At 42.9% G+C, this 144179-nt stretch overlaps 2 protein-coding genes across 10 annotated transcripts; one reads left to right on the top strand and one right to left on the bottom strand.

The window, feature by feature from the left end:
- The first annotated feature begins 6086 nt into the window (after window positions 1-6086).
- On the top strand, window positions 6087-78113 carry FBXL4 (F-box and leucine rich repeat protein 4). 9 transcript variants are annotated; one of them, XM_056342528.1, is made up of 10 exons: window positions 6098-6170; window positions 9127-9254; window positions 12023-12191; window positions 12995-13584; window positions 22967-23312; window positions 31403-31647; window positions 41130-41343; window positions 57122-57193; window positions 59159-59471; window positions 68428-78113. In XM_056342528.1, exons 4-10 carry the CDS (start codon window positions 13076-13078, stop codon window positions 68589-68591), a joined length of 1863 nt encoding a protein of 620 aa, XP_056198503.1. In that variant the 5' UTR covers window positions 6098-6170; window positions 9127-9254; window positions 12023-12191; window positions 12995-13075; the 3' UTR covers window positions 68592-78113. The 9 variants fall into 9 exon arrangements, with proteins under 9 accessions (XP_056198506.1, XP_056198503.1, XP_056198504.1 ...); XM_056342529.1 differs by lacking the exon at window positions 6098-6170 and adding an exon at window positions 6204-6613; XM_056342530.1 differs by lacking the exon at window positions 6098-6170 and adding an exon at window positions 6842-8212.
- Window positions 78114-92909: 14796 nt separating this feature from the next.
- Window positions 92910-94894, bottom strand: POU3F2 (POU class 3 homeobox 2). The gene has a single exon (XM_056343862.1). The coding sequence runs from the start codon at window positions 94646-94648 to the stop codon at window positions 93347-93349; it is 1302 nt and encodes a 433-aa protein (XP_056199837.1). The 5' UTR covers window positions 94649-94894; the 3' UTR covers window positions 92910-93346.
- Between the last annotated feature and the right edge of the window lie 49285 nt (window positions 94895-144179).

The following is a 144179-nucleotide window of genomic DNA, read 5'->3' on the forward strand; positions in this document are numbered from 1 at the left end:
AAGAGGTCATTAGGTCATTAACTGCCCAAGTTGTGGCAGATTTCCCATGACTTTTTAGGGCTTGCATACATTTAGAGCTCCCAGATTTTCCTTCACTAAAACCCAAGAATAATTTTGTTTTAGAAGAAGGCAGCAAAATAAGGTGCTGAATTCTAATACATATTCTTTTCCATCACAAAATAAGCTTTGCAATGTGCTTTGTATATTTCCTCTTTCTTTCTTTCTTTTTTTTTTTTTTTTAATAAAACACAGCAAGTACTAAAGCCTCCTTAATTTTTTATGGCTACATTTTCTTACATTGTCTTTTAATACATCACTTTTACTTTTTAGACTTGCAAGATATCTTTAGCAGTGGAGAAAGGTACTGAGTAGGCGTATGGTTTTACTGTAAACATGTTTACATGGCTGAAAGCAGCTTTTCTGCATGCAGTGGATGCACACACTATTTCTGAAAGAAAACTTTTGCATATCTGATCCTTGATGTTGGAAGCCTAAGGCATCAGTTGCAAAGCACCACCACCAGCTTCTCCATTCATTGCCATTGATAACAATGCTCACATTGACCTGATTCGGACAGTGATATGAACTTCACAGTACTTTTCACAGTTTTCCAGGTTTCTAACCCTTGGGTGGAATTATTTTACTGTTTAGCGTCAGTAACTCTTCAGCTCTGCTGAGCTCTGATTTGACTGATAATGCCATTGTGAAATGTGGCAGCAGCGGACGAGCTACAGGCAGTTTTGTAGCCATGGAACACAACTGACCTATAAAAATATCTCTGGTCATGTGAACATACTATAAAGTGTTTAAAATAGTTATATGATGCTTGACAAAAGGCTAGCAATGGCTTTTTGTGAGGCTAAATGACATATCTCTATTGAAATCAATATGGCTCAGATCTGCAAACATTGAAGTACTTGCACTGCAGCTGTACCTATTCCCTTGGGTTTTGTCCTAAAAACCCACACAGTATGGACATTAAATACATCTATCTCAAAACTACCATTCATCTGCTCCTTGCTGCCAGTCAGTTCATACAGCCATTACCCAAGAAAATATGAAATGGCTGATACATCTCTAAAGAAAAAGTACTGGCATGATAAAGGAGACTTGAGCTTATTAACAATTACTACCAATCAATATTGTAAGCCTGATAAAACACACAGAGTCCCGCTAATTATTAGCACTTTCATCATGAAATTACATTAAGACCTTGTTCAAATGTACCTTGCAGCTCTCTAGTTGTTATGAAGAAGGAATCGATTGTCCTTGTTTCTTGAGCACACACACCTGTGATACTCTTCTGCACTCCTAGCAGGCTGCAAGGGAAGCTGAGAGACTAGAAGCAGTCGACAGTGCACCAGAAGCACTTAGCTTTAGAAATCTGACATTCAGAAGGTTAAAGCAAGGGGTCCGGTTTGAAGAAAGCAGGTGATTTGCCAGAATTGCCTCTGGGAAAGTTTTTATGGCATAGACACCTAGAGCATTTACTTGTCTGCTGGAATAGAAAAATGGTGGTAGCCCAAGGGCTAAGGGAATTTCCTACTTATTCTTTCAATTGTTATTCAGGTTTCAATGTTACTGTATATCTTGCTAAAATGTTATACAGGTTTTATATTCACACTCTAAAATTTCAATTGAATGCAGTAACAAGCTGTGCAGTGTCAACAGAAAAGCTTAATAAGGTTGTATCTATCTCTGTCTCTTTACATCCCTATATGAAGCCTATCGCTCATTAAAATTAGCATATTATCCTTACTGGATCCTACTGCTGCTGACAAAGGATTCTGATTTAAAACTTGTCTGAATACTCTTGCACAACAACCTCCTTGTATACAGTAGATTTTACTATCTCAGATTCCCTAATCCTCATTAAAAACCTCATGAAGACTTCAGTCAGCACATCCTTTTCAGGCTTTAGGATTATTGCTCATATTTCTGAGGAAAGACAAAAAGGAAAGAGGAAAGATTTTTAATCATGATATGTCCAGGTAATAGTGTATTTTGATGAATTAGGATTTTCTCGTTCTGTATGCTTTTTTTCTTAAAGCCTAATTACATATCATGTGGAGTGCTTCCACAGTAAGGGCAGTCAGTGCTCAGCCATTCAAATGCTGAAGCTGTTATTGTTATAGAATTTGATAATGTATACTGGGTACTTCAGAGGAGACATAGCAAGACATCGCCTTTGCCCCAGTGAGTCTATAGTCTAAATTCTGTGTGACCTATCAAGAACCAGTGTCAAGTAGCAGACATACATATAAAATACTGCAGTAGTAATTGTGTATAAAATTTAAGCACATATTTGTACTATGTCATATTCTGCTCTTTCTCTTTTAATAAAAATACAGGAATATAAAGATAAAATACAGCAAATACAATTAACTATGCAGTATGGCATTTTCATCAAGCATAGCTGAGAGAGGATGCTATGCAAAATACTGTTACATGGGAAAAAAAGACCCACAGGGAATAAAAAAATTTGCTCTGGAAAAAAACAAGAGTTCAAGCTGACACAGAAACCAACAACTTGTTAGGCCTGGCTCTTGGAAACACCTACAAACATGTTTACATTTACTCAGTGAGGAGTCTCATTGACTTAGTATACTTTCTTTTCCACTTCAAGGAATAGATGCAATTTCACATATCAAAAAGCAGAAAAGCCAGTCCAAGAGGCAGTGTGATTTTCCCATGCTGGGCTAATATCCTGGGATGCAGGGGAAGCCAGAGAGAACAACTCACACCAATGGCACCGGTGTTAGGCATATGCACTCAATGCTGCTTTGCAGTTAACACTTGGTTAAGTTTGTTGTATTAAAAATAACTCACTGATTTAAATTATTTCATTATTTTTTAGGGTTCAGTTTAAAACTTCAAAATACAAAGCTTTGCAAAGTGATAAAGTAATTCAGATCAGTTTCCTGCTGGGAACAGGAACTGATGACTTACAAGCCAGGTAGTTTTTTGCATGATTTGTTTATTTACAAAATGTTTTCTCAACCCATAAGTTAGAAATCGCAACAGAGACCTCTTTTTTTTTTTTTTCCCCAAACTGAAGTGCTACCCTGTTCTCAGGAGGAGCTGTTTCCTAACTTTTTACCAAGTGCTCAGGTAAGCTTCACAGCTTGATCAGCAGATTCTTCATTCTCACTAAAAATCCCTTTGCTACATATGCTTTTTCAATGACCACCTTGCCTGGAAAAGTGGATCTGGACATTTTCTGGGAGTGCAGAACATAAAAGAGTCTTGGATCTCCAACCACCAAACACAACAGCTGATGTGGTGGAATCTCTACTACCTCCTACGGAAACTTTCCCTCTGGACATCTTTATCCATCGTCACAATGGTACCTTGTGGTGACAAGTGAGTTAAAGTACCTGACTGTGGATCCAAGACCCAGCCAGTCTTGGGAGTCAAAAGTAATTTAAATGTCACTAGCCATACCACTCCCTCATGTGCCTTTGGTATAGACACAGACATAACTTAATCACATTTAACCATACCAGTTATATGGCCTTTCCACTCTTTATACCTAATTTTGAAATAACAATATTCCTACTGACTTCAGTACAATTTCCCCCTAATGGGCGAGCCATGGCACTATTTATCATAATGAGCAAAAGCTGAAGGAGAAGCAGGATGCTGTTAAGACATGAATTTGATGATTACAAAGTTTGATTAACACACAGAAGATAAGTCTCACTGTTGTTTTACAAATAGAAGGCTTCCTGTACTGTTCTACCAGTGTATTTCCTTTCAACACAGACAGGACCATTTCTGGAACATATTCTATGCCTAGTTTTACTGCTGATGTGTATATAGAAATATGTATAAATTGTTTATGTGCCATAGCTCACTAAAAATTATCTGTCAGCTCCAGATGTGTATAACTGTTGAATAAAAATAGATCATCAATTGATTTTTACAAAGGCTGTGGAATGACAATTTGACAGTAATTTGGAGCACATTTTGAATGCACATAGTTTGAATTTGAGACAGCAGCCCAGACAAAAAGGACACTGTCACTCAGCATCCTCTGTCCCCTTCAATAAATACTAGTCTGTAGTTTTAAAATTATACCTGCTGTTTGACAACCTCTCTGTGAATAACAATTAAGTTGGTTCTGCAGTTTGTCTAGCTTGGTAAGGATGTATTCGTGCATTTGGTAAGGATGTGTTCATGAAAGCCTGGGGATGATCTATGCTAAGTGGAGAGAGGTATACCTCCAAACATCAGTATCTTCTGTGTATCTTAGGCACCTGTCATAGGAGTGAATGGGATAGGCTGTATCACCTGAAGGTATACATCTCCCCATGAATTATAGAATAAGCCTAGCAGACTACATCAAACACGTAACTTTTAAAAAGCTAAATTTAAGTACAATGTATTTGTGATAATTCCAGCCTCTGTGAGCTGGCAGATGAGTGGACTGAGAGAAAAACTTCTTGTATCCACCTATCTTCTGCACTGATGCAGAACTCAATCTCAATACAGTCTTAAAATAAACACAGAATAGAATAGGAATGATTTGGCCAAACATAGACCTCTGTACAGCTATGTCAACTAGTTGCCTGCTTTTTCTTTGTATCAAATAGAAATGGCAACTTTTATGCTTTTATGCTTTTATTCTTAGGTGATATATTTAATGCTAAAGTAGAAGCCTTAAATAACTTAGATAAATTGTGCCTTCCAAGTGTTCCCTTTCTCTTAATTTCATTTGGAAAGGGAGGATATGATATGTACAAAACAAAAAATGAAAACAATAACATAAACAAAATAAAACACAAAAACTCAGCTTCATACCTAACTTATTTTCTGACTCATCAAACTTACTGATAGTCTTATTTCCAGTTTGGGGTTTTTTGCATTATGAATTCAAATTTTGAGGTGGCCACTGCCTGGTAAGTTGATTGTTGAAAGCACTTCTATAAGCACTCTGTAACTAGCCCCGGCCTGTAGGACAGAAGTGAGGCTAAATGAAGAAAGGCACACTACTACACTGGCACTGGAACCTGAAGAGCCTACCTTCCTCTTCCGTAGAAGCAGTGCCTTAAAAGTTGGGCGTAAATTGTTACTTTAAAATGGTACAGTGCATCTTATGCATATAAAAAGCGTACCTATGTATGTGTATTTCTGTATGCACACACGCATGTGCATGCAGGTATATGAATTGCCTATAAACTGGTCACCCTGGCGTGCCTGCTTGTGGAAAGCAGGGCTGTGCAGTGGCCTGTCTGCCACTACAGCTGGCAACAGAGCAGCATTCTATCCTAAATTTATATATTAATATATATCATAGAGATGTATAGAATTTATATTAAAGCATTATACAAATAGTACCTTAGATATCAAGTATTTTCAATATTTTATGGATTTTTAGATTTATTTCTTGACCACCTGGTTGAAATCTGCATTTTCTACCACAACCGAATGGCCCCAGGTGCCGCCCAGCACGGAGCACGCTGGAGCAGTGAGAAGCCTAGAGGGGCCGGTGGTAATTTCGGTGATCCTTGCAGGAGCTGGAATCGGAAGCAGAGGCTGAAAGCATGAATGCCTGGGCATGCATACCAAATTAAAGGATATTGCGGCAAACCATGACACTTCCTTTGCAATATGCTAGTTAGGGACCCAAGAGGCAGTGCAATTCGCTGGAGCAAGTGCTCATTAAGATCAATTAAAATCAGGGCAGCCCTTATGACATGCCGGGGACTCGGAAGCATGACCCGGCTGGGCTGGGGCTAGGGCTGGGACTAGGGTTCATAAGTCTTTGGGAGAGACCAGGCCGGGGCTTGCCAAGAGCAGGCGGGCTTCCAGAGGAGGTCGCAGCGCGCGCCTCGCCGCAGCCCTTCGCAGCCGCAGAGGTAGAACGACAACAGGCCGAGTGGAGCGAATCACAAACGGTAACGCAGCAGTGACCCCCCGCCGCCCTGCGCTTCGCTCTGCGGTTAACACGCGGCCGGGGGGGGCGGGCCGGGCCGAGCCCAGCGCTCCCGTCGAGGGGTACCCGCCGCCCGCCACGGCTGCAACGTCCCGCCCCACGCTCAGGCGCGGGCACGCGCAGCCCGCGGCCCCGCCCCCACGGCGCCCCGCCCTCGCGGCCGTGCGGGGCTTCCGGCGGCTCCTGGCGCGGCGGCGGCGCGCGGCCCGGGCTGCTCCGCCCTCCGGACGGGGTAGGGTGGCGGCTCCGCTTGGGCGGGGGGGCCGCGCTGCCTACCGGGGCCCCTCCCTTCGGGATGCACCCGCGGGAGGGGGTCGCCTCGGTGGGGTTGCAGGTGCCGGGTTCCCCCCTCGGCGTCCCTGCCTGGCCTGGCAGCGCCGCCGGTTAACGCGGCGCCGGGCCCGGGAGCAGCCCAGTGCAGCTGCCGGTGCCGCGCGGCCGGCTGTGCGTGCCCACCCGCTCGGCGGAGGCGGGGGCCGGACCTTGCCCCGGCGGTGGTTGGCGGGGCCGGGGCGGGCTCCTGTGTGCGCCTCGGGGAGGGAACCCGGAAGGCAGGGCCGGCACCGGGCAGCGCCGACGGCCTCAGGCTGGGGGTGCCGCACTGGTGCCCGCGGGCCTGGGCCAGACCTGCCCGGGGGAAGGGCCTTGCCGGCGGAGGGCGTGTGGGCTCGGGAGGTGCGAAACCCCGCGGGGGGGAGGGGGGGAGGAGGCGGAGCGCGGCGGGAGGGGCGGCCCCGGGGTGCCGGCTGCCGCGCCGTCCCTGTTCCGTCACACCAGTTACACCGTGTTGCCCCATTGCCCCCTCACAGCGCGGCAGGACGGGCCGCGGCGTAGCTGGGGTGTTTAATCCCCCGCGTTGCGGTGCGCGCCCGGGGGTGCTGTCTGCGCGGGTGGCGGGCGGCAGCTGCGGGCCTGGCCACGGCGCGGTGAGGTGAGGAGGCAGCCGGTGAGTGCTGCACAGGGTATGGCTGCCTGCAGAGGTAGTGCGACTTCTGAAGAGAAAAATGAGAAGACGAATGCACTTGCACTGCATATTGAAAGTAGTATTGAATGGGGATATTTAATTTTTTTATGATTATGATTGTTGGTGTGAGGAGGAGAGTTTCCCCGTAGCTGGAAGCACAGCTGGTCAGAATGACATGCTTTAGTGTTGGTAACTGTAGGCTTTGTGTAAAATTAGTCATTTTTAAAAGGGCCTACCTGGTGATTTACCCATATTGATAAGAAAATTTCTGTTGTGTGTGAAGACAACCCCCACAAGCCAGGGCAGTGACCTGGAGCGTGTAATAGATGCCTAAGGAACTTCTGTCTCCATTATACTCCGATGCTAAACCACGCGATGAGTTTGGTCCTAGCAGGCAGGAGCAAGCAGTCAGTGAAAGAATCTGAAATTCTTGGGTTTTGCATGTTTTGATGCTCATGCCAGCAACACAAGTGAGATTTTTAAAAAGATAGAATTGTCATTATGTTCCAGGTTTTTTTCAAACTGATACAAGTTGCAAATGTGTAAAATGGCTGTTTTAGTGCGAGAACACATTACAGGAAGAGACACAGCAAGTGGGGCCTGAATTTAAAATATGCTGTAAGACCTTACTAATTTTTAATTAATATTAGCCTCTGTTTTCAGCAAGTTGAGTGTAGATGTTGGTATAATTAGGTAATTAATAGTGAGAGATGCTAACCTGTGGTAAAAATACTCTGGTTTAGCCTGTAACGAAAGGATCCAGTATTCCCTCTGTGCATTAATGTACAAAGATAAGTGATTTCCTATTTACCATCTTATTTAAGACACGTTTATTATATTGCATTAATCTTTCTTCAGAGGTAATACAATCAAATGTTTTTGTCATTTATACATTCTTTGTAATTTGTCAGTGTTGATTTTTCTTTTATAGTCAAATGAGAGAAAAGTCTGCACAGTACTCCCAAGTGTGAGATAAGCAAAGCTGGTATAAAGAGGAATTACTACCTCTCTGGCTTTAAAAATCAAACCTGGTGTACACATGACTTGTATACAGCCTTTGCCTCTCTTGAAGTAGTATGAACTCTTCGTTTAACACATGCTTTGCCAGGGGCAGCTCAGGGATTAAATATGCCGTCTTTCATTTTTTTCTTTGCTTAATATTTGTTACTTTTTATGTTTTTACACGCATCCTTCACCTGTAGCCCCTCCAAATCCCCAGTATTTTTCTGTGTATTTCCCACCTTTTCTCAGCACTCTGGTTGGTAAATAACTGTGTAACTGTCTTGTTTCTGCTCTCATGGGATGGAATTGTAAATACTAGAGAGCTGCATTTGCAAAAACAACCAAAATGAATAGGTAAAATAATCATTAACAAGATGCATTGCTTGGAAGCTGAAAAACAGATTTCTGTACATAAAGTCCCTGTAAAAAGAGGCAAAATAAACTGAAGAGTTCCAGGGGTTTTGAATGCTTTAGTTTAATTAATGCCTCTTCCCATAAAGTCTGTACAGAAAGCATAGGACATTTTCCTTTATCAAGGTTAGTTGTGTTGGAAAGAAGGAAATGGTGAATTACAGTCTTAGAAGATTTCATGCTATACGTACAGAAAGGGAAGAACGCTTAATCATAATAGAAAAAGGGAATTTGTATAATTGAGATAGTTGTCAATTAAATAATGGACTGAATATGAGAGATTATAAATAATGTGTTGGGCTCTAATGTATTTTGAAAGAAAGTAGCATATCTCTCTCTCTTACAAAAGTTTTATTCCAGGTCTAGTCCAGTCTGGTTCTCTGAAGTCCTGTCTGTCTTGTAAAAGCAGAGTTAGCATTTCCATGGCTCTTTGAGCTGGTCTGACTTGGGGCTCTTGTAGTTTCATTGCATCCTTGAGCCAGACTTCATGGTGTCTGGCAGTGATTTGGTTTGGGGTGATGAACAGACTGAAAACTACACTTGCTTGCAGCAGTGGTTGGTGTCGGGCTGGATGAGTCCCAGGACTCATCTGGCTCCCCAGCAGTGCTAGCTTGAGAGGTGGTTGTGAAACAGAGAGAGATGGGTCTGTGTGGGTCATGAGATGGGGTGGGGGCACAGCTCAGGCAGCCCCCAGAGAGGCTGGGGATGGGATCCAGCCTGGAAGTGCAAAATGGGCATGTAGGCATAGGGCAACACCTCACAACATCACTGTATGTTCATAGCATATTGCTTTTTGTTTCTAAACAAACAGTTAACGCCATCTGTGGTGGTCGCTGAAGATCCTGGTGTTAGCACCATATTAGTCCATTTAATGATATCTGGACAGAAAAAAAATTCTTATATGAAAGAAAGGCTGCTGCTTGGGAGGAGGACAATAAGGTAAAGTTTTAAAGAAACCTTTATTAAGCTTCAGTTTGGCATAATTATGCCTGTACAAAAGAAAATGAATAATATACAACAGGCCAAACGTGGTGGCAGAGATTGGAAGGTATAATTGCATAGGCTTATATATATAGTTGCAAGTTGCATAGAATCTCTTAAAAATAATTCAGCAGTTTGGGGGAAGGAGGAGTTTTCCACGTAAACTTCACATTACATGAACAACTGTGCTCCAGAGGTGTTTATCATGATGCTTTGCATAGGCCTGAGTCTGCCTTTTTCCTTTTTTTAATGGTTTTTTTTTGGAGAAAAAAAAAAAAGTCAAATCCTTTTAGTTGGAAATCAGCTTGACCTGTGGTAGTTCCTGAAAAAAATCTCTCTATATGATCTGGCCCTACTGATCTGTGTTTAATGTAGTTCTTTCAGTAGCTTATTATCCTTTAACCTCCTGAGCAATTTTTCATTGGTCTTTTAACTTCACACAATTCTTAATGCTTCTTCTAAAATGCTAAGAGTTACTATTTGTTTTGTAGTCCTAATGCTTATTTATCCTTCTTTTATAATAGTTTCGTTTCCTCATACTTGTTATAAACTACTAAATCCTATGTTTAACTCTTTAAAAGTAATTTACCTCCACTTGTATTATTGAGACTAATACATTTTTAGGAAAACTGTATGCTCTTCCCTGTTTCTTCCTATTTACTTTTAAGCCTGTTTACCAATGGCAGCCAAAAATGACAAAGTGCCATCAGCGTTGGGGATACCAGTTTTTTGCAGTCTTTATGAATCATCAAGTCAGTAGAGGGGGAATGACCCATATTAATGTTTCTGCTAACTTGAAATCATGCAGCAGATTTTCCATTATCTGCTTTGTTGGACCTGACTTAAACTGGGCAGCTAGCTGATGTACAGCTCTGAACTGAGCAGCAGTTACGCTGCACTTTGACAAGCTGATTTTTACAACAGTGCTGTAAGAGCTCTGGGCTGTGGCCAGAGGAAGCCTGGAGTTTGCAGTGCAGATAGGAAGTTGTGTAGGATGCCTGTGTGAAATAAGTGATTCGCACCTGATATTGAAGTGCCCCAGCTGAATGACTCTTAAAATTGAGCTCTGTAAAGCCAGAATTTCCATGGAGCAGCCTTCAAACTGTGTTAATTGGTGAAATTTTGAGATAGAAGCTGGTGTATATGCTGGTCTATGTGTAATGCCAGGGCTTGACAGCAGAGTAAGCTTGTTGGGGTTTAATGTCTGTTGGCATATTCTCTAAATAGATTTTTCTTTTTAAGAGGGAAAAATCCAGAAGGAGAATGTATTGGCAATCTTCACTTGCAACTTAAAGCAACTCTATGCTGAAAAGATAAAATAACAGTTTTCAGTTTGGAGTTGTTTCTTTTGGGTCTTTTGGGTGGGTTTTTTTAAGGAGGAGAGATTGGGGGTTGTGCTGCTTTTTCCACAATGCCTTTTCTAAAAGGTGGTTCTACAGGATGTTTGGGGGAAATGTGACATTATTGGGTTTTGGCATTCCAGGAGAGCTTGAAGCGAATCCAACATATCTTATGCATTCCCTCCTGCATGGAATGTCAGGAGTAATTTATGTTGTTGACAGCTATGTCAACGTGAAACTGAATGAAGGACAGGAACTGAACAAAGAGCTAATAATAGAAGAGGCAAGAAAGTGAGAAGTGAACACTTCTTCAGTAAACTTTCTTGCTGTCATGAGTGAGAGGGTCAAATAGTGCAGCCTGTCCTTATCTGTTACCACAAGTGCTGCCCTGTTGGCAGCGTTCAAGTGAGAGCGAGCGGTTTGTACAAGCATTTTGTGACTATGGGAAACAAGCAGTTTGTCCAAGGAATGTGCACAGTGGATTTATATAGAGGCATACAAAAGTCACTTTGATTCGTCTCTATTTGTTTAATTTTTGGCCCTACTCTAAGCTTATGCTTCCAAAAACTCTATATGAAGTGTGGTCTTACTTGTACCCGTTGCAGACATTAAATATGTGGTTTGTCTGCCAAGCAATGTGAGGCATCATTAGTTGTCGTTTGATGCGTGTTCTGCAATAGAAGTTGCCTCTGTTGGTTCAGTGATTACCACAGTATGTACCCTGTGATAAACTAACTGGCAATTCCAGTACAGGCTGCTGAAGAAACATGTATTCTATTCTGAGACATGCTTAGTCATCCCTGTTTTGGCCTCTATTGGGTTACGGGCATTACTCCATATTCTTTCCTAGTAAAGCTGGTGAGCAAGTTAATCAGAAGGCCAGTTGGTGAGAAACAGTTTGTGATACTGGAGGAGGTGAATTCTGGAGTGTGGTGTTGTTGCCCAAGTGTGTTGTGTACTGCTGGCAGAAATCAGAGAGTATGTTCCATGTTTTTCTGTGTGTAAGTAAATCTAATGGTTTATGTCATGCAGGTACAGACCAGCTGATAAATATGGGACAAGCATATGTGAGAGGATCTTTATTAGTAGGGAATATGATACAGCACTTGTGTGCTGAAGACAGCATTCAGCTGTAAATATTTCTTCATTGTAAATAGAAAACTTTACTAAAGAGGCTTACTTTTACCTTGGCTTTTTCTAATTGTTAAACCTGCTTGCTTGTTTGTTTTACTTCTGATGTGATGTAGACTGTATAAAACACATCAATATCCTTAATTATTAGTATGTTTTGTGTTTATTTTTTAGATGGCCTGGCAGTATTGCAGATCTAGTACATTTTGTGTTTAACTGAATTGTTACATAAATGAAAATATTTTCTCTTATTAGAAGGAAAATGCTTTCTGTGGGGACTTCTGCTTCTGATGCCCAGGACTCTTTTGAAGACTTACTTTGTTGCTTGACTTGAAGGTGATGTTGTTAATGAATTCTGAGCATCCTTCAGGAGGCTGGTGACCCCTCTAGCATTGGTGAATGCTGTCATGGACAACTTCAAGGGGTAATGACTGTATTTTTGTGAGTCTGTTTCAGGCTAGTGCCCTGATACAGGAAGCCATGGGTTAAGTTTTTGGTCTAGATCAACTGCCCCGACTCTTTCTTCTCACTCTTAGAAAAAAAATTCACAAATTATGGGAACAAATTATAGGGAACAATTTGCTGGAGTAGCTGTCCAACTTTCTATATGAGCTGTCTTAGAAGGGTGCTTTTGCTCTCCAGTTTGTAGGATGATATAGATATACTTGAGCTAGCTTTAGATTAAATAAATTGGGTCTGGGAGCAGTCTTACTGCAAAATACAAAGCAGTGAAGTAACTTAGGTTTTGTTGAGCTGTATACTGCTGCAGCGTTACTAGGTACCAGAGTACTTTGTTTTAAAGTCAGTTCTAGTTTAACTATTTCAAAATGAAACTACAGATAATTTTAGCTGTACCTTCAGATGCTCTTCTACAGTTATTTACTACAAGGGCCACATTTCATTTCATACCTGATTTTGTTTCCATAAGTCAGTGCAAGATTTTTTTCTTTTAATAAATCCCTGAAAATAATGCTGAATTTAACCATTAGTCTTTTTGGTGCTCGAGGGCTAGTTTTGGCTAATGTTTCTTCTTAGTCTTCTCTGTTTTGAATACAGTAAATGGGAAGCCACACTTAGTAGCCTCCAACTAAATGTCTTAAAATAAAATGTAATAGTTCATTAATATTTTAGTAGCAGTATTTTTTGTTTAAGAGGATATTTGAAAAGTACAGTTTGCCTTCTAAGAATGTTTTATCTGCTCACTATGTTTATTCATTGTTTTATCAGCTCCTTTCCAAAACACCACAAGCAGTTAATGCACCTTATAAAGGACTCATGACCTTTCACATCTTCCTAAGTCATATCTAGATGTCACCAGTGTTTCCCATGTTAACAGTTCTGAGCATGTTTTACTATATGTGCCTTCGGCGCCGAGCTAGGACAGCAACAAGAGGAGAAATGAACAGCCGGAGGGCTATTGAATCAAACACCCGAGCCTTACCTATCAATGTTGAAATAGTTCAGTATGCCAAAGAAGTGTTGGATTTCAGCTCACACTATGGTAGTGAAAACAGCATGTCGTATACCATGTGGAATTTAGCAGGTATTCCAAATGTGTACCCTAGTTCCGGTGACTTTACTCAGACTGCTGTCTTTCGAACTTATGGGACCTGGTGGGATCGTTGCCCTAGCGCTCGGATGCCGTTCAAGAGGACACCACCCACCTTCTGTAGCCAGGACTATGTGGAACTCGCTTTTGAGGAACCAGTTTATCCCACTGCGGTGCACATTCTGGAAACTTATCATCCTGGAGCTGTAGTCAGGATTTTGGCATGTTCTGCAAATCCTTACTCACAAAATCCACCAGCTGAAGTAAGGTAATTATTTTTTTTTTCTCCTTTATGCTTTCCTAAAAGACATTAAATACTACAAGTAATGCTGATTAGCAAACTTCCTACTATGTCTCTGTTTTGTATCTGACCCGCTAACATTTTATTTCTGCATGTTTTTAAAACTGTGGTGACGTGGTTTAATTGCAACTTCAGAGATGTGGATTTTTTTGGTAGGAATTAATGTAGATCCTAATATCAGATCTAATTTATATAATGACAGTTTCTGTGTTGGAATTCATATGAGCAGTAATTATTATGTATGTACAGAAATCACTTTTGAAATGGCAGTTCTGTTTCTCCAATAAGAAAAGCAAGTTGTGTAGAAGAGGTTGAGGATTCACAGTTACTGTATCATCCTGCTTCATGTAGCCATAAACTCTTTCTTCTCTCTGTATGCTTTAGGTTGTATGTATAGTACAATCAGACACTATAACTATTCATATGGAAATGAGGCCAAAAACAGAAGCACAGAACAGTTGGACAAAAGGTGATGCCATTTGTCTGATCTTTGTTTTTGGTCTGATCGAAGGGTGTGAGCTGCACTTCATTTTTACATTTGCTTCATAGACTAAAAGAAGCTGATTTGATCCTGTTGGTTTTCCTTATAGTAAGAACTCCTGATGAAATTCCAGCTTGGGGGGCGGGGCGGGGCAGGAAGATAGGGACCTGGGGAATAGTAAGATAATTAAGAAAACCACTGTGTATGAGGTATGAAGCTCTTAGTGAGGAGGAAATAGAAACAGAGAAGGAGAAAGAGCAGGTAAAAGCACATAACGGGGGAAAAACATAAGAAAAAGCTATCAGTATATGCAATCAAAGCATTCCCTGTATGTCAAAAAGAGATGAAATGCTAACAAACCCATAAAGGAAGAGGAACTGATAAAAGATGACTTAAAATGCATCCTGTAGAAAAATAATATGCCGACAAATACTGTATTATTTTAAAATGCACACTTTGGCGGTATAAGCAGCGTTAGTTCGGATGCTGCATGTTTTTTGCCTGACCTGCCTGTTACAGATAGCTAAAAAGCATACTTTTAGGTCTCTAACTTAATATCCTGTGCTTCCTAATACTAGGCCATTGATGTTTATGCAAAACCCCATAGAAAATCTAGTGTCATGTTATATAATCAAATTTCCCAGTTAATGTTTTGTGGGATTCTGTCATCTACTGTTGTTTAGTGCAGCTGTTTGTTTTACAGCTCTCTAATGAGTATATACTGTATAGCTCTAAAGTAAACATCCACATTCAAGGAACAGTGATAGATCAAACAATAATAGGCTGCGGAACTTAAGCAGGAGTGTGTTTGGCACTGTAATTTAGAACTTATTTATAGGATGATATGTGGTGAAGGCAGCTTTTGAAACTTTTGAACTTAGAACCTAATGTGAGATGACTTTTGGCCAATTACTCTGAACTTTCACTTTATTTTTTTATTTTATGATGTACATTTTACTTTTTTATTTTATGATGTAGCACAGATTTATGTAGAGATTATTTCTGTAACTGTTGATAAGGTTGCATTAGACTAATAATATTGTGCTGCAGTGTAATACAAAGATAATTTGGAGTAATAAGCTAATGCTATATTTTATAAGAATGTATGGTTAGGTTTTGGTTCTTAAAACAATATGGGGTTTTTTAGTTTTGTGTAAATACTAAGGAGTGTTGAAGGAAAGCTCAAGAAATGTTAGCTGAAGGAGCTACTTATTAAGGTGCACTAAAAAAAGGGAAAAATTGTCTGGAGAGCTAAAAGAAGATGGAAGTGAAAATACTAATATAGAATTTTGAGATGTGCTTTATGACTGTGCTTGGGGTGTGGTCAGAGTGAGAGCTCAGACTTCCCCTTCATAAAAAAGGATGACGTTCCTATGGGACCCTACTTTTTAATTTGTAGACAGGAGAATCTTCTGTTCTGCCTACCTAGGTTAACAATGTTTTTGTTTAGAAAGTTTTCTCAGTGAGCCTCAGAACCAATTGCCTGTGCTGCATCTTCAGTATTTGCCAGTCTTGATGATAGAGAAGTTTTAGAGGGACTTCTTTTTTTCTTTTGGCTTACCTTCCCTCAGCCAGATTTGTCCGTTCAGAACTACACATATGGTTTGTCTCCGTTCTTCTGAAAGAGACAAACATGTTACACATGGTGTCTTGAAGGGAAGATGAAGGAACTGTTTCTCCACATGAGGTGTGCAGCTTTTTTTTTCTCTGTTCCTTTGCTCACCTTTATGAGGGAAATATAAAGAGTTGCAAGAACACAGCCTCTTTTCTGCTTCAGTTCTTGGTCCCTTGTTTTCACTTACAAAAATTATCTGAGATGTCAACTAAGAATTATTTTTTGAAGGTGGAATGCTGCTGATAATCTTAGGTGATTCTGTGTTTAACTGACGTTTTGGACCTGAACTGTCATACAATTTTCTTCTGTTAAAAAAGGCCATGGCTCAGTTACTCAAAGGGCACTGAGAACCTTGTTTTCTATTTTGATGCTCAAGTTTAAATCACCTTATTACCTAAAATCCTTAAAGTGCTGCTTTATTTTATCTGCTGACTCTGGAACTGTTTCTTTCTGAACACCAGTGAAAAAGGGCAGGTCATTAGAAAGGTTCCTTTTCACGAGTTCTGACTTTGATATAAAAAGAAGGCCAAATTAATGGTGGAGTCGAAACTGTTGGGAGAAAGTCTGTTGAGACTTGTTTAAATGTTATGCTTAGTGGATTATACTTGTCCAGCTGAGTAATCTTTTTTCACTTTGTTTAGTATTTAAAACATGGGCTCATCCAAAACCGCTGTGTGCAAAAGCTTCTAACCTACAAGAGGCTCTGTAAGGACTTGGTGTATTGCAGTCCTTGATGAAAAGGACTTTATATGTTCTTGAAAAATGGCTATAGCCCACATATTTGGCCAATGTGTTGCTAAGTTGCACACTTCAGGCTTCACTTGCATGAAAGAATGACTTATGCAGGTGTTCAGAAAAAGGTCTGTAGCCATGTTCCTCTCTTACTGGTGCATTGAATATTGCTATCAGTTACAGCTTTGTGTGACACTATCTCAGATCGGCTTTATTTAGAGGTTTTTTAGAGCTGGGGTCGGCTTCTCATGGAATGGGAATAAGCATTTATTTTTCAGAATGGAATGTAATTGTTCTTTAATAATTCTAATGCTTAAAACATGACAGTTAATTTGAAGTTTTTTCCATTATGGTTTAGCCAGCTTTCAGCAATTTGAGGATTCTCTGTCCTCTCATATATTTTGCTGCTTTAAACACAGAAGACACTACATTGCTCTCTTCTGCATAAAACAATTTTTAAAACCATAAAAGTCAGAGAAACTGCTGTCTTTACACACAGAGACCTTTTATGCTTTTCATTAGTGCCACTCACACCTTGGCTGGTGAGAACTGTTTGGTAATTTCTTAAATCTATACTAACATATGTTAGTATCCATGTACAAATTTGTTACAGGAATTATCTGAGTGCAGAAAATCCAAACAAAAATTAATAATTAGAGATAATGGGAACAACGTAGCCTATAGTTTCTGGGTTTATGTGGTGAAGAAATACCTCCCTTTTTTGTATTGTGTTGTGCTGGGGTTATTACACTGGTGTAGCCTTGATTTTTGACTGTTGTGCACATTCTGTGTACTTAAGAGTTTGGTGAGAACGATGAGTCCCTCTTCAGTCAGTGGAAGAGGCAGGGTTTTGCACAGGTGTGATGAGGGCACTGCTTGTGGTAGTGATGTAAGCTGAACGCAACCAAGACAATTTTCTTTGTTTCTCCTAGTGTATTAGATTGAAGAATAAGATATAGCTAGCTCCTGTGATGGGGAAAATGTTTTCTTTCCTGTTTCTTTTTCCTCCTCATTTAACCAGAAGGCTTACTATTGGTGATTCCATAATGGCTTCTTTAGTGCTTAGCCCTTTTGAAACATTTTGATGCACCTAATAGTTAGCTGCTGTCAGACAGGAAGTGTTTGTGTGTGTTTAAATGGGAGCTTTCAAGTCAAAAATAATTTTTCAGAAGTTTTTCAACTTTTTCCTTTAATAAAAATAACTCTGTGTTTTAGATTTAGTATATAAAAGAAAAAAATTCGTCCATGTTCTTCTGTCATGGTCTTTTTTTAACTTAATTTGACAGTTTCTCTTATCTCATGTACGTTACAGTGACACCACTTGTGCTTTTTATAAAAGCTCAAAACCAGAGATTCCTAACTAGTTTGGGATGTGTGCCCATACTTGGGTGATGTTTCACAGCATATAACCTTACTGCAGTGGAATGATTGCTTCATTAGTGGGTTGGAGATTGTTTGGGGATTATTTTTTTCTTATTTTCTGTAGATAAAGTGTAATACTGGTTAGGTGATTTATCACAGGTGAGATAGCATGGTTATTTGACTGGGAGCAGTTCCATTCTGCTTTGTGTGTTCCCACCATTTATTGCTATTTAATTTAATTTCTCCATGTTGTTTAGAATTTTGCTAGATGCTCTTTTGAGCAAAATTCAGAGTTTGATTTGTAGATGAACGGCTTGGCTCAATATTTCCCAACATAGCTGTGTTTGCTGGATGCAAAGCCTTTCTCTTTCTGAAGGTCTTGAATCCTGTAGAGGCAGAAGCGCTGCAGCCAGAGGAGCAGGCTAAGGAAGATGGGCAAAGTAAAAGGCTCCCTCTCCTTCCGTTGGGAAGTTCATTGTATTTAGGCAGTACAATGCCAGTCTGGGTGGGAATTGTGCAGATTTGTTTGCTGGCAGCCAGGATGGGGATCAAAAGTTTGATGGAAAAAAAAATCCCCCCCTTCTGATAGAATGAAACCAGAAAGGCAGTATACTGAATGTAAATATTGTGAGTCTGTTGCTTATAGAGCAGCATTTAGATGGTTCTTTACCTTTTGTTCCCTGTGAATCTCAGACGAAGGCACCCAAAACACTGCTGATACCATCAACACATTAGAGTGTGATAAGGGACCTTCAGGGCTGTATCTCACCTATGTGTAACACACAACTTGAATTCTACCATTTGCATCCTTCCTTATAACTTACTTTGACATCTGCAGGGGAACAGCTTTTTCTCATCCAGATGACTGTCATAAAAGAATGAGTTGTGGGTCCATGTGGGACAGTCATTTCTGAGAAACCCATAAAAAGTTCATGTGGATAACAGGACAGTTATTTGAAATATCTTTTGGTATTTAAAATGCCCTGAGCATTCTTGGGAGTCCTGTCTGCTCTCTCTGGTATTCCAGAATTGAACTCTCAAAGTAGAAATGAAAATCTGCTGCGTATTCCCCCATAGTAATTAGACTGCTGTGAACTCTGCTTATCACCTAGAACAGAATGGTTCCAATACTGGTCTCATGATTGGTCTTCCTTGCCTTTTGTATTTATCAACTTAACATCTGTGGCCAGGGGTGCACTTTCCAGGTTATGTTGAACATCGTGGGCTAAAGCATCCCTGGCATGTTAGCAGGTAAGAGATGTTTTCTTGTAGCCTAAAGATTATTTACTGAGCACTTGCTTGGATAAGTGCAGATGGGATGTATTATAATCACATATTATGATTATAATTGTTGCAGAAGTTGCCATTTCAGCAAATGTGTGGTCATAATATTCTCTGAGTTGCCTTATGTTCTCCTCATTGTTCTGTATGAAACTTCACTTCTGGCTTTTAACACAGCTGTAAGTTTCTTGGGACAGGGAATTTAATTTTTGTGATTGAATCACATGGAGTGAGACTTGCTTTCTACACCAATCTCAATTTTACAATGCAAGAAATCTCAGCAGATTGCAGGCATAGTTTTGTATCACTGGAGAGAAATCTGGTTACTTTTCCTAGGAGCCACTTCTATGAAGAATCTTTCTTATGTAATTTCTTCAGAAGTAATCAGGTCTACTCAGGGATCATCTTAGCCATTAAAAAGCTTTCCAACAGCATTAGGCCAACAAAAAATTAAACATTAAATATGTGCTCTCATTTGCCACAAACCTTGCAAGTATGTTCCTCAGCCTAAAAATCACTGGACTGTGTTTTCCTTCACGGTGAGGGAAGGAGAATGAGAATTATTTTTTTTATTTTTTTATTTTTTATCACATAGGTGTATTGAGTTTTTAGCATCAGAAATTTGAGCAGAATGAGTTCCTGGCTATCTTCATAAGGTAGAGGGAAATCTAAAGAAAATTAAGTTTTTCCTTTCAGCTTTAATGGACTCAGTTTTCCCATTAATCAGTAGAGAAAATAATACAGATGTTCGTACTTCTCATTCAGGCTTTGCATGGCAGTATAGAGACTGAGGCTTTCTGACGCCTTGCTGGTGAAACCTTCTTATCAAAGCACTGTCATTGCAACATCTTTGATCAGCTGTTACTGTGTATCTGCAAGACTTGAGGACAAACAATGTCCCACCTTCAGTGATCTGATTCTGCTTAATTTTTGTGAGAGCTACCTAATTAACTTGGCCAGAGGGGGGGTGTGTGTGTGTGTGTGTGAAAATTCCTTTGACGTTTTTACAGGTATTTGTTGGGATTCAATTTCTCTTTGCTTTGGGCTGAATAGTTTACCAAGCATCTTAAGCTTGGAACAAACGCAGGCAACCTTGTTAGGAAAGAAAGCTGATTTTGGAACACACCCTCAAACCAGGACTGACTGTCAAAATACCTGTCTTCTGAAGGATTTCATAATGGGTGACTATAGCAAAAAATGCTCCAGAACAGAAGAAATACAGTTCTTAGTGAAGCCTCTTGGTAATTTAGACTTTTTTGATCCATTTCCAGCTGTGGAGTTTTCACTCCCTTTCAGGTTACATGTAGCCCATTTAAGTGTCAAAGTGCTGATTGTAGATGAAGAAACAGCTTCCAAGTGCAGTAATGGGTATATTCAGAGTATGCTTATACTCAGGAAGAATTCACCATCCCTGACTCAGAGCAATTGGGATGGCACCACACACAAGAACAGACCATAAAAGCAGAGAAGAACATCAAATCAACCTGGTAGACTTGAGGTTTTCCAGTTAAACTGACAGCTGAGTCCTTTAAAGTTAGATTGGTGGGCTATTGATGAAAAGAAAGCAGTATGACAAGGACAGTGGAAAATAGCCACTGGTCTGGTTCATCAGCACTTGATATATAATGTGGAGTTTCGCAAGATTGTGAAGTCATGCTACGTGTCTTTCCTTCTCTCTAGTTTATTACAAAGACTGGAAACTAGAGACACTGCTTGCTGAATGAGGTTATTGCTCTGCAATTTGATGAAGCTAGACCTCCAGAGTTCTGCTACTGCTAGATAAGCCTTTCTCCAGGGCACTAAAGGAGAAGTCAATAACTGAAACACATTCTGTTAAAAGTTGTTGGTCTGGCATGTGCTAAACTAGTGAAAAAATAGCTTTTTGTTTCCCTAAGGATAGTCTGAGCGGGTATATGAAAGTGTCTAAGCAAAATGTTAGATGGTGATCTGGATGTGTTCAAGAAAGGTCATGTGCATTGCTAACATTAAGTATTTGCTTAGGGTATCGACCTATGTGAGAGGGCATGACAGTGGGACTACATCTGTTCCTTTTTGCCATGAGCTGATGTTCATTTCCTAAATGAATGAAATCTTCTCTTAGTAGTAAGTCTCTCTTATAAGAACTGTTAACCTTAGGGTAGAGTTGTCCACTCCTACATTGGTACTTTCTGATGTGCGATATATTCACCAATCCTGCTTGCTTGTTTTTAGTTCATTACTTTTTTTTTTCTCTCCTTTGACATAAGAGTTCTGCAGGCCTCCCATAAAGTATCTGTGGAGAATGGCATGGTGTAGGATAGGAAAATATGCTACTATTTCGAGGATAGGAAAATTAATCCTCACATACCGCAAAAAGTCCATTGTGACGTGGCAGTTTCAGCCAATAAAGATTAATTTTCCTATCCTTGAAATAGTAGCAAATATCAAGCTTCTAAGCCTTATTTATACTGTGCGCTATGTTTTGATGGAAGTACTTGTATATGTCTTTTGTCATGATAAACAAAGTGTAAGCATTTGGTTCTAGAAAACAAAGAATGTTTGATTATTTACTTACTTTTAATTTTATATATATATAACACCCCCACACCCCCCCGTGTGTGTGTTCTGTAGTATATGTCAGTGTAGAGGAATACTTGTAATTTCTGAGTAGTGGTGTCTGGCAGGGAAAGCCAAGGTGCTGAGGAATTGGAAAGCACATACGGTGTTTCTGAGACAAGCAGCCTGAGAGAAATCCTTGAAGCTGGAATTAGGATGCTCAGAAAGAGATGGGGTAGATATGGAAGTGCCTGGGTTATGCACACAGGATGCAGAGATCACTGTAAGCATACTGTTGAAGGGAGTAGCAGCAGTGGTTGCTTCTTTAGGAATTAACTAGACTTGAGGGAGGAAAAGGTGGGCATCAGTGACTGAAGGACTCTAAAATGCATTCACTGGATGAGGACCCATGTAGAGAGCATGTTTCCGAACTTTTGGCAAGTTTGGGAGCACTGAAGACCTAATGATTGTAAGACTTGATTCTCCAGCTTCCTCAATTGGCAGTAGGTTTCACTGTCATTTTCTGGAAGAGATTTGAGGTCTGTGTGTGAAAGTAAGGGTGTAGTTGTGGAAGTTCTATGCATGCTCTGAACGTCCTTCTGTCAGTGGACTAAAGAGGAGAAAAACAACTCAGTTTAGTAATGTAGACATTTTAACATTTTTTGCAAAGGACCCTTTCAAAAGTGATTTGAAGATTTTATTTCTCTGGTGATTTGAAAGTGAATTACTTTTAAAAGGAATAGTTTGCTTGCCCAGACAGATAAAGTAAAGTTTCTGGGGTTTTGCTGCTTGCTTTTTTTTTTTTTTTTTTTTTTTTTTTGTAATTTGCAATGCTGCAATTCGATCAGGTTTGATGTTAAGGAGTCTGAGCTGTGGGTTTGGGTTTTTTCTTTTTTTGTGAAAACCTTTGTGGGAAATAAGAGGTCAGCTGACTGTATGTTTGGATTATGTGCCGAGGCTGTTCCCTGCATACTTACACTAACACAGCATCATTGTGAACACATCTGCAATCCATTTCTTATGACTACCTTACATGTAAGATGTTAAAAACAACTTGTGCATGAATAGCAGTACTCTTAACAAATGTGTGACTGAGTATATAGCTTGTTTTGTTAGTTAGCAATGCAGAGAAGATATGCTAAGGTCATAGTATGCCCAGTTAAATTCACCCTTAGGATACTTACCATATCTAAGGAAAACATGATTTTCACTGTCTTTTCAACCATGTTTCTCACTTGTTAAATACTTCTGACAGAGAAGCCCTCTTACTGTGTTCAGGAATTGCTTTACTAACTTTGATTTTAATCGCTATGCTGTCTGTATGTGCAATTTTTCTTTCACAGATGGGAAATCCTTTGGTCCGAGGCACCTACAAAGGTGAATGGTCCTCAGGCTCGGCAGTTCACACCTTGTATCAAACAGATAAACTTTCCCACAAACTTAATCCGTCTGGAAGTGAACAGCTCTCTTCTAGACTATTACACTGAACTGGATGCAGTAGTACTGCATGGTGTGAAAGAGAGGCCTGTGCTTTCACTTAAGACTTCGATGATTGATATGAATGATATTGATGAAGATGAAGATGAAGAAAAGTATGGCTGTGGAATGGACACTCTTAATAAACAGTTCAGCATTGTTAACCTCAGGGAATGGCCAACTAATGGGTATTTTGATAAACTGCCTTATGAGGTAAGGAAAGCATGTTTATACTCAGTGTATTTATCTTGATCATTAGGGATGCAAAGGTGCTTTATAGGGTCCTGGTCAAGATTGTTGTTTTTTCCAGTTAGATTTCCTTGCATTGTTTTGTGAATCTCCTGCAGTTATTTTATAGTTGCGCCTCAATTATGTAAGTCTCTTTACTTCCATGGATGTGTAATAGCGAGCCACTTTGCTGTTATTTGCATAGTTATTTCACTTTTATTTCTCAGTAATCTGTCCGTTTGCACGTAGTTTTTACACCAGTTATTCTAGCTCTTGAACTTAGAAGCTTTTGGCAGTTTTCCAGTAATTTTAGTCCTCATGCTTAATGATAGAAGAGCTATAAAAGTGATATGAAAAGATTGAATCAAGATCTGGAAGTGGAAATAGTTTGTAATAGGCTAAATGTTTCTTTTCCTGTTACTTCTCTTACAAAACCCCAGAACTTTGTTCCTGAAACTGCCACATTATTTTCATGTTATTACGAAATAAGCTTCTTCCATGCAGCTAAGTGCAGGTAAAAATGTTAACAGCTGGACTTCTTTTTTTATGTTTGCTATTTTTTATTCTATCATTAGCACAGAAAACAGTTGTGAAGAAACTACTCCTTTCAGATTCCCTGGCAGTGGGGCAGTTGCAGGAGTGCTTAGAGTCAGTCAATATTTTCCTTCCTGTAATTTTCAGTATAATAAGAATGCAAAGTATGTCCGCTGAATATTGTGTGCAGGCCAGGAAATGCTCAGTATTTCAGGCTCAGGGTATGGAGGCTAGTACCCTAATTAGAGTAAGAATTGAGAGACAAAGTAATTGTCTTCACCTCTTCTGAAATAAACAGGTTTTGCACATAGTGGAAAGAAGCCTTTAATTGCCAGTCAGACCTCTGGACTTGAGCAGAGACGTGGTTGTTCCTGCTCTTCAGTGTACTGCAGTCTGGCAAAAGAAGCAAGTATTTGTTTACTGTGGTAACTCATCAAATGCTCAGTGCTTGTGGCTTGAATCAGACTTGCTCTTAAAAGTGAAAGGAGGATAGTGGGAGATACTGTCACTGACTGGTTTTCAGAAATAGGTGATCTATTCAAGTAGTATTTTGGGGTTTTTACATCTTTTGTCTCTTAAGTACCCCAGTTTGGCACCTGAAAGCTCTGGTTGGTTGACTGTGTGCCCTAGTAACCTGTAGAAGTTTGCTGTGCCTGTAAAGAGGTAAAGAGAAAGGAAGAGGATGTAACAACTCTCTCCATCTTTCTACTGCCTACCTTGTCTTTTAAATCATTTTTCGTTCTTGAGTTTGTTGGGGTTTTTTGTTGCTGCAGTGGAATAATAAATGAGGATACTAACTTCATCCTGAGTTAGCTCTAGTGGTTTTTTCTTTTTCCCCAGAGTCCATATAATGTTTAATATATTTTACTGTTGGTGCTTGTATATCAGTAATGAAGTAAAGCAAGTACTTTGCATATACAAAGGTGCAGCTGATTCCAGAACATCGTAAAATGTATAACAGTTTGAAAGTTTGAAAATTTGTTGGTTTTAGTCATTCAAAGGAATTGATTGTAGAAGAAACTTGATTTAAGTCTAGGAAGTTTTGTTAGAAAAGGCTGGATAAATTTATTTGTGGTATAATAGACTACCAGAGAGGTTGATTAATCTCTTTTCTGTTCATGATTATACATACTAAGATTGTAATTTGGGAACCATTTGTGTAGTTCCGTTACTCCTATGAACTTCATGTACTTTGTTGTGCTTTTCTGCTTTCCTGTTTGTGTACCAGCTTCCCTTTTTATCCTTTTTTTAATGTTTGGTTTCATGAATGCATTTATATGATCTATCCATACAAGCATATATTTTTTTCTTCTGCTTTGATTTAAAGAAACTGAAAATACAAGTGGAATATTTATCAGGAAAACTACAAAAAACTATTTCTGGACTGGTTTTGTGATAGCAGAAATCCCAGTCTACTACGTTCTTGGTCCAGCTGGAAGATTTGGGTATTAGAATGACAAAAATGTTGTACTTTTGTAGCATGACAGGTTTTTTTGTTGCATCAGATATGGGAGAACAGTATTCTGCTTGCTGTCTTAAAGACTGACAAGTGTCAGGTTTTTCTGAGAAGTGTTTGAACCTTGTAATGATGAAATAAGGCAATCACTGACTCCTTCTAGTTTTGATTGATACGTTACATTAAAAATGTGTTTCTTTTTATATGTTCTGGTTGATTGCAAACATGTAACTGTCCTATGTCTTCATATGAATGCCTATTCCTTATTTGAGCTGTTTCAGGCTTTTTTCATGCTATCCTCCATAATTCACAAAATAAACGGGCTGTATGGTCTTCTGGGCTGATCTTAAAGCAGGCAGCAGTTCCTCCAGCCTTTCTTTTGCCTTCCTTGTCTTTCTGAAACTTCCACAGACTACCCTTTCATAGATTGTGTTGTTCCTCAAAATGGCATTAGGAATGGCTTGCTGCAGTGTGAGCTCTAAAAACATTGTAAGAGTCTAGATTGCTTCTGATGACAAAAGAGAAAAATGCTTGACTCCTGGGGCATGGACTTCCTTAGAAGAAAGTGTGAAATCTTGGATGAACTAGGTGAGAGAATTTTCCTTTCTTGCTGGTGGATGGTGTTAAACAGCCCTTAGTAGCTGTGAAGTACCTGTACTTCATTAGTTCTTCAGAATTACCTTAAAATTTAGAGAGGATTTTCTGGGAGATACTTCATGTGCTTGTCTGTCTGCCCAGTTATCTTTGACTAACTGGTGCTGCTTATAAAGTGGAAGGAGTAACGTCTTAGTCTTAGTTGACGCTGCAAGAATGTTTGAGACCTGAAGGCCTAAGCAAATTCAAAGCCTTTGAGAAAGGTGAGGCATACCTGCCACTGTGTACTTGTGCAGTGTGGGACTTGCCAAGATGTGCCAGCTACCAAGATCCTAAATTTTCTTTTCCAGAGAAGAGAGTCAGGAGGAGTCCTGCATGCTGCCATCCAAAAGATAATTTTTATATAAATTTTGGTATAAGAAAGATATAAATGACATCTTTGTCATTCCTTGAAGCCAATTTTTCCTAAAGCTGCCTACAAGATTTATGAGCTGTTCGTGGGTACTGGGGAAGTGAATTTCACTGCTAAATGTGGATTTGGCACCTATGTTCCAGGAAAATGGGTCTTGCATGTAAGATCTGCATCCCTTAAATGATACTTAAAAGTCAGAGCAATAAGCAGGAACATTTTTAAGTGTCATATACTTTTTTGCTCAACAGTAAACTTCTTACATCTTTCCAGAACAAGTATTTGTAGGCTTTCAGATAATCAAGGAGATTTTATGCCTCTCTTTGAAAAGAGAACATCATGAGGGTCTTAAAAGCAATCTTGACAGCTAATAGCCATATGGCACAAGATTCCCTTCAGGTAACGGCCAATACACTGCCAGTTGCTATAGCAGGCTAGGCTCTGAGTGATGGCATGTGGAGATCTCTCCAGCTTTAGTCCTCCTGGAGTCTCGATTATTTGATGATACAGTCTGTCAGTAAGATCCTTTTTCTGTTCTTTCAATCAAGAAAGGGCTTAAAACCTTTACAGCCTTTCATTACTGAGAGGATCAGAGCCTATAGCTTGGTGATGTGAAGCCCACTCCTCCAAAGTGTGTTACGCAAGTAGAATAAAGAGAAGTGAGACTTAAATGGCTGTGTTTTGTCAAACAGTTGCAAGGTCCACTTTTCATGTGTTTGTGTCCTGTTAAATGTGTATGCCTTTGCTGGTGCAAGCTATACGATCGTGGAATTAAGGACTCTGTTTTCTTAAACTAGGTTGAGGAATGTCAAAATCCCTAGAATACAATCTTCTTCTTGCCTTCTCTCTTTGATTTTTTGTGCACATATCGTTTGTCCTTTGTCTGAGCATGTCTTAGTATAAATTCTAATTAATTAAAAGCTAAGCCCTGGCAGCTCTAGCTACAGAATGAAAAAATTGCAAGTCATTCATTTGCATGTTTCTGAATGAGTGGTTTGTATAGGCCAATGTATTTTCATATTGGAGGGCCTCATGCTGAAGTCTGCACATGTAGAAAGTGCAGATATTCAGCTTTGGCCAGCATCCAAGTATTCTTTTCTGACTTAAGTTCTGTTATTGTCCTCTAACTACAGAAAGTATTTTATTGGGCATAAATGGTTATTGCCTGCAATAACAAAAAAACCCTCAAACCACAACAAATGGTTATTCAGAAAAAAGGCTTTAAAAAGCTGGATAAACTTTTGGGTAGGTAAGTAAGTTTCACCCTGTGTATTGAAGAGTATGATGGAGATCCTGTTTGAGCTTGTAAGTGAACTTTACAGTGGGCGAGATGTCGTATTTTTTTAAGAAGTTATATTTTTTTCAATGATAAATATGTATGTAATGCACTGCGATCAGGGACTATGACGATAATAAAACACATGGCTTAGGAATGAATCAGGATTTTTTTTGTGCTCAGACAGCACACAATGACGTTGTATACTGCTATTTGTTGAATTGTGAGAATTATGACTTGAAAACCTCTGATTTTTGAAGTTTTTAACTGTAGTGGGTGTTGATCTTGCCACATCTCTAAAGCTGGCATGTGCCATGTTTGCCCTGGAAATGGGAGACGAAGTACTTCAGGTCCATCATAACCTAAAAGGGTGATCAGTATTTGTATAAATTGTATTTTGTTTTCCTCTTTATACTCCTTTGTATTTTTTTCCAGTAATCTTGGTTTTACTGATCAGTTTATAAGGTGTGAAAAAATAACGGTTGCCATAATTTTTCATAAATGCAGAGTAAAAAGTTGTTCGTGAGAAACTGTTACAAAATTAATTTTCAAAGCAGGTACTCAATTCTGTAACATTCTTGGAATCACCATGAACACTGTGTAGTGCAATGCAACACATCGTGTCACATATTCATTATGGTATCAAATTGTACTTTATGCTAGGATACACATACATAAAAAGCGAATTTCTGACAGACAACCAGACTCCAGACTAACAGTGATTAATGGTTATTAGCCTGTAGATTTGGAACCTGTTGTCTTTGTTTAATTGAAAGCCAGAAAAAAATTGATTCTTAATGTCAAGTAATGACATTTCATTATGGTTTTCCATTCTAGATAGTATGAAGTAGCATAATGTCAGTAAAAAATAAGGATTATTTTTTCTGATTAAGACATTCATGTGGTAAGAGATTTCATCTCAGGTGTGGAAAGATTGCAGCGTCCTGCAAGTGTCGTGGTTTAACCCTGGCCGGCAACCGAGCAACACGCAGCCACTTGCTCACTCACCCTCACCCAGAGGGATGGGGAAGAGAATCGGAAAGGAATATAAAACTCAAGGGTTGAGATAAGAAAAATTTAATAGGTAAAGCAAAAGCTGCACACAAGCAAAGCAAAGCAAGGAATCGATTCACCACTTCCCATGGGCAGGCAGGTGGTCAGCCATCCCCCAGAAAGCCAGGCTCCATCATGTGTAACAGTTACTTGGGAATGCAAACACCGTAATGCCGGATGTCGTCCCCCCCCTTCCTTCTTCTTCCCCCAGGTTATATACTCAGCATGAAGTCCCATGGTATGGAATATCCCTGTGGCTAGTTTGGGTCACCTGTCCTGGCTGTGTCCCCTCCCAATTTCCCATGTCCCTCCAGCCCCCTTGCTGGCAGTGCCCAAGGAACTGAAAAGTCCTTGATTTAGTATAAACATCACCCAGCAACAACCAAAACCATCAGTGTGCTGTCAACATTGTTCTCACATCAGAGCCAAAACACAGCACTGTACTAGTGCTAAGAGGAAAGTTAACTCCATCCCAGCTGAAACCAGGACAATATGTTATGAAATACTCGCTGAAGTCATCAGTTAGTGTAAAGGGATGTTGGTGAGGTATTTGTAGTTTTATCCACCATTATCTTTAATTGAACAAAATTGGTGTTACTTTGTTCTTATCAGACATTATTATGCCACATTAATTGTAGACATAAATTTAGCTAACAGTGCAGCCTTTCTTGTTGAGCTCTCTGCTCTAGAAAACTTACCAAGTAATTATGGGAAAATCTGAGGGAAAAGACATTCATAAAATAGATATTTAGGTGGCTTAAGGTGTGGAATAGCTGAAAGATTGCAAAATATTTTGAAGATGTCTTTCAGAATATTGAAATTTATTTAAAGTGTATTGATGGTTTTAGAAAAATGACTATGTTTAGGTATCTGCTATTAGAATGACAAACAAAACTTAAGCAACTTCTAAGCTTAAGTATGGATCTGAGCCAAGCAATAATCAAGATACTAATTTGGGATTATATCTATGCTATTTCCTAGTTACTTTGCTCTTTCTTGGATACCAAAATGCCAACAACCTAAATGTCAGTTGGAAGCAAACGTTTTTATTATAATACATTAATTGCAGTTATTATATATGCATATGTATTCCATATATATATGTATTGCTGTCACATTGGAATGTCTACATAGATCCTCTGCATCAAGCTGAGGTGAGAGTTCCAGTTACCCGCAGAGACAAAAAGCTTGGGTTGTTTTTAGGGGAAAGGAGAAGCGAGGAGAAGGGAAGTGGGAAGGCTTGAAATCAAGCTTGAGAGAAACCGGAGTATATGCAAACAGTGTATTTTGGCATTTGAGAAAAAGGGGGGGTGGGGGTTTTTTGTTTTGTTTTGGGGGGGGGGGTGGGTTTGTTTCGGGTTTTTTTGAAGAGTTGTAGATCATGTTTGAAATTCAAATGCTAAATCTGGAGCCGAGTAGGAAGTAACATTTTTCATTTTGCAGGAAGTTGGCTTGTTTTCTTTTTCTTTCTAGAAATGAAGGGGGGAGAAGGGGAGACGATAGCTAGCTGCGTAATAAACTGGTACATTGGAAGTACAGTCTGTTTGGATCTCATGAAAAGCTTCATTTTCATTTTCTTAAGCATTTTTTTCTGATTTTTGGTGGGTTTGTCTTGAGAATCCTTAAAACATTAAAATGAAACATGGTATTTTGAAAGGGCCACAAGACTGCCTTCAGTCTAAGCTGATTTGTGGGGTGTGGTGTCTGGTGGGGTTTTTTTGTTGTTTACGGTGATTAATTTCAGCAGTGACCATTTCCCACTCTGCTTGAAAACAGTCAATTTTAGTTACATAACTTGAGTGCAGGTACTTAGAGCTGTTAAAGACAACCCTGGTAAAATAGGTCTTAGATTGCATGTTTCAAGTGCGTTTATTTTCTCAGATTCTAAGCTTAAGGAGATCTTTTTTTATTAAGAGTTTTTGTTATTTCCTTATGTGAGTATTTATGTGTCTGTGTGTGTTGATCTTCCTTGAGAAAGGAAAACAAGAGCATGATAGGAGATGGGATATTTCTTAATTTCTGAGTGTGAGATGTTAGTCATTATGAAAACATATATAGCGGTGCTAGTCTGAAGGGCTGGTGATTATTCTGAAGCAGAGATGATTCAGTCTGGTAAAGGTAAAAAGGGGATTTGCCTTTCAGGTTTGACTCTGGCGTAGAACAAAAGTGCTCTCTAGTATTACAGAAAGGAGGAGATTACTTTGTAAAAGAAGATCTGAATATGTTAAATTTTTTAACTAGTTGCATAGTCCAGCATGGATGGGAGAGGATATAAGGTAGAAGACAAATCACTGATTTTTAAAACAGGGAGCAGAGGAATAAAACTAAAATCAGTTCAAGGTGTGGGGAAACTGGGACATGGTACATTTTTTCCATGTACTCTGCAAATATGCTGCCATCTGAAAAACCAAATCCAGAGAAGAAAGAGGATGCCAGTTCAGTGTTCTGATCAATGGCAGTGCAGACATTGTGAAGGGAAACATGTCAACATAGTGTTTACATAGATATCACTGTTTAAATTAGCATGGGTAAAGAAACTTCTAATTTGAAAGCTTAATGTCACAATATTGTCAAATTGAGGAGGCAGTGCAGTCCTGTTTAATAGTTAATGATTTGAGAACTTACTTTTAAGTGAAAGGACTTACTTCTCTTTGAAGTTAGGACATCTTTTCTTATTCTTTTGCAGTTTTTTTTCTTAATGTTTTGAGCACTGTGTGACCATCTGTGACTTTTCTTTTCTGTTTTTAATATAGCTCATCCAGTTGATTTTGAGTCACCTTACAGTACCAGACCTGTGTAGACTAGCACAGACTTGTAAGCTACTATATCAACATTGCTGTGACCCTCTACAGTACATTCATCTCAGTTTACAACCTTACTGGGCAAGAATTAATGACACATCTCTGGAATACCTACAGTCTCGCTGCACTCTCATCCAGTGGCTGAATTTATCTTGGACTGGAAACAGGGGAGCCATCTCTGTTTCTGGATTTAGCAGGTCAGTGCTAAATATACGGAAGTGTTATCACAAGCTCTGTTTGCAGAGCTGCTGTATTTTCACTAAGTATTTTGAACCTTATTAAAAGACAAGAAATGTCTTTGATTTACTATAAAGGCTGTGATTGTTATGGTGTAGAAAAAAACAACAGCTAAAACAGTAAGAGATGTTAGATAAAGCAACAGAAGTCCGTTTCGGTATGTAGTCTGCATGTGACAGGCTGCCTGTGACTGAAAGACTTCTTCCAGGGGGAGCAATGTTTTGCTTTCTCCTGGGCTTCTAAAGACTCTACTAGAACCAAGCTGTCAAAAGTCCATCTTGCTAAGAAAATGTTTGTGGTTGTTCTTTGTACAGGTGAGTCATCAATAGGACTGTATTAGAGTGGATGCAGTAATAAACTGATTACAGTGCATGCTTACAAGGTATGGGCCCTATGTAATCACTGGAGTGCAATGTAAATGCAAATATTTTCATAAAAATGATTTAAAACATTAGTCCTGTTGGGAAACAGGGGGTTTGCATGTGCATCTTCCCAGGGCTGAAAATATGACTGTGCTGTAGGTCATTAAAATAGCAAATTTGCAGGGATTCTTCTCTGTATAACAGCAGTGTTCTCTGCTTTCTTAAGATATCATTTCTTGCTTCTTTGCTCATTTGCATTAGTTAAACAGCATGTATCAATGCATTTCATTTAAGCAAAAATTGCTGCTTCAACTAAGAGTAATCAGCAGTGGCAGGTGAAAGCAGAACTTGACTCATAAGAAACAGAACTGTTTAATATATCTAAAAAAACCTGTCTTAACTCTCATCTGTTTTCTGAATAAAAAGGTTAAATCAAGTATTCAAGCATTTTCTTTCCTTTGGTGCCTGGGTGCCTTCCCTGGGGAAGTAAAATAATTTGAAGAAATACTTTATAAAGATGAGAATGTCACTTCTATTTTTCCTGACCTTCCAGTATAATCCAAGAGCCCTATGCTCTTTTGTGCTTGTTGGTAGAAAAAGGAGATAGATGTCAGCTAGTTGTCGAATGGGGTACAAACATTTATCCTAAATTTGGATTTTATATTAGGTTCATTATACGGAAGATAAATATGCAGGCTTTAATTGAGAATTCGACTCTGAAATCATGAAGTGCTTGCTTCCTGATGCTTAACTATTGAATCTGCCTTACAAAAACTTAAAATATGTGCAACTTCATGGCAATTTTTAAAAGTTCTCATAATTTTTTTTGAACATGCAGAACTGCTAAAAAATGTTTGTGGTCTTGAAAGAAATGAGTGTTCAAATTCAGGGAATTACCAACTTTTCAGTTGGTGTAGTCGGCATTTCTAAAATAATAAATACTCATTGTTTGACTCAATCTGTGAATAAACATGGTCAAATTAAGTTCATTGTAACATGTGATACTTTTTTTGTAAAAAGGGGGAAGAGTGTTGGACATTGATACAATTTTGAAGTTAACTTGTATTTCTTGGAAGAGATACATGTAGTCAGGGGATGGGAAATGCAGTTCAATTGTAAATTTTTGAAAAAAAAGTTGGAAGCTAAATAATTTTCAGGTGTGACTTCTGCTCAGACTTTTCATTTCTGAATCAAAAATTCTCCACTGTAACTAGGTCTGGTTTTGAAAGTGGTTTTTTTTCTAATACAGAAATTTTGCAACTCCTTGTTCTGTGGAAGTGTCTTCTAGTAAAACATCCAAACACAAATTTTTCTTTTGACATTCTTCATCAGCAAGTTTGTCAAATTTGCTGGCATTCAGGAAAGGAGAATTTGCTGCTCATTTGCTATGGAAGTATCTATTAATACAGGAGACTTACTAAAACAACACTTGCTTTTCAAAAGCTTTAACATAATTTTCTTTATAAACAAATAGCTTCCTGGTAGGAGAGGCTGTTCCTCAAAGGTGAAATCTGTCAAGTACTGTTAGTTCTGTTGCGCTGGCTATAATTAAGATACCACCATGTGGATGTTGCAGCATCCAAGATGTGTAGTCATGAACTCCCACAATTTTTCCTTTTGAACTTTTAGATGCTCCTCACCCAGCCCGACTTTTTGCAGATACTATGCAAAACAGAGTTTCCAAAGAATGGAGGTATTTTGACTTCCCTAGGAATTCTGTTTCACACATAAATTTTTTTCCTGTTTATTCTTCAGAACGATTACTGCAGGGGAGGTTCTCAGTTGGCTGGGGAGTGCAATGCTGCTTTTATCAGTTACCTGCTGATGTTGACTGTTGCTAGTAACTTAATCAGATTTTCAGACTCTAATTGTCCTTTGCAGAAATTTTATATTTATGTATTTTTTTGTCTTTATACATAATGGTAGAAGACGTGTACCACTATGTATATTAGTGTAAAGTCTCTTGCTGCCTGCTGCATGAATGTTTCTGAATTAGTTTGTTGATTTCTCTTTATTCTGCTCCCTTTGGCTCCCTCTCTGGTCTTGGTATTCTCTATCACTTTCTGCAAAGGAAATTTTGAAGTAAGGCAGTGAGGTGTGCCTATAGAGTACCAAGCTGTGTCTTTTAGATTTAATTGGTCAAAGAGTCTTCTTGTAACTTGAGTCAAAGTGAGCCTGAATTGCTTGTTGTAATACTTCAGGTTTATAAATTTTGTGATGAGTCGCTGAAAAAAGCGACCAGAAAGGGCTGTCAAGCCAGCTACTTGGAGGTGTAGAGAATTCTGCCTAATAGTTGTAACAATTTGAAGGATTGTTACGCTTTTTTAAAATTTTTAAATAACTTTAAAAACACTACAGATTGCTGCAGTACAGAAACAGCAAAATGCTAGACCCAAAATACCTTATCCTCATAGATAACAGCGTTTCACTTTTATAGGACCTGCTTTTTTTTTGTTTTTGCACTTTTCTCAGCATTTGGTGTTGTAGTTGGCACTGTTGAATTCAAAACTGGAGGAGTCAGTTTTATTCTTACAACTATACAGTTTAGGTTATAATTTCTACAAGTCAGGGCACATTTAAGTGCTACTTAAATTTTATTTTGGCAAGTATCTTTCAAAAATGTTCTTACCTGTGGTTTCTTATGACAGTCTTAAAAGAAGTAGTATGTATACACTTGTGTGTTGCTTTAAAACGTATATATAGACATGATTCTAAGGAATAATTGAAAATACATATTTTCTTGCAAAAATGTATTAAAGTAGGAAATTTTAAAAAAAGTAATTTTGTGACTGAAGAAAATGCTGTATTATCATGAGAAGACAGAATGCTTCAGGCATATGAACGTCCCGAGGCAAAGCTGAAGGTATTTTAACTTATTGATAACATCTACTCCTCTAGGGCTGAAAATAACTATCATTTTTTCATTTCAGCATATAATATAAATTAAGTAAATTTTATTGTTTAGGTTGAACTAAAAGTATATGAAAAAGTGAGACAAATGAGTATCCGAGCAGTCTCAGGTGTCTGGAATGCAAAGTGACAGAGAATAAGCAAAGATCTCGCAGCAAGCATTACATAAGCAGCACTGTATTTCTCTTGGCATTAGAGGATGGTGAATTTCTTCATGCCAGGGGAGTGTCAGTGTGGGAGGGCAAGACCTATTTAAGAAAAGTGAGGCATGTTGATTGGAGGTATACTAAATATCAAGATGCTGAATAAATACTCTGAGGTTTAAACAGCTCAAGGACAATTACAGTTTAAAAACTGAGTTCAGCATTCAAATTTCTTTGTATCACTGATAATGTCATTAGCTCTTTTGCTTTAAATATCTCTAGTATTAGGATTTTTATTTACTTCTAATATTTCATACTGTGAAAATGAATTAATATTGTTTTATTTTCAGATTACTGATGCAGTGTTTGCATGTCAAGCACATCCAGGAATTAACAATTCTGTTGCTGTTAATGTTTGAAGGGTTTAGTTGCTGTATAATAGAAGTGTACTTTGACAATGTTTAACTTGATTTGTTATAATGTATATATATTATGTTATAACATAGCTTTGCTATGAGTCAGACTAGCAGGAAGGTCAGAGAAATTACTGAAACATATCAAATACAGAAAATAGGTGTTGTGTGACATTCTCAATTTAAAAATCGTGACTGTCTCTTGCTTTAATTTTTTTTTTTAGTGAAACCTAGGATTACTGAAACTGAGGTTAAGTAATAAAGTTTAGTTTGCATGTTTTTATTGAAATAGTTTAATCTGTGTTGAGAAAGCACAAGATCAGGTCTTTATTTTCTCCCTACATAAATGCCATGTTTTTAAGATTTGCTGATGAATGCAATACATGCTGGAGTAGAAAATAACGTTGTAACAATTAGAATATCTTAGAGGAAGGGAAGGTGACTTCATTTTAACAACAAAATTACTTTACTCGGTCTTACTCTCAAGCATGCATACTCATGTGCACCAAGACAACTGAGAGGTGTATCAAAAGCAATTTATCTAGCATGTAGTCTCACCGTCCTGTGCCACTTCTGTCCTCCATCTCCTAATCTGCGTGTCCTGAGAAAGTGCACATATATATGTTCAAGGATCTTGATGACCTGTTAATCTGACTTCCACCAACACACACTGCTATACTAGCCCTTGTATTGTCATTTGTTCTTTTCTCGTGCTTCTACACGTGCACATACCCATTTGTTCTCCAGTCATACCAATCTTAACACTTTTATTACAGTTATCTGTACGAGATGCTGCTGCAGCAGTCCTGAAAGGAAAACCATCACTGTGAATATAAAAATATCTGAACAAAACTTTTAGAAGTATATTAAAATGTAATTCCGCAAGCCATTGAGTTAAATGCAAGACAGGTTGGGATTATGAAGTCCTCCGCCAAGGTTGTGCAAGTACTCATATAGGTAGAGCTACAGTAAGAAAGAGAAGACCTCAAGATCTTAGAAGTGAAGTGAGGAGGAATAAAAGCCAAATGTTTGTTTGACACTGTTCTTGTCTGGTGGTAGGCTCTGGAAAGGACGAAGGAGGAGGGAGTGTGTAGTTGGCTTGAAGCAAGCTGAAATGGTTGTTTTCATGAAATACTGTTCCTAAGAGGGAGATACCAGGGTAGGGCTAGGCAAATAGGGCAGTTATATCTGTCAAGTAATGGAGGTAACATTCCTGATTTGGATGCTAACATAAAATAATACTACAAGGGAAAGTGCTAAAAAAACCCCACAACTTATGCAACACTGTGTTATTCATAAATGGAAGTTGTTTCCTTCCCCTGCCCCACCTGCCTTTGGGCACTACATCCAGAGGTTGCTATGTCAATGACTACAAATTGAGTACCTGAGATTTCCCTTGAAAATCGATTTGGTAAAATCAGTGTGATTGAAACCTATTGGGGTAATTGTACTAAAGGACTATAAAACTAGGTAGCTATTTGTGTTTAGGAAGGATTAGTAGATGAGGCAACACTGGACTGTGATCCTTGCTTGTTGTAGAGTTTTCAGTAACTTTGAACCATAGGATATCAAGTAAGTGAGGATCACTAAGCTAACTGAAGTGTAGGTTTTAGATCCACTGCAGTTCCAGCAAATGTGATATGTTTAGTTACCCTCATAAGCATATATCTAAAGCTATTTTGAGAATTTCATTTGGGAGGTCTTATGCAGCCAGTTTTGGCGTGAAGGGTGCTATCTCTTGTACCTTGGTATTTTAATTTTGGATCTTTGTTGGCTCTTGGGATATGCTTATCATACAGACATGAATTAAAAGATTGGAAGTTGCTAACAGACTAAGTGATTCTATGATCATGACAGGTTTAGCATAGGCATGAGCAAATAGCATCAGAAGGAATCTGTTAGGACTAACTTATTTCCCAAATAATTCCCCCCTGAAGCAGGGGAATATAAGGAGCAGTTCTTCAGAGCAGGTAGCAGGTGATGGAAAGTAAGATTGCTTCTTTTTATTACCAAAAAAAAAAAAGCAACCAGGAAACAAAACAAAAAATCCAAACCAAAAAAACCCCACCAATGCCCCCTACCCCCCTCCAACAACCCCAAAAAACCAACCACCAAACAAACCCCTGAAATATAGCAGTCTAGAATGAAGATAAGCTTTAAGGAAAAGGCCTGGTCCAGTGTCTAGCAAAATAAATGTAGATGTTCACATTATTCTAGGTTCCTTATGTTTCATAACAAACATGAAGGGACGAAAGGAAATATTTCAGAAATTGTGTGTATAAAATATGGTAATAAAAGCAAAACTAAAGGGATGGATGAATGTGCAGAAAGCAGATACTAAAAACAGGTACCAGTCAGTCCTTAGTGATTAAAGGAGAGGTATGTGAAGAAATGTTGATTTGGGTAGAAGGTGCTTTCGGTGGGGTGGTTTATTTTCAAATAAGCTAAATCGGAACCAGGCATGCAGTGTCTGTTAAATCCCAGAAGTATAAAGGCCATGACACATTTGTTCTGAAAGCATGAGAACCTATGTTTAACTTAGCTATATGGCTTTGAAGATCCATGTAGAAAGACATTAGTGAATACCTCTGTCCTGACAAGCCTGTTTAGTCCAAAGACTGGGGTGTCTTGATCATTCAGAGAACTCCTGCAGTTTTGCCTGATGTTTTCTGCCCTGTGCTGTTTGGTAACTTCCTCAAATCCTCCTCTTGTTTCTCTTCATCTTTTTACTTTATGCATGTCAGCCTGTTCCTGTACCCTGCTGCATGTCCTTTATCCCCCTTACCTTTCTGTTTAATGTCTCCTAAATAACCTTTCCCAAAAAGTCAGCAAAGCCGTGAAGTGCAGTGCTCTTCTGTTCCTGTGTTCACTCTGCCTGTGTGTTTCAAATGTAATGAATTTAAATAAAATGTTACAAGGTTAATAACTTCTCGAGCTGGTGAGCCTGGAGTTCTCTGAGACTAGGGGGTTGACTGAGTGTTTCCCTGACCTGGTAACGTTAACTTTTAATAGTGGTGAAAGGAGAAAACCGTTAGTTTTGTACCAACATTTGTAACAGCCAAGCCCTGTTAAGTTATATGGCAGTTAACCTACCATCTATTATTGTAATGGAATAATTCATAAAATATGTATCTGTTAGCAAATTAAAAGCTAGAGGTATAATAAATGGAGACTGACAATGTTTTATGGAAAATTTCACCAGTCAAAAAAACCTGATAATGAGTGCTTTAGCAATACAGCTTTTTTCATCAACAAATTAAACAGAGGAATTGGCCAATTGGTAATAAGCAATGAATCCGTATGTCTCTACTCTGATTTCCAGGGCGTTTCCATCCTGCATTTTTCCGTGGCAGTGTTGAACTCTATTGCTAGTCTAAAATGGCTCTTTAATGTTTAAATACCTGATATTAATCATTGTGAATGGTCGTGTCATTTCAGCTCTGACACTCCCATAAGAAGGCCTACTAGTCTAAGTGAATTTACTGTATCCAGTATGAAACCAGCAAATAAGTCCTTGGTGTTTTGATTAATCTCTGGGTTTAGAAGCTAAAATAGAGTCTAAAGAGAGACTGCAGTTAGGCAAAAATAGTGGAAGAATAAATCTGAAGGCCATACTTGGCAGAACCCCTGTGGCTTTGGGGCTTGTATCTCCCTTTTCATGTCTCAGACCCCCTCTTTGTTCCTGTTTGCATAGGCTCATAGAAATGTTGGATGTGAGGGACCTCTGAAGGTCATCTACTCCAGGCTCCCACTTGAAGTGCCAGTGTCCCCTGCAGTAGATCAGGTCAGTCAAGGTTTCAGGTGACACTTGGAAACCTCCAGGGATGGAGATGCCACCCTGGAATCTCCTTTCCCCTCTGTATTGCATAGGATCTGCATAATCAAACTAAGGCTGTGTAATGTGCACCATGAAAAGAAGAAAGAAAGGTAATGATGAATGGCAAGTATGACTTGGGAGTAATGAAAAAATAAAGAAAGGATGTTTGAAAACTTGGACCTTGAAAGACTGACTTCAAGTCCTGTGCTACTGTTCGTGTCGTCGAGGAATGCCTCCCTGAAAGTGTTTGCTTTTAAGACCAACAGCTATATCATCTTAAGTTTCAGCAGGAGAAATGTCTTGGGAAGGCCAATACCTGTTGTAGCAATAGGCGTTTTTGTGCAAGCAGATGCCTGATGTGTCTCTGGCATTTCTATTGTATCCATTAAACCCAAGAAGTAATATTAACTTTGCAGTGAAAGTGTTCTAAAGCTGCTCTGCCTGCATGAAGACTTTTGTAGAATAGAACTGGTAACACAGCAGATCAGAATATTTATTATGTGAAACTAATTCATGCTGTCTCACAAGTAGCTCCATTATTCTGGGAAGTAACAAGGGGAACTCATTGCAGCCCATAGTTAGGAACCTAGTTTTTTCTACTGGAAAAACTAGTAAAAGTGTAACAAAATCATAGCATAGCATAGGGGTTTCTTCTCCTATTAAATATCAAACTTAGAAGCCTAGTGATTGATTTACGATTTGAAGGTTATCTTTGCAATAAAAAGGGAGATATGTGTGTGTGTATAAAGCTTGGATTAGATATAAAAGAGCTTGAATTTCTGACACACAATCTCTGACAGAAGATGTAATTCATGCAGAGACCATCAAAGCTTCTAAATTTTGGATGTTTTGTCTTTTAAATATCATAAATTTTTATAATTCCAATGAAAGTCTTATGAAATAGTCCTTAGGAATCCCTCTGTTCTAGAACAGCTTCGAAGAAGATTTTGACTTGTTAATGTAACAAATGACATTTTTCTGAAAATCTTAAAACTCTTCTCCTGAATATGCCATCCCATTTACGAGTATTTGTTTAACCTCATTTTTACATTTACAGATTTTTCCGAGTTAGAGAAGTATGAAATTGTTGGTGGAAACTTGCAGGCTATTGTCAAAACTGGCTTTGGGGACTGTTTAAAAGCATTTGAAACATTATCTGTGTTGTCCTTTGCTTCATTGTCTCAGAGTAAATGGCAAGAACAAAGCATTTTCCAACTTCTAAACTGAAACGGAGTTTTCAAGACTATATGTTAATTTAATAAAAAGCCTTCTCTGTACTGTTCTCGCCTCCAATGATTCTTCTGCAATTCATTTTCAAGGTAGCATTGTTTAAGACTGCTGTAGTGACATTATCCTCCTTATGCCATGTACAGTGTTACATAGCCTTCTGTGTTGCTTAAAAGGTAGTCAACTATTCCTTTGTACAAAACATTGTATAGTATCTAGGTTATGTACAGTATAAAGTTAATGTTGATGAAATGGCCTTGACTCTTGGACTACCTTTGTTTTTTTAATACTGCTCTCTAGCTCAGCACCTAATTGATTTGGTGTCTTCTGGATTTGTATAGATTTGACTCAGAAGTAACTTCTTCAGAGTGGTTATGATTAATTTACTTTTACCTAGTCATGTTTTCTCTATATAACATTTAATGAGGTGACAAAAGAGCTGTGGTCTGTCGGCTTTTCATTGTTAAAAGGAACTATTTCCTGGTTTACATGTTTAAGGTTTTGACAGTATTCGGACTCTCACCTGAAAGTATGTTTGTTTTTCATTCAAAATGTGGGGGTTTTTTACAGGTTCTTGAAAGTTTGTGGCTCTGAACTGGTACGTCTTGAGTTGTCTTGTGGCCATTTCCTCAATGAAACATGCTTGGAGGTCATTACTGAGATGTGTCCAAATCTTCAGGAGTTAAATCTCTCATCGTGTGATAAAATACCACCTCAGGCTTTCAACCACATAGCCAAAGTGGCCAGCCTCAAGCGTCTCATTCTCTACCGAACAAAAGTGGAGGTAGGAACAAGTATTTTTAACCTTTGCAATAATACTTTCAATCCTGGTAACACTGTGTTTGTTTTGTTTTCATTAACAAAGAAGTGAATTAAAATTTTGCATGTAAATTCAAAGGTAGTTTCAAAAAGTGGAGGATTTCAAAATAGCTTTTGGATTTAGCAAAAATAAAAAGCCTGCATGTTTTAACTTGTATGGAAGATCAGTGACCTTTCATCAGCTATTTTAAACAATGTAATATAATCACAGATGTGAAACTCTTGTTTTGAAGTGTACTCCAGACAAACTGTATTTGGCAATACAATTGGGAAGTTACGACATTTAGTAGCTTACTGTAATTCTCAACATTCTGTCCTTTAGAAAGGCTTGCCAATTACTAGATTCCTGCTGCCTTTGTGTATTAGAAGTATTTGAGATGTGGAACACAATTTTTTTTTAAAGAACTTCTGATTTACAGTGTAGAAATTGCTACTTTAGACAGTTACTCAGCTGCATGACTCAGGGTTATTACTGTTTGCAGCAACACATTTCCTGTCTAAGATGGAATGTTTTTACATACACAGTTGAGAAGAGTGTTGTAGTTTACAACGTTTTACAAGTGTTGTATCATAATAAATTCAGCAGTTTGAATTGGAAGCAATTCCATTCCTTCTCACTATCTGCATTACTCATGTATTACAACCTTACTATGCTGGTTTACATGGAAGCTTTCATACCAAGTGTGCTTCTCTTGTTGCAAAAGCTACTGATTTAGTAGAGCCCCAAAATGGGGGGAAAAACATGTCTGCAATTTTTTTCTAGCTTTTAGTTCTAGGTTAAACATTTTAAGAAGAGCTTGCTTCTGTGTGTTACTTCTGCTTATGCTTTTGCTACGCAGAAGTCAGGTTACGACACTGTGTGGGGTGTTAAGCTGTAGTGTAATAGAAGAGCTGGAACAGTAGAGTCTGGCTACTGGATGTCCCAGAGGCATCTGAAGTTATAGTACGTTATTTCATTCATAAGCAGTTCCCATCTAACACATGCCTCAAAGTTAGTTGCATTTTGCCTTTTTTTTAGTAAATTACATGTGCATTTGTATCCAAGGTCTAGCTTGGTGTAGTGGTGACAGGTGTAATGATGATTTGGTAATGCAAGGTGTTTAAAGGGTAGGCTGCCTGGAATGATTGGCACTTGCTGTGGGATATGCAGGCAGTCACCATGAAGCCAGTCCCCCTCAGTAATTCGCTACTTCATGGTAGTTGCTCTGTGTATTGAAACAATTATTATTTTATTTAAGCTAAAAAATAAATTGATGAGTCCTGCTTTTAAGTGCCTTTTTTGTAGAGCTGAATTGGTGCCTTGGGTGTATCTGTTCTGTTTCTAGATCAGTAGTCTTTCTGTAAGTCTTGAATAAATCTCATTTTGACTGTGGGTTCTAATTCACAAGGCTTTTTCAGATCCAAGAAAGATCATTGTATCAGAGGTAAAGACTGTATATTTTTTCTGCTGTTGATTGATTATAATCTTCTTGATTCTACTCAGGTAACTTCTAAAGTTTGAAACTTCATGCTTGTAATAGTGTAGTGCAGCAGCTGAGGTATACTCTGAAAATTACTAGTAACTGTCACTTCTCAGCTATCACTTTGCTGAACAGAGCTTGAAATTAGATTGAACGTAGGTGATAAAGATTTCCCGACTTTAAAGCCCTTAAATCGTGAAGATTCATTTCTGCCTTTCCTGTGTATGGACATGCATCTGCTTGTAGCTGACAAGAAAATTCATTCATAATCAAGTTCACTTAAGATTGTGCTTCCATTTTATACATAAGTGTAAACAAAAGGCATTGTTCCTAACAAACCATGGAAATTTCTATAAATTTAAATAGGTGAATTGGAGAGGGTGGCTTTTGTGTTACTTGTTAATATGAAGCTACTTAACAATATACGTTGCACATCATAGGTAGAAAAGTAAAAGGGAAAGAATGAAGATGTAGCACAGGATTTGAGTTAGAGGATTAGAGAGAACAAAAGTCACAAATTTGTAGAACTAGCATTACCTTTCTTAACATTAGCTTTTCATAGTGCAAATCTTTGGTTTTCTGTACAAAACAGGCTGCTCTTCCTTCTGTACTCTTCAGCTGGTACAGAGGTGCTAGGTGCAAAAAGGACAGGGTAGATTAATAAGCATGCTCTGAAGTGATTTAGACCTTTCTAAAACTCAAAGAACTGTAATATAGTAGCATCCTTGGGTTTTGTGCAACTTCTACTACTGAGTCTTCATTGTTGGATCTTCTAAGAAGCAAACATTGGAACAATGCTAATGTTTAATCAGGAGCTTGGTATTGTAGTGTTGCCAGTTGGAGCTGCTCGGAGAAAAGAATCTGAGGCTGTGAATCCACTAAGGAAAACTCCTAACTGCTAACAAGTATGTGATTATTAGTAGAAAGTAAGAAGGAAGATGAGTAGGACAGAGCTGGTGTGTGTGTGTCATGTCCTCCATAAAAGTTCCATCTCAAAATTGGGGGGGGGGGGGGGGAAGAAAAATCAGCTCTTTCCATTTAGATCACCGTTTTCCTAAATAAATCAGTGGTTTGGTGTGTTTATTAAAAATAAACCAAACAAAGCAAGTACCAGGTCTCTTGATGTAAATTTTCTTCTCACATCTTGTTCTAGAATGGTGAAGTTACAGGTCCTATCGTAAGTATCAGTGTGTTGTCAGCTTTTGAGACAGAAAGATGGCATCCCTGTTCATGCTGTGTTAACCACCTTCATGTAAAAATGGGATGATGTGCTTCTGATATTACTGGACATTTTAAAGTAATTGCCAAAATGTGAAGAGGGAATGAATATGCAGAGAACAAACAGGTAAAAAGTTGACTGAAACTAGTTCTCCAATGGGGTATTGTAATTTTCATTCTGTGTATCTTTCTGCACAATTAGAGGCAGTCACTGGAATTGAAGCACAGGAGAATTAGATTAAATTAGGAGACTGCCTTTTATGCTTGTAAACAATCTGATGAATTTATTGTTATGGCTGATCAAAGTAAACACTTGGGTTGAATTACTGAAGTGATCATATTTTTAAGAAGAGGCAATGCTAAAGAGAACAAGAAAAGACTTTTAAAGCAGGGCCCTTCTCTGCATGTTGTTTATGATGCCAGTGAAAAAGGGGTCATTTTCCTACTCCACGGTTGTCAATCTGTTAAAATGCAGCGTTGTGTTAGAGCATATCTGGGTAAACAGTACAACTTGTTCTTTTGGTTGTGAATTTGGGCGTGTGATTAAATAACATAGAATATGGGATGAAGATTCTCAGGCCTTTTTGTCAGTATGTGATAAAGCTGTTTTGGTTTTTGTGTGATGCTTTATGAAGTACAGTTTTAAAATTTTAGTAAAAGAAATGGTGTTTTGTTTAAATGAAAACAAACTCCCATGTACCTGCCCAGGTGCTGGATTTCTTTACTTAGACTATGTCTTGCAGTACTCGTTCCTTTTTTTGTTTGTTTGTTTTTAATGCTTAAAAAATAATTGCTTTTAACATTAAATTTAAAGTATTTGTTGCACTTTTTCTGTTTATATGATTACTGTGATACTAATTAATGAATTCTCTGCAGAAAATTGACTACTGTTAATGATTTTTGTCAGGTACAGAAAAACAGATTTTGAGGAAAACAAACTTAACTACGTGATAGGTTGCCAATTTTATCTGAGCAATTGTTTTGATAGTTTCTTGTTATTTTAGCTGTTTTCTTTGAATAGGTTTTGTATTTTAAAATGTTCCCATTGTCTCTGTAATCAAAACTCCAATCTTTAAGTGTACATTTTTAATGAAATGGGCAGTTCTGCTTAACTGCATTGCTGCTTTGGAACATGGTTGTACTATCTGGAGGAGTTTATGCTCTTTGGTCCTAACTCTGCTGATTAAGGTCATGTGTAATGTTACTGCCTTGACTTACTGAGTGCAAGTTTCTGTGTACAAAATTAGTTTCAGACCTTTGAATTGAAGCTTCCAACACTGCTGAATTATTCCAACCTCTCTACTACAAGAAGGAAAGTCTAGTGACTTTCAGTAACTTGTTCTAGGCTGAAAAGCAACAACAACAAAAAAAAATGTCCTGTATCACTATACTCCTGCCTACTAAATGTAGCTCATTTTCCCAGCGCTTTAAGTTAATTATTAAAGGTTTCATAGTTCAAGGCTGTTTGATTATGTATATGCTTGAAATAGTTTCTCTAAGAAAGTTACAAATTAATTTCAGCATTTTGTAAATGTAATTTCTGCTACCTCAAGACCACTGTTGTACTTGGAGGATCTTTGTGCTCGTGGTTTTGGTATTTACTGATATATGACTCCTTAATATTTATTCACTGAGAGTGTATTCACAGCATAATTTAAGACTTGTTGGCATTGATATATTTGAAGAATACAATGAACAATGGAGGTATTATTGCATATAATAATTGGCAATGCACATCTTTATGGTTTGAGTATGAATATTATCTTGATTTAATGCTTACCATGTAGTATTCCATCCATACAAATAATGCAGCCGAAATTGTATTTTAAAGAAACCAAAGTCAAAATTACAGTAGAAGAATTTTACAATCTCCTTATTGCTGGGTGTAAATTTTAATGTAAGATTATATATTCCATGTTGCATAGTATCTGTATTTTTTATAACGTGTGAAGAAAGTTTCTGAAGTTTAGAGTACAAGTATAGTTGAAATACAAAATTAACTAGATTTAAATCAAATTACAATGGACAGAGGACTTTGGTTTGCACACATTTTAAATCAAATGTATTTATAAATTTTATCTCTGATACCTTTTGACCAAGAACAAATTTGGAACTTGGGCAGCTGTAAGCAAGAACACTGGATATTTTAGATACCAAGAGGAGGCATAATAATCTTAGTAATAAATGTAATGGTTCATACTTTGTTCTGCCGTAAGCAATGAAAGAGTTAATGCTGCCATAAATTTTTTTCTACAGATTTTTCAGAAATAACCTGTTATGGGTTATGTTATGCTTCTGAGACCTATTGTCTGAGGGTTTTCAGCTTGGGCGAAATTTCATTGGCTTGAGCACAAATCTTTAGGATTAAGAGTTGCAAGCAAATGGGGGCGGGGGGAAGTGAAAGCCTCTGCCTAGAAAGTGGATTCTTGGAAAGAGGTTGAGCTGGTGACAAATAATCATGTAATACACAGGGCCTTGATGGTGCCGCCTTATCCTGTATCAGGCTCATAGGGCTGAATTTGGTCATTTGAGCCTGTAATGTGAAGAGTGAGGGGGGGGGGGAATGAAGGTGAGGTGCAAAACACATTTGCAGACATAAGGGAGGGCATCATTTTGACGAAGCAAAACCAAAATACAGTAATTCAGTTCATTACAGAGACTATTACTTTCATTGAATTAATTCAGTAATCACTGTGTTGCTGTGTCCCTGGCACTGCCAAGTAGCTGTAGAACACAAAATGGTGCCCCTGCGTACATCCTGAATCTCAGTTTGGAAATTACACTGTGCCCATTTGTGAGGAGTCAAGTGTGTTTGACTTTTAAAAGGCTACACCTGCAGTCAATACTAAGGTTAATTCTGTCTTCATTTCCACGTACTCATTCTTCTCTCACCTGATGCTCATGCAGTGTTTGTATTGCATCTGTTTTTAAACCTATCATAGTCTTGGAGGCAAATGTTTTATTGCTGTCCAGTATTTAATCTCAAAAATGGTCCAACAATCCAAGTACGTTGCTGGGGGGAGCTGAGTTTTAAAAAAACATATTCCAATACTAACCCTTTTCATCATGTGTCTTCCCATATTGTGTCTTCCATGGTAGTAGCTGATGGATGCTCAAGGGAGAATAGACTATGTGTTATACTGTAGAGGAGAGTCTTTTCGCTGCCATATTTATTTTGAATCTATAAATGAAAATTACCTGTGTTAATATCTTTATCCAGAAGGCATCACTTAAATACACTTGTGATTGTGATAGTAAAGGGCAGGGTGAGGGGTTATCCCCTTCTGCAAACATCAGTTGAGAAGGTGTGAAAGGGAGTGGCTCCTACATCTGTTGATGGTCTGGTTGGAGAGGCCAGGTGGGCTGAGCTAAACAGGCTCCAGAAGCGCCTTCTAACACTCAGCTCTTCTGTGATTCTGTGATTTGGTGCTGATGGTACTAACTGAGGACTTAGCCCCTGAGCTTTGTTCTTCTGATCTGTGAGGGGAACAATGGCCGGTTGTGAGAGGCACCGTTTATGTATGCCACACTTTCCCCGTCAGTAAAAGTTGCATAATTGCAACTTTCTAATTTTGTAGCTATGGTATGAGGATAGATATACAGAAGACTTTGAGATTCTTTGATACGTATGGTACTATATAGGGTACTCTACATAGAGGTGTGTATAAGGACTTGATATGCTGTACCTCGATAACATGCTTTTCTAAGTCACAGGAAATTCAATTAGTTAGAAAGTTTAGCCTTTTCCCTCTGGAAAAAATGGAGAAAAGTAATGCCAAAGAAAGCTTGCTTAAGAGGTATAATAATTTCTGTGAATTAAATGACTGGAGACTTTGAGCAGTTATCTCTGTCTGGGACTATGTGGGTACCTTATTCTTAAAGGCCACAAAAACTACCTTGTAAAGGATGAGGTGACCTCTTCTATTTGCTTTCTCATAAAATGGCACCAGATAGCTCAGAGAACTGAAGGATTTAAGCATAAAACAAATTTGGCCACCACTTTAGCATGTGATTGCCATTTGCTGTAACGTTTTCGTTTAACTGAAAACTAACATACAAAGAAGTGAAAATAGCTGAAACCAAAAGATGATGAACAACTTGAATAGGTTTGTAGACCTCTAGACCCAATTTTAGTTTCCAGAAATGGTATACTATGTAGTTCATGTGTTACTGAAAGTTTATGTACTATTCCAAGATAAAAATAATTTATCAAAAATAAAGTTCTGAGGATCAGTATTCATCCTTAGAACTCAAAATTTTAGTAGTAGTCTGAAAATGAATGCTTTCTGGGAAGCCAACAGGTATGTACACTTCCTGAAAGCTAAAGCTAGCACTGTGTAAGTATCTAAAATGCATTTTGTGGGGTGTTTTTCCACTGGTTAAACCAATGACTCTCCGATGTTTGTAAGCGTGCATATCATCTCATCTCTCTAAACCTCTCAAATTCCCTTGTATTTTTAACATACTCTTTCAAAGTATCATAGTACCAATAAGTACATAACTGAAATTATCCTGATGTCTTAAAAAAAAAAAAAAAGACCAGAAACATGTTTTACAGTTTCTTTGCTGGAGCATATTTAGGTAAGAATTGCATTTCACCATTTCTATACCTTTTTTTTCGGAATTATTAATGTATTACATTCTTCTTTCTGTGAGAAGAATTGCTTTAAGTTTATAGAATTCTGGCTTTGCATCTGATGTGTTTTTTAATTACTGTATTAGCATAGCAGATGCCAAGTAATTTCTGACATAGTCCTTTCCCAGACTGTACCAAACCTATCCCACCCCCCAAAACAGTTGATTTTTGGCTTTCTTCTTGTGCTATGTAATGCCAAAGGCGGCAGCAGGGGAAGTATTCTGAATTTATATAATTTTTAATTACTTCTGGCACTCATGACAAGATTACCTTTTCTGTTTACTTGAGGTGTTTGTAATTACAAATAGTTATAGCAGTACTGACACTCAGATTGAAATGAGATTGCTTTCATCTCAAGATTATTTTTTTTTTGGTTGGTTTGGGGGTTTTTTTACCACAAGTAGTTCTAGTATGGTAAAACTTTTTTTTGTGTGTGATATGTACAAAATGGAACTTCACTGGCTCAAGATAAAGACTGTTAAATTATAATTGTGTATTTTCAAATAGTTGGTAGACAACACAAATAACAATGTTTCTGCAGTATTGTTGCTACTAGAAGCCAAAATTAGAGGGAAGAGCTTTCTGTTGCTGAGCTGTGTTATTGAGGGGGAGAGGATTGGTTGTTTTTTTTATTTTTCAAGGAGTCTTACTAGAAGCTCCTTTTGTCTAGTTTTACTTACGGAAATAAATTGCCATTCCAAAGATACCTTAGTCACAGTGTAGTCTTAAGAAAATGAATCCAGTGATGTGCTGCCATCAAGATTCCTTGTCTCCGCTTTACACAGGAACACATGGCACAGTTGCTTTTCACTAAGGTATTTCTGGAAGTCCTAAAGCAGAATTGACATGTAGTTAAGTGTCTCAGTTATTCTTCCTAAAATGAGAAGTAGTTTTGTTTTCTGAAATATTTTGGCAAAAGTTGTAGATGGCAGTTTGTAGTAAAGAGAAGGCAAGCTGCCATATGGAAGAGGACAGTTCAGGATGCTTCCTTTGGTTGGCCTTTTGAGGAAGGGCTCGCTATCCAAAGGTTCAGCAGTAGACCACAGCAGCCTTTTTCTGTCTGAAGGATTGATGTTGAGAGATGTGGGGCTTGGCAGGAAAACTCCTTCAGCCATTGCGTGAGAGTGCCTGCCCCAGGGGAGGTGAAAGAGCTTCAGGAGGGTTTGCTTTCTGGGTGGTGAGGCTGTGCCCAGCTTTAGCAATGCTCTGCTATCTGTAACTTCTCTGGCTGTTGCTCAGGCTTTGCTGCCAGTCACCTGGTAGCCGTCATTACATCTGTTTTTCCGTCCTTCACCTTTGATTGGTTTGTCTGATTTTGAGTAGTCTGAGGGAGGATAATGATAATGATGGAGATGTAACTGCCCCAAAAGAGGCAGTGAGGGTGTTCCCCTTAGGAGGTTCCTGTCAGGTGTTCAGTTTTGCAGATGAAGCAGCTGAGTTTGATAAAGCAATATTACTTGTAAGAATTCAGAGTTGGTGCATGTACACAGGGACTTAATGCACATCACTGGAATAACTCAGAGACCACATATGATGTGGATGATATTTTAAAGCCAGTTTAAAAGCAATCACATCTTTCAGGTGATGATCACGTGTGTGTGACATGTTTGTGTTAAATGAGCATGTATTTCTTAGGTCCCTGCATGTGTCCCCTCTGTTACGTTAGCTCTTAGTGGGGAGAACTACTTTGCTGCCCATGGAATCACTAACCATTGCGTTTTTCAGAAACACATCCTCGGTGAAAAGCGGGATGTGGCTGCTCTTAAGTAGGATGGGTCTTACCAAAGGAGTGAATGGTTGAGGTGTTCATATAAAATTGGGAAAAGGATAAACTTGTAGTTGCTAGTCTGCCCTTCCAAAGTGTTTGGACTCAATTCCGGTAGTCATGTCATTCTGTGTAAGACATCACTGTCAAGTGGTAAGTACCACATGTGTGATTTCTCTTCTTCATTTGCCAAGAGCTTGTTTGTAGTTTTTTTTAAGCAAGTGGTGGTTCCTTTCCTCTCTGTTTTCCCGTTTGTCAGCTTTTTGTTTCACCATGGGGTTCTTTGTGTATGTATGCTCAACATTAAGAGCATTTGGTTTTACTTGTGATAATTTGGCAGATCTTTTCCATTATTACTTTAAGGAATGAGTTCTTAACCTAATTTCTATATCATCTTTACTTTGTGACTGTGTGCAGAAAGATGTTGATTCAGACTTCTCATGTCTTTTGTATGTGTGGTATGTCTCACTGTTCTCCAAAAGGTTAATTCTAGTCTGTGGCATGCTGGAGGCTTTGTGTTACCTATAAGGAAAATTCACAAGGTCATTTTGTACACAGTAATGTGTGTGCAGGACACAGCAGGTGTGCAGGAAGGGGTTTTGCCCCTGTGGCCATAGAAGTAGCATTCATGATGTGTGTGCTGAAGTTTGAGATGTTTTGGTCTCATCTGTTCCCACAGTTGTGTGTGTGTGTGTTTGGCTGAGTCAGCTGGTCCCGGCCTCCCTTGCTGTACATTTAAACATTTGGGAAACAACAGGAAAGCTGCTGCCCAGATCCATGAACAAAGGAACCTTTCTGTGCAGTTTTGAGAATATTTTGATATCTCCGCTGAAGGATTACTTTCCACGAATATGGATGTGATTGTTGGGCGGAGGGACGCGTGGAAGATTTCATTGGCCTAGCTTTAGTCTGCAGTTCTCCAGTTCTCCTTTCTGTCTGCTTCTCAGGTTCCAAGAATTTTAAGGAATTCATTCAAAAGTCATTGACTGTGACTTCTATTAGGAAGACGGAATACTTAAGGGTACCCTGCAGAGTTACCTTCTTATTACCACATTTACCCTTCCTCATTCAGGCTGGATTTTCTGTCTTGGATTTTCACTTAGATTATTAGATGTTACTAAATGGAATAATATTGTCATGTGTTCTGTCAGATAAATAGGCTCCCAAAATATAACTGCATTGTTTCAAATGTATACAGACTATTTGATATCCTATAGTAATTGCCTAATTGCTGTATCAACTTTTAGCTAAATGTTGAGAAATGTAAATTTGATTTATACACAAACAGCATTTGACAGCTAGTGATTGGGTACTGGATGTTCTAGGGTTCCACAGTTCTTTACTAACCAGTGATTGAATCTTTTGATGCTTTTCCTGTTTGTGTTATGAAAAGGTGATTGTGGAATAAGCTTGTCTAAATATGCTATCCAGTACGATTGGTTAATATAGTCCTAAAGACTCTGATTCTAACCTAAAAGCAAATACTTTTTACAATATTTTAACATAGATCTCGAGAGTAAGATGAAACTGCTACCTAGAAACATGGGCAAATACTGCGATAGAAACTGTTATTAAATATAACAACCTCATAAACTTGTATGCAAAGGCAACTCGCTGCAAAGACTCTTCAAGATGCACTTTTTGATGGAGAGATAAGTAACTGAAATATGAAAAAGAAACTGTGGTTTTTAGGAACTTCGTTATGTTCTTTGATTTTGTAGGAAAATGAAATATTAGTGTGGTGAGCTTGCAAATGTAGGCATGTTATCTGATATCTGCCTGCAACTGATGTTATATAAGTATTTGAACGTAAGTGGAGACATCAGGCTTTGAGGAGAATAGGGCAGGGAGGGCTAGAGATGATGTCATTTGGCAATGAAAAGCGAAAATAATACAACTTTAGTTGTCCTCTCATATAGTACAGTTGGGAGAGCAGGTATTAAAGGAATTTTTTTTTCTACCCCTAACTTAAATTTTTAATGTAAAAACCCCAAAATTTAAGTCCTGCATAATTCATTTTTTCTTGAACAAAAAGGTTAACTGGCAAATTAGTAACTGTGATTAAAAACATAGCAAGCAAGGGAAACAGAAGGAAGGAAGCAGTCTTTAATGAGACTTTAAGATTACTTTCAGCATTCACTTCACAGAAAAAATTGAAGAAAAAATTGCAGAAGGGTGAAAGTCCTGTGAGAAGTTTAGGCTCTCAAGTTTTTTTCATTGAGGGGCTGGAAGAATTCCCAGCTTATGTCAGTTTTTCTGAGAAGGGGAAAAACAGCCCGTTGTTTGTTCCCAGCATAAAAAGTAACAATTTTAAAAGTAGTTTTTAAGATTTGTCTGTAAAAAGAAAGCTTATTAAAAGGTGCAGACTTTCTTCCCTATCCCAACCCTAAAAGTAAAACTTTGTTGTTTTTCTTAAGCTTTCTTTCATCTTTGAGGCACACTGTGGTCCACTTATTCTCATGCCTTTTATTATTGTGCAGCCATTACATGATAGTAATATTACAGTGCATCATTTGTATTTTTTAAACCTTTTATATTTTATTTTTTTAAATCTTGGACCACTTGGCAATGAAACTGCAATGAGTAAATGGTCAAATACTCACTGTATCTTTCACAGGTGAGCCACATCTGCCACGGACAGAAGGGGGTTCTGTTTGAACCGATACTGAGCTCAGGCTATCTGTTGGATGTTTTCCTTACCGTAGTATCATCAGAAATGATTTGCACTTCCTGCTGGATCATGAATGCAAAAAGTCCTGAAAAAGGCCAAGTGAGATTCAATCTTGCCAAGTGTATTACTCTGGCATCAGTATGGTTTCTTCACTGATGGGTTGTCTGTTCAGACCAGCAATACTCTTGCAATATGTAAGTCAAAACTTAAGTGGGATGTCTAAGGTCTTTACAAAGACAGGTAGGATACATGTTAGTCCAGTGTCACCTATTAAGTTGAAGTATTCACAACACATAAATGTCTTCTGTGCTGGCCTGTATTACAGAATGGAGGGCTTTAATATTTGGGCAGACTTCTCACCTGTCTCATGTGGAGTAAGGATTTCTTCTCTTGCCCAAGGCAGGATCAATTCTGTTGATGTCCTTCCTGACAGATGTTTGTCTGACATGTTCATAAAGACTTCAGAGGCTCCTCAGGCAGTATGCTTCCCTTTTCTGGGGGCTAACTGCAATGCCATAAAATATTTATGGAGTCTGCTCTGTAAGGTTGTGTTTAGCAACAGTATCATATCCATCTGATGAGCTTGATGTCAGTCTTCTCTCTTAGAGAGTCCTGCACTGTATGTTTTCCTCATCTGAAAACACCTTGCCTGGGAATGGAAGGTAGGGTAGACCATTTTATTTGGCCCCTTTGGACTCTTCCTGCTGTCTGTGCTGTTGTATAAAAATTATTTTAGTAGGTCTTGTTTCATCTTGGATGGCAGAAGAAATGTAGACCACTGAAGCCATGCCATGCCTTACTCCACAAAGACAAAGGAATTCTTGTTTGTTTCCAGAGCAGGATTTTTTTTTGTTTCGTGGTCTTTTGTGGCTTTGTTTATGATTTTAAACATTTTTTTTTCTTTCTTTTCTTTTTCTATTGTCTTTTCTCAATCTCTGTAAAGGGGAGCAGGTACAAAGCCAAACTTTACCTTTATAAAGTTTTTCCTTTCAGGGAAAACTGAAAAAATTGCCAAACTATACATGTCTTGGCTACTAGGTTCAAGAATGCTATTACATGGGTAGTCTTTGATTTGACTGTCTCCATTTGGCTGAGAAAGTGAAATTGAACTCTCTTCAGGTAAAAGCTCACAGAATCAGAGTTTAGGTGGCCCCTCAGCTCCTCTTGTAAAGCACTCGAACATCTGAAGTTTGGCCTATGTTTCAGCTTCAGGGTCAGATGATTTCCTTGCTCTTCTCCTTTGCTTAAATAGGGACCGCTCATCTTGTGTTGCAAATGAGATGAATTGTACAGGTGGCTTGAAACAGGTTACTACAATGATAGTCCTTCTATATGTAGTGCATATGTATTCTGATGTAGGGCATGTGAGCTGCCATTCTCTCCTGCTATTTTCATGTCTTTTGCCACCTAGATTCTTAGTTGACAGAGGCACAACTAGGCACGCACAAAGGGTTTTTTCTTCTTTCCTGACATATGCAAACCCCACCTGTTACAGAAGAACAGACACTGCTTCTGAAAGAAAACTGATTTGTTGTATGTAGGCATGTATGCACCCCAGAAGAAGAATTCATATAGGCAGTATAATTAATGTTGAGTAAGCAGTTGTTCATTCTTGGGCTTGACTTGGCATGATTTGTGGTAGTACGACATGGTGTTCTACCAAGCTCCTTTCTATTACCCGTGCTCATAATGGTTTTTTTAAATTTTTTGGGTTTTTAAAAATAATTGGTTTAAATAATACTTCAGGTTTTATAGGTTGTGAAAAGACCTTTGAAAATGTGAGCTTGCTGCACATCAATACAAAGAGGACTGTCTCAAATTAGAGAGGAACTAAAAAAAGTATTGAGAGATGCATCAGTTTGCTGTCCAAGTTAACAAAAGTAGCTCAGTTACCTAATCAAGATAACTATGACTGTTAGTCTTCCTACCTATTTCACCTCTGTCTGAAGAAGAGAAAGTATGGAATTGATCTCACATCCTACAAACCTGTTCAGTGTGACTGTTTACTTTTGCACTGTTCATGTCAATTAAGGAGAGATACTGCTGCTTCTAATCATCCTTTCAGGCCAATGTTTATATCCCAGCCTGGAAACCATTACTAAAAAAACATGGTGGAATGCAGCAAGGTATTCAGCTTGCCTGTGGAGTCACCCGAATACCTACAGAAGCCCTGGCTGGAACTGTGTGTGCAGTCAGACTGATTTATTTAGCTCCGGTATTTAAGATTTGTAGAGAGGGGTTTGGGGATCTTGTTTTTAATTTGTGCACCTGAATAGGTTCTAAAGCTCATAGCTTTCACTGAGTTCAGTAGTAAAGACTGTCTCATTCTCTTGGAGTTACTCATTTATTCGGCTTGAAAGATCCAAATGAAGTATTTGCTTAGTAAGTACATTATTTAAAACATATTGGGTATTTACACATTTACTGGCTTTAAAGTGTTCTTAAGTGTTATCTTTTAATAATGACTTTTTATGCTCTTGTATTTAATTCCCTAGCTACATTTTTGTTTAAAAACATGAATGAAAGTAGAGCAAGCAAATGGGCAGTGGCTTTGTAAGACCTCTGCAAAGATACGTGTGAGGAAGGCTTACTCATAGTGTCTACTTTTAGGCTGCCTTTGGGAAATCAAATCTTAGAAGGCCAAGTTGGAAGTTGAGGTTCCGTACATGTCAAGTGTTGGATGTCTCTAATTGCTCCCTGGAGATACCTAAATTAGATGTCTGAAATGGTCTCCATGAATACCCCATGCTATGTCTCTGTTCTGTGTCTGCCAGCCTTTTTCATGCAAGGGATCAGATACTTCTTCATGGTGGTAGGACAAAGGATCGTTTTCCTGCCAAGTTTCATTTTATTAGTCTCATATAACAAACTGAGGAAACTAAGTAAAGCATTTAACTGTAAGCTTTCTGAAAACAAGTAAACATATTTTTTAAAAACTGTATAAATTATACTAACGGTGGGTACAAATGTTGACTAGTGTTCTTATAGGAATTCCCTTTAATAGCAGTAGATTATTTTGCCCCTTGTTTATTGCTTGGGTTTTTTTCTGCTAGAAGCTGTTATACATTCTGTAATAATCCACAGATGTTAATACATTGTGAAACTTACTCCCATTTTCAAGCTCATACAGATTACAAAGTCCTAACAAAGTGATGTTTTAAGTATTTGTGATGTTATTGCACAGCTGTTTGTGATGTGAATCCCAGGCTACATCCTTATTTGCACTGCGTGTATTTCCAACTACAAAACAAAGTATGGCTACAAACAAGACAGAAGTGTCTTTTCTGTATCTTAGGAACACACCTAAACCTGTGAAGTTTCCCTTGTGGAACAGAACAGCTATGTACTTGATGCATTTGATGTTCCAGTCTAATTTCAGGCTGAGCAATGTTCAGTACTTACTGAGAAGAATGGCCATGTTAAATGGCAGGAACATGGCTGTAAAATACACGTTATATCTGTTTCAGTCTGCATGCTAGTAGTGACAGGTGCTCAATGGTTGTCAGCATCCTTGTCAGCACAGAGACTCCTTTGACATTAAAGTCACCAGCTTGGTCCTGATGCTGTGCAGCTATATTGGCAGTTCCATCAGACTGCCGCTGATCAGTGAATGTCAGAGCCTCTGCTGTTCTTCGGGTATGTCACCAGCCCTTTGTGTTTTCAGGCTGGCCTTGCCTCTTATTGAACTTGCCACACTTCTTCAGCAGCTTTCCTGTGGGAAATGAGTTGATAGGTCATGGGTATGTAGGTATCTTCAGGGCAATGCAAAACCACATCCAAAGTGACTTGCATAAAGGTTTGTAACGATTACTGTTGCTTTAAGCCAATCAATGGGTAGAGTACCCAGGGACTCATTAAGTGGCATTTGTGGTGTCTGTAACAGAGTTTTGTGCTCTATTTCAGGAAATGCAGTGACAGCCTTTAATGTCTAATTGACCTCTTCTCTTTGTTTCACTTTTCCATATTTCCTTCTGATGTGTTCCCCTGTGGCAGCAAACAGCCCTGCTCAGTATTCTGAACTTCTGCTCCGAGCTGCAGCACCTCAGCCTGGGCAGCTGTGTCATGGTGAGTACTTACACCACGCGGGATGTGTGTGGGTGTATGTGTGCGCACACACTTGCTTTGGAACTCAGTCTGGGTTTATGTTTCACAAAGACATGTTAAGTGCCAGGTTGATAGTATACTATGTTCTTTCAAAAAGTCTGAGATGAACGCAGCTCAGTCATATGATAAAGGGTTGCGTACTGGTTTAGCAGGCCTAAAACATAGCTCATAGGCTTTCTCATAGTTCTTCAGCCTCTTCCTAAGTTTCTGAGCATTCTTTATATGTATGATCGCTTTTTCTTTCCAAAAATAATAACCAAGACTTAGTTATTTTATTCAGACCAAATCATCATTCCTAGCAGATTAATGCTTGTGTCTGGCCCTACAGTAATAATCATGAGAGAAATATTTTCAGCAAAAACCATTTGAGTCATAGACTAGCTGGGCACACTCATTGATTTAAAGAAAGAGAATACAGGGACAGCAGCAGTTCCTGCAGCAGTTCCTGCAGGACACTACTCTGCGCTGTACTGCATGTGTGTGTCAGAGCTGTGTGTAGGGGGATTCTGGCTTGCGGCTGTCCTTGGTGGTACACATGCCAGATAGCTCGTCACGGAGGCTTAGCTGACCTTCCTCATAGCTTAAGAATCATAGAATGATTTGTGTTGGAAGGGACCGTAAAGATTCTCTAGTTCCAACCCCCCTGCCACGGGCAGGGACACCTCCCACTAGACCAGGTTGCTCAAAGCCCCATCCAGCCTGGCCTTGAACATTCCTGGGATGGGGCATCTACAGCTTCTCTGGGCAAACCAGTTCCAGTGCCTCACCACCCTCACAGTAAAGAATGTCTTCCTTGTATCTAATCTAAATCTACCCTCTTTCAGCTTAAAACCATTACCCCTTGTCCTACCACTGCATGCCCTTGTAAAAAGTCCCTCTCCAGCTTTCTCATAGGCCCCCTTCAGGTACGGGAAGGCTGCTAGAAGGCCTTCCCGGAGCCTTTTCTTCTCCCGGCTGAACAACCCCAGCTCTCTCAGCCTGTCTTCATAGGAGAGGTGTTCCAGCCTCCTGATCATCTTCGTGGCCCTCCTCTGGACTTGCTCCAACAGGTCCATGTCCTTCTTAGATTTGGAGCCCCAGAGCTGAATGCAGTACTCCAGGTGGGGTCTCACGAGAGCAGAGGGGGAGAATCACTTCCCTCAACACTGGCCACTCCTGATGCAGCCCAGGATACAGCTGACTTTCTGGGCTGCAAGCACACATTGCCAGGCTGTGTTGAGCTTTCTGTCCACCAGCACCCCCAAGTCCTTCTCCTCAGGGCTGCCCTCAATCCATTCTTCATCCACCCTGTATTTGTGCTTGGGTTTGTCCCAAGAAGCAAGTAAAGCGGAATTATCTCAGCCTTCCCTGCTTTGACTCATGGGCAGAAGAGGAGGTCAGTATGACTATGCTTTTCCAACAGTCTTTGTCTTCCCACATTTTTTGATGGTGGATTTTATTCCTTCTGCCTGTATAGTGAGACCCTGTTTCAGTCTTTTTGGCTTGCCCAAGGTAACTAATAAGACTTCCATAAGGAGATGCAGCAGCTGATCAACCTAGAACAGAAATAAGCACATTCCTCAATCTGCATGTGTTTATGGTTGCAGTGCCTATGGTCATAAAAACAGTTTTATTCATCTTTTAAAGGAAAAATTACTATTTAAAAAAAAAGGGATTTTCAATGAAAGTAAGCTTTTCACTGCATTTTCACTGATATTTAGTATTAAGTGAATTTAAAAACACCTGTGTCTGGGAGTTGATTGGAAATTTATTTTGTCTTTAGTAAAAGTAGACCTCACTGTATTCTACAGTAAATAATTTTCAGAGCTCTTTAGAAATGACAAATGCTTAAGACAAATATGTAGGTGTGTTAGCAAGTAAATCTTAAAACACCTAGGTATGTCTGGAAAGATGGTATACATAACAAAGTGTTTGCTTTCCTTGCAGATTGAAGACTATGATCTTATAGCAAGCATGATGGGAGCAAAGTCCAAAAAGCTTCGCAGTCTGGATTTATGGAGATGTAAAAACATAACTGAAAGTGGAATAGCAGAATTGGCTTCAGGTTGCCAGCTTTTGGAAGAACTTGATCTTGGCTGGTGCCCTACATTACAGAGCAGTACAGGCTGTTTCACAAACCTTGCACGTAAACTCCCGAACTTGCAAAAGCTCTTTCTTACGGCCAACAGGTCTGTGTGTGACACAGACATTGAGGAGCTTGCTGCTAACTGTACGCATTTACAGCAGCTGGATATATTGGGTAAGAAAATGTGGGAATATCGGTATTTATCTTACTGTGTCTCAAAAGCCTTGCAATTAAAAAGGAGTCCTTAAGACAAAATGTCTTCTATACATGTTTCTAAATAATTATTTCTTAAAATTATGGTTTAGCATATAAAAAGAGGGAAGTTTTACTCACTGCAGAGTTTTTACTCACAGTGAGCTTCTGACTCAGAATCCAGTTGATTTGTACCAACCATGTAATTTGACTACTCTAGTATGAATTGCTTAAACTGAGATTTAAGTGCAAGATTTTTCCAATAACTTTTAGTTTTGTGACCATTAGGGTTTTTTAATTGAAATCTTTTTTTTGACTGTCAGAAGATCCAATTTCTTATCCTTCTTTCTGCTTCTGTTTATTGTTTTATTTCTGTGAAGTCTGATAAAGTATATTTCCAGTGTGAGTCTGTGATCAAGAAACAGATTTCTGCTTTTGTGCAATACAGATACACCAAGCAATATTGAATTTCTTTGTCACTTTTACCAGGAAGTGAATTTGACTCATTAAAGAGGAAAAGGTAATTAACAGCAAAACTTGGACTTCCTAGTGAGGTGGAAAGGAACTGATGAGGGGCAAAAAGCATAGCAAATCTGAAATTTCTAATCCTCTGCAGATTCTATAGTTTAAAATATTTTTAGAAATCTAAAGTAAATATAGACTCTTGAGTAAGGACTTTGAGAAAAGTAGTTTTGCATGATACTGAACTTACTTTTGTGGTGGAACATGAGGTTTTCTTTTTTAAATAATGTAGGACAGCAGGGATATTTGTGACTCAATATGAGAGAAATATCTTTATGCTTTTACTGACTTATTTTCACAGGGTTAGTTGAAAAAGGAAGATTTAAATGAAAGGGAATAAAGTAGCTGCACTGTGTATTTTTAATACTTAATAATTTTAACAAAAATATTATATATAGGTTGAGAGAGATGCTGAAAAGAACTGAAGGCCCTCAATTCGAATAATGTTCCAAGCAAGTTTGTTTAATGGCATATCTGGTTACAAAAAATATTACCATATGGCTTCGGATTGTCACTCCAGTATAGCTAGTACACTATTCTATCGTGAAATATGGTTTGACTGACCTCTGACTGAGAAAGTTGCCTTCTGACCAACATGGGAAAGGGGGATGAACAGATAAAAACTTAACTCCACCTAGTGCAAATTGTAGAGATTTGATGTAGATGTCCACAGGAGGTAATGTGCTTTGCCTATCCTTAAGGGAATCTGTTTTGTAGCTAGATCAAGGGCACATTTCCCTATTCAGACATGAAAAATTTCCAAACAGTGTAGTGAATGAAGTCTTTCATAAACATGTATGTTCTCCTGGCCACCCACTTCCATGCTTTTCTGTTACAATGGCGTTGTGTCTGCTCACAAAGTGGTCTGACCTTTTCATTACACCAGAGGCTGCCCAAAATGAATACCTTGGCTGTGTTAAGCCTACAGATAGTCTACTACTTCTGTTGCCTCTCTACCAGCAGTGAAGGCTTGTTGCCATACTTCTTCAGTATTTGAATTCATGTTTTAATTCAGTTTGACGTTTTATTGATGTTTTTGTGTAAAAATATGTGAATGTGGAAAAGGGATTTATTTTTTTTTCTGTTCCCTGGGTGCTTAAGAGTATTCCTGAGTCAAGTGGATTTGTAGTCAACCTTTCCCAGTGAGACTACGTGTTAGGTTCAGATAAATGCTGTCCAGGGAATATACAGTTGAATTACCTGCAAGATTTTACCAAAAACCTTAATACCGACCTTCCAGACCTCACTTTCTTCCTTCAGAGGAGTACTTAGTATGGTGAAAAAAAGGTTGTTTTCTGCTGTAAAGGAGTCACTACTAGGTTATGTGATATATGTGATGGAGTTACCCCGTGTTTTTGGCAGCAGCAAGGAAACTGTTCATTTCTTTGTCTGATTGTGGGAACCATTACAGTCTGTGGTTAAAAGAAAGAGTTGTCAAGTAGAAACCACATCGGGTCATCTGGAGCTGGAGTTGTCAGGTGTTCCCATGTAAGTGCAGAAGTCTCTGTTATCTGAACTGAAGAGCTAGTCTCTCACAGTGCACGAGTACCAAGAAAGTAATAAATCTCTGTGTGCTCTAACTTTTGGCAGCTGATGTAGGGCCATCCAGTCACTATAAGCTACATAAATGCTTAATGTGTTTTTGTCCTTCTGAAGAAGTGTGACAACAGGCCTGAAGCTGTTCAAGGCCTGAGGTCAGTGCTCAGCTTTGCAAGAGTCACCTTGAACAGTGGGTCTTCCCTGTGATATGAATGAATGAGTGGTGCTTTCATTATATCCTTTGTCATCTCCCAAGTACAGAAATGTCTGGCTTTTACATGCATTGTGAAGGGCGTAGAAGTATTGCTGCTAGGTTAACAGTGCATGCTGTAAGAGAACTTCTTTTGCTTCGACAAAGCTGTGTAAGAGCTTGAGGGGTTTTGCTGCATGCAGACACTTTACCTAAGTAGGGATCAGAATGTCTTACCTTGCACTGTGGTCACCAGTGTTGACAATACTGTGCTGGTTTCTCTCTGCAGTTGTTAGAACTTATAAACTTCTCAGGGAAAACTTCTTGTTTCAGTTACAGGTTATTTATCATCACAATAGCTTCGGGACTAGAGGAGTCTAAGCCTCTGAAATAAATCTGGTTGAACTGTGTCTTGTTTCTTTAAGTATTACAAAATGAATGTTATTGTACCCTGGATGCTGTTTTCAGGGGGTAGGTCCTGGGGCTTGCTACCCATCTGTCCTTTACCATTATGGTTTGGTAATCAGAGGACTCTAGAAAATTGCCAGTTTTCAAGGGCTTCATAAACTTACTGGTCCATGTAAAGCATTGTTTGATGGGTAGCTGTGTTTTTGGTGTGTAAAACATACTTTGGAAAGTAAACTTCTGTTTAAAAAGATAAATCATGGGTTGGATCCATATCCCCGCTGTGTTATAATACAATTTGGAAGAGGAAGCATGATGCAGATGTGTCACTGAGTACGTGAGGGTGTGCTTCTTCAAACCACAGTTCTGAGCTTTCTTTTGCCCATTACATACTGAGTTGCCTCCTTACAAGTATCATTTCCTTCTCTGCCCATATCTTTTCCAGTGACTGACATGGCAGGTTTCTACCCTGCAGTAGAATGATCCAGCTGTGATCATCTGACAGTTTTGTAGTGATGGAGTACCTCATCCAGTGCTGTCAAAAGCTAAGTGGACACATCTACACCTGCAGTTAAAAAACTAGTCTTCAGTCTGTGATCAGCATTGACCAATGTGAGGAGTTGGATGACAACTTAAATTGGCAGTGTCAAAAGCTTTTCTTGTACATCATAGCAGCTGCTCAGTTCTGTTGCTGTGGAGCTACCAACTGCTGGCAAGGGTGAAGAATAAATCATCTTAACCTTGCTCCTCAAAAGTCCTGATTGTTTCTGTCCTTCACAAAAAGAGTAATGAAAGGTAGACACCCTTGTTACCACAAAATTCATGTATTCCTATCTGCATACCAACACCTCCCACACCTTCCTGAACAACAGAAAACCTAACTGCCCCCTTGCCAGCTGTCAAAATTTTCAGCTTTATCTTGAGAGCATCAACATGTAAGTTAGTCAATTCAAACATGAAAATGTGTAGCGTTTTAAAATTTTGAATTTGAGTTGTGTGCAATAGATCAAATAAAATGTAAAGAATAAAAAACTAATCTGGCTGGTCTAGGGGAGGAAAGGAAAAGTAAGAATGTTTGAGGGAGTAGTGCTAGTTACTTTCAGGGTCTCTACTCTTAAATATTATTTGGTGTAGTAGTAGTAGTATTCCTTGCCCTAGAAACTGGTGCTCTGGCAGTTTTTATAGCCATCATACACAGGTTTCCTGAACGGGTCTAGAATTTGAAGACTTACATATGTGATAGAATCATGTAGGTTGGAAAAGACCTTTAAGATCTTCAGGTTCAACCATTAAGCCAGGACTGCCAAGCCCATCCCGAAGCACCACATTTAAGCATAAGGTCCAGGCAGACAGCATCCACAGCCTTTCTGTCACCCACTAGGCAGGTCACCTTGTCATGGAAGGAGATCACGTTCGTCAAGCAGACCTGCCTTTCATAAACCCATGCTGACTGGGCCTGATTCTGCAGTTGTCCTGTACCTGCCACATGACGGCACCGAGGACGACCTGCTCCATAACCTGCCCTGGCACCGAGGTCAGGCTGACAGCTCTGTAGTTCCCTGGATCCTCTTTCCTGCCCTTCTAGGTGGGCATCACATTGGCTAACCCCCAATCTTCTGGGACCTCTCCCCAGTTCGCCAGGATTGCTGATTAGATATAAATTAAAGCATTTACAGCTAATAAACATAATTTTTCTAGGAAAGAAATTAATACTCAGAATTGCCTTTTGCAGAGGCGATACCAGAGAATTTTTCCAGAGAATGAACTAAAAAAAATGAAATAGCAGCTTTTAATGTATTGGCTTTGTATTTATTCTGAAAAATGGACAACTAGTCCAGGTAGGAAAAGTTGTAGTAAATAACAAAGGTCCAAAAGCCTCTGGATTCTAGAAAAATGCACTATGTAGGTAACTAGCAGAATACATTGTCAGTCTTTCAAAAGCAGAAGAGAATGTGCTGTATTAAATTTCTGAAATGCTTTTCAATATGCTGTTAAGAAAGATATATCACTAATTGTACATTGTATAAATGAAAGTAAGACTGTGGATCATGTCTGTTTGTCCTCTGGTGTTAATGACAAAACCCCAGCCAGATTGCTGGCATTCTTAGCTTTTAGAAAAAGTTTTTTTCTAACATAAAATTTTAAGTCTGAGGAGGAAAAAAGAAATGGGTGCAGTAAAACATGTAGTTTAGGATGGCCTACTTAGTTACAAATCTATTAAAAATCTTAATGTTAGTTGAAATGGTAGGAGAACTGTTGAAGTTCAGGTGGGAAGGAATGCAGAACATCCTACACAAAAATTCTGTGGCAAGGCATCTAGATCTAGCATTTCTGTAGAAACACGCATTTGGATCTTGAGGCGTATAAGCTGTAATGAGTAAATGAGAGTGGCTTTAAATGAGGGTACTGATGCAGTAGCAATTTTAAGGCTTGGTGGAAAAAAGATGAGTAGCATAATGTGTTGTTCCTAGAGTTTCAGTTGGAATAGTAGAATAGATCCTGATGGTAGGACAGTGGTACAATAATAAAACTTACGATCAAGTGAAGTGAATAAGTAAAGTGTATTACAGAATTTCTATGTATGGCCATAGGACTGTTTCATCAAGCACCAGATAGTTGTGACAGTGATTCTATAATAATAAGGTATTAAAAATGGCAATAATAATGTTTATTATCTTATTACCTACGTGTAAGTGAGGTAAAATTTATGATTATATATGATAGCAAAGACTGCTTTGGGGTGATGTTAAATGATGTCTCAAAGCAACTAATCTGAGAACCTACCATGGAACAAGTGAAGACCACACTTAGATACCTCCTTGTTTATGCAGAAAAGTACAGGAGACAACTGAAAACAGAGGCATTTTTCTGGAAATTAATCTCGTTCAGAGAAGGAAAATAGGAAGATGAACTCTAGAAAGTGAAACAAAATCATAGTAAGGCAGTATGAGATATTAAGGAGCCATTGGCTGAAGGTGAATGCTAAAAATGTATTTCAGATACGTTAGAAGTTTACAAGAGAGTTACTGGGGTTATTAGATACTCCAGTTGTGAAGGATCACTCAGATACAAGAAGGTCGTTGGAGGAGGACTGTTGTCCGTTCATTAGTGTTCAGGGCAAGGGGGATCAAGTAGGCTGCTACATCAGAGCCGTTCTTTCCAGGAGATTAGCCTGGAAAGCTGCCTTAAATTAGAATGCCAATACAGAAGGCTTTTGAACAAATCAATACATTGAACAATAATAAATTGTTAGGACTAAATGGTATTTATGCAGCAGTTCTAAATGAGCTCAAATACAGGGCTGTGGAAGTCTTACTCCTGGTGTGTGATCTGCACTTAAATCAGCCTCAGTGCTAGAGGAGCGAAGCGTTACAAACATGGCACAGTCTTCTGTGAAGGGCACAGTTTGGAAGCTACAAAACAGTAAAATTGTCTTTTGGTCTGTGTAAACCAGTTGCAACCATAAGAAAGTCAGTCAGTCAGTGGACATGAAGGCCATTATGGTATTTTGAGAGAGCTGCATCCCTGTGAGGATAGTATAGTTATGCCTCTCTAGTCTTAGAATTCCTTGGAGTTCTTGGTGAAGGTGAGGACTGATCCAGTCCACAGAGGACTTTTCAAAAGCTTTAGACAAGGTTGTTCTGCTTTTATAACTTAGCTGTCTTTATGAGTGATTCAAGGGAAAGATGGCAGGACAAGAATGCATCCTCTCTTTTCACACTGTATGTCTGTGGTCACCAAGGGTCAGTACTAATCAGCTTATAAGTAATCCATGCAAAGGGGTGAATAATGCTGTACCAGAGTGTCATGCACAAGTAGTCAGGGTAGAAAAATCTCAAGCCGAAGAATTTTAATACTGAAAAACTGCAGAATGATCTTAAGATACTTAGTGAACAGATGATAAAGCAGGAGGAAAACTGTTCCATTGAGTGCAAGTTGCATTAACTAAGCATATAGAGAGGTGACTTTATATTAGTTAACTCTTTTGTAGGAAAGATCTGTGGACAGTTTTTGGAAAACATCAGCTCATTGCTCAGCTTCATTCTAACAGACAAAGAGAAAGTTAGGATGTCTTAGGAAAGAAATGTAGAAAAATGCCGTAAGAGTTCATTATACAATTAATGACTTTGTGTTTAGTGCACTGTACAGTTCTGGTCATCTGATTTCAAAAGTAGTAAATCAGTGCAGAAAGAAGACAACAGGGGTCATCTGAGATGCAGAAGGGTCTGGAAAACACAGCCTTGAGGAAACAGAAGAGATATCTATAGGATTATGAGTGATGTGGAAGTAGTGAACTGGGAATGATCTCTCACTGCTGCTTTATGATTTATTGCCCCTTAATTATTGCAATTAATAGGTAGTGGTTTTAAAGCTGATTTTTTTTTTCTTTTTTTAACATTATATAATTAAACTGTAGAACTCATGTGAAGAGGCTATAAGTATACAGAAGTTCAGAAAAGTAGTAGCATTCATGAAAGGTAACTTCAACAATCCCTAAAGTGATAATTTTGGGCAGTTGAGAAGATCTACCAGTGAAAAGCTGCTTTAAAAATCTGTTTCTACTTTGTTTGTTTGTTGGGGTTTTATTTTGGTGAGCAGCATTAGCACTGGCCATAGACAAAATCTTGGACTAGTTGGCTTTTTGGGGTGCAGTTCAGCTCAAGATGAGTATAAGTTGAAGTGTCTACCAGCAGGTTTGCATGGTCATGTTGGATGTATAAACTCGTTTTAGAGCCAGGAGAGCTTGATGAGCAGTTCAGCCCACTGTAGACATCCAGGCTTGGTTTCCTTGCCTAGAGTAACCTGCCTGGCTTCCAGCTGTTCTAATAAGGCATGGATCTCCTTCTCTGGGTACAGTGTCCTGTCTGCCAGCTCGCTGATGTTCTACACGGTGTAAGGAGCCCCAAGGGGCGCTAGGCACTTCAGGCAACTGAATCATACACCAGTGCGGAGTCAGCTGAATCATGTGTTAAGCACCATTGACTGTACTGACTAGATTTCCATCAGATTTATAATGGGGGTGTGGATGCATGCTTATAAACACCTATTTATTTGATTTCTGGCCAAATCCCATGCTTAGTCTGACCCTGTGTGACACTTACAAGTTCAGTCACTATGGTCTTGTTTATAGCAAGGGTAAATAGTGTGTTTTCTGTTACACTTAGTGTATATATAGGTATGACTGGTAGTCTGAACAGGTGCCCCTGCACTGTAGAGTCCTGGAAGCCTTGCTGATGTGTTTAGAATTGCAGTAGCCCCCAATAGCTCCTGTGCTGTGCTGACCCACCAGTGCGGTCAGCAGGAGAGCTGTGAGAGTGTAAGTGCAGCATACTGCGTTGCTTGCTGCTGAAGCCCATCATTTGGTCATTGGGAGGTCTTGTGGCTTTGAGTACTTGGCTTCAAAGTTTCCACCTGAAGTTGTAAAGTTGACCCCAATAGAAAATGATTAAGTTACTTAAGCACTTGAGTTAAGAAAATACAATAGTTGTCTTAAAGGTAAAAATTCTGCGCTGCCTCTAGAGGAGAAGCTTTTAATTTGAAATCTAATTGAAATAATTGTCCTGGTTTTGGCTGGGGTAGTTTATTTTCTCTTCAGTAGCTGGTACAATGCTGTGTTTTGGATTTAGTATGAGAATAATGTTAATAACACACTGATGTTTGTAGTTGTTGCTAGGTAATGTTTATACAAAGTCAAGGACTTTTCAGTTGTTTAGGCCCTGCCAGTGAGAAAGGTGGAGAGGCACAAGAAGTTGGGAGGGGACACAGCCCAGACAGGTGGCCTGAACTAGCCACAGGAATATTCCATATCACAGAACGTCAGGCTGAGTGTATAAACTGGGTGGGGGGTGGGTGTGTCTGGGGCCTGCCGATCACTGCCCGGGGACTGGCTGGGCATCAGTGGCTGGTGGGCAGTTGTGTTGTGCATCACTTGTTGGTTTTTTCTTTCTCTCCTTCTCTTTGCTTTTCATTACAATTGTTGTTACTATTACCATATATTATTTTATTTCAATTATTAAAATTTTCAATCCATGAGTGTTACCTTTTTCCTGATTGTCCTCCCCATCACACTGGGGGTGGGAAGGGGAGTGAGCGAGTGGCTGTGTGGTACTTAGTTGCCAGCTGGGGTTAAACAATGACCGTGATCTAAATAAAAATTATTTTATGGTAGCATTTTTTTCATGACATAGTATTAGCAGCTAAAAAAAAAACACAAAAAAGACTATTCTCAGTAACTTTACAATTTCTTTTGGGTTTGTTTTTTTTTTGTTGTTCTTTTAACAGGGACGAGGATGGTAAGCCCTGCATCTTTAAGAAAATTGCTGGAGTCTTGTAAAGATCTCTCTTTACTCGATGTGTCCTTCTGTTCACAGATTGATAGTAGAGTTGTCCTGGAACTGAATGCCAACTTCCCTAATGTGTTCATAAAAAAGAGTTTCACCCAGTGACTCACTACATATGCTGCTGTGGAGTTTGTTTGACAGAGTTGTTTCCTGTAAATTTGTGCTGACTTTTAAAGAAGACTATAAATCCACTGTGAAATAGTGGAAAATATTCATTATCTACACAAATGGGTAAAATACATTTAAATGTATGATGGAGTTCTTAAAGAGTTGATATTGTACCTAAGAATTGTTTTACTCTGTGTTAATTGGTGGCACTGTATGTTATAGCAGCCATATATGTGGCTTTAATGAGAAGAAAATTAATAACATCTTCTTAAATGTCCCTTTATATAAGGTGTTACACACAATAAACTATGTTAATATCCAGGTGAAAGCAGAAGTTCAATATTTACCAGTAAGGAAAAGATGGGTGCTTCCTTTTTACATGTATGTTTGTGTGTGTATACGTAAATGTATACAGTTCTATTTGTATATACGTACACAGATACTGTAGCATACTAGTTTGGCCTGCAGCATAAGATGTTATGATCTGACCTATAATTAGTTGTTTAAAAACCTCTTCAACTTGTATAAGAATGGATTGAAGACACAATTGATTTCCAAAAAAATGAAGAAGACAAAAGTACCTGATGCATTTTTCTCCCTTCCTCCACCTGGGATAGATGTAGTGATGTCTTAAAGTCCAGCCTAAGTGACACAACAGATAAATGCAAGAACCTTCCACCTGAACTTAGAGCAGAAATGAAAGGGAAAATTGCCAGCTGCTTCTTGGTATTGGATATAAAGTTTGAGCCAGGTACTTAGTGTTGTAACTGGTAATGTGTAGAAAACCCCAGAGCAATTTTCTTTTCAAATTTCTGTCACGGTCAAGACTTGATTTGTGATACATCTGCTTTTCATGCAGAGTACCGTAAAAAATAGAATGTAGGATAATAAATTACCAACTGTCCCTTACACTGACATCAAATCTACTGTCAAGTGTTAAAACAAACATCTTTGTTCGGTAAAACAGCAATGAAAATATAGTGGGTTTGTAACAAGGACAATATGATTTGGTGATTTAATAATCACCAAACTTAGTATTGGATTTGTTCTGGTTTTGTGGGGTCTTTTTTGCTTTTCCAAAAGGCGATCGCTCAAAGTACTATTGCACTGTCTCTCTTTAACACTGTTTAGCCTCTAGAGAAGGAAAACTGTGTTGATGGACAAATTCTGGAGGTTTCTTCCTTTTGCACTTTCTTGGATGAAGTTTTTCTTTTTTTTTTTTCCTTGTTGAGTGCCACTGATAGAGTATGTTGCTATGTACAGTTTGAGTTTAGAATTTTACCTTTTTAGCCATTGTTGATGAGTACGGACCACGAAATACATGCTGCCATTTGATATTTGTTCCACTGTTCTTGTATTGATGGCACTTACTAGCTACTGGAATAAGAAGGAAAATATTTTTCTGGCAGAAATAAAAGATTACACTGAAGATCACTGGCAAAGAATACTTCAGTTTACACAGTAAATAACCGACTGCTACTAGAGGACTGCTACAAATCATTAAAGATTTGACAATGTCTGTGACTCCTGTATGAATGCTTTGAACTCTGTGCTGGTGCCAATACTTTGTAAACCATGTCATGAATCAGCTACAAAACATTTATCAATTTTATAGGAAGACATTTTTCTTCAATTTTTTTAAATTTTACAGAATCTTTTGGGAATTCCAAACCCAAAGAAGGGCATGCACAGTTGGCTTTTTGAATTTTCCTCCACACAGATGGCACTATGGGATTTCCAACAGGATTATGCCATTCCATTCCTTTTTATATATTTTTTTTTTTAAATCAGAGAACTGGACATTGTTGGAGATTTTTATAGATTGATTTACCTTTGTTTTCCCCCACCACATTGATGATGTCAGCTTTGGTGTAATTCTGTGAGACCTCATTTCTTTCAATCAGGTTTGGGTTGATTTTCTGGGAATTTAACTTGTAACTTTTTTTATTTATTTACAAGTAATATTTTTCATTGTAATTGCATATAAATGTTCTAGTTATTAGGAGAACACAGGTTTAGGTAATGGGAGTTTACAAAGAACAGTATTTCAAAACTAATGTTTTTGTTGTGAAATTTCACTTCTCAGGGTGCATCTGTGTTTATCTCCTTTTTTTCTTAGAGATGTATCTTTGGTTTTCACTGTAAATAGAATGGGATGTAGATGAAGTGATAGCCATTGTGCCTTCAAACTGGTAAACTTGGTAAATAATGCAGTTTTACTTCTACAGCATCAGTGAATCAAATAAGTGCTTTTGTAATCATGTATGTGTAAAGGATTTAATTCTCGGTTGCTTTTTAGGTAGTATAAAGGAGGTTTAAGTTGACTTTTTTTTCCATACTAAAGGGGTTTTTTTTTCTTATGTTGTGCCTTCTGTTTGGTTTTGTCAGGAGTTCTCTATTGTCACTTGAAAGATAAATTGAAGTCTACTTTTTGTTTGGACTATTTAAAAATTAGCTATTGCTAACACATAATTCAAATACCTGAGAAATAATTGTGAAAGACTTCCATTTATAGTTGCAGGCTTTAACCTTCAGTCAGAGGGTAAGAAGCTGTTTTAGGTGTGGCTTTGTACACCCAAGAAGCCTTCCAGCAATGAGAAGACAGACCAGACCTGACATTTCTAATATCCAGGATAAAGAGAACATGCTTTTAGACCTTCCTTATACATCACAAAGAAGCAACAGTAGATTGCTGTCTTTTTAGTTCTGTTATTTTATACTTGTGTGTATATCTATTTATACATATGTATGTATAAATTATATACACACACATGTATATACATGAAAATTTTTTGTATGTGTGTAGGTACTTTTATGTATAAATCTCAAAGGTTTTCATGTAGGAATTACTTTGTGACGTGAATGTAAGAGCAAAAGATGTTTCATAGCAGTTCTGTTTTCAGCTCTTGTTTTACTGTACCTGGAGACTGAGTTCCTCTCCACCCATGCAGCAGGAAAAGCCTGTGGGAGGTGTGCTTGAGTTCCTCTGTTGCTTTGCCGAAGTGCCTTTTGGTTTGTCTAAATGTGAAAGGTATTACAGGGTATGGTAGAGTGTGAATGCAAAGTCCAATAACTGCTGTGGACTGTCTCCTTGTGAAGCAGTCATATAGAGGGAAACTTCTAGTTTCATTGAATCCAAAATGAATGATGGCAATTCCTCGGTTGGAGGAATTTAAATCATCCTGGAATTGGGTCATCTGCAACACTAGACCATCCCTCAGTCATGTTATATAAATTCTGCTTTTAAGGATATTCCCTTTTTTTTAATCTTGTCTGTCTTTCTGAAGCATTGTAAAAGATGCACTTTGGCAATAGATGTTAAAAAAAAACATTGCTAATGTGTCCAGAAAAAAAGAAGCTTTCTCTGAAGTGCTCCTGTTCTTAAACTGAATGGGAGCTTCAATACTATCTGTATGAAATCGGTGTGGGATGGCATGTAGCTAGATATGTCATTCTTTTGGTCATTTAAAAAATTAATATGATTATTTTGCCATTGAAAGCATCTTCCCAACCCTTGAAGGCTTCATTCAATAGTGTACTTGTATTCATAATTCTGAGCTGTCTGGCTAGGTAGCTCTACAGAAATGGATGGGGTTTCTGTTGTTTTAATTATGCACATGATTAACTACATGACTGAGCAGGAAGAACAGTTTTGCATAGAAGTTTGGACCTTATAATTCCCATGTACTTGGAGTTCCAAGTTTCAGGGGAAGAAAAAAAAAGAAAAAATAGCCCTGTATTTACTGCCTGATTCTTTCCTTGGAGCTCTCATACCAGCTTTTCCGGATACAAGATTTCTCATAATTGTGGTACACAGTGAGCAGAATGTCAGCTATCCGAAAGTTAGAAATCTAGTTTGAGGAATCTAGAGAGCTAATAATCTCCTCCTGAGGTAGATACTTAAGGAAAGTAGAATGTATCATATTCTGGAGAGCATCTCTGAAGGCTGTGGAAGCCATGATTTAGCTCAGGTTAGATACTTGGCTTTAGAATACTAGACTGAGATTAATTCCATCCAGCACTGTACTACCTGTCTTGGAATATCAAAAAACAAGACCAGAACAACATCCATTCCCAAAGCTCAAAATCTTCCAAAATCCTTACAGAGAGAAGCAAATTAGAAGAGATACCGACAACCTGAAAAGTCAGTGTTTTAAATGCCAGGATCTACTTCTGCCCCTGAGTCTGTTGCCAGTACCTGTAGAATATCTTTTTTTTTTTTTTTTTTTTTTTTTTTTTAATGTGGAAATGCATCCCCTTTCCCTGTTCTGACATCTCATGTACCTAACTGGCTATATGTATAGTTCTGTAAATACATGAAATTAATAAGCAAACATAATTAATATTTCACAGCTATTTTGATAATCTTTCATATTGCTATGATTAAGACTATGACTAGTTTAACTGCTCTCCTGTCATCAGAAATGTTACCCACTGTGCATTTGCAAAAAGCGTATGTTTAGTCCTGGTTATTGTGTGTACTTATTGCATCTTACGGGATATGTTTCCCATGTTACATTTGCAGGACTACTAAATTTACAAGAACTAGATAAAATGTAGCATTTTATTATATGGAGTGTGGGGGTGACTTTATACATTGATTTAGATGTTCTTTATTACTCTTTTGCAATGATTCCGTAAGTTGTGGCTTTTGAAATGACTAGGCTAGAAATTCCTGGTTTAACGTGTCTGTACATGCTGTGTTAGACACAGTCAGCATTTTTCCCAAATGAAGTTATTTGCCCTTCACTGAGGGGATTTCTATGATTTTTAGGTTTCTGACTTGGTAATGAAATCCAAGAAGGGCTCTTTATTAAATATTACCAGGCATGGGACAGTTGGTGATAACTGACATTAGGAAGGGCTGAGGCGTGAGTTTGTGTGTGTTACAAATCTTCATGATCTTCAGAGAAGGGCCTTGGCAAGAGGTGGCTCTTTTTAAGAAGTTTCAGCCTCAGTAACAGCAGGCAGTGGTGAGCTTTTCCTTTTTAGCTAATCGACTAAGCGGTGTTACGCTGAGTTATGTAGCTGTAGTTTCTTGCTGTCTTGTTCTTGTTTAAGAATGATAAATGGGGGAGACATCCTAAATTGGAGGGGATCCTTTGTGAGGAACGACGTTTTTCTCTTGCATGTTTTGTTCCCCTTTTCTAAAAACAAACAAACAAATAAAAAAGCATCAGCTCTTGGAAAGCGCTCTCTTTTCCCTTGGATACTGAAGAAATGCAAATGTCAAGAAAGTTGAGAAAGGAACAAAGGGGACTTAAGCAGATTTATGTGGAAACTCATGAAAGGGTGGCCAGAGCTATTTATAGACATGAGGAAAATAACTGCATTGTTCTAATCAGCTGTTACCTTCCCAGAAATTCAGTTTCCCGTATAATTTTGCATGCTCATACTTAAGTCAAGATTTAGCATTTAGATGCACTTCATAGTGACTTTTTGTGTATGTGCTCATACAGTAATTCTTGATGTCTGTTTCATTTTTATGAACTACACGAAAATATTTTTTTCACCTACCACTGCCCAGCTGCATTTTTTGTTAAACTCTGAAATGATTTTGTGTGTGCACACACAGACACATATAAGACTTAATTGCGTTTGTAATTGGTCCTTTTTGGAAGACAAAACCCTGCAGTTTTGGGGTAAAAATGGTAAAGAGGAGGCTCAGGGGAAATGTTGTCAATGTATAGGAATACCTGATGGAGGCAGGGAATGAAGAAGAGGGAGCCAGATCCTTCTCAGTGGTGCCCATGGACAGGACAAGAGGGAATGGGCAGAAACTGAAACAGGAGACTCTGTCTGAACACAAGATGACATGTTTTATAGTAAGGGTGGCCAGGCTCTAGCACAAGTCTTCCAACAGAGCCTGTGGAATCTCCATCCTTGGAGATACTCAAAAGCTGTCTGGACATGGTCCTGGGTTGGTAGCCCTGCTTGAGCAGTGACCTCCAGAGGTCCCTTCCAACCTCAACCATTATTGTGTGTTCTATGTTCTGTGACCTGAGTCTTGCTCTTTGGTTGTTCCGTTTGCTTCAGTGTACTGATCGCTGAAGGTGGTAGGGAGAGGGAAAAGAAATAATACCTGTTCTAAGAAACTTGTGATGTTGAGAACAGTCACAAGCTCATTGTTAATTTTCTTTTTTTATTATTTTAAGAGAAGTAACATTTTCCTTGGTTTAGGTTAGTAAGAAAATTTAAATGTACCTTACTAAAATAAAATGGTGGCGGTGTTCTTGACATGCATGTGCCAAACACATTAGTAATTTACGGAAGTATTACTATCCCTCCTAAGTCTGAAAGACCAAGGACTAAGATAAATATCCCTATTGTTGGGTACTGACAGTAGTTTCTGCTTAGAAACTGTGTTGTCTATAAAACATCAGGAACAGATTAGTTTGCATATTTTTAGTATTTAGTTACATAGATCTTACCATAAATTGGGATTACCATGGCTTACATGCTAGTTGTTTCTGCTTACTCTATTGGAAACTGAGTATAGCAGTTAACTGTTCCTAGTATCAAAACATGAAAACTTGAATTCAGGTGAAAAAGAGAACAAAGCTTATGAAACACTGAACTGTCTGAGCTTGTAAGGGAGCTACTGTTATAATTGTGGTGAATTCCCATCTTTTTTGTATTTATTTACTATTATACCATTGTCAGGAGCTGTTGGGTAGTACCGTCATCTGCTCACCGTCAGGGGATGGGCTCTCTCAGACCTCAGTCTCTTTAGTGCCACAGATTTCTGCATGTATACACTGTTCTGAAACTAACAGAGGCAAATTAAAAACAGCTGTTCTGGTTGTAATTTGGAAACTAATGGGTAGTCTGTGCTTGGAGTTACATTGGAGTAGTTACTGAAAGTGAATTAAAATAACCAGGAATTGGTGCATTTGCAGGGGGACTTGACGCTTTCTGATTTAACTTTTGCATACAGACAAGTTGTAACTACCAGCTGTCCCTTGAGCCATCTTAGTCAAATCAATGTGATGGTCTCATTCTGGATCTTCCTGGTGAGCATAAAGCCACTGCAGCTCTTCAGCGCCTTGTGGCACTCTGCATTCATCTCCTTACCAGGCAGAGCGTGTAACTGGGGTGTGTGGAAGCTGGCCTGATCTCTGCAAGTGAGGTGCGTGAACTGCCTGGGGAAATTTCCTGCTCACATTTATTCCTCTGTGTGGGTGAGAAGGAATGGCATCTCCAGGCCCTCAAATTTAAATACCTGAAGCCAACATCTGGATTTATTTAAAAATAATAGGTCTTTCCCTGCCCTGCCCCCCCTTAAATAACCAGCAACAGAATACTTGCATGGTATTTATAATTTAATACTATGCTCTGTTTTCTGCTGGAATGGTAGGAGTTTGAGTAATGTTACAACAAACTTCTACAGGGTTACCTTTTAGAGGGACTAATTTCTGTAAAAGGTGGCAGAGCAGCAATAGAGGGAACAGTTCTGGACACTGTCTGTAAATGGCTCTGCTATGTATGCTATGCCAGTAAGCACTAGAAGCAAATTATGCCTTTTTTTAATAACAAGTCAAGAAGGACGAAAGGGATAATTGCCTCTAAGCACATTTTCTATAGCTGGAGGATAGTTGTATCATCTAATTTTAACTATCTTGGGTAGGTACTAAAGTTAGGAAACTAGTCTCCCAGGGTCCCTTCACTCTGGGTACATAGGTTCTTCCATAGGGTAATTCAGATCAGAAGATCAGTCTTAAATTGAGGTCTTGAATTGATCTCTGGAGAAGCTGAGGGCTATGTAGACCACATAAAACTTCTACTGGAAACTAGCTTCTCGAACTGCGCGTGCTGCCCTGGCACGTGTGGATTCAGAGCAAGATGTCACTTACCCCTTGGTGCTCCCTGTTAGGCCCTAGGTTCTCTTGTTTCCACCAAAGACCACCACTTTCTTTGCTCTCAAAGACCACCACTTTCTTTGCTCTGTTAATTGGACTGTATCTGATTGCTCCTACAAAATATCTTGGCTAAAAGTAGAAAACCTTTTATTTTCTATTAGTTGAGTGTTTAAAGTTGGGGTTTTTTTACCCTCCCAGGTTGGGTATTAAAGCCAGCAGAAGGAAGAGGGTATTTAACTTCAGTCAAAGGAGTAACAAGCAGCAGGTGGGAGCACGTTGGTTGTACAAATGTTTTAATTCATATTAGCATAAATGAGGATGGCTGCTCTTGACTGTGTTGCCAGGCTCCTTAACCTTTAGATGGTTCATCTCAGTACTGTGTTGCAGAGATGTCCAAACAGAGGTTGGTTATCTTCACCTAGTAATGGTGGTTCCAGCCATAAAGTATAAAATGCGGCTGCGAACGTACAGGAACATGCAAGTTGTAACTGGCTTCAATAAATGTCCTAACTAAGGTCCTTTGAGAAACAGACGTTGGAAGGTTTAGGTTAGAAAGGCTCATAAGAGCGTGTTTGAAGCATGGCAAAGGCAGCAATTGGCAAAACCAAAAGTGAGAGACACAGGCGGCCGTTCCTGGATGCCTTTTCAGGACTCTTTCCTGATGTTAAGCTGCATGGGCCCATAAAGCTAACATCCACTACTTTGCACCCCTGCTGTCCTAAATATAGTCAGTATTCCAGGAGCTGTGTCTGTAAGTGCAATCTTGGATCCCAGATCTGTTCTCTGTGTTGTCATTCAATGTTGTACACATTCAGCATTAACCCCATTTTTTTGTTTTGTGCTCCTCTTAGTGTACTAGCAGTGTTAGTACTAGCTAGACCTTAGCGTCTTCTGTGTATTTGTTTTTAATATTCTCCTCTGAGGCTTGTTTATTTCTTTTGTACTTACAGTACTTGATTATGTTTCAAAATCATGGGGTTTTTCCCCCATTGGTATTCTGCTTGACCAATAGTAAATGGAAGGTACATTGTTAGCGTATCACTTCTGTTCAGATTTGACTACTGCATCTTCTCTCTCTGTGTAAACCCAAAGGTCTTTGTGCCTATGCTATGCAGACACAGCTCAGGCATGGATACTTGGCGGCTCCTTGTTTGAATACCTTTGACTCATGCCACTTGATAGGTTTTTGTGGTATAAGGTAAGGGTTTCCTTGAACACACACAAAACAAGAGATGTTAGCCCAATATTTATAAACAATTTAATTTATTATGGAAAAATCATCTAATGCCTTATATTGCTAACTCAAAAATAGTTTCTTTTTCTCTTAAAAAGTTACATATTTACACACGTATTACTTCTATTTAGTAAATTAAGTCTGTTTTATTCTGACACATTGAATAATTTAAGATGTCATAATACTGTGTTCTGTAGTTTTATTCTGTTACTGCCAGTATAAAGAAGTTGAAATTAATGACCTCACTGAATTGTCAGTGTCTGCTAATTCAGAGATGACAGAAATGTGTTAAAATATATTCCACCTATAATATTTATCTTGCTTTGAACTTAATTTGTTTCCCTTTGACAGTGTTGCAAAATACCAAGTGTACATAAAATAATGAATAAATAAAACAAAAATAAATTATTTATCTACATTCATTGACCTTCTGTGCATTCATTTTAAAAAACAATGAATTAAAACACAAAATATGATGGATTCAGAGGAACAGTTTGGTCATATTTTTATCACTGTTCATTTTGAAATAAACTACCCTGTATGTTTAAATTTGTGAGAACTTTTTTTTAGGAAAATGTGTTATTGTTTAATAAGCAGCCCTGTGAAAGCACATAGAACTAAGTGCCTTACACAAAAAAGATGCTTTGCTGCCCAAAACAGCTTGTAATCTAAGTACAGAGCAAGAGACAGCAGATGCATATGGACAGACGGAATAGAAAGCAAAATATGGTGATTACAATGTAAAGAGAGACCTCCAGGAAAAAAATAATTCTTGAATTTCTTTCAAGAATAATTTCCTACTCTAGTGCAAATTATGTTAGCATAATGTATTTCTTAATCCCTTCAATTATAAAGGTAGTGATACAGTTGTGTTTAAATGTTGTGGAACTTAAATAACAACGATAAATTTAGCAAAAATTTTAGAGTTCTGCAGCTTTGAAAATGGGAACCAGAAGGGGACGGGTGATCTGCTGGACTTGACTTGTCTGGAACAACCCAAGTATTGAACAGGAAATGAGTAAGTGCTTTGCTAGACTTTGTCTTTCTTTTTCATAAATTACTGAAGAATTTGTTTATTGGGTCGGAAATTGGTGTTGGTCTGATCAGTGCCTGTTTTCTTCTAGACAAGGTAGGTTAAGTGTTGGGTTTGCCTGATCCTGTTTAATTGCTTAAGACAACACCTCTACTAAAACAAATAGAACACCCTGGGTTGTTTTCTTGCATCTCTCATAAGACTTTTTAATCTCCAGCATCTTACCAAAGCATTTGGCTTTTGTATCACACCTTTACCTCAGGCCAGTATAGTTTCAAATGTGCTGAAACTACCTTCCAGCACCAACTTACAGCTGCTGGCGCTTCTGATTATCAAGTAGCATAAGGAGAGACTGGACCCAGCTTCTGTGCATCTTGGACAAAATGCAGCTGACTTGACACATGCTAAGTAGAGTTTCAGATGTCCCTTCTGATGGCCCTGATTCTGACATACCAGTTTCACAGTGCTGTTTTCACAGGATTGACAGTTCATGCGTAAGACTGAAAATTGTCAGGTTTTTCTTCCTCTGTGTGGCACTTCTGATCATGCAGAGGGCTTAAAAACCATGCAGATAAGGCCAGATTTCAAAATATTTCAGATTTCCAGGCTTCGGTGCCTGAGAGATTGTAATACGCTTTATTAATTGGCAGGAGTGCATTATTATTTGAGGAAGTGAAAGCAGTTACATGTTCTCCGTACTCACATAGTTTTACATGTTGTATGTCCAGAGGGAGGGAGGAGTTTGGTGTTCTGTGAGAACATTCAACAATGCGAACATTTCTCTGCTACTTTAAGATGCAACTGGCAATCTTGGATGAATGTAAACAGGACACTGTAGATCTGATACCATGCGCACTGCAATCGTTTATTCACTGGTAAAGTCAAATGTCATCATACACAATGCAGGAATTCATTATTACAGACAGATTTTAACATTATGCTTTCCCTCGCAGTTTTGAAGAGCTAGAAATACAAATGCCCTGACACAGTGACCAGGCAGTTTTGAACCGCCAGGTATCTTTAGGAGTTAAAATTAAGTGCAGGAGCATTTTTGTAACAAGGTCATGTCCATCTGTCTGGGTGCAAATGCACAAACAATTTCAGTTCCAACTTCAGGTCAACAGGTCTCTGAGTGTAGCTGGACCCGCATGATACAGTCCACGCGGTTCCCCTGTGGAAAGGTTAGATCATGCTTGGAATTGGCCTTGTTAACTGGCTGCAGGCTCAGGGCTCAGAGTCCACCACAGGCAAAAATAAAAAAAATAATAAAAAAAATTTAAGATGGTAGGCATTAAATAGTCTATATTTTAAAACTATGCTGAATGTGATAGATGTGATCGGCAATCCACATAGTTTATTTCTTCTAGTACCAGTATCCATAGTAAAGGTAACAATTTGGGCACCTGTTAGTTCAGTGCAGGAGGCCTCTCATAGAAGAATCAAGAGCACCTTGTCTAAATTAGTCCTTTCAACAGTTGCTAAAAACTATCAAAAGCGGCTCAAAGCTAATGAAAGCTGGAATGGGAATTAAAAGTTGTATTACATCTAAGAAAGTGTGATTGATGTAAGCAATTCTCATTCTTGCTGCAAGATACTGCTGAAGATGGTTGGGTCTGGTGTCTGCTGTCGCTTTCCAACACCTGTTCCCGGGATGATGATGCTGGAAGCAGCTGTTCCCTTGCAGTGACTGCAGCAAAATGTCAGAGTGCTAAACTGCTTAATTGGGCATTTTAAAAATATGTAAAATGAGTGCGCTTTGAGATGAACTTTAAAGAATGTACTGTGCAGTATCTCTATTTAGAGAAATCTGTACTGTTTTTGCAGTCACCTCTGTTTAGTAATTGCAAAGGGGTTATGTGCAAAATTGTCTGATGATAGTATGGAGAGTTTGCTGAAGGTGATGACATAATGTTTTCAGCATTTTTATATTTATTTTTCTCCATAAAATGTACTGATAGACCAGATAGGATGCTTTGCAGAAACTTTCATTCCTCCAGCAGACGTTTTTTCTTTAAGGTCTGTAACCACTACATGGTGTTGAGCATAAGATATTCATCTTTTTTAAGTGATTGGGGAAGGGGAAAAATGTGGTGGGTATGTACAGAGCCATCAGGTGGGTGCCCTGGACTGTGTCGTTGCCAGTGCTGTGCCTGCCGATTGACCTGGGGATGAATTACTAAATTTGTAATTCACTTCCCATCTGTGTGTGATCAGGTAGTATTTACTGTAGCTCATACTAATGAGATTCACAGAGAACTTAAACGTTATGCAAGAGTAAATCATTATCTGCGAATTGACTAAGAGAGAGGGTTTGTAAGAGCGAATTATGGTGGGTACCAGTTCCAACCTAGACACCTACAATGGCGCTCTGATTTTTTTTTTATATATATACTTCTAAATAATTCAGTCTTTTCAGAGAATAACAGCAGCTTTCAAGTTAAAGTATTGATCCTTGGGTGTTCTGCTGCTCTCCAAAAGGCACAGAGGCGTTTGCCTCTGTGCCTTCTCTGTTCAAAGTGGCAGATCTTCGGAAAGGAGGCACAGATTGAGATTAACCATCTCCAGCTAATGATGAGGTGCTGTCACCTGACGGCACAGTCAGTTGCGAGGGGGTGGGGTGATGACCCACATTTTTGCATTTTCCTAGATATACTGTCTTCAGGCAGTTTTTACATATTTCAGTTGGCAGGAACTGAACCCTGGCAGCTAGAGCTGCCATAACCAGCTGTGGCTCTGGACTGGAGGAGTTTAATGCCAAGCACCAGTAGATGGATCATCTTTGTCTGTGCAGTTGATCTGTGGCATGTATCATACCATAATTTCAATGTTACCACAATGTGGTAACACATCAGATCTGTACGTTAGAGGTAGCTAAAATTGTTGAATGCAGTTTTATTAATAAAGGGATTTTTTCCTGAAGTGCTGTAGGAGACTAAATGAAAACGTACACTCCTCTCTGCAAGAAAGAAAGTGTACTACCTTGCCCCCTAGCATATCTTTTTTCCCTCAGAACAGCACCTGTCTCCTTGTAAAAACACTTTTTGCCAGAAGTCTCCTCCTACAGGTGATGAGTTTAAATCTGGAAGAGTGAGGGAACTCCAGCAGGAGCATCTTTCCATCTGCTGGGCAGTTGGTACCTGTTGTGGCCCCACTCGCACAGAACAGCAGGATCCATCCAGGGGAGGCAGGGAGGCCACATCCTCTTGTTGAGGACTAACAGAAATAAGAAAATGGGCTGTATTCACAGAGAGTGCTCTTCTGTACTGGGTAGCAGATTGGGGTTGTGGCATTTCAATGAGGCTGCCACGTTTTATAGCGCTCGCGGCTGTCACAGCAAACTCCACAGTGCATCCCTCCTTAGCCCAGGGTCTCTGGGCGCTACTGAATCCAATCTCAAGTTATGTTTGAGCCATCTAACCAACAGGGCTTTCCACTGCCTGTTAACAGCCTGCAGCCGTGTGTTTAGGACGAGTAGGTCTGAGCGCCTCCTGCCGCTAACCTGATGTGACCTTGGTAGGCGTCAGGTCCGAGGCTGGCAGCAGAGCAGCACCAGGATGTGGGAAGCCTTGGGCTGGGGCCACGGGGAACTGGAGGCACAGCTGAGGCAGAGCCACTGCTTTATGGTCCGCGCTGGGGGCTGAGCCCCTGCTGTGCACAGGCAGGAACGCGGAGTCACAGCGCTGGGCCAGGCAGGGAAGAGGGAGATCGATTTCAGTCTTGTGGATAGATAGAGCCCGTGGGAAGCAAGAGGCAGTGGAGGCTAGCCCACCCCCACGGATAGGTGTCACGGATAGCCCCTGCTGCCGGTGGCCTGTATTTCTGAACGGTCGGCTGGAGAGGTCGCAGCACCAGCTGCCCTTCCGCAGGTCCTTGGAATCCCCTCCCTCCCTTAGCAGCTCCGCAAGGCACATGGCCAGGCTGGGCTCTTCATCCTCTTTCTCGCTCAACTTAAAGGGCCAGATGTGCATGATTGTAATAAGGAACTGCTGAACTTAAGGGCCTAGATTCCACCCAAAATTAAAACTGTCTAGTTTGGGATATGATTTATACACTGAGGGTGTTCAGCAAAATTAGTATGCAAAAGGTCAATGTTCTCCAGCTCCCCAGACCTATTAGCAAATAAATCAATCCTCACTTCTCTGCCAGTTTAGGAAGGGTCCCTGAAACAAAGCCAGCTTTTCCCTTTAGAGGCTGAACCTTCGTTGTGGCTTTCTGCCTGCTGCGAACAGAGGCGCTTCCACAGCCAGGGCTGGCACAGGCTTAGTCTATAGTGGCCCAGGTAGCCACAGCTTGCCTTTCCAGCCCCAGCCGTATGCATGACATCTTATTTCTGTTACCTGAACAGGTCCAGAAGTGGTGTTCAGCTGAAAAATGCATTATTTTCTCCCATGCCTGCTCATGGCTGTCTGTAGTGTGATTAGCTCTGCGCAAAACGCTTATTTCTTCCTAAAACGTAATCTTTCTTGGGTGTTTTGTTTTGTTTCAGCTGAATTTGCTTGTTGAGTTAGCAATAGGCTCTGGGATCGTGATATGTCACTTCTGTTTTCAGTGCACTCAAGTCTGCTGTAGCAGAATGTCTGAGTTACTTGGGTTCTTGATATTCACAATATTTCAACATTTTCAGCGCCTTCTTACACAGCATGGCAAGCAGTAGTTACTAAACCGGTAGCACTAAAATAAACACAAGACAAAAACCTGTACGGGCTTACCAGCCAGCGCTCCTGCTGGGGTCTGGATCCCATAAGGAGCCGAAGCCTTGGCAGCTGCCAGGTGGCTTGGGGACAGTGTCGTAGTGGCACTGGGGGGCTGCCGTGGCACAGGGTGAAAAGCGAGCGTGCCACCCAGCCTGCACCACACGGTCCCACCAGAGAGCAGGGCCATGTCCGATTCCCTGGGGTATGGGGGGTTCATTATAGGAAATGGGGGTCCTGGGGTGTGGGGGTTTCACCTAAAGGGGAAGGGGGTTCAGGTGTGGGTGTCGGTTTCTTTGGAGGCCTTTGGTGATGGTCTGGCATGTGGAACGATCTGGCTTCGGCGCAGAAGACGTGTGGTGAAAGGGAGGGTCTGAGACACGCACCCCCCCGCCCCGAAGAAGGGAGCCGGGTGCGTGGAAGGCGCCAGCAGAGGCGCCCGGGGAGGTGGGGGCTGCAGCCTGCGGGGCCGCTGGGACCCGCCCCGCTCCCGCTGCCCCGGCTGCGGCCCCGCTGCCCGAGCGGGACGGGGGGAGCGGCGGGCTGGGACCGCGGAGTCGGACCCGCCGCTCCGGGGCGGCAGCGGCGGCGGCGCGCGCGGGGTCCTCTGCACGGGCGGCGGGGGCGGCCGAGGGTCTGCGGGCGCCAGGCTGGGCTCCTCGCGCGGCGGGGGGGGGTGGCATGGGCTCGTCTGGTGACGCGACAGGGGCGGCGGAGCTGGGAGGGGGGCGGCCAGTCGGAGGGACAGGACGCGTCCCCGGCCCTGCGCCCGCCGCGGGGAGGCGGAGCACACCCTCGCTCCCGGCCGTCGGGGCTGGCGGGTGAACCGGGGCGCTGCTGGGGCTCTTTTAATCCCAGACAAACGGCGGGAGAAGCAGCGCGTTTAACGCGGGATTTTGCTGCTGCTGTGTGTATATTTAAAATAAAACAAAACCAAAACCAAACCACACCATATTAAAAAAAAAAAAAAAGCCCACCCAAAAACCCGAGGGGAAGGACAACAAGCGTGCTCACGACTTCCTTCCTCCCACAGAGGCACCGCGGCCTCCAGCGACCCCTCCGCCGGGCGCCCCGGAGCCCAGCCCCGAGGAGAGCGCGACCCCTCGGCGAGGAGGGGGGTGCTCCCCTGCCCTTCCCGGGGGAGTCCCGGCGGCGGCGGCGGCGACCGCTTGGGGGCGCCCGCACTCCACGCGCCGCCCCAGCCCCAGCCCCGGTCCTGCCAGGACGGGGACCGGGACCGGGGCCGGGGCCGGGGCCGAGACGGGAGCCGGAGTCGGAGCCGACAGCATCTTCCCTGTGCCGAGGGGCTGCGGGCGCTGAGGCTGGTCCGCGGTGCGGGGCGAGACGAGGCTCTGCGGGCAGGAGGAGCGGGGGCGCACACCCCAGCCCCGCCGCTGTCCCCGCCTGCCCCCCCGCGCCCCCCACCTCGATCCTGGGGGAGCTCGGTCCCCAGCCGCACCAGCGGCGGGTCGCTTGTCAGAGGCAACGGGAAGCCGTCTCTCCCCTTTGTGCATCTTGCGGGATTTCTCCTTGCATAGGCAATTGGCAAAGGTTAGGAAGGCGTCTTCAGATCCCCTATAATCCCAGTTTAAATATTAAAAGTATAAGCAGCCTAGCCCCAGTATTTGCCCATGTAACTCCGTAGATTTCCCTCCAGACCTGGACTTCTAAGAATTTACGGGACGGTTTGCGTTTCTTTTTCCCTTTTCTTTTTTTCTTTCTTTTTTTTTTTTTTTTGTGTGTTAGGGTTTTTTTTCCCACTCCCCTCCCCACCCCTTCGTATTTATTTAACAAACTAGCAGGAAAGAGGAGAGGGAAGACACCAACAATAAAAGCAGTGTTTTTATCACCGAGAGGTAGCCAGTCTCCCCAGCTGTAACGTGAGAGGAAGGCGAGATTCTGTCCCCGCCGCCTGCTTTGTCACCGGCTGGGTTTAAGTGGCCGGCACATCAACACAAAAGGCAAACACACACATCCCAAAACTCCACACAAAACCTCTATTGGCTCAATAGGAAAGATGGGTATTTTGATAAGGAAATAACCTCCCTGCTCTGGTGGGCTCTGGGCTCCGCGTCGTGCCTCCGCCGTGCTGACAGCGGCAACCGCCACGGAAAAGGGAAAGGGGGGGGGAGAGTGGGGGGAGGTGGAATCCCTCAAGAAAGTGTTTAAGGAAAAATTAAGTCTCCAACGGGATTAAGGTTTTAATTACAAGTCCCTATCGAAGTAACATGTTTGATGAATTGATCTTATCAATTAATAGTAACCTTAATTTAAAACATGAAATATATTCGCATGAAATATACCTCAGTCCGTGTGTGTTGGGGGGGGGGGGGGCTAAATGCTACAACCATGAGGTACCAAAGCACTAGCAGAAGAAATTGTAAAGAAGAAAGGTGCTGCTTTGGCTACAAATAATTACTTGCGAACGGTTTGGGAAGGGCCGGGGGGGGGGGGGGGGGGGGGGGGCGGGGGTGGAGAAAGTGTCTGTCTGGTGGTGGGATCTATAAAAAATTGAAGTTCTTTTAAAAAGGGAAAACGGATGAATGTTTCTACCCACCAACGGTATCATTTTATCATATTTTTGGCCCGTGCTATATTAAAGAGAAAAACAAGGTAATTGGAACATGCATCAACAGTTTTCCATGAAATAAGAGTTAAAAGAAGTAATAGAACTAATCACTGTCTCCTCAAATCAAGTAGAAAACATTTCAATACACTAATTAGAGTAATTAGAATAATAAGACTGCCTATATGTGGTAAGACAATGTGTACAAACAACTTTATTTAATGTATACTGGTAATCAGCGATGCGTGCGTGCTTGAATGCTTAGTGCAATAAAATTCACCCCCGTCCGCCCAAACAATCAAATACAAATTAGTTTAATGATTGTGCCTGCTTGAACGTCTTAGAAATCCACAGGCAGAGGGAAATAAATAGCATCATCCTTGTTTGTACGTCTCCCCTACTGACCAAGGAGCTGATTCCTCCATGGACTTGGCAATGAATGACTGTAGACATGAATGAATCAAGGAGGGAAAGAGAATTAATGAATGAGTCAGGCTGGCTAAAAACAAGTCCTAACTTTTAGACGAGCGCCTCTTACAACTCCCGGGACGGGAAGGGACGGGATGGGGAAGAGGAGGGGGAGAGCCGTCTCGCCATCACTTTTACGAGCTGCCAGGATTTACCGCCCTGCGAGGAGGAGGAGGAGGGGAAGCAACATCGGCCGCCAACTTCCTACGGGCCTACTCTCTTTTTCATCCTTACAAATGACATCTGCGCGGCCATGCCCGGGGACGCACGGCGCGGCCGGGCGGGCGCTAAGAGCCGCCGGGAGAGCCGCGCCCCGGGCCGGCCCCTCGCCCCCACGGCCGGCGCCCTTGGCCGGGGGGAGGCAGCCCGCCCGCCCCGCCCCGGCGGCGCTCCCCTGGCGGGGCAGACCCCGTCCAAACGCGCCCCCTCCCCGGGGCGAGGGGGCCCGGCGCCCCCGCTCCCGGCTGCCCGCCCCCCCGGGCAGGGGCGCAGCGCCCACCACCCCGCCGCGCCTGCTGGGCAGTGCCTGCCAGGAGTTCCTGCCGCTCCTTCGCCGCCGCCCGGGCCCCATCCCGCTCCCTGCCCGGCCGACGGGAAGGCAAGATCCGAGCCCTGAGTCCCGCAAGGAGGCCCGGCCTTGCGGCGGCGGCCGCGAGGCCGGGGGAGGGCCGAGGTGCAAGGGAAGGGGCTCCGCGCCGGCACAGGCGGGCTCCCCGGCCCCGGGGGTGCTGCGTGAGACCCCGGCACACTTGGCCCAGCTTCGGGGGTATTTACACGGGCTTCGCAAGGAGGGAGGAGACCTGCAGCGTGGGTCAGGCTGCGGGCTGGGACCGGGTGCGGCATGCAAATCCACGCACTGCGGCTCGGACTCACCTGCGGAAAAGCCCACTTGTTTGGTTTGTAATTTGGTGAGAAGTCGGGTCTGAGAAGGAGTTCTTGCTTATTACTTTACGGTATCTACTAAAACACGCTTTGGTTTTGCTCTAACTGTTCTCCCCCGAAGAAGTACCCTCTGCTCCCGGTCTTGCCCGGTGACCCGGCCGCCCGGCCGAGCCAGGGTGAAACGCGCCTTCTTCGGAGCATCTTCCTACAGCCCCGACGACAAGCGGCCGTGCCCCAAGCACAAAATATCAACTTAGCGCGCGCAACTCTGAAAAATTGTTTTTTCCTTTTTCCATCCCGAGCTTAAAGCCGGAGCGGCAGCCCAGGCCCTCGTCTCTCCCTAAACACAAAATAAAAAGACAATCCTCGTAGGAGCAGAGGACGCGGGAAAGCCACGTTTTCCAAGAGAGACCACAACGCCCAGCCTCTGTTTTTGAGGCAGCAGAAGGCCGCCGCTGCTCTGTCCACCTCCGAGAAGCCGCGGACAGTTTCCCCCTTGCTCCCACCCCCTGCCCTGCAAGGCGCTGCCCGGGCTGGGGGACACCCCGCGTGCACGACCCTCCCCACGGCTTTATCTAAGCCCTGAGGTTTAAACCGGACTAAGCCCGACGCGCCCGCCCGCCCGCCGGCGGCTGCTCTCCCCGCCGCCGCCGGGCCCCATTGCCCACCGGGGGCCGCCGGCTCCCCTCCCAGGGAGGGCCACCCGTCCTTTTCCTTCCACACCGGAGAAACCCTGCACCGACGGCACCGAAACAAAGAGCCATCAAACCCCCAACAACGGGGCTTTGGGACAACTTCGAGACCTGGGGCCTCCCCGGCGGGCAGGGGCAGGCAGCCGGGGAGCGGGTTTTCCCCGGCGGAGCAGCCGGAGCCGGGGGGCGGCCTCAGGCTGGGGGCCAGGGTCGAGGCCGGGAACAGGAGGCTGGGGAGGCTCAGGCAGCCGGGCCCGTCCGGCCGGACCTTCGCAGAGAGGCGCCGGCCAGAAGAGCGCCCGGGAGACGGGGCACCGGAGAGGGAGGGGGTCACGGGGCAGGGGACGGGGATGACGACCCCCAGCTCCCGCCAACAAAACCCGAGGGGGTGAGAGAGACGACGGGGCGGCGCCGGGGGGCGACTCTGCCCCCGTCGGGGCTCTCGCAGGTTGCCCAGCCCGACAGCATCAGCTGGCGAGGTACCACCCCGGCCTGCTCCGCAACCTGGGGCTTTGCCGGATTATTTCCCCTTCCCCCGCTTCTCTCTTTCCAAGCCGCGACCTCCCTCGCCCGCCGCCGGGGGCTGGGCGGCGGCGGGAGCTTCCTGGGGCGAGCGGCGCCGACCGCCGCCTCTCTTCCCCGCGGAGCTGGGTACCGGGCGGGAGGCAATCATGACTCGAGGGCTTCGGGACACAGTCTCCTCCCGCCTGCCAATTTCGGCCTCCATCAGAGGGAGCGAGCCGAGGAAACAGGGGGGATTTTGTTGTGGACATCTGATCTACGACCGGGAGTCCCTGCTGGCAGTGCGGGTGGGGGAGCCCTGGGAGCTGCCGCGCACCCTGACATCCACCGGCAGGTGTATCCGACGGCGGTTCCATTTCCCCCTCCCTCTTCTTTCTCTTAAAACAAAGATAGAAGGAAACGGGGGAAACGACCCCCCGGCCGGCCGGCCTCCCTGCAACAAGCCGGGAAGGACGAGAGAAGTCGCCTCCGCCCGCTCAGCTGCTCGCCGGCCGGACAGCCCCGCAGGAGCAGCCCCCGGGCGCCCACAGCGGGGGCCCGACCCCTAGCAGCGGCGGGGCCGCCCCGCCACCGGCTCCCGGCGGTCATCCCCGCCGCGTCGGGCCTGCCCCGCCGAGCACGGCACCGTCCGTCCCCGTCACCTCCTGCCCACCCGGCGCGGGAGCGCTCGCCGGTAGCACGGCCCAGTCGTCAAAGCCGAAATATTCCCTCGGCGCCCACCCGAGTGTCCTGCAGAGGGCAGAGGCTGCTCGCTTTCCGCCGCCAGTCCCGCGGGCTATTGACCAAGGACTTTCAAATCCATACCCAGCTTCAACATTTTACCCGTCAGCACGTCTGCGGTCACAAAACACTTCTTCTTTCTGTCACTTCCCTTCGAAACTATTGATAAGATCATTTAGCTGAATCTGTTCAGGATGAGTGTAATATTGACTAGGAGTTAGAAAAGATGATTAAATCTAATAAGCCCAGAAACTATCGTGAAGGGGGTGGGGGTGGGAGAAGAGCGGGGTATTGCACTCGGCAAACCGAGCCAGCCAGAAAGGACCCGAACGCACCGCCGCATGTGCGAACGCTGCTCAGTTTGATGCCGCTCGCCGCCGCGCCAGCCGCGCGGGTCCCCAGCCGGGACCCCTCCAGTAGAACCGACCGGTCGTTACGAGCACGGAGCCGCAGACGCCTGACGCGGAGGCCCGGCCCTGCCGGCTGGGTGCCGCCGCCGCGGGGCCCGGCCCGGCCCGGGGAGCGCCCGGCCGGCCCGGGGTGCGCGGCCCCGCTGGGCCCCCGGGTCCTGCCTCCCTCTTTCGAACAGTGCTCCCCATAACTAAGCCCCGCCTTTTTGTTTTTCTTTTTGTAAGAAGTCAGACCTTAAATTCTCAAAGGGAAGAAGGAGAGCCGAGCCTCTCCCCGCGCCTCCCGCCAGAACACGCAACTCACTGGAGGAGCTGTGACACCCCTACCCGCACACACACCAAGGCTCCAGAACACACGGCTGGGCTCCTCCGCGGGGAGACACAGCCAACACCGCTCCTCAATTCCTGCAAGACCCTGGAAGTTATGAGCGTGGAACCTCTCTGTATAGGCATCAAATTTATTCCAAAAATTCCATGAAATATAAAGGAATGGCGGTGCTGTTACACAGAACTCAACTCAGTATAAGTACTGCGGTGTTCTCCCTCCAAATCTTAAGAACTTTGCAAATCTGTCCTATCTTTAAAAATAAAATAAAGATTTTTCAATAATTAGAACAAACTATGAAGGTATTGTGCATTTCTGTTTTATGTAGATAATAAAATATTACTTTAACATAAATATATAAGGATCTCTGCGCTTTTATTTTTCCCCACAAGCACATCCAAATGTACCAAAACAAAGTATTTTTAAAGAGACTGAACCAAAAAAAAAAAATTACATCCCATATAGATTTTGTTCACCTACTCATTTAAAGCTACAGAAAAACAGTTTCCAGAACCTGTTTGCTTTAAAAGAAATAAATATACATTGAGGCAGGCCACTTAAAAATGATATGAAAATATTTCCCTGGGTAGCATTTAAAAAAAAAAAAAAAGAAAAATAGACAAAGAAAACATTGAAACTATTTCTGCATTTCAAAGGACAAATATTAAACATATATACATAGTGGTAAGGTTTGCGTGGTAACTTTTTTTTTTTTTTAGTAAACCTATTTGGAGTTTGAGACTTTTCTCAAACATTCTCTCGACTCCCTTTTCTGACCTTACGCACGTATTAATAAGTGTCTGAAAGTTCATTTCCTCCCTTTACCACTGGATCTGCCCTGATATGATTCACTTCACTAGGCGCTAGTCCTCAACACTTTAAATAACAAGCAGCTCAATACATGGGGAAAAAAAAAAAAAAAAAAAAAAAAAAAAAAAAAAAAAAAGAGAAAAGCCTGGTGCCCGTATCTTTGTGACAATTGTTGGAAAACTAGGAAAAAGGCTAATGCATGTGCCGTTTAGAAATCATCATCTGTCTTACCAAGGAGAAAGAAAGAGAGAAAGAAAGAAAGGGAGAGAGAAAGAAAAAAGGAAAGAAAACTCAATGTCACAGGCGCTTTAAAAGACAATGAGAAACATACTCTAAAGCCTTAGCTACTGAATGCAATATTTATAGGAGAGTTCTGCGAGAGAATGCTTCACTGTTTTTTCTCCATAATTGTCCAACACTCAACTAAGTAAACTTTTAGATTATAAAAATGCTTTGTCTCTATAGCACCCGTTTGTGCTGACTAAACGATCCTTTTATGAATTTATAACTATCATAGTTTAAAGTTCTTCTAATGTATATGCATAGCTGTGTGTGTGCATAAGTACACAAACACGCACGCAGACACACGCACATACATGCGCTGCTCCAAGGTCCCGCTCCTCTGCTTCCCTTTAGAGCTTTTTGTTTTCCTTATTTTTTGCTTTTTTTTTTCCCCGTGGGTTTTTCTCTTTTTTTTTTTTTTTTGGGAAGTTAACCGTTTCCCATCAAGATAATGTCACAAAATGCACTTTAAAACTACTAACGAAGGGGGGGAAAACTGCATTGAAAAATGGCATATTTTTTCGCCCCATTTCATTTCATTCCCCAGTGAAAGACACAAGGCTATCCAAGTTAAAACGTACGTGTGTGTGTGTGGGCTAGATACAAACAGGAAAAAAAATATACGAAAAGTAAAAGCAAAGAAGGAACGCACAGGGTCTCTGCGGAGAGTAGGAGGCAGCGTGTTTACACGCAGGTGTAAGCACCCGGCCACCCCCCCTCGGGCCCAGCAGCTCCTCGGGCTCTCCCTGGCTCTTGCCTTGATGCGAAACTGCTCAATGAAAAAGTTTGGAGGCTGACATCTTCCCGGGCTGCCCGGGCAGTGGGACCGGGGATGCCAAAGGCACGCACGGGGAGCCTCGGGGGGAGGAGGGGAAAGGCAGGGGGCTGGGGTGGGGGTGAAGCTAAATAATCCCCTCTCCCTCTCAAGGGAGTGCCACTTTCTCCGGGAAAACTCTGGAAACGTGTTGTTTCGTCTCCACCTTTCCCACATTGGGCCTTGCTCGCCCACACTGGCACAGTCTGGAAGGGCTGCATATATTTTTTTCCTCCCCCTCTGGCTGTGCCTCGGCCCCTGGACACACTGCCCGAAAATGAAGTTTACTTTGTCGATTTGCATTATTCTCCGTTCTCCGAACTCGACTCTTGCCGTGAAGGCATACATTAAGCAATTACGAGAGTCACGTCTCTGGAGAATGGAAGCTGGTGGTGCATATATATGTGTATATAGATATTATATATATGTGTATATATGTACGTCTATGCACGCATGCATATGTATACATACATACAGATATATGCATTCTTTTTTGCTACGGTAAAAGGAGAAAATAAGCGTTACACATATTTAAGAAGACTTGTTTATAACAAAAGTTCACATATACACATAAAGCAAAGGCTGAAACACAGTAACATATTGTAGACCGGTCACTGGTTGACTAACGCTCACCGTGGAAAATGCAAGTCATTTGCAAAATTAAGGTCGGAAAGGAAGGGGGAAAAAAAAGAAGAAAAAAACAATTTGTTTATGTAAACTTCGATTTTCTTGCAGTGCAAATTGGTACGGTTAAATACTGTCTACATCAAAAGGGATAGCTTTTCCTTTCTCTTGGTTTTGGGTTTTTTTTTTTTTTTTTTTTTTTTTCGTATATTCCTACAGGGGATCCACAGAAAATAAACACAGCAGCATGTGCCAATACCGAGCGACATTCCACAATGCAATCTGCCTTTGTGTGGCGGGAGGGGGCTGCGGAGGGGACCCGAGGCGGCTGCGCTCCCCCCCCCCCCCTCCCTCCTCCCGCCCCCTCCCCGGCCGGGCAGCGCCGTATTTTTTCGCCAGCGAGCAAGGGAGTTTTGTGCGAACCGCTTTCGCCCTGCGCCTGCCCTGCCGGTGCCTGCCTGCCTGTGCGCGGTACTCACTCCACTCCGGTGCACGGGCACTCGCCTGGAAAGGTCGAAATACAGCATCGCACCTGCTACCGTCTAAGGGACAGTCCGGTGCAGGTGCTTTGTCTGTCTGTCTGCTGTGATTCGCGCTCGCTCGCCCTCTCGCTCGCTCGCTTTTTGTTTTGTTTTCTTTTTTTTTTTTGAGCGTTTTTTTTGTTTTTAGTTTTTTTGTCTTTTTTTTTAAAGATAGGAGAAAATTAAAAAAAAGTAAAACAAAAAAGAGAAAAAGGAGGACAATCAAAAGTTGGGGGAAGGAGGAGGACGAGAAGGAGGAGGAGAAGGAGGAGGAGGGGCCGGGCGCCCCCGCCGCGAGTTCACTGCACGGGGGTCTGCACCCCGTGGTGCGGCGGCGTGTCCCTGCTGGCCCCGTACACGTCCTCGGCGCCCGGCAGCGTCCCTCCCGGGGGAGTCATGCGCTTCTCTTTCTGTCTCCTGTTACAAAACCACACTCTCACCACCTCCTTCTCCAGCTGTAGGCTGTCCGCGAGCGAGGTGATCTCCTGGGCGGAGGGCTTGGGGCACTTGAGGAAATGGCTCTCCAGCGCGCCCTTGACGCTCACCTCGATGGAGGTGCGCTTTTTCCGCTTGCGGCCCTGCGCCGCGATCTTGTCTATGCTGGTGGGGCTGCCCGAGGAGGAGTCCGCCTCCTCCAACCACTTGTTCAACAAAGGCTTCAGCTTGCACATGTTCTTGAAGCTGAGCTGCAGGGCCTCGAAGCGGCAGATGGTGGTCTGCGAGAAGACGTTGCCGTAGAGGGTGCCCAGCGCCAGCCCCACGTCCGCTTGGGTAAATCCCAGTTTGATGCGCCGCTGCTTGAACTGCTTGGCGAACTGCTCCAGGTCGTCCGAGGTCGGCGTGTCCTCGTCCGAGTGCGGGTCGTGGTGCGGCGGCGGCCCGGGGGGCGCGGTGGCGGCGGCGGGCGCCGGCCCGGCCGCCCCGGGGTGGGGGCCGTGGGGCGGCGGCGGGTGCTCGGGGCCGTGGTGCGGTGGCCCGGGCGGCCCCGGCGGCGGCTCCTCGTGGGCGTCGCGCAGGCCGTGGTGGTGCAGCGCCGGCTGCGCGGCGCCCAGCATGCCGTTGACGGTGAAGCCGGGCGGCTGGGAGTAGAGCAGCCCCGCCTGCGCGCCGTTGGCCGCGGCCATGCCGGGCGGCAGGTGCGCCGCGCCGCCCGCCCGCCACGCCGCCGCCGCCGCCGCCGCCGCCGCCGCGTGGTGCCCGCCGCCGCCGCCGTGGTGCACCAGGTGCGGCGCCCGCCCCGGCGGCGGATGCTGCGGCGGTGGCAGCTCGTCGCCGCGCCCGCCCGCCTGCACCACCGCCGGCTTTATGTCGGGCTGGCCCAGCGCGCCCGCCGACCAGGGCGCCTCGCCGCCGCCGCCGCCGCCGCCTCCCCCGCCGCCGCCGCCGCCGCCGCCGCCGGGGCCGCCGTGGGACAGCGCCGCGATCCACTGGTGAGCGTGGCTCAGCGGGTGCCCGTTGCTCTGCAGCGCGTAGTCCGCCTGCACCAGGGCGCCGGCGTCGCGGTAGCCGCCGCCGGGCTGCATGCCGCCGGGCGGCTCGGCGTGCACCATGGGGGAGCCGGAGGCGAGCAGGCTGTAGTGGTTGGAGGCTGCGGTCGCCATGACTCGCCGAGCCGCACTGATCGCACCGGTTAAAGGCGCCGCGCATTTGACAGCTACTTTTTCGCCTCGGGCGCCGCGCGGCGCCCGCGCCCCCCCGGCCCGCGCGGCGGGGCCCACAGCGAAGGCACGCGCGGCCGCCCCGCCCCGCCGCCGCACACCATTGGCTGGCCGCGCCCTGACGGACGCGGGCGCCCCTGGCGACCGCCGCCGCCGCCACCCACCATTGGCGCGACCCGGCGGCGGCGCCCCGCCCCCTGCCCCGCCCCCGACCGCCCTCTGGAACCCAACTCCGAGGGGGAACGGGGCGCGGGGGAGCGGCGGCCGCGGGGCGGGGGGCGGCGGCGGCGGCGCGGGGCGGGAGGGGCGGGGACGGCAGGGGAGGGGAGGGGAGGGGGCGCGCTCCGCCGCCGGCCCCGCCCCGCCCCGCCGGGCCGCCTCCGCTGCGGCCCGCACCGCTCCGGCCCGCACCGCACCGCACCGCGCTGCTGGCGGGAGCCGCCTGCCGCTGCCGGCCCGCCCGCCGGCTCCTGTTGCTCGCACCCCGACGCGGGTCCCTGCGCGGAGCCCGACCGTGCCGCCCGGGGTGCACCCCAACTTTCTCAGCCCGGCCGAGCGCCCGCAGCGCCGCCCCGCAGCCGGCCCCATGGCGGGGCCGGGGAGTGCCGCGCCCCCGGGGGCGGGGAGCGGGCGTCCCCCTCCCTGCCAGCCGGCCCCGGCCTGCCGGCGCTGCCCGGAGCGCACCGCTCCGCCGGGGGTGTCGGGGCTTCGCACCTCGGCACCGCAGCGGCGGCATTGTTCTGCTTGTCCCGTCCTGGGGGGACGGGGTGCCCGCGGGTCCGCCTCAGCGGCGCTAGCGGCTCTGCATCGGTACGGAAGATCTGGGGGGAGGGAGCGGGGGTGATGGAGAAAGAAAAAAAAAATTAGAAAAACAGAGAGGGATAGCGGCGGGGGGGTGTGGGTGGGGGGCGGGGGAGAAGTTGCGGCCCGGACAGGAAGGAAGGAGACCCTGGAACTGGATCCGGATTGCCTAGGAATGAGCAGAGCCCGGCTGGCCGCGGCGAAAAGAGTTCACTGCCCATTTTTGAGCTGGAAGCCATAGCTTTGTCTCGAAAATAAACTGCTCACGGGGGTAGGTGCGCCTCGCGGGCTCCCGCTCTCTTCATCGGAATAATACAATAGGGCGGACCGGGGAATTTATTACTACTAACAAGAAACAGCTTTCTTCTGCGAGTTGTTTATAAATCATCGTATTTAACATGAGCGCTGGAAAGGCTCCTTGCCTGGAAATATTCCTCTGCGTGGGGGTGTGGAGGAGCGGGGGGATGGGCTCCTGCACATAAACATATACACAGAAGCAGCATAAACAGGATATCCAGTGCCCTGAGACAAGGGGCGCAGCAGGAGTTACCTCGTTTCGTTAGTTTAGCGGCGTATCAAGAGCTCCTTCTGCCGGGGGGTGAGGAGGGAGGGAGGGAAGGAGGGAGAAGGGGGGGACGGGACTGGGGGACACAACAACAAACTTTGTCCATGAAAGAGTGGAGATTCTTCTTAAGGGTTGTTTGTTTTGGGGGTTTTTTTGCCCCTCTTTCTTCGAGGTGCAGGCTCAGGGAAGAACAATACTGCCTGTTCCGCGAGTGTCGCGGGGAGGGAAGTCAGTGCCTCTGTAGTGAAGCTCTGCCTTTTGTTTCCAGTGTGGAAGCAACTGAGCATCCAGGAATTTCATAATTTGATGCTCATTTTCTTGTCTCTCTCCTCCCAGTTAGGTGTAGACCAGTGAGTTGAAACACAACAACGCGGGAAGTCCGCAGCAGGCTTGCACCAGAGCATCGCGGGGACCGTCCTGGGAGAGTCGCCCTGCTCCCCGCGTCCGGGCCAGCCCTCCCGCCCCGCTCACGGGGCCGCTGGGGCGCTGTCGGGGCGCCCTTCCCGCCCGCCGCCTCCAGGGCCGCTGCCAAAAGTTTGTGCGTGGACGCCACACGAGGGGCCACGCCACTCGTCATTCTCAGGGCTAGCTTGTCACGCGGGTGCCTCCGGCATGCGGGGCTCGGCCAGCACGGACCTACCCCGGTGACCGTCCGAGGGAAGTCGCCGGTGCGCCGGCACCCACGGCGTGTGCGCACCCCACGGACAGCTGGTCCCCGTGGGGTGCTGGCAGCGCCGCGCTCCCCGCGGCTCGCCACGACGAGGAGGCGGGATACGGGGGTCAGCGAGCTCCAGCCATCACTTTTTTTGGGGGGAAACCCCCTCCGGCACTGCCCCGGTCGTGCATCTCTTCCCCCCCACCTCCGACCCTCCGTCCTGCACGGCTGCCTGGCAGGTGATGCCTGCCGTCACCGTCCTGCGTGCCTCTGACGCCTGCCGCCCCAGCGGCAGATCTCAAAGGCTAACGGTAATCACACAATTACCGAAGTAGCAACACGGCATTAGTAGGCGGACAAAACCCGAGCCCCGCAGCAAAGCCCCTCGCCGTCCCTCCTGCCCCCTCCCCGGCTGAGCGCACGCCTATGGAGTCGCAGCTGGGAGCAGCGAGGAGCGCGACCGGTGCATTCAGAGGCGCCGCAGACTCCACCTCCTCGTCCTCCCCATCATTGTTAGCCCTGTCATTAATACCGCTCCTTAAGCATCCTTCGCTCCCGTCTCCCCCCGCGGAGGGGAGCGCCGGGCAGCGAGCGCCCGACCGCCGCGCCGCTGCCCTCCCTGGGCTCCGACTCCGGCCGCCGCTCGGGTCCGAGGCGCTCGGGATGTGAAAGAGACAGTCATGGGGCCCCTTTCTGGCGGAGCTGACCCCGCGGGATTAGAGGTCTCACCAGCCTTTCTTTCCTTTTTTTCTGCTCGTATAAAAGCAGGTTGAAGGTGATGCGGTGTCTTGGGCAGACACTGCAGTGTTTTGATTCAGCTCAGCCCTTTTCACTGTTCAAAGCAGCTGTTCAAATACTAGGGCTGCTTACTTTGACGTGAAGAAGATTTTCAAACAACCCCAAAAGCTTTGAACTGACAGGCCTCCTTGATATCTCCTTCATTGCAGTGCAGCTACTCGAGAATATTCGCTATAAAATACATAGAGCGCCACTTAACTCCAGCTCTCTCCTGGCTGGGAGGCGAGGTGCTGCATACACATCAGGTGCATGCAGAGGGACGCTAGCGGGCTCCGGGAGCCCTCCGGCCGCCCCACGCCCGGCCACCCCGCCGCCCGGGGGTCCCCTGCCCGCCACCCGCCTCGGGCTGCGGCGGCGGGCTCCGGCTTGCGAGGTGCTGGGCTCCCTGGCGTTTCAGCTCCTCACGTGCCGGAGGGAAAGCTGCATTTCCAGCAGCAACACACGAGCACGGCTCGTTCCTAGCGAGCCTCGGCTCCCAGGCGCTGCTCATCAGCCTCCCCGGCTCTGGGGCTGGGGCAGCGCTCTGCGAACACACGCTCTTGCCTGCGCTTGAGTGCGTGGGCTTGTAGGGGGGGGTAGTATGTATCGCATATGCCTGTTCGAAGTAGAAGTGAAGAGCTTATTGTAAACTCTGGTCTCAAAGCCTTGAGTTAGATTCACGCAGCTAAAAGGAAAGGGGGGGGGGAATCCCCGCGCTTCCTTTCTGCCTCTCTATTATCTTCCCATTAGATGTTGTTTTAGGAGGAAATGCGCCAGGAGTGCAAAGACGCGGCGAGTTGCTCAGAGAATTGCTGGGTGCAATAAACGTGAGGCTCCTGGTGCTCCCTTTAAAGGCCAACTTGGAAGATTTGTGCTTATTGCTGGGGCGCATTTAATGCACCTTTTGTGAGATAGGGTTGTTTTGATCTCTGCTTCCTTTTTAACCTTTCTCTATGAGGTATTCAAGCCTCCGCTTTCGTGTGGCTCTTTCCAGTGTTGCTCCAAGGAGTCTTGATTCGGTGGAGAGACCCAAGACATGAATGAAACTTCAACTTTAAGGGCCTGCAGAGAGACAAAACTGAGGCCGGGGCTTCACAAGTGATTGCTTTAAAAAAAACCAATCTACACAAAGAGGCAGCTGGCTGCTTTAATGAAAACTGCTTAAAGCTGCAAGAACCGCAGCCTCAGGGATGTATTTATAAGATGACTCAAAAGCTACACTTTCAAGTTGCTTCTCCTCGGGGTAGATATAACAAACACATTTAACTAAGAAATCTAAACAAAAAGGACAGAAATTGATAACTTTGATTGCACAAGCTCACATTACCCATTGAAATTAAAATCCGCCATCTAAATAGATTTCTTCACCTATCTCTAGAGGAAAGAAATCTCTCTACCTGCATATATAGATATACTTGCACATATATTTAATATCATATACATTTTGCCTTGCTAGAATACTGATTATCCCAGAAGATAGAGAGGTGTGGAATTAAAAGAAGGAGGAAAAAAAAAAAAAAGTTCCTGTAAAGTTTGTATTAATGTTCATTTCCAACCTTCCCCACAACTCTATTCTTCCGGCCACTTCATTCATCAGAGACTCTGCTATTTTATCTGCATCACTGTTTAAACTAGTCGGATATAATGTTCTAAGTTCAGTATTTGAATTACATTATTTGAATTCACGGATATTAATCTTTTCCCTTCATCCTGCAGTTCTGAATCTTGTCATTAAAAATGATCCACCCTTTGTAGTCCACAAGTGAATATTTTATAGACAGATACCGCTATGAAGACTTCTAACACAACGTCAACCAGTCAGACTTAGCTGTTGCAGGGATTACTTTGAGTAATTTATCAAAGGCAGGCTGCTAAATTTTGAGTGGTGAATATGAGGCCTTGGGGGGAAAAGAAGCAGAAGAAGCAGAAAAAAAAAAGACAAATTCCATCAGTCTACGAGATAAATTCTGGTTGGAGTTAATACAGCTTGTTTATTGAATTCTCGGAGACAGACCCAGATGCGATTGGTGCTGCGGAGTTCGCAATTTAGTGTTCAAAAGCCTGGCTGGGAACCGACCGCCCGCGATCTAGCTGGAAGGGCGTTTCTTCTGGCGTGAAAAGCAGGTGAATTGGCAGGAGAGGGGAGGCGATCCAGCCTCTCCGGCACTGGAGAGCGGTTTCAGCCGGGACTTTCCAAAGCCTGCGCTGTCCGGAGAACTGTGCAGGACGAAACACAGCAACAGATTAAAAAAAAAAAAAAAAAAAAAAAAAAGGGGGGGGGGGAGGGCTGGGAAGGAAGAGCGAGAGAAAAGTGCCCAGCTTTCTCTGACAAATCTAACAGTTGCTTTTTTGTTTGTTTCGTTCAGTGATCACGTCTGATGGAGACGAGCAGACACCCCGGGAAGAGCTCAGATAAATTGTGTCCCTGCTTCGCCGGGGGACACGATCCTCCCTCCCCCCTTTCAGCCTTCGGGGCACTTTTGGGCACAACTCCGGCTCTTCTCCCGAAACGCCTTCTCAGAGGGCTCTTGGCCATCACTGCCCCGCTCCGCCACTCGCGGTGCGAAGAAGAGGCTGCTCCGGGCTGGGGACGCTGTTTTTCGCCACCAAAGAGGCGACCTCGGGAGCCGGGAGCCGGCCGGGGCTGAGCACCGCCGGGGCTGCGGGAGGCACCGCTCCGGCCCCAGCCGCGCAGTGACACGGGGCTGGGGGCGGCCGGGGTGCGGGGTCCTGCTAGACCCCTCCCCAGCCCCAAACCCCTGCAGCCCAGTGCAACGGGGGGCAGACCCCCCCGGCAGGAGGGAATTCGCTCATCCCGCTGGCAAGGGTGGCTGGGGGGAGCGGGGCCCCCGGCTGGGGGGCGACTCGCGTGTGTGCCCCCCCGCGTCCCACGTGGGGGTCGGCCCGGTCCCGGCGGGGCTGAGCGTGGCGCGGCCGCCCCGCGCCGGGGTTTGCGCCGGAGCCTGCCCCGGGGGGGAGAGGCGAGAAGGGGAGGGGGCTGGAAACTTTCTTTCGCTCGGCGAGGAAGAAGAGGAGCGAGGCGAGTAGGAAGGCTGGGCCATTGTCCACAGAGGGTGCATTTTTGTCAGGCTGGCGTTGGTTGCTATAGTGAGGAGGGAAGGGGAGAGAGATTGGAGGGAAAGGGAAAGAAAAAAACACCCAACCCCAAACCAGACAGAGGAGCACAGTTCGCTTCCCTCCGCTCTCCCGGCTCCAGCCGGCAGCGCTGCCCGCTCCCAACCAAAATAAGAGCGCGCCGCGGGCTGCCCCGGGCTCCCGGCGGGACGCGACGGGGTGAGGGGCCGCCCCGGCGCGGGCCCCGGCCCCGCGGAGAGCAGCGGAGCGGCCTGCGTACTGCACCGCACCGCACCGCACCGCACCGCGCCCGCCGCCGGGGAGCGGGGAGCAGCGGGGCCGGCCCGGCGGGATCCGAGCGCTCCTGGCTGCGGAGCAGCAAACACGTAGAGCTGCGGGCTGCCCCGAGTCATACAGCCCAACACCACACCTGATCCAGCGCCTACTCACTTGGTCACAGTGGCTTCGCACCCCGCAGAGCATCCGTGACACTGATCCTGACATGAGCTGCGTGGGGTTTTGTGGGGTGGTTTCGTAGCGGTTTCCCCCCCTCTTTTTTTCTCTAAATAATTTAAAGGGGGGGGGGGGGAACTTCTTCCGATGCAAATGAACAGCTCTTTAATTTTAAAAGAGACTCTTATTTTGCAGCGGTGTTTTTTGTTGCCTTGCTATTGAACTTTGAAAATAGTGTGGCGGGGGAAGGCAATAATGAAGGGTCTCAGAGGCTTAAGATTTAGTTAAGTGAGTGACTCAAGATGGCACAAAGAAAGTTAGTTACTTAGTTAATTCAGAATTATTCACCTTCTGAGATCGGCGCAGCAGTTTGTTCAGATGACAGTGCGAACTTGGGGCGGGGGGAGGCAGGAGGCAGTAGGCAGGCAGGGGAGGAGGCAGATTTCACTTGTGGTTTTTTTCCAGGACAAGTTAAATTGCAGCTGAAGGAGAGAGGTCAGTATCTTTTCAAATCAATCTCTCTGTCTGTCTGCCTGTGTCCCCATCTATTCCCTGTAAAGGGAAAAGCTCCAACTTTGTTCCTCCATCTGTTCTGTATCATCTGCAATCGACAGTTCTTTAGATTGCATGCACTTTTGCTCCCGATGAAGTGAAACTTTAAAGGTGTACAGTCACTTATCTGAAATAGGAAAAAAAGGCAAGTCGTTTTTTCCAATCTTATAGGAGAATAGTTCTCTTCCCGTGCAGCTGTTAAACCTCTCTCTCTCGCTCTCATTTTCGAATTGTAGTTGACAAGTTTTATTTCAAAAACACTTTACAAGTCACCACTTAATGCATTATTCACATTTTAAAAAAATGCTTGAGAGAAATCACGTTAATGAAGAGAACATTTGTAGTAATTTGGTGATAATTATCAGAATCACCAAATATTCGCAAAGGCTTTAACATTACGTGTTGGAAGAAAAGCAAAACACATTACTTTAATAGTCTGATATGCAAACTATGGACCATTCAATTACATGGCTTAATAATGCATACATGATGTGATCTTGTTATTGGGATAGGAAGGGTTGCAGTAATTCACTCCAAAGACCAAGTGTGCTCTTACATTCAGTAAAATCCATTGCCATGGATCAGGGGCCCCTGCCAAACCACGTTTAAGAGAATAAAAATTAATGACTGAGAATTTGAGCGTTAAATTAACATTAATTATATGACCTGCCTGCTGGAAAGATTAAATTTCTTACGCCCTAATTAGATAACGTCTCCTCATACATCAAACAATTTCCATTTCCAGATTTCAGGATTAAAATGCAGGCTGGGAAGACCAGCTCGGCTCGGTCACGGGCGCCCGTCGGCCGCACGGAGCGCTCCCGACCCCGGCCCGCTGCTCGCAGCCCCGGGGCTCGGCGGGGGCTGGCAGCGGGCGGGGGAGCAGCTCCGGGTCAGCCACTTCTCCGACCGGGGTGCCTGCCGCCCGCGGCCCGGGACGCGGCGGCGGGGCCGGGAGGGCGCGGAGGATGCGCGGGTGCGGGAGCGGCTGCGGGTGCGGGAGCGCCTCGCCCGCCGCCCGGAGCTGCTCTGAGGCAGGGCCCGGGCGCCCACGCTGCCCACGGGCCGCCCCGAGGGGACAGGGACGTGGAGAGGGGGCTAGCTGCCCTCCGCGCGGGTGAAGCTAATTCGTGTTTAATTGCTTCTCTCAAGAATAAAACCTCAGCGGCTCCCCCTCCCTCCCCCCGCAGACACGCGGGTTTCTGCCTTTTCCTGCTCGGGAGGGAATCGCTGAGAAATCCCCGTCCCACCTCTGCCCCTTCGGTCCTCCGGCTCCGCGGTCACCCACGTGTAACCCACGGGGCACGGGCGCCCCGGGCAGCCGCCTGCTGTTTGCGATCGTCCGATGCTCCCCCCGCCCTCCGCCCCCCCACTCCCGACGGCGCCTGGGCCACGGAGCGGACACGGGTGTGAGTGGCGGGGCCGCGCCACCGGCGGGGCCGCGCAGCTCGGTTTCAGGGCTTCGGGTTTCAGGGTTTTAACCTCGACTTCTGCAAAGGGAAAAATAAATTAAAAAAAAAAAAAAAGAAGAAGAAGAAAAAGGAGAGGCGTGAGCGTGTGCCGGGAGAGTGTGGGAGGGGGATGCGTGGCTGCACACCCATGGGGCAGAGGATGCCAGGGCTGCCGGCCTTGGGGGTCTCATCCTCCCGGCAGCATCCCTGGCCTGGTGGGGGGATGCTGCCGGTGCCTCAATGGTCCTTCTGCGGGTCTGTACTTGTGCTGAGCCTCCCGGGCAGCTCTCAGAGAGAGGCCGGAGAAGGCCAGGGTTAAACCAAGCCTTGCTTTCCAGAGGCTGTTTTGGGAGAGGATGAGCACAGCAGAGCTGGGGTGGCCTTTGATGGCCTCACGGTTAAATGCAAAGGCCACAGCAAACCCTTCCCCACCTTGACAAAGCTACGAAAAAGAGGAATCATAACATCCTAACACGTTACCTTGTTCTCACTTCATTCCATAGTACCAGATAATTGCTTTTTCAACTCAATTGAAACTCAGTTTCTGTTATTGCGCTATTATGACCCCTCCATGAACTTCAGCATTTGTCTAAAACATCCATGTCTTGTCTATTAGTGTCTCTTCCTCACTTTCTGGACTGGGTTGATAACCATTTACGTTTAATGCTATGTTAAGTAGCAGCTTCCAGCAATGGAGTAGATGAGGAGGTGTGGAGGAGATAAGGAAATTGTCTTGTTCTTGGGCTGCCTCCCTGAGCTCCAGAAGCACCCTTCCTTCAGGTGTGAAGCCTAGGCCATGCAGCCAGACCAATGCTAAAACCAAGTCACTATTCCCCAGGCAGCTAGTGTTTCTGATAAATAACATACACCTTTTATTTTAAATTTGATGGCAAATAAAGTCTGATTGACAGGGGACAACAGAGCTGAGGGCAGTGGAAGTTAGTAGCATGCAAGCAGTCTGTAAACTTACATAGCATCGCCAGCAACATATCCACACTCCAGTAACGACAACCTCCAGCCAGAAACAGTTGAAAAACATATGTAAAGTGAGCAGATCCAGAAACAACACAAAAGAATATTGTGGCAAGCAGCAAAAAACCGTAGCTACCCGAAGAGCTCCCGCTGTTTGCTGCTCCTTCCAGCTTTACAATAACTGTTTCTGTAGGAGGTCACTTTATCCCCTGGTCAAATCGACGTCTGTCCCTTCATCTCCTCCCATTGGCCTTAGTGGCAGGATTGAAGGGGCTGAAAAACTTGTTGAAGAGAGCCTAAGTGAGTGGGTGATGTTGTGAAGTTGTGATCTTCAACTAAAACACACCTGCACTCATCTAGTTACCCAGTTATCACACTAGGAGTGTAACGGCCTATTTGTTGTGACAATCTAATAATCAGTCTAGAAGTTTTATATTGAAAGGAGGGTGCAGCTGACACAGCCGTTTCTTCCCTGAAAATGCAGACATGGATGTTGGTGGGATATCTCTCTTTGCTGGGGTGACTGATAGCTCAAAATGTAATTTTAGATATCTGCCGTCCAGCACATTTTCTCACATTTGTCTAAATCTGGTGGTTTGAAACAAGCTAAATCACTCTTGTTTTGAGAGCAGAGTGGTCAGGGACCTTGGCTTGAGCCCTGCTATAGGTGAAATGATGGTTGTGCTTCTGCAGCCATGCTTGACATGCTGGGGGTGCCAACACTGGTTAGAACAGCAGGGATTTCTCTGCCGCTCCCACACACAGCCCGTGAAAGGCAATCACTCTTTGAAGGGAACAGCTCAGATAATTCATGTACCATAATAATTGTATATTCCCACTGAAATGACACTGAAAAGTCGATTCTTCAAGAAAAAAGATTTGCCCATCACCCTAGATGATTGCTAAAGTGTTACATATCTAAAAAAATCCCTAAACCCCCGTGTTGATATGTAAGTAGGGGCAAATTAGTGATGGTTCCTGAACCTAGAGCTCCTTGGCTGAAATGGGAGGCTCTCTGCATGTGAGCTGGGTGGCAGAAATGAGCCTGGATCCCTCCCCTTTGCCTGCTAGACCCTTTGTAAGGTGAGGACTGGGTTGTACAACTGCCCCCTCCCCCCTGCCCTCATTGTCTGCTGCTCAAACATATGGTTGGTTTTTCCTCAGCAGGGAGCCTCCAGTTGAGATTGCACCTGTGGTATAGTCAACAGTAAATACAACTAAAAAGGCTTAACCTACTTATGCACACCGAGAGAGGTGAGTTTACCCACTTTTATTTACTGCTACACCACCGGACTGTGCTTCAGTGTAAATTGGTTCAAGGTGCCTCATTTCAGCAGTCATAGAGAGAACTGGCTTCTTAGCTATTCTGTAACTCAAAGGTGTGCAAAATCACTGCCTAACTGGGAATCAAATTATCATATGCACAATTATGCCTGTGCTGAAAGGACAAGGTCAGAAGAGAGAATCCAAAATGTCAACAAGACTAGTTCATGATGGATTGTCCCAGACAAAGCTGTCCAATGTTATACATCACAAAAAGTTAAAAGATGATGTAATTTATATGTTAGAGTCATTGTCAATTCACACCAGAACCTGAGGAATGGCAAAATCAGTTGTAGTACTTTCGGCCATATGACACGTTTTGGGATGCGTGGTGAGGGTGGTTGGCAATACACGATTTTTATCTTAGGCGTGTCAGCAAAGCATTTCCTGAGCTGACAGTATTTTTCGCATTTGGCACTGATAATCCTGGGGGACCCTGTGTCAGTCTGCTTTCCCTGCCATGGCTTCATGACAATTCACTCTCCTCTCAAAAGAGAAGATCTTTATGCAGCCAAAAGGGTCTCTGATTTAGTCCTTTTGCTCCAAAGTTTTGGCATTGCTTGTTCAAACTTCTTGGGCTGGTACACCACGGTTAGGCTGGACTACTACTCAAGGGCACTTCAGTGGCTGTAGTGGCTTCTACCAGTCCTCAAATATTTCTTGCAGGGCTTCTTGTGCTTCTTCCTCATGATTTCCTTTCTTGCTTTTTCTTATAGCCATGTTTAACACAAAGCCAACATATTTATTTGGTAAACATCCAGAAAAGTCTGGTCAACATTCAGTGTTCATACATTATTTTAGAAGAGGTCCATATTCATGGCTGCTGAAAAAATGCTAAAATTCCACATGCTTTGGTTTTAAGGGTAACAGATGAAGACCTCACTCTTCTCTTTGCCTCCTATCTAAAAGCATCCTGGTTATTAAAAGTGGGAATGGGAGATCTGCCCCTTGTTATAGTTGCTTGATGCTTCCAGCTAAAAATCTTGGTTATAATGTTGCTAGATTGTATCAACAATGCCAAAATTTTCTATTGTCGCCCAGAGTTTTGGGACTGAGAATGAAGATCATGACATTTAAGTTCCAAGGTGCAAAGAAAAGCCATTATGCTGGTTCGGTCAAGTTAAAAAGATTTTGGGAAAAACCTCCAGCCAAACAAGCTGGATGTATGCAGCAATGCAGCAGTAGGCATCTTTGGAGGTTCTGTCCTCCCTGACAAACCATTCACTCACCTCTCTGTATGCATGCATGGCCCCTCAGTAACTGAGTGCAACAGGTTGCATCTTCCCCTCCTGGCTGCTCCGTGCTGCTTCCTGAGAGACTCCTTAGTGTCAGGCACATGGGCCACATAGCAAAGCTCCCTGGCACGGAGGTGGAGGGGAAGGAACAGGATGAAAAAAGAAGGGGAAGAGAAGATGAAAACACAGATTTGGGTTCACCTCTGGAAGTTGGAAGGGAGAGAAAAACTGTGACTTGACCTTCAGATTAGGAGATCTGAAAATGAGAAAAGTGGGGTAGGAATGGTTTGGAGAAAAAATTAGAGCTGGGTGAAAAAGATGACTCGGTCTGAGGATTGAGAGGAGGATCCTGTTGTCTGAAAGACAAAAGGAAGGCTTACTGAGGGCACTCTGAGTAAGCAAGAAGTTGTGTGGGGAGCTGGAGTACCTAGGACTGGCTGGGTAAAAGAGTCAGACTTCTTTGAGCCATGCAGGGAGGATTGGGGCATAGTGGGAAAGGTACAGGAAGGATTTTCATCTATGGTGGGGTACAGAGAAAAGTCCAAGGAGCGGGGAATGGATTGAGAGGGACAGGCTTCTGATGGAGTAAGTACCATAGCAGAGCTAGCTCTTCCAGACATAGCTGAAGTCTTTCAGCATGGTGCTATATGTCCTGTAGACATAGGAAAGTGGAAACAGGCCGTTTGGAAATCACATACCTTCACATTGTAAGTGCATGGTTGACACAATGAATATGGATCGTTCCTCTTTTCTAGAAATGTAACTTTCCTGGACCTTACATTGGACCATATTTATTGTCTTAGGTTAGCCTGCAAAAACCAAGACCAGAGATAGTGCTTTTTGATTTTAATGTAATTTGCTATTATGTCCATAAAGAAAAAAGGCATATGCTACATATATATAAATATATATAAATTTGTTTATTTGGAGACATGCAAAGATGGTAGCTGCATGCCAGTTGTTAGATGTAATGTGGTAAAAATAATAATTAAACTGCTTAGGATAGTCACTAGCCCTCTTCCCACCCTTATGTTTGCTGAAGGTACAGAAAAGAGACCAGGAATGCACTTTAGGTTAGATACCTAGAAGACAGCTGAGGCTCGGTGTTGCAATGCCTGATTTTTAGATACTGAGCTTTCCAAGGGAATCCTCAGCCTGGGACTGTACTCCACTAATTACAATCCTGATAAGGGGCCACCTTGGAGGGGCCATGTCAGCACCTGCTGACAGAAAGTGGTAAGCAGAGGCAGTTCTTCTCTTATCAAGAGTTGTTCTCTTCTCTTCCCCGGGTAGTTTTGGAAAGAGGGATGCAGGCAGCGAGGGTGGGGATCCAGTCATCTAACTTCAGATGTCTGCAATGCAGGGACCATTTGCAGTCATCAGGAGGCACAGTTCATCTGCTGTGTTTAAGCGTCTGCTCTGGGATGAAAGGCAGTGCCTAGGGTAACTCACTCAGATATAGCTGACTACACTGTGGATGCTAAAGTTAAGCAAAATTAATGTGACACCCTAGTTAAAAAGCTAGGCATTTCCAGTGATAAATAACAAGCTTTGAGGATGTAAATTTTGAATGACGTCGTCTCCAGGGACAATTCAATGCCCAGCCATGTGTATCTAGAAAGTTGAGGCAGTGTAGTTTTCCTTCGTATCTGGTTCTGTTGACGTACAAGACCAGGGCTCCTATTTGTGTTTTCATTGGGTTTCTGCGTTTGTATTGGGGTTGGTAAGCAACTCGAGGCTGCTCTTTCGAAAACCTTGAAGCAGAATGTGAGTCCAGTTATTTCTGAATAATATTTTTGAATTCAAGCACCAGAGCAAAGGGAAGTTTTCTACGGGCTTATCTTTGGTGAGGCAGGAGGAAGCTACCCCTCTTGCTATTAACTTACTTGAGTGTGATCATGTGAAGTGTCTACTGAAAGGCTGTGTTCATATGATTGGGATAGTTAAAGTGGATTTTGATGAGAGGTAAATGAAGGGATATGTATGTGTATACATAGGAATACGTGTCTCCCACACCTGAGGTATTTTTCTGTATTAGTTATGGGTGAGATGTCTTTTCTGCTTGACATTGCTGTCACTTCAGAACATTTTTGGGCAATGGGTCTGTGAGGCATACAGAAAAAAAAAAAGCCTTTTACAGCTAAATTAAGTGTTGGCATCTCTCACAGGACTTTATCACAATTTTTTTTTTCTCCTTAAATCTCCTACTCCTGGATTTATGTAATTAAATGACAATCTCAGCTCTTGTGAAAAATAAAAAATACGGTTTCTATACATCATGATTCTAGAGGGATGCTTTAAAAAGCGATTTGAAAGTACCCTGAATGTGCAGCAACCAACAGAGAAATAAAATGAAAACCAAATATATTATTAGGAAAAATCTTGAAACTTTTAACTGTACTTGTCATTTTTAAAGTTGACTTATGATTTAGATTAGACATTAAGAACAGCTTTCTAACTTTCACTTGGAAAGCACAAGAATAGATTGCCTAGAGTGGCAGTGGGAGGATTTTGAAAATAGATTGGACAAATGTCTGCTGGGAACGGTTCAGCAACAGTCGATCCAGCCCAGTGCGAAAGGATGCGCAAGTGACCTCTAATTCTGAGCCGCAGCACATTATGCTCCCTGGAAGCTGGCAGCAGCCCCTCCGCTGGCACCAGTGCAGGGACCTGGGGGGTTGTGCCTAGGGGTGGTGGCCCCAGTGCAGGCGGAGGGGCTGCCCTCCTTCTGGGGCGCCTGCGGCAGTGGGGAGCGCCAGTGCTGGTGGGAGGGCTGTCATGGCTGGGATTCGCCCCCCCGCCCTGCCTGACCTTTCTGCTTGACTTCTCCAAGCATATTTTTGGTTATAAGCAGTTCCTCTGGGCAGCCAGGAGCGAGGTAGGGAGTCACCTTCTCTGCAAATGTTATACATGAATAAACACCTTCCTAGGCTTGCTTAACCCCAGTCCGCTCTGTGTCTGTTTCCCTGCTGACACACCATTAGCATCTGAAGCATCTATATTTCCTGAATCACAACAGAGATAACTTATCATTCCAGCTGCTTATCTCAGACCTGCCCTGTGGATCTGGTGGAAAGATTTCCCCTTTAGCACATAACAACAGGTGCCTGATACTCACTTTGAAATGTTCCCCTTTTTTAAAAAAAAGAAGATTTGGGATTCTTGCCCTGTACATTTTGCATCTCTCTTTCCATCTCTATGCCTATATAGCTCAGTTTATTATTATCGGGCCGCTGGACCATATCTTGCTGGCAGTGATATCAGTTCCATGCAATATATGCCCTGGGAAGCATTACAGTTGTTAAAGTTGGTGTGCCATTTAGAAAGTTGTCTGGCGGGGGGGGATTAGGTACATATTCAGGAAACTCTTCTGGAAGCTTCAGGAATATAGGAGTCCAGGAACAAGTATCCAACTAATTGTCTTTTCCGTGTCTCTCTTTTTCTCATAACCAATCCTCCGGACATCAAGTCAGCACATATTATGTTATGCATAGGTTCACTTTATGGGAAAGGAGTCAGCAGAAGCCAAAGTGCCTGTAGCGCAGGTAGCGTGACAGCCCCAGAGAGCAGGAGGGTGGGACTGGAGAGCAGCATACCCAGGAAACATCCCTTTGTGGTCCCTCTTCCAGGGAGTTTCACTCTGCTCCCCGGGGCAGCCAAGTGTGGCATTGCTGGAAGCAGCTTGCCCGGCGAGCTCTGCTGTGTCTATCCTTGCTGACATGGCAGCCAGGAGCACGCTTCTTGTCCCCGCCGCAGCCTGGAGCTACCAGTGATCCCCTGGCATGCTTGGGGCTGCACATAGGTGTGCTTGCTGCTGTATACATCCCCGTGGAGCCTGCCCCCAGAAAGATGTGACCCTTCTCAGGTGTTGTTCATGCCAGCTGCTGGCTCATCCTTGATCCCTGTGTTCGTGTGCACCCCTATAGACTTCACTGGGACTTGTTAGGGGAGCTGCTAGTTTAGAAATGTTACAACTTTATCGTAGCTTTAGGTAGGAAAATAGGCATACTGCAAGGTAGGAAGATCAGGGCAAAAAGCTGAACTCTGTTCTCACTATACTGAGTACTGCTGCCCTTAAACCACTTGTTTTGTCATGCCGTTAAATGTTATCCGGAGCTGTGAACAGGAGCACATAACTAACCATGGAGTCAAGATTCATTGGCTGGAATTTTATCGTAAGAGATACGAGGAGCGTGATAGACACACTGGTGCTACCAGCTATAGATACGTTCCTTGATGCTTTTCATCATAAGATTCTGCTTCCTCTTGCTTATATAGTTTTGTCATCTGTCTTGATTTGAGTGTTTGAGTGCTTGATGTTTTCATCCAGATCAAGATCCAGGAGACAAGTGAAAACATAAGCAGCCTATCTTTCATTTCAAATGAAAAGCTTCTTGAGTTTGCAACGTTGCAAAATCTGCAAGAGAAGCCTTGCAAATGCAACGGGAAAGTGAAACCACCTCAAATGCAGGTGCCTGCTTTTACTGCTATTTGAAAAAATAATGGTTTTAGAGCTAATCTATGAGGCTTTTTGTGCATGGCCTGATTTGCAGTTTCTTAATGCTCAGGACTGGCAGTATTATTTATAGCTTTGCCAAACTTCTAACAATGAAAGAGCTTTTTTTCCAGCTAGTCTCTGACTCAAGGCAAACTGTACTGGAAGCAGTCAGATGTATGGTTCAACCATTTCAGTGAATGAAATTAAGGGAAAATTATACATTTGAACATCCTAAACAATTATTACAATTATTTCTTTGGGAAGATCTAGCACAAGATGCTTTGGTACAGAAACTCAGAATTTTGTAGGACAGGGAAGTGCCTTTAACTAAACTCTAATATTTCTGGAAATGTCTGTTTACAGCTGCTTCTTTAGCCTGGGCCAGACGTGGTCTTTACAGGCTCTATATGCATTTCAAATGCTTCAGCCTCTCCCCTCACCTGGTCATGACCAGTTCATGGATAGAGAAAGAGATCCCAAGCGAGTGTGCTGGAGGAGGTTTTTCTGGCAACCTGTCTTTGTGGTGACTTTATATTTCTGTATTTCTGGGTAAAGCAATTGCAGTAAGGGTAACTCTCTTGTGATCTTACATGTTTCATCTTATGGGATGAGGCTGGGGTATGGAAAGGGGGAAACCAGCTGAAGTGCAAAAAGGTGGAGGGATGATGGGGGTTCAGACAAGGGAAAGGAGGGGAAAGGGGGAAGTAGAGCAGGAATGGGTTGAGATTAAGAGAATGAGGGAAGCATCAGGGCCAGAAGCAGGACAGAATATAAGCCTGAAAGGGGATAGAGGGAGAGGCACCAAAAGGCACATAGCTCCTTCAGGGACCTGGTGCAGGATCCAAGGGTGCCACCTCTCAGCATTTGTGTTCTGACTTGCAAGTAGCAGTGGACATGCTAGCCTTGGACATGCCCCCATACACCTCTGGTGAGCACCTCTTAAAAGACAACAGCCTATTACTGCCATTATTTCAAGAAAAAAATGGTGCTACAGAGCTAATTATGAGTGGGGGACTTAATTCTCCTACCCAGTGACACATTTAGTTTAAAACAAGTAATAAAGTTTTCCTCCTCCTGAATTCCATCTGTCTGAGGGGTATGAAGGTTGAATAATTGAGCCTTCAAAAGCTGCAGCATGTCAGAATTAAGTTTCTTCTCTTGCGTATATGAACTAAAATGTGCTTGTGTGATCACATATCTAGACCCACTTGACTATGACTGGATGTCCAAAGTTGAGTGATCCCTTGTGAAGAGTTTGATCAAATGATCAAATGCTTTTTAAGAGGGTTACATTGCATATATGGCAAAGATAGATAATAACCACACATTGTGTGTGCATTATTTTCATCCCAAAACCTCCCTCATAACGTGGGTGGAACAATTCATTCGTCATTGAAAATTAGCCCTTACTAGGGTAGGAAATCTGACCTGTTATTTGCTGGAGCACAAGCTCATTACATTCTTCTGGTTGGAAGCAAAAGAAACCATCACCTTTTAATTTTGTTGGGGAGAATAAAGAACAGCATTGTGCAATGCAATTCTGAGTTATCCTCACTGGGTGCCCCAAAACTTGGTGTAGATGTGCCACGGACACCAGATAAAGTCATATTGTTCCCTGTCAAGAGGGCTTGCGCTCACCCTGACCTTCCTGGCTCTCTGAGCCATGAGGTTGCTGGAATAGGCTGGAGAAGTTTCCAGTGGCCCAACTTGTCCATGTGAATGGGCACAGAGCAGCTGCAGCAGCTGTATGGCCACCCTGGTCTGACTGCTGTCTTCCTCCTCCTCAATTGCTTTTCAGTCAAGCTCCCAAATGACAATTTGTGGTGGGTAGGGTGGGCATAACTCTTGGGAACAGAGGTTTATTATTTTTCTGGCCTTCTATGGTTCATAATTTTCAGTGAGGGCATGGCAAAGGCAGAAGTTTTGGTTGCACACTGAATATTCAACAGACTGTTCTGTGTCTACTAATTCTTAAGTAGACATGAGCCATTGCTGCACTGAGTAAAATTAGATTTGTCAGTTCATTCACATTTTAAAAACAATCTTATACATCTGCATTCTCTCCGTCCTACCTATAGCTCCTCTATCTCCATCTTTGCACAGCATAAGCCCTAGGTTACCCGGGTGCCTGCAGTACATGCAGAACACATGGTGATCTGTTCAATATTAATGAAGGGCATTTCCAAAATTAATTACCTAGAAACAAATATTAAATGACTGTTCTGTGTAACATAGGAAGAAGAATTATTGTGGAGGAATGAAGGCTGTTATGAATGTTGCTGTTGTGCTCTGGAGTGCAGCCCTATGTCCTCCTGCCCTGATGGAAAGGTAACAGCAATGAGTGCTATGTGCCTCTCAAGATTTAGATATGTGCCTAATTTCCAGCAGGTGGATGATGCCGGTGATCTGACATACCCTGAATTAAGCACGCCTGTAAGGTTTTTTTGTGCTGAAGTGAGCCTTTCAGTTGTGTTATACCGGGGCTGGTGGTGACTTCCATTAGCTCTGGATGTGACTGCAGGAGCCGGATCCCCCCAGCTCGCTGGCCCTGTGCTCCCCTGCAGGCTTTGCAGAGCTGCTGCCTGAATCTGACTGCTCTTGTGCTGGAAAGCTCCTGTCCCTCTCCAGTGTTTCTTCAGCATGCTGTTTAGGATTTGAAGTTATAAAAAGTTAAATAGTATGTCACCGTTAAACATAACATTTTAACTGTTTCCAATGTTTCTTGTTTCAGGAAAACAGATACCCCTATAAAATAAACAGTTCACTTCAAAATGCTTATGCAGGCAAAATAAGTTTATTATCTTTACCCTGATGTTTTATACATCAGTTAGGGTGGAGATTGTATGTGTCAATCTAAAAAAAAAAAAAAAAAAGGAAAGAAAGAAATAAATGACGAGAAAAGAAAAATTGAAAGCTGTATGCTGACAGGTGTAGATGGGCATAGATAACAAGGATTATATTGCAAGATCTAATATGAAGATGGGTTATATCTAGCCCTTGCCAAAATTAAAAAAAGGAAATCTGATCAGCATGGTAGGCGGCTGAGTTTGACCCAAAGACTTACAGAATATAGTTCCATTTGCATCCTTTTTCTTTTCTACAGTCTCAAACCAGTAATAAATAGTGCAATAGAAAAGAAGTGGCAGTGGAATGCCCCATTTTGAAACTTTTTCATATTAATATCTTTTCAAAAGGAGTAAAATAAGAAACTGAAGGTAAATAAGTTCTGTTTAATATATAAAAAGCATATAAAATGAGCTTTAAGATTTATGGTTTTATGTATATGTGTTTATACTTCTGTGATGAGAGCAAAAAACATGAGAATGAAAAAGAGATCTTCATTTTTTTCTCCTATGCATTTTATATGCATCTTTTTTTCTAAAGCATCCTGGTGTCAGGAATCACTTGCAATATACATGATACAGGGGTTTACCATGATACAGTTTTACCAAATAACAGAGTAAACAGGGGACTATACGTACAGTAAATGGAACCTAAGTATTATATTATGTAGTAGAAGTTAAAAATAAGACAGTCTGTCTCCTTCTGGCTGCAGTGTTTGCCTTCCACAGCAGAACACCTGGTTACCTTTCTGCCTGCCACACAGACCACACTGAGTGATGGGTGTCTGGGGTAACCATGCTGTGCCAGCTCCCCCTGCCCCAGCGCCCAGCATGGCCACCAAAGACAGCCATTCAGAAGGGTTTGGCCAACCTCTTGGAACAGATATTTCAAAAGAATTTGATACCTGACCCAGGGGCTGGATTTTCATAAGAGCTTAGCTCCTGGGTGGTGGGCTGCTTGGAAATCCAGATGTTGCCTTTGGGTGCCTATGCAGAGACAGAGGCAGGGGCAGGTCTATGGAGAGCTGCAGGTCATGAAGTTACCTCCATCCCTGGGGGACACTTCCAAAGCAGCAGTCCCAGACAAGACAGCAGACACACATGGATGGGGCCGCATGTCCTCCTGGATGAGCGTCCTTTGGGCAGCGTTCATGAATGCCAGTGGTTGTTAGAAAGAAGCAGAGGACTGAAAGTACACTTAGGGTGGAAGACCCACCCCTAGTGAAGACCATGGGAATTTTGCTGTTAATCTGAAGGATAAACTTCTTCTGACCAAAAAAGTCAACATTCATTACTGAAAGCTTTGACTAAATCTTTGAATGAAGGCTGGTATGTCTACATCTACGGGCTAGTACAGCCATACTTCTGCTCATATGTAAAATGGTGCAAAAAGTGTGTTCTTAAGGGCACTTGTAGGCTGTACAATGCTATGCTGAAGCTTTTATTACATTGATTCAATTACTTTCTGCAGGTTATGTAAAGTAATCTTTCTGAATCTCACAGAATTTGCATCCTGGGAGTGATTGATACTCTAAGTGTGATGAAGCTGACTTCCATTTGCTACCATACAGGTGTGTGATGAATCCTGGTTTGAGATGTGCTATTATTTACCTCCAAGGTTATTTCATAAATTCAGTTTCACACTCCTAATTCAGACCTGCATGCTTTCTGTGAGGAGGGCTCTTATTAAATCATTGTTTCTTGAACAAACTAAACCAAACTAAAAGGCACCAGTAATAGATTGGATTTATTCCACTCCATAAATGTGTGAAGTATTGTTTTATTATACATTAAAAGCATGAGTATGTGTGATGACATCTTTGGATCATGTCAATAGACGAGTGTCACTTTTCATTGCTACCTTTAATCTAGGTATAGATCACTTTTAGTTTTCTAGTTTTGTTAATGGGATTATGAAAGCTAACACACAAACTCGAAAGGGTAAAAGAAATCTCTAAAACTACCCAAAAGGTTAGTAGTAATCTTCAGACTATCTGAATATTGGTGTATGTATCACTTGCCATTAAAAAGCCAACACTTCCATGCAGCAGTTATTTTCCATTCTAGGGACAGGGAAATCAAGAAGCTTCTTGGAGAGCACACACTATTTGTTACGGCTGGCTATTCAACAGCAACCACTGGATCCCCCACCTTTGCTTTACAGCAGAAAAAGTATTTGCAGTCGGTCAGGTAGTTGCAGAATTCAGCCTTTCTAACCTCTCTAATCTTTCTGACCTCTGCCAAGTACGAAAATGGAAAAAACTTTCAGAAGCAGGAGGGATGTCTGGTCTGTTTTTTAGCCTAGATGCAGGTTAGAAAGGATGAGGACATGGTTGTTGGGTTGTCTCACTCATGATACAGCTCTTTTTGCATATTACCCTTCAGTCTCAGCTTCGAATAGCCTGCCTACTTATTTGTTCTTGCCTGATTTGGAGTCTTTCAGGCATTCGAAGAACAGAATCATCCCCACCTTTTTGTTCTTTGAGGTATAAATTATACAAAATAGTAATTTTTTCTTTTAAACCTTTTAGAGCACTCAGAATGGTTTGTGCCCTGAATCTGTGCTCTGCAACAGTTTTGTTCCTGTGTTCTTGTTCCTCACGTGGCTGTCTCTGTCTACATGGGAGACAGGCAGGCAGCTGCATGGCTCCAGCTGTGCCATGTGAGCTGAGCAGACACTGTATTGGCTGGATGCTCAGCACAGGAATGGACATGAAGTTCATAGGTGCTTCTGTGCTTCTAAGTCTGGCCTCAGCATAGTTTATCCCTTGCTAAACTGTATTACATGCACTGACTCCTAAGTACATTCTCCACACAGTTTATTTGGACGCTTAAGGCCCCTCCTCAAGTCTTTGTCCCACAATTTTCCATGAAAAAATTACTTCACTGCTTTAAAATATAAGACCAATTAAAATTTCAGTTGGTCTCCTCTCTCTTCCTCTTTTCCTACACACTGCTTGAGGTATACCTATCTCTGAAGGCATCTCACCTGTTTTCCACACAGCAATCACACTGGTTTCCTTCTGTACAAATACAGGAGATGCCCATTTCCAGCAGCTATGGCCCGTAGGGCATCTCTTCTCCAGAGTCACTGCATGGGTAACCTTTGCTATGAATTTCTTTCTTTCAGCCTTGGTTTTGTCATGGCCCCCTTCAGTCTGGCTTTTTTCTTTTCCAGTAAAGTAGGTTAGCCATTTGTTCCCTCCCCTACTTCTCCTTCCTTCTCATGAAGGTAACATCTGGATGAGACTCTTCTTGATGTGAACCTCTGTGTCCCAGTTCTGCTGTTATGCTTGTGTGCTGGTTCTGGCTGGGATAGAATGAATTTTCTTCAGAGTAGCTAGTATGGGCTGAAACCAGTGTTGATAACACAGGGATGTTTTTGTTACTGCTGAGCAGTGCTGACACAGAGCCAAAGCCCTTTCTTCTCCTCACACCACCCCTCCACCGAGGCGGCTGGGGGCGGGCAAGGAGCTGGGAGGGGGCACGACTGGGACAGTTGACCCCAGCTGACCAAGGGGATATCCCAGACCACGTGGCGTCCTGCTCAGCATGTAAAGCTGGGGAAGAAGAAGGAAGCGGGGGATGTTCGGAGTTATGGCATTTGTCTTCCCAAGTACCTGTTAGGTGTGATGCAGCCTGGCTGTCCTGGTGATGCCTGAGCCCCTGCCTGCCCATGGGAAGCGGCGAATGAATTCCTTTTTCTGTTTTGCTTGCATGTGCATGGCTTTTGCTTTCCCCGTTGAACTGTCCTTATCTCAGCCCACGGGTTTCCTCACTTTTACTCTTCTGGTTCTCTCCCCCATCCCGCTGTGGGGGGAGTGAGCCAGCAGCTGCCTGGGGCTCAGTTGCTGGCTGGGGTTATACCACAACAGCTTGGCTGCTTTGGAAAATGCTACCCATGGAGCCTGGAGCCTAGTCTGCCTTGTCGCACATGGAGAACACAAGCACCACACACAATGCTCCTTTGTGTCTGAAGGAGAAGCTGTAATGCTATGTGGATGAGACAGGCCGAGTAAGGAATTTGTGGGGAGCAAAAAATATCATGACTGCATAGATGGGATAAGACTGCTACTTCTCCTCCTTTTCTGTGATCTCCTCCTTCTTTATAGCCTCAGGTGCATGTTCGCTTTTTCTCTTTCCATGAAATGCTGCTATGTTTTGTAGTCTGCTTTGCATGCTGCCTTCTTCCGTGTAGAGGTAACCCAGAAAGTGAAATGGCCAGAGATATGAAGGCATACCTGGAGCTCATAATAGGCCACCTGAAATGTGCTGGGGGCTGCCCCTAAGTGCTTTGCAACCACTACAACTTTCTGTTTGTTATATTTGCTTTGGAGGAGTAGTAGCTGTAGAGCAGGCAAAGTAAGAACTTGGCTGGTGCCATGTGTGTAATCCACTGGCTCCTGCGGCACAGAATCGGTGATCACTCATGAGAAGCGAGGAAGCAACTGAGAAGGTAAAAATCTAAGCGGGAACTAATCTCTGCTGCTGTTTCTTTTCCATTGAGGGAAAGAAAATGAGACTTCTAAAATGACTGTGCCATGGTCCTCTAAGACCTGTGCAGTTAACTTTCCAGCTGACGCGTAAACTGTATTTTCTTCTCTTGGCCTTTGTATTTGTAGGTTATTATCTCTCTCTGTTGTGGACATCTTACTTTAGTTTCTGCCTTCTTGAGAAGGAATCTACCAGTGTCCCAATGCCCATTTGCCCTGATGGCAGGGGCATGCAGTGCAGCTCTCCAAACTAATCTGTTTGCAGCACAGAAGCCTGAAGTATGGAAGTGTCTGTGGTGTGAATCCAAACCACCTTCTATTACAATAAACTATCATGATATATGTAAGTAAGAAGTAGTTTATTTTTTCTGCTGGTTTGGTACAGGTCTTGAACAGTTCTTCCACATCTGTCTTCAGAAAGGATGATTCATATGGGTAATGAGGTAAGAAGAGGGGCCAGATTCAGGCACACATTTTCTCTCCACGGTGGGAAACCACATAGAAAAAGCTGGTGCAACAAGCACTCATTCTGAAGATGTGAACACAGCTAATTTGCTGTGTATTTTACCCCTTTTAAAAAGATAATATGTGTGGCATTTGTTTAGAATGGATGCTTGGCATTGCTGTCAGAGTAAATCCATATACTTCCTTTATATTAGATCACTGTTTTATTTCAGGAGTTACATGCATACAGGGTGACAGCAAGATGATTTTCCAAATTTGTTTGCTTTGTCACTGTTAGGTTCTGGCATCAGGCCATCCAGATACTGTTTTTGAGATGTGCTTTGCCAGTTCCAGCATTGGCCGTCCAACTATATTACCTTTCTGAAGGTCAGTTATGCTCCTACAGTATGTGGTACCTTATAATTTTTCTCTTTTTTTTCCCTTTTCATAAATAATTCTGTGGCATTACCAAGAAATAAAACCACCTTCTCTCCCAACATAGTGCTCCCTATGAAGGACATGGGGCTGGTCATTGCCTCCATTTTCTTAAGACTTGTGAATATTCTCTACCACAAGGTTCCTGTTAAAGAAAAGGGATTTTTGAATAAAATACTCCTTAGAATCTTTTGGTTCTTAATGTGAGCTGTCTGGCATGCCAGGAATTGCCTATCAGGTAAGTATTTTCCAAGGAACAGAGCAGAAGGACTGGAAGTGCTGAGGAGGCAGAAGTACCGGGGAGGGAAAAAATTGGCTTTCTGTTTTGCCAATACTTCCTTGGCTGCCAGTTTCCACACAGAGCTGCAGATGCTACACGGGAGTGGAAACTTTCAGATAGTGTCACACAACTCTTGAGATTCGCTGCCACTGAAAATATAATTAGAGATCTGGTTATCCAGCTAGAGGTCAGGAAGCTAGAGTTAATTGCTAACCTGTTTATCCTACTCAAGGGATAAAGCACATAAATACAGCTGGAAACTGCTTAAAGCCTAGGAGACCTCTGCTGAAAGCCTGCTACAGGCTTAAGGTAACAGTTTTGAAAGTGCCTGAGGGAATGAAAAGTGTGGGATAGCGTGGGCCCCAGTATGCCAGCCGCACCTGTAAAGCCAGCCCCGCACCAGCAGCCTGCTGAGGTCCTGCTTCGGCCACAGCCCCACCAGCAGCCTCCCTCATCCCTTCCCCTGCTAGCCCACAAAAAGTCCCTCTGTCAACCAAGGCTCTGCTGGAAGGGGTGGATGTATCCCAAGTGATATATCTATATATAGAGAGGGGAAGGTCCTTTGGAAAACCAGACTTAGGTATTCGTGAAAAAGGTGCCCCTTTTTCTTTTTTGTCTAGGCGGCTGCAGTTTACAAGCCCAGTCCTCCAAAGCCTTACTAATGTGAGTAGCCCCTACCCTTCAGCCTAGCGTGGCTGAAATCAGTGCCTTGTCATGTGCCCCTTTCACTCTTAAATGGCAGAAACCACCAGTCGTTTGTTTCCTATCCTTTCAACACCTGATTTTCCTACATTAAAGCCCCCACATCTATCTGTTCTGAGTAGGCAATGAAACCCCTTATGCCTGTACAATGCAGCCCACTTTCAACTGGAAGATTTTTTGTTACCCCTTGTTCTTATTAAAATAACTCCTGTGCATATAAAGACTTTGACCATCAAGCCCACAAAATGCAGCCAAACCCGAAAAGGACTTCCACAGGGCTGGGAAAAGTCACTCCACCACTTCCCAAGGGCAATCTTCTTTCTAAGTCTCTCCTCTCTCCTCTGGAATATTTCTGGGCTACAGCACTTGAAAGAAGCCAGAAGAATTATTTTTATATCAGGGAAATGTCATTTTATTTTTACTCTCCTCACACTGGAAAAAAGTCCTTTTTTAATCAAAGTTTCCAGAAAAGTTTTCCTCCAGCCCAGGTTCAGTGTGGTGTTTCTCTCCCTTCCTTTTCACCACTGGAAAGCCAGCAGCCAAGTTCAAGCCACTCGCCTGGGCTTCCTCAGCAGCTATCAGGTATTCCCGGAGGGAAGTGCGCTGTCTCCTGGGAGAAGTGTTGAAGACAGGGGATGCAGGGGGCTCCCAGCACTCTGCTGCATGGTGGGTGACAGATTGGCTGGTGAGATGTGTCACCTGAACCACGAGGATCAGGAGTGATTGCAAAGCAGAAAGATTTTGATGGCTTAAATGGTGGTAATGCTCCTGTCCCTGCATTCAAGGCAATACTTGGGTGTACGGCGAACTTTTAAGTAAGTGCTCAGTGACTCCAAAGAAAATTAAGAATGTGCTTTGACCTTGTCCTCTTACAGGCGTGCTCACCCTAAGACACTATCAGGGAGCGTATTATTGCCTGTTGCTTAAGACAAACATGATGGAGTCGTCAATTCATATTATTTAATAAGAAGATGACTGACTGCGCTGCATTGTCTGTTTGTGTCTTAGGAGCAGTAAAATGAATCCATTAACTTATTAACTTTTATTTTGAAATCTTTCATGGAACTGTCATGTTATTTTGATTTGAGTAAGCGATTAATCTTTTTTAACAACTATTTTTTTGGTCTAGGGAGACTCATGTACTTCTGTTAATAGGTCAGAATTATGAGATGTATCACTCATGTTCAGAATCTTTTTATAGTGTATAGCTCATTAATAATAGATTTGAATATAAAAAATAATGATATGCTGTTTCAGCACTTAATTTTTGGGAAACATTCAGAAGATTTCCCCCTTGTACTGGCACAGTCAGTGATGAAGATAGAGAGAGACGAACTGTACTGTAGGTGGGAGCAGAGACACTGCAGCAGCTAATGTGAGGATGAGCTTTAAATTTTTATGACAATTCATAAACTGTTTTTCTAGCTGAGACCCTGGCTAATCGCAGCCTCTCCCTGACAATTTCCTTGTTCTGATTCTCATGGATTTAATAGTGTTCGTGGGGGGTGAGCTGGGTGAGATAGCTTGCTCTTGTAAGCTGCTTACACTTGCGTACATTTTTCTTCGGGAATGTCATGTCTTCAGCAAGCTGTTTGCAGGCGAGTGATTTCTCTCCTTTTAATTCTTGTCTGTCTAATGGTTTTACTAGTGGAGGGTGGACATGTGGATTCAAAGTGATGGCTCAGAAACCTTTAATCTTGGCAAAATTTTACTGGGTTGTTATCTTTTACATCTGGTGTCTCTCCATGCCTCTTCCCTCATCTCCTTTCTACCCCTGGCCCCACCACCTTGGCGCTCTCTTCAACGCTTGCTGTATCTTCCTTTTCCAATTTATTCTGTCGGCGCTGCCAAAACCTTTCTCATCTCCCATCTTGACTGATGCCATCTTTTCCTGTGTACATCCACACAGCAACTCTCAACACCTGGCATCTCACCTAGCCCTCCATGTAACTTTCCCGCCACACCAGGAGAAAGATAAGACACAACAAATACAGTTTAATTAGTCTGAAACTTTAATTTCCTCACTTGTAAGCTTGCCAGCAACAGCTCTTACACTGCAGGTGAGGGACTCCTTGTCTAACCCTTTTCACTGGTGGGGAGCTGCTGGCAGCCCCCTAAGGCACTGTGCTCTTCCCTTTGAAAGGCAGAAGGGACCTTGCTCCTCACCACTGGAGAAAGGTTGGGTAACTCAAGGGCTTGTCTCTTGCAGTGTTAGACAATTTACTTGGTCATTTTTAGCTCAATCTTTTTCACTTCCCACTCTGCTTTATCCTGGAACCGGTGCCCTGTGTGAGGGGGCTTGATGTTGTACCCCTGGGGTTTGATGTTGCTTTCCATACTATGTGCCAGGAAGATGGAGAAGATGGTAGGGCAGAACCTAATTTTATAATGAACATAGCTTTTTCCCCTTCTGTGGTGATGGTGACCTCTGCCTTTGGCAAGACATCATCCCAGTTACCCTTGTTAGGATCATCTTTCTGGCTGGTTGTTCACATCACGTTTCTCTTTCAGCTCATGCCTTGACTCTCTCTGCCAAAGTCCCACTCTCCACCTTATTGAATACAACTTTCCTCCTCAGCCAGATACAGAGCAGGTCTGATCTCCTCCTGACTGCTGTTGTACCTTACTGTAGCGACTCCTGCTTTGCCAGCATCAGCAGCCTGATGGTCCTGTCTCTGTGTGTGGGCTGTCCTTCCTGAACCAGCTAGTTCACGCATTACCACCTCACCCCTACAATCGCCTCTTAATGCCATTTCAGCTGAAAAGCCTGCAAAAATTGCCACCCGCTCACAGCTAGGTACAGGACAAACAAATACTTTAAAAATCTGTTTTCTTTGGAATTGCTTTTTGAAGATGCTTGGATATATCCGTGGCTGACACAGTAGCATCCAGGGGAATCTCTTCAGCTGCAGTTCCTGCTGCTTTTCCCTGCATATTTCTCTCTCCCATTATTTGGGCTGCTTTGTTGCACCTGTTAGCTGACATCTGCATGAAAATGGTGCTTTTCCTCTCCACATGGGTGACCTCCAGTTACTTTGTTCCAGTAGGTATGAACAGTTTCCAGTGATTCATGGTGTGCCATGGGAAGGGAGCATGCTCCTGCTGCCTCCTCCCTGTCACCTCCTTGCCAGAGGTTAGGATGTGCCTTCTCGTCAGCTGGCTCTGTTTTAGGGGCATTCACTGGTGGGAGATGGACTGGGATAAATCCCTCCTAAAATGCTGGCATTGCTGGAGCATGTCTGCCAGCCCTCTCACCCGCAGTGCCAGGGCAAGCAGCCTTGTGGAAGGGGAGCACATTCACCCCAGGGTGCTGGCATGGGCAGCCATTGAACTTGCCCAGCCAAATAGCTGTGTCCCTCGTGAACGTTGGCAGTCCTGGGACTCCAGTGTACCCGCTTTGGTGGGAGTCATCTGCAAAGGATTGTGGCATGGACAGGAGTTTAGTTAGGAACAAAACATTTTAGTGCAGGGACTTTTCTTTTAGTGAATTTATGTTCTGCTCTCACTGTGGAGCTTCAGGTTTGATTGCTGTGTTGACTACATAGTATAAAACACACAAGAACAAAATCTTGGTATATGTAGAAAGCCCATTGAATAAATGCTGTTGGCCCTGAGGTAGCAAAGTGAATTTAAAGGCAGAGCAGAGCTTTTCCTTACAGCTTTTTCCCCACTTGCTGCCCCTTTTCTCCCACTGCAGTTCTGCCTTGTGCAGGCACTGTGCCCAAGTATTATTATCAATGCTTTCCCTCCCCATGTTCTACATATATTACATATATGCCTTACAGTAGCGAGCAGCTTTAAAATTTTCGTGTGGCTTACCTCACCCTCTCAACCAGGAATTTCATAAATAAATCACTGTCTTTCAAACCTTTTTTGCAGGTTGCATCTGTCTAAAGTGTGTGCGCTTCAATAAGTGTGCCTGACAGAGAAATTAAAAAGAAAAATCATCTCCCAAACAGAAACTATAAGAGGCATGTTGAGCTAAACACTCACTGCACATTATTACAAGGGGAATATGATTTGAGAAAGAGTGTTTAGAAAGTAAAGGTGACATTTTGTTTCCCTGAGCTCAGTGGGCCAGAACTTCACCTGGGGTAAATTGATGTAGGTTCATTGAGATGGATAGCTGATTTGTACTTGCTGGGACCAGCTCTGCCAAATTTTAGCCATCGGTTGTTGAAGGGCTTATTTTTTTCCTGAGAAACTAAATATTTCTTCACAGAATGTCTTGTCTTGCTGTTGGGATTTATTCAGTTTTCTGTGAGTAATTCAAAAAAGTTGTCCATTGAGACTGTTTTTCAGTAGAAATGTGGATTCTTAACTAAACAGATTTTTGGAAACAAAAGATTCATGCTTTTCCTGGAGCAATTTGTCACGTAAGAAGATACTTATAAAAAAGAAGTGTTTTTTTTGTTAAAATTGAAAAATTTCAGCTGAAAGTGAGCCCACATTTGATCCTGAAATGCTGTGCCAATGCCTGATGGGAAGTGTAGTTTCGGGATGTAAAGCCTCTATTTCTGTACACCATATCTCCCTGCTTTGCAGCTGCATCATGACCAGGGCAGGAGCCTGTGAAGCTCCTTGAGACATCATGATCTACAAGGCCAGCCTTCAGGAGCGTGTGGGTGTGTGAGGCACTGCCATGCCTGTGAAGCTTTACAGTGATGTGCTCACCTTGAAGGTTTTGGCCATTTTCTCTTTAGCTGAACAGTAACTGACTTGAGAAATCCCAGAAAATAAAATCTCACACCACCCCATCTGCTTTTTCATCAACAGTTTTGAGGCATGGGGAGTGATGGGAGGAAGGAGGCAATCCCTTCCCTACCTCTCAGCCATTCTCAGAGGGACCCTTCTCACTCTTCTGTTGAGCATTCCCCTCCTGAGAGCATCTGGGCAATCTGGTCCTGCTGGAGACCCCACTTCTTCACAGCTTCCAAATACCTCTCTGTCAGGGATTTGGAGACATGCCATGTTGATGGGAATATCTGAGGAGATCCTGGGAGTGAGTCTTGGCTGTGGGAACCGTGGGGCGGTGGTGGTGGTGATGCAAGGGCTCTGGTGGGGGGCTCTGCCATCGCACCTCTCTTAGCCAGCCAGCGCTACTCCCTCCCACCTCCGACAGCAGCGTTCCTGCCTGCCTGCCTTTGCTGGCAGCCCCTGTGCTGGGAGAGGAGGGAGCGGAGCCTGAGCACATCCCACGCCTCTCTGGAGGAGCTCTGTGCTTTTAGAGTCGGGCATCGCCACTGTGTCCACTGTCAGCCTCTGAATCAGGCGTAACGGGCAGCTCTTCTCACTTCAAAGTTGCCACCTTTGGTTCATACAGCTGAGCAGTGTATGTGAGCCAAAGGGCAGGTTTCGCATAACTTTTGGTGAACAGTAAGCCTTAATGACATCCCTGTTTTCATTTGAAAGCACTGCGGATAATCTGAGTGATGCTTATTTGCAGTAAGACCACTTTATGCCAGGGCCTTAAAATGGCAAACACTAAATTTGCCCTCTCTTTAAGATCTTTGTTTATTGCCAGAAGGGGTTAAAGTTGCCCTCGTGGAAAGGAAAGGAGAGTTTATTTATTCCAGAGGCAGTTTTACTTAAATCCTGCTGGAGGGCTGATTTTTCTATATACAGTTTTATGTTCGGATTGTGCTCAGAAATAGCACAGATAAATATTAAATGCATCCCTAAAATGTACGGACAGCTTCTCTTTGTTTTTCTAGTAGACACAACAATGTGGGATGGCCCTGTCCAGTTCCCGCTGGACTCAGCATCCCTCTCTGCCTCTCACCTTGCTTCAGCTGCCGGTGGAAAGGCAGCATTCACTGCAATGGCCTTGGGATCACCAGAAAAAGCAGCGTCATTTAAACAGGGCATGTTCATACTTAGATGGAGCTTTATTGCATTTTGATCCCTAGATCCTTAAACCTATAAATATACTCTACGGCTAGAATCAATTTTGAACTTTTAAACTTGATTTTAAAGCCATCTTTTTTTCCCTTTCCTTAACTGAATTGGAAAAAAATACCCAAACAGAAGTCTGCATAGTGATTGTACACTGTAAGTTGCTGTGCTCTTTTGCATAAAAGATTTTCCATATTACAGCAGGGGGCCTTCCCCGGTATGTCAGTAAGAAGAAGAAAATTAATTTCTTACACTCGCCTGTCATTTGCCCTTTTATGATTGAACCGCGTACCATCAGACAACCACAAAAATGACAAAAGCTTTTGCAACCAAATACATCTGATAATTGCAGTGTTTAGCTAAAATCAGGACTACAGTGGTTGATACTGCAGTGCCCGAGAGAGAGAAAAAAAGAAGAAATGGTGTGTAATCCTATTTTACAGTCTGAGAGACTTTAGTGATTACCTTACACGATCCATCATCTTAAATAGTGTTTCTATTTTGTTAATCTTCTAGATTTTAAGGATTGTTTTGTTTCAAGGATTATATATATATTTTAAATACAAACCAAGCCTCCAAACACTTCAAAGAAGCAGGTACACATGGATTGGACTTTTTAGTTTATGAATTTTGAGGTTAAAGTTATTCACCTTCGCAGAGCACCTGCGAAGCATGTACAACCCCTGTGGTTTGTGCATGCTTTGGGGACATGAGAGCTATGAGATCCTCCTGAGAAGCAAATTTGCTGTACTGGCACTGTAGGAAGTTATGGGAAAAATCAGGGAGATTTTGTAAATGGAACAACCCCCCAGCATTTTTCCTTTATATAAGGGAGTCAATGATTATGTGCTGCCTTTGGAAGCGTCTTGTGCAAGCAGGTTCCAAGTGTTTGCATTAACTAAAAATACTGTATTTATTCAAACAAACCGGACTCAGCAATTGATGAGTTTTAAAATCTAGGTGGGAGCTGTAAACTCTAGGTGGGATCCAAAGGTCTAGCTGTTCTTTAAAGGTCCCTTCCAACCCTAACAATTCTGTGATTCTATGGTCTGTTCCAAAGCTTACTGGTATCAATGGGAAGATTTGACCAAGACTTTTTTTAAAGGGTACCAGTTAAAAGCAGGTTCTGATTTTGACTTTGGCCAAATCGTGTTGAAATTTGCATTCCTAAGAATATGAGAACAGTATGAGAAATAGATTTGTAGAATAATTCAAGGAAACATGCTCAAGACTTTGATGTATCAGGAAAACTATTTTAACTGATCAAGACAATTTAAAGCAATATAAACACTCCCTGTTAATCTATAGTAATCATTACATGACTTGATTAAACATAATCTGGCAAAATGTACACCACTTGGGGGACCCTGTTCTATACCTTGCCCAGGCAAAAGCTCCAGTGAGAGGTTTTCATCAGCTGTGCAACGCTAAGGCTTTGAAAACTTCACCAGTCTATAGTCTAACACGAATCAATATAACTAATAGTATTAGACTGATATTACAAACATATCATTTTCTTCCAGAGCAAAAAAATCTTTCCATCAGATCATGAGAGAATACTGAAGTGAGAAACAATTTTATATGAAGTTCTTTCCAATGGTTGTCATTCGTATATGTAGCTATTTAGGGTTTTCTGAGAGTAGCTTGAAATTCTTGTTATTGATTTGATGTGTTTTAATGGATTTTCATGACCTTTCAAAACACATTGTTAAAAATTCTATATTTACTTTGTTGCTGTGTAAAGACTTTGATATAATTAATATTTAACCCATGTATCTCCAGTATGAATCTTCCCTGCCTCATCCACATCGTATATATAGCAGTCAGGAGCACTGTCCCCTTCCTTTCCTACTGAACTGCAGAGAAACAGCATGATCGAAGAGGGGTACAGTAAATAAAAACAGGGTTGATAGAGGTGGCAGGCACTGGCCATGTTGGGGGAAGGTGCTTAAAAAATGTTTTTCAAATTCCAGATGTTTCTTAGTTTCACGGTTATTAATTCATTAGGAAACTTGGGTCTGGAGAACAATGAAAAGATATGTGTATTTGTGTAGGACAGGGGAGAAGAAAATTAATCCAGAGCCCAATGGGTGAGTGATGGGGTTTGTCTGGGCTTGATTCAACAGCACCAAGAAGGCACCAGGGACAGCTTCAGGGCGTTTTTGTGCCAGTGGGACCTGGTGGGATGCTGAGGTTTTCAATCCCCCTCTAGCAATTCCAGCTTTTAGTTCCCTATGAAAAGAAGTGATGAAGTGGACCAAAATGTTAACTGAAGAAAATAGAGATCTGCAGTGCATTTGTCAGGGTAAAGCTATTAATGGGACTGTAACTGTGATGAAAACTCAAGTCTTTGACTTTAATAACGCTGATGATAATATTATTAATAGGGACATTGCACACTTCATTTTTATTTCAGATTATATTTTTAAATATTTAAGATGGACTTTAAAATATCGTTATTATTAGGACTTACCAGATGTTATACTAGATTGCCATGTCTTTTGGATATAGTACATACATATAGGCACTGTGGCATACACTCCATCAAATATCCTCCCTGGGATTCATTATGTGAATTATGGGACGCTAAGATTTGAAGTACGATGTTTTTAATGTAGAGTATGTAACAATTATTGTTTGGGCTGATACACACCTTTAACAAAGGACGGACGATATTTGCTATTCCCATGACAAGATTTTGCTGCCTTAGTGCTGGAAGCCTGGGGTGCCTCTGGCTTCTAGTGGGAGCTAGTCATTCTCTGCACACAGAGCTCTCGTACTCGGTGTGCTCTTGAGCACAGTGCTGTGGCACAGGATGAGTCCCCATGACCAAATGCACCAGGGCTTTGCTGAACCGATGTTTTAACGTTGCCAGAGGTGACATACGTTATGGAACGGATTGATTTCCTCCCTTGGCTGCAGTTGTGTGAAACCATTTGTATAAAGGAGCTACAGGAAAGGACTAAGTGTGCAGTCCCAGCAGCTACGATGAGCCTGTGGGGCTGCAGCAGCTGGAGGACTGGGCTGTGGAGCTGGAGGAAGAGATGCAGTGGGGCCCAGGGGATGCCAGTTCATCCTCTCAGCAGTTGCACTCTGGTTTTGCATTCCTTGTGCTCGTGGGCTTGGGAAGCTGTTGGGAGCCTTGCAGCCAGTTTGAATTTGTGGGAGGAGAAGGTCCAGCTACTATGCGCTGACTAAAACAGTCCTTGATGTAGCTTGTCGGCATCAAAGGGGTGACCAGCTGCTGTAGCTTTGACAAGCTAAACTCAAATTCAGCATCTCTGCACTAGAGTCACTTCTGCTTGTCTCACAGCCAGCCTGAGCAGGGCAGATGGAGGGCATGTGTCTTGCTGGAGGTCAGACAGTAAGTCAATAACTTTACCAAGCTGAGATACTGGGACCTTTTATTTTCTCAAAACCATATGCTCCTCTCTTTTACATCTTCTGGGGGTGGCAGATGGGTAGAAGCCACCTCCTTTCAGAGCAAAGGTGGCTGGTGACAGGGTAAATGCTACCACACCTTCCCAGAGGCTGCTGTGCTGTCTTACATTATAGAGAGGGGTCTGGGGAAGATAAGAGACATTTGAAACATCCATCCAGCTTCTCTTCAAGTCTTGCTGGCACTACTTAGCCTAATGCAATGCAGAGTCCTTCTTTTTACATGGCGAGGATTTTCTGGATGGTTGGTTTAAGTCCATGGATCAGTAAAACTAGTGGATGCCAGTCACTCTTCCGGAGATCCTGGGGGATATTCAGGAGGTAACCAGAAGATTTTATATATCATATATGTCAGATCAACTGGTCTCACAAATGTCTGGATGGGGACAGTCCCTGCCCTTCTCTGGCTGACACTTAGTCCCCTTGCCACAGCCATGCGACAAGGCAGCGCTGGCAGATAGTTACCCTGAAGTTCTGCCTGGCTGCGGTGAGTTTTCCCTTCAAACCAAAATGGGCCCAGCTCTCCCACTCCTTCATCTCCTTCAGGATCCTGTCAGCAGTCCTGCTTCTGTTCCCTTCTCCAAATGCCAGCTCTGCTGCTACCACACCAGTGCTACCTACCGCTCCTGTACCCTCTGCACCCTCTTTGGTGCTGCCACCACCCCTGGGCTTGCAAAACCACCGGAGCCCCATGGGCTAACAAAGCTGGTGTAGTGACTGTTCCCAGAGGTGTTTGGAGACACCGGAGGTGGCTGGAGCAGGGCCTGGAGGGGGCCTTGGGTTTGCTCAGAAACTCTCTGCTAATGCATGTCCCCCTGGCACGCCCTGGCTTAGGCAGCGGGCACAGGGCGTTTGCAGACAGACCAGCAAGGGGGACCTTGTGTTGTGGCACAACAGGGTGCTGCACCTCTGAAGAAGCCTCCTGAAAACTAACAGCAACTTTCCCTGAGAGGTTCGTATTTTACAGGAGGCACGTAAACTTGCTGTCCTGATTATACAGCTGTTAGCCTAGTTCTGGGAAATGAGCGCATGAAAATGAGTGCAGAAAATGAGCCTTCTAATAAGGCTCTAAGACTTTGAACTTCCCCTATTGTCACCATAGGTCTTTCCCTAGTTGCTTAGCAGAGGGAGAACTATTCAGCTACAATCAAATAATGCAAATGACCTGAAGGAAATTCGTCCTGGAGACACTTGCTGGATACACTGCTAATATGGTTTCCTCTCTTTCACTATTCAACCAGAATCTAGGATGACCTTTCCAATGAAACATAAAACCTACAGTGTGCACCCTTACTAATGCATTCTAATGCAATTAGTTCATACAAAAGGCTTGTTAAATTTGCAGTATCTGCTTTCACCTTTCCAATAATTGCTAGTGATCCCAAACCATAAGTGTGTGTCATTCTGCAAGGCTCCTGAACTGTAAATAAAATGGAAAGTTTATTTGATAACTCTCCTGCCTGTCTCCTCAACAGTCCTGCTTTTCTTGCAGAGGTGTTTGCATGAAGCCTGCCAGAGGCTTCAATCTGGCTGAAGAGAGAGGGTCAAAAGAAAAGATATAAGCTGTAGCAAGGTAATAGGGCAGGAGTGATACTGCCAGTTTACATCAGCGTGCTTTTTGCGGGGCAAGAAAGGAAATGCTAAGGTTAATGAGAAATATGGAGGCTTACAACATTGCTGGGTGGCGGCTGCATTTTACTGTGGAAATAAAGGAGGGCACTCCTCCCTCATTTGCGGTCATGTTTATCGTGCTGCAATCCCTTCTAAATAGTTTTGTCGCACAGAGAAACCCATGAATAATTACCTCATTGTATCTCTTGTACCTAGCAGGAAAGTTGCCATCCCAAATAAATGTCCGTTGTGCCATTAAGCTGCTGTGTGACTGAGCTCTAAGGGCTTCTAGAGGAATGTGTGACACTTGGGTGGGTGGGCTGGTGCTGTAAGCAAGCCTGGACCATTAAACAATGCCAACTCATCAAGCTCACTGGGATAAAGCCAGCATCGCTGGCTGAGGCACCCCTGGCTGACTTCTCCCTCATGGCAGAAAACCCACCCAGAGTGGCATGACAGCACTGCAAAGTACCCTGAATGTCTGGGTGCTTCAGAAGAGCTGGAGGCAATAATTTTGGCCCACAAAATGAATTAGGGTGACGTTAGTACAGTGATTCTGCTCCAGTTTCTCTTATTGGTGAATGTTCTCCGAAGTGTCATAGGCAGAAATGGGTATGATCTTGCACTTTTGCTCTGAATTGTTACTGTTACATGAATTGCTGCTATTATTTTGGTAAACCTGACTTACCTGAAGTCTTTTTTCTCCTCAAAATAACTTTGCTACAAGCAGAGAGTCATTGCAGTGCACTGAAACAATGCTGCATTTCCATTCCCCACTCTGGCATGTAAAGTCACAGGAAATGAGCTTTTCTAAGGGACCAGGATGAGGTCAGGGAGAAATAATTCTTTTTTCAATCTAGTAGCTTTATGTGCTCAACTAGGGTGGAACCAGTGTCTCCCACCACCCTCCTGTGAGACCAAACCAGAGCATCCACTAACCTGACTCTTTGGCGCTTTTTGGAGGTAGGAAATCTGAGGGGAGGTACCTGACTCCAGGGGAGGACACCCACAGAGGACAAAAGGCCACACACAAAGATGGTTACTCTATGGTTGCTTCTCTGCCCCTACCTAGAAAACTTAAGGAGGAATTTGGAGGTTTTCTACATCCACCTAGGATTTCCAGCCACTTGGCAGTGCTACCGCTGCTAAGCCAGCAAGCAGGCTGTGGGGACGTGCATGTATGTGGAAAGATCCTCTGTGGCACAGGCTCCAGGAGTCCAACACCAGACCGAGTGATGGCCCTGCAGCATCCCAGTCCTGCCACGCGCACTGGAGGCAGGTTTAGGTGCTTCTTGCCCAGCTGTTTTTTTCTCCAGATACTGAAACTACCTCGTGCATGCCACTGGTGACAGGCATGCTCCGCAGCCAAAGGCCCAGCCCACATGCAGCAGGATGCCCAGGAATTCTGGCGATGCAGGGCTTGGCATTGCCCCTGGTGTAGCCGTAAAAGGATTCACCCACGGGGTGAATTGCAGTTGCAGGTGGAGTCTGGGGCTGAGCAAGGATCTGAGCTGAAATACTGCTAGACTTGGGCAAGTGGTTTTAGTGCTCACCTTGTCCTGCTGCAGCTGTAGGAGCTGAGGAGCAGTTTTGTTGAGACAAGAGCTGACTTGGTGTCCCTGTTGTGTAAATCTTGCCCCTATCCCTTGTGTTCCAGTAGGTTTGCTTGAAGAATTGGCAGATTACAGCTGATATAAAGGTATATGTTGGCTTTTTATCCCATTTATTTGTATAGGTTTTCAGTTACAGAGAAATAAATTAATCCAGTAAGCACACAGAGAAGAGCTTAAACTCCTTTGTTATGAGATGAGCTTTTTACTATTCACATTCTCATGTGTCCTGTGTTTTCAATGCAAAGCCTTCTCCTTACTGTCTAAACAGGGAAGTGCTGGTATTTATTTATTTTTAAACATCAATATTTAATTGTGGGCAGTTCCTAATTATCTACTGCTAATTTAAAATGGGAAGATGAAGTCCTTGATTTGAGAAGCTGCCATCTGAAGCCAAGGGGAAATGCTGCTGTGCAAGAACTGTGACCTGCATGTGATAAGCAATAGGTTTTTTTTCTACATTTTCCTTAAGTGTAGTATCTGCAGTGGCTGACTTGAAAATCCCTCAAATATATTGTCAAACAGCAGTAACACCGAAGTATTTGATTTGGCTTTCTTTGGTTCTTGTTATAAAGAGGGAGGGAGGAGCAGGTTTTAGGCAGGTATAAACAGGTGAAATCAGTGCTGCTGCACAGCTGGGGATTGGATCCTTCCGTGTCTGATGAGGAAGCCACTAACTCTTTACTTTTACCCCTGAGGCAGGTCAAGCACTGCTTGCTGCTACAATCTATACCACTTTTCCGAGTTGTGCTGTTAGTTCAGGCTCTCCTTTTCTGAACTGCATGTGCCCGTGCCGGTGGTGGGAACTGCAGGTGCACTGTGCCCAGCCCTGTGCCTGAGTGTCCCTGCTTGGCACTTCAGTGGGTTCATCCTAAACTAGAGCTGAGGTGTTAGCCAAAATGCAAGCAATCCAGGAATTTGAGCTTGAATCCAAGTCAGAGCTTGCAGGACTGTGTTGGTTGTGAAAGCATCTTTATTCTTGATCTGCAGGAAAGATTTCCTCATGCTATTTTCTGTGCAGAACTCATGGGATTGGGATTACTGTCTATCAGGCGACAAGGGAACCCACCAGCTTGCAGAAGGTATGTGATTAGAGAGGACCCTAGGGTAGGGTGATTCCCAATGGGGCTTATAACACAGTGTGTACTGCTGAAGCAGCACCCGTTACTGGCTTCCACTGCTGGAAAGCTGGGGCTGGCATCACTGCAGACACTCCCCACCAGTGGATGTTGCTGCAGGCACATCAGAATTTCTTAACGTAGTGAAGAAGAAAGGGGGAAAAGGACAGCAGGGAAGAGAAATCAGGGGAAAAATGTATAAAAAATTCACTACATAAATTAGCTGCGCTTCTTGCAGCAAAACTAACAGTTTCTTTTGAATGTGAATTCTGTTGCTTCTCTTAACTAAATGCCTAAAGGAATTGTATCACATAATATACAAGGGTAATTATTAAAAATGCATAAATAGTCTTGTAGGTACAAAAAGTTGCAACTTGTCTCCAGTAAAACATTAAAAGGTTTGCATATGTCAATGAATTACAGGCTGTTTGCTTTTAATCGCTGCTATTTTGGGAGTTCCTGTAAGGATGTTTTTAGAAGAAACACATTTGGTAATTGGAGGAGGCTGCCCCATTGTAATGGGCAGTTGAAACCCAAAGGAGGCCTAGTGAGGATTATTCAGGGTGTCTAACGGTTTTGGCTCTGGCTTTGGGTGTTAAGTATCGGCTAACATGTTTATGCCTGGCCTTCAGATGTCCAAACACAAAGGCTCTTTTCTTCTATTTCTGGCAAGAATCCAGGCCAATCTTAGAATATTTGCCCATCCTCCTCTTCTGTATCCGACCCATCATTGAGGACAGTGTTTCTCTTGGAGTTTCATCTGAAAAACACTACAGCAAAGGAATGCTCACTGACCCAAAAGCCCAGTGACAAGAAGAGGGAATTATATGTGTATGAATGTCTGCCTTTGGGGAAAAAAGCGCACGGAAAGAGAACTACAACAAACCCAAAGTTTCTTTCCAAATTGAGCCACCTGGATTTTTAATTTTTCAAGGTCAGAGCTGGTGGGACATGCTTGGATAATTTTTTTTAAGGCAAAATACTATGTTAAGACAGCCTGCTTACTATTACAGCCCTGAGATTCAAGAAACAGAAAATGTACATTTGTGTTCAGGAGCACAGGCATCAGTTCAGATTGATACTTGGAGATTATCCTGAGCTAGAATAATGTATTTATGACTAGGGTCAAAGGGATTACCTACATGAATAAGACCTAGCAGGATCAGGCTCTGCTGCTTACAGCCAGCCAGGAATGGATAATGTGATATGAAACAGACCTTTTTGGATTGTTTTCTTCAAGCTTAGACATCTAATTTCTATCTCCGTGTTTGAAGCTATTAAAACCATTTGATGCAGTCCTTAGTATTGGTCAATATTTTCTTTTTGATTCTATATTTTTGATGCCAGTCCCGTATTTCCAGCTGATGAGTGCTTCTTGCAAGCAGCTAGAAGCCAGTTTCTAAGAACTTGTTTTCTAAGGGTAATCTAAGGGTTACCAATATGAACATTAAGGGATCAGTCCCAGGGTTTGCCATCCAAGTGCTCCAATGTTTATATTAGGAAAGATCAGACAGAGAAAACCTGCATTCAGCTAAGTCCTCATGTTTCTCAATTTCCACAGATATGCACAGTATCTGTAACACATCTCAGTTTAAAGTCTGATGCACCACAATGAATGGCGATGATAGAATACAATAAATGCATTTTACTGGCTAACAAGATGGGAAAGAAAATGAAAGGTATTCTTAAGTCTTAGTCATTGGCTTCTGTATTCAGGCTTTGTTTTAGTAAGCACAGCTTGTCAACTGCTTACAAGAAGTAGTTAGTTATTGAGAGTATTTGCATGCTGCGTTGATGTCCCTCTAGTGTAGTTAGTGTGTTTGTTTTTATGACTCACAGAACCCAAATCTTTTGATGTTCATACAACTCTGTCTCTGCTGAAAAAGCCTCTCCTTTCCTTAATCCAGATTGATAGTCAAGGCACCCACCTCCAGATTTTCGGCAAGGAAGAGCAATGGAAGCGAAGTTAACTGACAGAAAAGAGGAATGCAGGTCACTCTAATTACGCAGGTAGCATTTCCAGCACTGTTGCGTCTGCCTGGTCCGGTTAAAGAGTGATGAATGCCCTTACAAAAGTTGCTCCTTCTCCCTCCGCTGCTGAAGCGAAGGCAGAAACTCCCACTGGTTTGAGGAGAAGCAGGATCGGGCCCTTAGGCTGTACATAAGTATCTGTGTTGGAAAGAGAATGTACAATGTTGGATGCTTCTTATAATATAAGATTAGATCAAATCCTTTCAGTGCCCTGAAGCTTTATACCTTAATGCTGGGCTACCTGTGGCAGATAGCGAGTGAATGCCTGTCAGCGTGGATCATCCTCTCAGGGTTCACTAAAAATGTACAATTCTCATTTTGCAGCATTTGAGATCTTTTAAAAATAGAGCCTAGTGGGAATAGAATGTAACATCAAGACAAGCAGCTTCAATTTTTACCTGATCATTGGCATATTCGAGGTATTTTATATATAGTTGCCTGACAACCAATCAATGGACAGCCAGAAAATCGGTTAGTTTTCTCATCGAGGTGCATGAAAATTATATGTAGCTAGTCTGATGGAATGGTTCGTCAGGCAAATAAACTGGTATTTTCAACAAAAGCAAAAATGTAACAACGTTTATTGGGTGAAAGGATTTTCCTCCATCCCATCTCTAATCTGCCCATGAAGGAAACATCCTTGCTGGAGTGTGACCTTGTCTTATGGGCACTCCATGGTCACAGCCACACGGAGCTCCATAACACATCCTCTTTCCATTGGCCTTCCGGCTGGGTGGCTGGCTCTAGTTGGGCTCCTGGGCGGTGGTGACCACACATGACCTGTCCCAACCTCAGTGTGGGCAATGGTGGGAAATATGGTGATTAGACCTGATTAGGATGAAAGAGCACAGCAAAATAACCACAAGTTAGTGTGTGTTGTAGGAGCCTCCCTGGAGTGTGTGGATGCCCAAATCTTACTGACTTTGGACAGCTGACTGGAGCTTCCCCAGGTGCACTTCTGTGTGTGAGGACAGAGATTTGCCTTTGCACTTCATGCACCCTGTCTTACCTGAATGGTCACACTGTAGGGATCTGAGACTTCCCAGAAAGCAGGCATGCCTTCACACCAAACCCCAAGGCAAACCCAGTACCGAGTACAATGTGCTGGGACAGGTGGCACAGGGTGGCTTAAGAGAGCTGCAGTGTCTCCTCCCCCGCCCCGAACACTGTGCTTTCAGCCATCTTGCCTTCGTCTTGCCTTCGCATCTCAGGCTGCCCCCGGGCGCTGGGTGGAGAGTGCGCTGCTACCTGCAGAACTGACAGGTGACAGAGGCACGGTCACGCCAACAGCAGACACCGCAGAGAGCTGCCAAGCAGCGCTCAGGCTTTGCCCCTGCCTAATTTGCAGGTGTAGGGTGCTTCACTGAATAATGCCCAATGCCCTCGCCAGCCCTTCACTTCCCAGCAGAGGACGAATCTGTGCAAGGCTGATGGCTCACAGGATGAGGTTGCGGAGGTGAACTCTGAAGACCTCTGGCTTTCTCTCTGCCCTGCATTTCATGTAGGAGTTGGACAGAGCTGAAATGGGACTAAGTGTTTCCACCCCACACTTTCATGACTGGAATTTTGAGCCATTCATTTTTTTTGGAATTAAAAGCTGCTTTTTACATAAGTAATATACAATAAGTCAGTTAATACCAAATTAAAAACATATTTCATAAAATTAGACTTTCAGTTGCCTGTTCTATTGAATATCAGTCGGTAATAAGCTTCCCTCATTTCCCTGAGCATGTAATTTTTCCCTTGAATTCTTGAGTCACTGCTTTGATCACTTCTTGATTGCTTAAAGGCTGTGAGTCAGTAATATTTCCCAGTTTTGTTGTCACATCAAAGATCTTTGAGGGGCTTTCTCCAACAGAAGGCAGCCAAGGTTCCTGGTTGACATAGTTCATCACCATGCCGATGCTAAGCTGCACAAATGAAAATAGGGAATAATGCATCACTTCTAGCCATTCATGTAATAATTTGAATAATATGCATCACCTCTTTAAATGGGCCAGCTGCTACACAGCATTTTTTTCCCCTCAAATTCTTACACTTGAAAATATGGAGGGCAAACACTAAACAGGAAAGGTGATTTTTATCCAGACATGCTGATAAATGGTAGCAAAGGCAGTTTCTTTCCTCTGTTTACAGATTTTTGCTGTTGCTTTATTCAGGCATTTATGACATGAACAATTCTGGCATTCAGAAGCCTCATATTTTTACAGAAACATCATTTAATGTGATAATATGCAAAGTATGACAAAAGTCCCAAACAATATAAACAATTTGCACAGGATTCAGACTTGCAGTTTGGTACAGCGATGCGTATCCCACCATGGCAGTTTTGATCAGCCTGAATCATTGACATGCCTCACCACAGCACTCCAGATCCTGATATCCTCACTCTGCTTTGGCTCGGGCTCCTCTTTGGCGATTTCCAGGAATCTGGAATTTGGCAAAAGTCAAGATGATTTCCAAAGAAGCTGGGTCTGAGTGAAATGAGGGCCAAATTACCATCGAGACCAACAGCCAGGCTTGTCCTTGGCTTGTGGGAAGGGGAAAAGTCTATTTCCCTACCAGGTGCTGTGATCCAGGTGGCCCATGGGGGCTGTGTCACCAAAGCCTCTAAGCTTTCATCTTTGGGTAAGAAACCCTGCAATGCTGAAAGAAGGGCCCCTCCTGAGCCACCTGAATCTTCATTTTCCTTCCTCAATGGGAGAGTCGGGATGTGCCCAAGCACCACTTTTGATACACTGGGGGTCCCATCTGCCACAGATGGAGAAATGGGTGGGGGAAGAGACTTGCTTTGGTATGACCTGAAAGTAAAAGGTATCTCTGAAGAAGGATGTGAAGCTTGTGGCAAATTTAACTTCTTCAGGAGCTGCATTTCCAGTGTGAACTTCACTGCCATCATTCCTGGAGCAAATAAATTACAATGGGAAGGTACTTAAAGGGACACTATCACCTTACAGCTCCTATGTTGCAAACAAACAAATAAATGCCTTTATCTGTGTTACAAATCCTACCTTAACATTATTAAAAGTGAAAGAATTTTAAAAAATCCAATTTACTTGTCACTCTTTCTGCTTTGTTTTCTGGTTGTATTTTCTCACTGTGGACAACAGAAATCAATGAAGTCAGGTTCACCTGCGTTTGAGTCACTTTCACTTTTAGGGCTTCAGGTTTAGGGCAGAAAGTTCAGGGGAATGGTTATTTCATCAAATACGACTGTTTTCACTTGCAATTAAAAAAATCAATGGCAACGTTTCTATTCAGACAAATGTTTTGTAAAAGTCTGCTTTTGTGAGATTTAAACTTTGGATCAACCTTGGCAGTGTCCTTTGAAAGATCTAGCTAAGGAAAACCTAGTGGCAATAAAAATAATACTTTTCATTATCGTGGCAGATGGGAGATCAGTTATGCAGCAGGACCCCATTTTTATAGGTATTGCATAAATAAAGGATTAAATACGGTCACAACCTCTGAAGCAAGGGGTAGGGTAGATACACCCCTAACAAGAGCAAGGAAAACGAGACACTAATATTCAGCAGTATGAGCCATGACTTCAGCAGCCCAAGAAAGTACAGTTCTTGTAGACAACACGGCAAAGGAATATGAAAGCAGAGAAAGGTGTAACTTTGCAGATATTTACATGAGATTCTCATAAGCACAGAGGGCAGCTTTTGATCAAAGAATATATATCTGGGTGAACCTAAATGTGTTTTTTTCCTATGCTGGATTTTCCCATTCTGTGCTACTGCAGGAGGGCTCAATTTAGGTCCTCATAATGGTATGCAAAACTTGCATAATGTATCCCAGCTGGGGTGTACGGTCTAGGTAAGGCTTCCTTCTTGCTGCAGCAGGACTTCAATACAGGGACTTACCAAAAGAGTGAAACACAGAATAGCAAGTGCTGTTTGCATTCTGAAATGTAGCCCTAACCTTCTGCTGCCACCCATGTTGGAAAGGATTTCAGGACTGGGCCTCAGGCTTCAATATTCTATTTATTTCAGGCCGGTGTGTTCCAATGAGAGATTGCCATTAAAATCCAAATTTTAGTAAAAGCACATGACTTGAATAATTAAGAATTGGTTTATTTATTTAAAAATATAGAGTCAACTCAAAGAATTTGCAATCTAATTTTTTCATTCATAACATTTTAGTAGAAATGTCACTGATTCCAAGGAATAGATTTTGTGGTTTACTATTGGTTGAAATGACCATCCAGAGTGCCCCTGGTGACCTTAAAAGACACACCTTTCTTCCTTGCTGAAGTGTGAGAAGTGGCTGGACACAGAAGTCTCTACTTGGCATGACCAGGCACTGTTAATAGGCTGGCCAGTAATTCACATATATGGACTACTCGTTTATATTGTGTTTGGTGTGTACTGCATAATGCTGGAAAAGGCAAACCAGCAAAAGTAGTTGATCAGGGATGGATCAGTTCCTTTTCTACTTAAAGAAGTGATCAAACTCCCAAATCCAGGTTCAAAACAATAGAAAATTGTAGCTCTGAGTTTCAGATACCAAGCATTGGAAGCTCCTGGATCAGAGTCCTGCATTGTGCTCCTGGATCAAGTGCTAAAGGTTTCACCCGAAAGGAGCTGTTCTTTGTTTAAAAATGCTGAGGGTATGTATTTCGTCAAGTGCACACCACTTCATCAAGTAGCTGTCTGCATGCCTTTCAGTCACCGCTCCTCCTGACAAGCTCATGTTCCTACAGGCAGCATCTAATTGCTATAAATACCTGCAATGTATCATTCACTTCTTCTCCTTAACATAAAACTTTGGCTTTAAAGGAAAATGGCATCTGTTATTTCTAAATCTCCCACTGTCACTAGATGATACCAGGCAGTGTGGCAGGAGGAGGAGATCAGGTTGCTTCCAGGTAAGCTGGCAAATCACCCTACGGATCCAGCCAGGCCGCCAGGTCCCCTCTAAGGCTGTAGATATCACATGCAGGAAACTTCCAGGCAGTGAACCATCTTGTACTGGTGGACTAGGAGTTGTTTTTAAAGGGGGGAGAAATGGGGGATAAGAAAAGAGGACCTTGTAGAAAATTCCATTCTCTATTCATAAGACTTGTGATAAAAATGACCTCATGTGTTTCATAGTGCAGCAAACAGAGTTGAAGAATGCAGTCTTCTGGCCAAGAAGAGTGTGTTTCTGTAACCACTTAGGAATATTTGAATCACACAGTGGCTTATTTCACTGTTCTTTCTTATTCCTGACAGCACAGGGTTTAGAGAGGCTCTTTGAGTGGGATGGAGACACTGAGGTTTTAGTACAGATAACTCAGTTGAGCTCTTTCATTTGTACACAGCTTTGCAGAAGGACAGACCCGATTTTTTGACTTCCAAGACATCTTATAATCTATTTGTGTCTGTCTGTCATAGATTTCATCCGTTGAACTATGATTCTAAAAGCCCTCAGGGGCCAAACTTCTTGGGGAATGAAGCAATTAACACAAACACATTCTGCAATCGATACTAGAAATGCTTTTAAAATGCTTGTTTTTCTTTAAAAGAAAAAATGAACCCATAAAGAAGAAACCTACTCACCTCCAACACTGCTGCTATTATACACAGTTGCTACAAAGCTTAAAGTGACCAAGGACACCACGGCTTCTTTTTGGCCAACATGTTCTGAAACTTCCCCGTTCTCCCTTTTTCACCATACAGCCCCAGTTACTTTGTCTTTCAAACACATCCTAAAAGCAAATGGGCATGTGAGTATCACCTGGATTGCCTGCTTTCTTGGCCCAGCTGGAATCCAGACCTCTCCGAGGAAAACAAGCCTATGGGTTCTTATGGCCAGTTTCAGGCTCTGAGGCATGAGATGGCCATTTCCTGGGCTTCTTATGAATCTGGAGATCTAAAACCTGTATCAACAGTAGTATACTTAGGACATAGCAAACATAACTTTTGGCCCTCATGTGGCCATCAGCCACTCAGTCCTCAGGGTTCTTTCCAACCCCTGCATTTTTGACTTTTGCCCCACTTGCAGCTTTGCAGAGACCTGCATTGGGTTGGAATTGAGCAGCAATTGCAAAACTCTTCTCCTGTATTGAAAGCTCTTGTAAATGCCTGCTTCTGGTTCTTTGTCTGCTTTTTGGAGAGGCCCCACCCTCCTGCGCAGACAGAAGAGATTTCAGCTGGAACACAGGTCTCCCCTTTGCTGTCTCCCCCCTTTTCCCGAGATTTAAGAGGAAATTGAATGCTGCAATATAAGCATGCGGGTTACACTTGTATTTTGTTCAATGGCCTCTTCTTTCTAACAGTTTACTTTGTCTCTTCTAATTCAAGCATGTCAGTGGCAAGTATCATATCTGTGACATCGATAATAAAAATCCCATTGTAAATGCTGGGGTGTCATTTTCCATTCTGCCTAAACAATCCCGAGCTTTGTACTTTCTGGAGTGGCCTCTGTCTTTCACAGGTGACATTTGCAAATGGGGATGGATCCGCATGTGTGAACCACGCAGCTAACTGTCTCCCTACATACACGCTGGCATAGGCGCACTTTGTGTCAATGAAGAGGCTAGTCTGTGTCAGGTGGAAATTTGGCTGTATCGGGTTTAGCACGAGGGAGCAGGTCCTTTTCCCCCTGCGGGGGCAGCAGCCTGGTGGAGGCAGCGGAGGCACACTCTGTGGTACCCGGTGACTTCATGTGCAACTCCATGCTCTTTGTTTGGAAGGGAAAATTGGGAAAACCATCCACCAGCTTGTGTGCTTTCACTCTGAAATGCTCTACTTGGCATGCTTTGGCCTGGGGTGCCAAGGGAAGTTAATACCTGACTTATGTGGGACGCAGCTGATGATGACACTTCCAGAGCTCTGGACGAGCTGGACCTCTCTGCAGGCTCTCAGAGGTGTGGAAGATGCAGCTCCTAGCTGGTCAGGGCTGGTTTCAAGCCAGCCAGGACCTTTTCTGCATCACTACCAGGGCGGCTTCTGTGGCTCTGTCAGCATTGCAGTGCCAATGTGGAAGGGACTCTGCTCCCTTCTCAGAGGAAAAGAAGTGATTAATTTTCAGAAAATGTGGCCCTCGGGAAAGCTTCTTTTATTGAGTAGGGGGTCAAAATTGTGTATTTTTGTGATCTTATCCTTCTTAGAATTAACCCATCATTTATGTACTCTCATAAATCACACCAATTACTCTAAATATGTACTGACATACACCAAAGTAACTAAAAAGGAACAATTACAAGACTATTTGGCATGGTTACAGCATCTGTGAAAAAGACATCTTTTATGTATAACACAATTTGTCCAGAATTAATGAAAATATCCAGGGCTGTTTTTATGAAGTAATTTGTCACATTAAACTGAAAAAAACTAAGGTTATGTTGGACATGAAAAGAAACTCCCCGAAGGTCAAAGCAATTAAACATTGGAACAACCCATCAACCCAGAGGTCACTGAGGCCTCATCTAATGAGAACGTTCAAACGGGAGGAAATCCTGCAATCGTCTCTACTCATTTCTTCGCCAGGTTAAATACCCATTTGAAGTTCGGGCACAGCACAGCCAATGGAAAAATTCCCATGGGTTGATTGGGACTGCTTTTTTTCTTGGAATGTAATAAAACCTTTGTATTTCAAACAGATCTGGAATAGTCTGCATCTTCTATGAATTCCTGTAAACCAAAAGACCTGCAAGGAACCTAGCAGTAGCATCTTCAATAGTTTTTTTCTTTCTTCCTCTGTATTAATATTAATAGCTAACATTTGGCTGTTGTGAACAGATTCACATTTAATTGTTTCCAAGGGAATGTGCGTGTTCACAATCAAAAAAGAACTACTGCAGAAAGTAACTTTAGAATAGAACAGTCTAACAGGAGAAGAGTGTTTATACAAAGCTGGCAAGACTATAGTGTGCTTTTAGCATTCGGTCAAATCTTTTCATAGTTTGGAAATCTCAGTAATAAAAAGGACTCATCACTAATAATCTGAGAATTTGCGTGCTGCCCTAACCTTCTGGAAGTAGATATAATAAGATTTATAAATACCTCTCCTTTAAAACTGATTTAGAAAAATGCCAGGTAAGATGACACAGATTTGTGGAAAGAACTATGTGGGTCAAGTGCTACAAATTTTTTGTGAGCCTCAGATGGGCAAACTGTTTTAAAGCCTGTAATAGCACAGCACAGAGCAGTTTCTTGCTCTTTCTTCCCTTCTGTGCTTTACTGCCTCAGTGTTTTCATTAACACTGCTCCCACTTGTTTTCCACGC

Source organism: Falco biarmicus, chromosome 6 (assembly GCF_023638135.1).
Source record: "Falco biarmicus isolate bFalBia1 chromosome 6, bFalBia1.pri, whole genome shotgun sequence".
NCBI classification, from domain to species: domain Eukaryota; kingdom Metazoa; phylum Chordata; class Aves; order Falconiformes; family Falconidae; genus Falco; species Falco biarmicus.

What these genes read in the sequence shown, in the direction of transcription:
- FBXL4 (XM_056342531.1), top strand. Translation starts at nt 13,076, where the DNA reads ATGTCACCAGTGTTTCCCATGTTAACAGTTCTGAGCATGTTTTACTAT. An exon ending in TCTACCGAACAAAAGTGGAG is followed by an intron (nt 41,344 to 57,121) that starts GTAGGAACAAGT and finishes CCCCTGTGGCAG; the next exon opens with CAAACAGCCCTGCTCAGTAT. An exon ending in ACAGCAGCTGGATATATTGG is followed by an intron (nt 59,472 to 68,427) that starts GTAAGAAAATGT and finishes TTCTTTTAACAG; the next exon opens with GGACGAGGATGGTAAGCCCT.
- POU3F2 (XM_056343862.1), bottom strand. Translation starts at nt 94,648, where the DNA reads ATGGCGACCGCAGCCTCCAACCACTACAGCCTGCTCGCCTCCGGCTCC.